The sequence below is a fragment of the Crassostrea angulata genome, chromosome 5 (assembly GCF_025612915.1).
Source record: "Crassostrea angulata isolate pt1a10 chromosome 5, ASM2561291v2, whole genome shotgun sequence".
Lineage (NCBI taxonomy): Eukaryota > Metazoa > Mollusca > Bivalvia > Ostreida > Ostreidae > Magallana > Magallana angulata.
The window spans coordinates 33947699-34091877 of record NC_069115.1 but is presented as its reverse complement, the minus strand read 5'-3'; the positions used below and the strand labels follow the sequence as shown (position 1 = coordinate 34091877).

Here is a 144179-nt window from a genome sequence, read left to right as displayed (position 1 = left end):
CAAATTCATTTAGTATGGACAAGAGGAGGGGGAGGGCATTATGAAACTGTATCTGAAAATCCAATTATATACAAAAGTAGTAAACAAGACTTCCAAAATTCAACTTTCACAAAAAGTAAATTCATTTGGAAAGAAAATAGTTGTACCAGACAATTTGACTTAAACAACATACTAAATTCAAAGACCAGACAAACTGACAGTTACATCAAGGAGCACCATTCCTATGGGAAACGAGAAGAGTCTGATATAAAGCCTGCAAATAAAAAACAATGTGTTCACTGTAAAAAAAAATTTTTTGACAGATCAACTTTGTTAAAACATCAGAAAAATGTTCATGGTAAAGAAAATGGAAATCGTGTATCTTGTATGGTTCCTTCATGCAACTTGAAATTTTTTTACATTGATTCATTAGTTAATCATCTGATTACTGTGCATAATGCTGATATTGACATTCAAAATTTATAATTTGAAAATATTGATGCTTTTCAAAAGTACAAAGAGGAGGAATCATTGAAACAAAATACACGATATGTTATGCATAGATCCATCAAAGCCAATAAAGATGGAAGTCAAAATTTCATTCTTGTTTGCCACAGGGATGGTAAGAAACGGTCAATTCAGACTAGACAGAGTAAGGAAAACAAACGACGTGAAAACAAAAAGGGTTCCTGCAAATTAGACGCTATTTGTTTATCTAGAATGTCTGTTGTTATTCGAAAAGATGGTACTGTAAAAGTTAAATTTATAAAATCTCATTCTTTAGGATTTGAACAAAGTAAATTTCTACCAATACCGGAAAGTATAAAATCTGAGATAAGTACTATGTTGGCTCTTAAAATTCCAATCAACAACATTCTGGATAAAATTCGAGAAAACTTTTGTGTAAGGGACAAAAGAGACGACATGACAAATATAAGACACTACCATCTAATTGACAGGAAAACTATAAACAATATCAAGAAGAAGATAGTTGATCCATCAGTAATTCAGCATAGTGATGATGCCACATCGACATTTTTACGTGTTGAATCATTAAGAAAAGAAAAATTTGACCCTATTTTGATTTATAAATAGCAAGACGTTGCTGACCAAACATCTGGTCTCGACAAAGGGGAATTTATGTTAGGTATTATGACACGGCAACAAATGGAAATGTATGAAAAATTTGCTCCAGTCATTCTGTGTATGGATTCCACCCACAAAACCAACATCTATTCCTTCAAGTTAATAACACTTTTGGTTCCAGATGAGTTTAGAAATGGTTATCCAGTTGCTTTTTGTATTTCAAATAAGGAAGATGAAAATGCAATATCAGTTTTTCTTAATGCTGTTAAGAAAAGATCTCCAAAAACAAATGTGAAAATTATAATGACTGATGATGATAATTCTGGGTGGAATGCAGCACAACATGTTTATGGCACTGACTTGAAACAGTATCTCTGCATTTGGCATGTTCACAGAAACTGGCGAAGACGAATCCAGCAACACATAAAGGACAGTCAACACCAGACAGAAATTTACTTTCTTTTATGTGCTGCTCTACAAGCCAAATCAGAGAATGAATTCAATCAGTATGTCATGGCATTAGTTTCAAAACTACGTGATGTTAGTCCACCTTTTTAAAAATATTTTGAAGATTTCTATCTGTGTAGGAAAGAGAAATGGGCAATGTGTTACAGGACTGGTGAATACTGCAATGTGAATACCAACATGTTTTTAGAAAGTTTTCACAACCAATTAAAAAATATATATTTAGATGGAAAACGAAATCGTAGAATTGATGTTCTCTTGGAAACACTTTTGCACATTGAGAACAATTTGTTTTTTAAGCACTTCACAAAAAAGACATACAATTAACCATCGAATGAAGATGTAAAGGTAACTGACCGACACGAAAATAGTTTAAGTATTGATGATTCGGCTGTTTCCCAGGTAAATGAAAACACATTTATTATAGCTTCAAACAATAATAACCATTCATCATCAGACCTGTCCTGAAACACATTGTTTTATCAAATGCAAAAAAATCCCCTCTGTCAACTTATGTCGTCACCTTTTAACATGCAGTTGTCCGGACTTTGTGCAAGGTAATCTCTGTAAACATACTCACAAGGTTTTTTGTGGTATAAACAAACATACGGAAAGTAAACAGGATCATGTGATTAGTATGGTACGGAATTTTGACAAAGATGTTAAATCAAATAATACAGGTACATGTGGTTCCAACAATGCGCAATCCAAACAGGCCAAAGTTAATGAAATTCAAGAAAAATTAAAAGTAATAGCAGAACAAGTTCAAAATAACAATGCAGTGCAAGACCATAGACTTGATAATATTCTTTTGGCTTTAAACCATATAATTTCAGGTAATGAAGGGTGCAGAAAAATTTCTCAATCATTCGAAAAAAGTTTCACAATCTGAAAAGATTTCTTCAAATGCAAATAATATCAAACAGCCTAGGTTTAGGTCTACTTCAAAAAAACCTGGTAGAAAATGTAAAACAGTTTTACGTAAACCGTCAGAAATTGAACAAAAAAAACTTTTGAATAATTTCCAACAGGACAAGGAAAATATCAGTCCTGTTCCAAACCCACAGCCATCCGTAGCAGATGACTTGAAAGGCAAACACATCCAACATTAACACTCCCAGTACGAACTTCAGAACCATTGATCAATGTTTTTCAGCCTAACAGTTTAACCTCCTCATACAGAGTACCACCGTCATTGTATGGGAGAAGAATAACTATTGTTCACAATGGGAAAAAACAGGAAATTGTGTTTGTGCCTGGTAATAAAAATTCAGACAATGAAGATCCTTGAGTTCAAGTTTATAGATTTCCTTGTGCTCAGACGGACTTATGGTCACCTCCAGACTTTGTTGTTATCTCCTTTGTGGGCGGCAAGGTGTGGAAGGTGGACCAAGACTTGATAGGCATTACCCTTTTGTTCAGACAAAATTGTGGTCACCTCCAGACTTTGTTGTTATCTCCTTTGTGGGCGGCAAGGTGTGGAAGGTGGACCAAGACTTGATAGGCATTACCCTTTTGTTCAGACGGTCATGTGGTCACCTCCAGACTTTGTTGTTATCTCCTTTGTGGGCGGCAAGGTATGGAAGGTGGACCAAGACTTGATAGGCATTACCCTTTTGTTCAGACGGTCATGTGGTCACCTCCAGACTTTGTTGTTATCTCCTTTGTGGGCGGCAAGGTATGGAAGGTGGACCAAGACTTGATAGGCATTACCCTTTTGTTCAGACAAACTTGTGGTCACCTCCAGACTTTGTTGTTATCTCCTTTGTGGGCGGCAAGGTATGGAAGGTGGACCAAGACTTGATAGGCATTACCCTTTTGTTCAGACGGACATGTGGTCAACTCCAGACTTTGCTGTTATCTCCTTTGTGGGCGGCAAGGTATGGAAGGTGGACCAAGACTTCATAGGCATTACCCTTTGTTCAGACGGACTATTTTATCTGATCCACTGAGTAGTGATTTCCATTGTTTGTTATGTTATTACAGTTATAATGTTGGTTTTGTAATTATATTCTCCAAAGTTAGTTTTTATTTGTTATAAGTTTTTACTAACTCTCTGTTTCTGTTTATATTGTTAATTATTTAACAAAGAGCTAGGTAGTTATTAAAATATTGATAACATTTATCACAACATTTTTTATAACAAATTTACAATTAAAGAATCTAGTAACATTGACTAGTGTTAAATTTGAAAAATCAAATAACCTATTAGATATTTCTTAAATTAAATGTTATGGTTACCAGAATCACTTATAGAATTCTGTTATCTAGTTTAATTTTTTTCTTGTTTTTTTTTTTTTTACTTTTACTGGCTGATTATATATTGTTATTTATATTTCAGGTTTTTTCCTTAGAATGATTTCATATATGGGCCGAAACCTTCTGGTGGTACTATGTATTACTGTTAAACTTAATTTATACATTTGGCAAAGGTAAACTTTATTTTTCAAAAATAAATAAATCTACCGGTATTAGGTATCATTCAAAATTATAATTATCAACATTAATATTCCTTTTTAAACACCAGGAAGGTATCAGGAGAATCAAATTGAGTAATTAAGTTGCATTTGCTGATCTCTTTCCTGACTGATGAGGCCCAGGGAGGTGAGCAAATGCAGGATGACAAATACAAGTAACATATGTGTAATCACGGGTATACTGTTTTACTAAATTACTATTAAGGACAGAGAAACATTTCACAAGATCTTCATTTTTTTTCTCTTTATGGTCAAACTTTTTATTATCTACAGGCATATTAATTTTTGAAATCAGATGATGACAAGAAGAAGCTCAATAAGAATATTCAAGATATAAAAATGGAGGTTTGACTATCCAATTACTGAAAAATACAGAGGACCATCAGTTACACAACAATACACCTGTATGTTTGTGTATCCAGTGCCGGGAACATGGACCCTGTCTTTGGAGGCACCATAATTTAGAATTTTGCACTGCATAATTTCTGCAGTTTATGAAAAAAACCCAAATAAAGCCGAAAAGAAGTAAACATAATGAAAAATAAATCTTTAGTTAATGATAAATAAAAATACCTTCGATGAAATTGATATCTGTGTAGCAAAAATGACAAGGTTTTTTTTCCAAAAAAGGGAATATGGGAAATTTAAGGGAGGAAGTGTTTCAAAATAAAGTAAAAACTTTGTATTATTTCACATACAAAAAGATTAAATTAATGTATAACATGTTTAAAATAATACATTTTTAAAAAGAGAACAATCTTTCTATTTCAGAATTCAAAAATTGATGAATGCACATATAATTTTTTGTTGAATGGAACATTAAATGCTTACAGAATGATGCAAAAATTTGTTGTTTCCGGGACACTTTTTATTTTATACTTAATAAACGTATGTGCAATTCACTTAAGAGCTTTTTTAAGAATCAAATATGCATACTAGATCTATTTGAAATGTTATACATGTGTATCTAAAAATAGTCTAAAAACATTCTTAATCAATCATCCCAAAAATATTTCTTGTATTATTAATCATCCTTCAATTCGAAAGTTTTACAAATTTTACTTTTTTTTGTAAATTTTAGAGTAAATCCCTTAAGATTGTTAAAATTTAATGCTATATAAACCAGTTGGGCATTAAATTTTAATAATTAATGGCATCCATTTCTTTTTATGATAAAAATATCCTCTCATGGGATTAGGAAGCTTGAGGTAATGCAGTAAGTATATATGACCTTGTCAGTATGTTTACATTTATTAGTTTGTTATGGTAAAACTAAATATAAATGTTTCAGAACAAAAGAAAAAAAAGGACTATGTGCGGTTTTATGCATTTTTTGCCCCCAAAATCAAAGTTTTAGAAAGAGCTTTAAAAATAAGGTGAAAGATAGTTAAAATCATATTGGAAATAAAGGTGTTAAAGGTTATCACCAAAGTGACGTCATAATGTAGAAATGACGTCATGAAGATTGCATTATTTTGATAAATTGATGTTTTGTAGCGAAATATGGGTGTTTTCCGATGGTTTTTCGACTGGGAAACGTCGAGCGCAGGCTTGCTCAAGTACCATATTTTAGTATGATGTGTATAACAATCTGAAGAAAAATATATGTTAAAATCGCACTTGAGCAGACCTGCGCTCTATACTTCCGAATGCATAATATAGAATAAAAATGAGAATATTTTCATTTGATTGCAAATTTGCGGGAATTTGGCCATTTAGGTGACGTTATAGATACACAGCGAATGAGCAATGATGACTAAAATCATTTTTAAAGTTATAGGTATCCTCTATACAATGATTTGTGAAGATTTTATTTTTATACGATACTTTTTAAAAATTGGTTAAAATCGGGGGCAGATATTCGACGATACTGCACATAGTCCTTTGCAATATGAACTAAAAAGGTAACTAAAGATATTGACAACTTGTACTGTGTCATTTAAGTATATGCCAAATAATGAAATTCCTTTATTTTATATATAACAGTACTGTGTCCATTAAAGAAAGTTTAGTTTTTATTTTACGTTTCAGTACATGTAAATATAAAGTACCGCAATATGTATTTTAATCCCACAAAACATGATTACCGATAACCAGAAATGACCACGAATAAGTGATGCAAGGTTTGAAAATAATAGGATGCATTTTAAACTTCTTGACAAATTGGTAATATGGTAACCTGAAATGATAAAGTTGCATACATGTATTAAGAATAAATTTGTATCAAAATCATATAAAGTTTACATCAGAGATAAACATATTTGTCCAACCATGCCGCCCACATAGGAGATAACAACATGATTCATCAAAAATGTTATTCTTGAGAAAAGTACATGTGATGACAATGAGAATAAGTATTCACTAGAGATGCCGGGAAGTTAACATCAGAAAATAACATATTTGTCCAGCCATGCCGCCCACAAAGGAGATAACAACATGATTGATCAAAAATGTTATCTTTTGGTTAAATCATGAGAAGAAAGGAAGGGTGTGTGGATGACAATAGTGATACACTAACTATACATTACATTTTATTGAAGTGTCTGTAATAGGAAATTAAGTAGTCAGGATGTCTTGATAAATGATTAAAACAAAAATCACAACAACATGTGTTTTAAGTAGATCAGCCTCAGTACTATTTCTTTCCAGCTAAGAATAATGTGCTCTTGACCTGTAACTTTAACAGCATTTTATGAAGTTATTCAGCAATCCGTTTCCCAAGTTTCATTATATTAATTCAAAAACAAGTCTTGTACAGATAAATCTGCTTACATTAACACAAATATGAACAGAATGCTAATATGATACTTTACAATACATGATGTAATTAAGTATGTGCATTATTTATATATTAGGGTAAAGCTCTGAATAAGATATGGTATTTGACAGAAACTAAAATCAATATATTTTATTTAACCCATTAACAATTCAAAACTTCATCTTGAAAACTATATGGTAAATCGCCCCTTGGCAATATTGAATTAAATGTATGTTCTATTTTACAAAATCTACTTTAATATCCTGTACATTGTATACTTTTAGAAATAAGCTGTATGGATTTTTTGTGCGTTATAAATGAAACTGTGAATATAATGAAAGATTGACCATAAAAGGCCTGCAGGTCTCTTATAACCAAAAATGTTGGCCCCTGGAGCTAAGGTATAAATAATCCAAGATTCATCTGACTCTTGAACCCCCAACCCTCCTTATGAGTGAATATTTTTCAAACATCAAACAATAAAAGCCGAGTATTCATTTCTTTTGAAAAAATTGAATATCTTTTGAAAAAATTGAATATGTGTAGTCAGAATAGGACATCAAATTTTACCCCCTTATAATAGCCACTTAATATTTTTGCTTAATTCCAGTCTGATAAAAATATACTGAACTTTCTTTATTATGCTGAAATTGAAGGTATACCTTTAAGGCCCATTTGTGGTGTTCATGCACTCAATGTTTGATAAATATTGAAACCATAGGCCCATAGACCTCTATAGCCATTAGCCACACAAGAGTAACTCAACATTTTAATAACCGCAATCTAACAATTATATGACATATTAACTTACTAAAAAATATTGATGTACCTTATATGATATGCTTTAACATGGTGGTAATCTTATATTCACAGGTTTGAGAGTTATAAAGACTCAGTCAGTTTCTACCTTAGATAGCTATAGAAATAAAAAAAATCACACTGATTTACTTTTGAATCATGGAACATCTTCCTAATAAGATTGATCAGCAGGGAAGGGTTAATGGAGTAAGGTCTTAATGTGGGTATTATTTAAAACAAATAATACATGTACAAGTATGGTATTTAAAACATAGTATACATATCAGAATGAGAACTTGAAAAATGAATCATCAAAAGACAGACAGCAAACGTAAATGTAATCAGAAAGACAGAGATATCAAAAATATCCTCACTGTAAATTGTAAATAAATTTACAATTTTCAGTGGTGACAGTCATGACATCTCCGATTTTAACTGACTTTAAGTCAGCTATCCTTTTGGCAACATTGAGTGCGTGGCCAGGATGGGAAAATTTTCCAGTAGAGGATGCCATGTGCTCCATACCTACACCCCTTACATCCAGATTTGCTGGCACAAAGTGAGGCGCATCTGTTTCCAAAAGGATTTTGCTTGACACAAGGGGTGCAGATTTGACAGCTGACACAGCATTCTTTACTCGACTCTTCTCCCACGTGACAAGGTTTGTAAAACCAACCTTTAAATTGGGGAAATGGTTCATCCACATCCACGTGTCATCTACACTGCAGATGAATCTTGTGATTGCTAGACAAGCATTTCCGAGCAATTTCAAAGGCATCACGCTCAGCATCCCGGCAGTGTATCACTAGAGGCTTACCTGCATCATGGGCTAGGGTGGCCTGCTTGTCAAATACCCCCTTCTGTAAGACCCTCAGCCTTTTGGTGTGCCCATGAAAGTAGTCCAATCCGCACTCCCCAATGGCCACTACTTTAGGTTTCAGTGATGCCAACTCAAGCTGATGAGAATCGAATAAGGGAGCATCTTTTGGATGAACCCCAATGGTAAACCATACCTTGGGATGTGCAAGTTCATCCATTAATCTCCATGCTTTTGGAAAGCAAAAATTGGAGATGGCTCCCTTAAAGTGTGGAACCTGTACAATATTACATCATTATAATTTTACATACAATCACATATCATAGCTTATATGATGATTATTTTTGTATATTTGTAACACATTTGAGGAAATATTAAATATTCTCATGAATGACCAATAGTAATGAATTTTTATAATAAGATTTCAAACATAAAGTGATGAATTTTTAAGATTTTAAACATTATGTTTGGGAAGCAATATTTTTATTTTGGCAAACGTTTTTGTAACATATCAATAGCCATTATATAGAAGTGAAAAAACTTATTTAAGCTACAAAATATATTAACTGTCTACAGACAAAAGGATGGTTATAAAGTTAAGGATACAAAATGTTAAAATAAAGTATGATAAAATAAAATCACTGTCTGCTTTGAAAAATATCACTTGTACCTTATTTTTAATCCCGATTCATTACCTGAGGAATGTCGGAAAAGGACAACTTGGGCTTCCAGGTCATCATCAGGTCCAGATGACAATGACTATCCATATATGGTACAGTCGGAGGTATGTGCGTGAACTTGCAGTCCATCCTAGCACATTCCGCAGTGTTAAGATAGTCATAACACACACCCTTGACCTTCAACTCTTTGTTTACTGGGGATGCCATGCTATGAAATCCAAAAATGAAAATTAAATAGAACTTATTGTAACTCATTTAACATACATGTAGTATGTAACATTAATGCAATCAATAATGTTCAAATGTCTTGCTCATTATATCAAAAAATATCAATCTGTTAACTGTGTGGGTGTGTGTGTGTGTGTGGGGTGGGGGTGGGGGGGGGGGTGTGTAAAATGGAGCAGGAGGGTCTAAGCGGCGACGATGCCCTTGCATGATATATTCTCATTTATCTAAGTAAACATGTATGAACTTTATAATATTGTATGCAGAATAACGCATTTAAAGCATAAGAGTTTGCGAATAATTTGTTTGAAAATTAATATGATTAATAAATTTACTTACGTTTGCTGAAATAAAAGAATTTTGCAGACACGTGTGGAGATTTAGGTTTAAGTAAAGTGAAAGTGTAAGTGCGCATGCGCATAATTTTACAGGAAGATTCCGAGTGATCCTCGGAAGGTTTCGTATTCCGCGCATGCGCGTACAGGGTAGGTCGATAGCTGCGAGTAGTCGCATTCATAAAATAAATTTTTTAACCAATCAGAAAGCGTGTTACAACCAGAATTAAATTATTACGATATGACGTCATAATTATCTTTGACGTCACGATCTGCATTCCTGTAGATAGTTATTATAGGGAATGTATCTTTTAAAACGTTAAAAGTGAATTATATCAAACCAGTATAAAACCGCATGTTTCCTTTACATAGATGCTGCCGTTAATGCTATACGTACAGGATTCATTCATATTAAAAACCAGTATCAAATAATCGGCAGTTTAAAAGCTTTGTTTTAAAGAGACAGTACAGCTGAAAACACATGCGTGAATAACTTAAGATTTACCTATTCGGTCTTCCCATAAAACAGAGTTATCGTTACTTTTAGAGCTATCTACTCCTAGTAGATAGCAGGTATAGATCACTTCCGGTAAATCGAAGTTATCAGTGCTGGAACATACAAAATTTTGACATGAATTTATCGTCTTTAACAACCTTTGAGGATATTTTGAATTTCAAAAAGGAAGAAATCAAAAGTTATCTTAAATCCGACAACTTATAAATCAGTGGCTCAAAACAAGAATTTGCAAGGAGAGCATTTGATCACAATCAATAACAACACAATTAAATTATAAACAATGCGAGTGAAACGCCCACGGAGGCATCGTTTGGGGATTGTTCTTCAATACCGTCTTTTGCAGAACTTACGGATTGATGGTCAAGTAACTTTTCAGAAAAAATAAACCCGCCTGTTACTCAGAAAGATATCGAAAATTATTTTATAAGAAATAGTAACCGAACGTGCGATCGCCAGAAAATGGCTTGCTATCGACAGTACATACAGGAACTTAAGTTTTGCAAGGAAAAATATATTCATAAAACTATTGCAAATAAAATAACAGACGAACACCGTTTTTGTTACATTCGGTCAAAATGCCATGCATCATTGAAAAAAGAAATTTACACACAGTGGGTAGTTGTTTGCAAAGAGTCACCAATGGTTATCCACTCAGCCAGTTGTACATGTCCAGCAGGGTGATTAAATACGGCATTCACGCGGGTAGGTTAAGGTAACTCCGAGTTTAATGACCGTCAAAATTATGATCAATTTAAAAACTGTTTATGTATAAGAATACAGTGCGGAATATTAATACCAAGTGAATATATTCACCAAAATATTATTTTTCTACTTCGGAATCGACTCGATCTTTGAAGCTGCCGTGCCCTGATATCACGTACGTGATAGTTAAAAATAGATCACTTTTGTACCTTAACAAAAAATCAAAAAGTGTAACACTACCCCAAAGTTCATTTGTATGTCTGCTACAATTATTCGATAGGCAATTAGTTCATGTTTATTAGTACTGCTGCTAGAATCCTTTTGTTGATCGCATAACATAAATATATTTATCGGAAACCCTCTCAACTTCTATAATTTCATTGAAAATACTACGTATATTTCATTTAAAACAACGAAGCACAGGATTCTAGCAGCACTTTTCATGTAGTTTAGGTCATATACTGTTGATATTTACCAAAGTCATCTTTTATGATATCCGGGTTAGTGTTACACTTTTGCCTTTTTTGTACACACTGACAGAGGAAAGACTGGAAAAGCCATATAAATGTCGATCTGCTTACCTTATAACACTCGCTGTTTAAACAAAGTATCCATGCCTGTATTATCCCGATTATATCCGAACTGAAACTCATTTAAATCTTAGATATATGCATTAAATACGTCTTATTTCGGCATTGTTTACACTGCATTCCGATGATTTGTCTTCCGACATGGGGCGAGTTCGATCACCAACTAATGGTTAGTATGGTAAGTGCTATTGCGCATGTCCGTGATCGAACTGAGTTTAGTTTCACTTTGGTTTGTAAACATGGCCGAAATTTCTTCGATCCTTAAAGTGAAAATACCTCTTTTGGAGTTTTTACAAGAAGAAGACGATTACTTTTATTTCTTTGCTCGTCATCAAACGGATAGATATTGGTCTTTAAGGAAGAGAGAATGGACCCCAAAAATTACTAGCTATATGGAAACAGTGTTTACCGAATTTGGACTTCCACAAAACATTGATGACTTTCGTGTACACTATCGTGTTAGTAGAAACCTGTTTGAAATTATTCTTCGGGAAATATATGGAAGTTTACTTTTAAATGGATATGGGCCATACAACGCCATAGAACCTCCACAACAACTCCTTGTTTGTCTGTGGTACCTGTCAAATATGTCGTCAATGAGAGAGTTAGCTCATATTTTCAACTTGTCAAAATCAACAGTTCATGCAGTTGTAATGAGAGTGTTGGATGCACTTCAAGAGTTAAAACCAAGGGTAAGTAGTTCACTTAAATTTAAAAAATATTCTTGCTTATCAGTGGCGTCGGAAGCAATTGAAAGTGGGGGGGGGGGGGGGGGGGGGGTGGGGGGGGGGTAGACTTATCAAAATATCAAAAAATAATGACAAGCAAAAAGATATTTAAAAAACGGTCTTTGGTTATGTTGTATAACTTATCCCCCCTAGCCCCCCCCCCCCCCCCCCCCCCCCCCGGGTTCTGACGCCTATGAGCATAAAGGTATGTGTGATAAGTAAATTCGAATTTTATATGATATACTAAAGGATAAACAGCAGCTGCTGTGTGCTACACATTAAATAGATCAGCACAAATGTTTGTTGCATATATTTTAACAAGGCATAATATACATCATAAGTGTTTTACTTATTCTATCAAATAATAATACGTTTATATCACACATGTATTCAATGAATGGGTATAGATTTTCAATTATTGATTTCAAATGTCAAGAACCTGCAATTTATATTGATTGTATACTTTATGTAATTAATGGTTCTATTTAAAGGTGATTTGCTGGCCAAATGCTGAGCGACAAAAAGAAATCTCTCGAGAAGTTGAGAACATATGTGGACTTCGAGGGGTAGTTGGATTCCTTGATGGAACGCACATAAGACTATCATCAGCTCTCAATGGTGAAAGGGATTTTTATAACAGAAAAGGATTTCCGTCCATTCAAGTACAGGTAAGTAGCAAATGTAAAAGTATCTTGCTTGTATAAATGTTTTGATGTCATAACTTTGCGTTAACTTAAACTTGGCAAAAAGTAATTACTTGGGTATTATCATGGTACCATTGTTTTATCCCATTACCACATTTTCATCTTTTGACATCATTTTGATAATCCTATACACATCATGTATTTATATATGGTTGTACAATGTATATCTATCTAACTTATCATTAAATATTTTCGTGATTTTTCAAACAAATTACCTAAAAACATTAATTTAAGGTGTATATGTTAAAATAAACTCCATGCTTATTAAAATGAAGATATTTTTTTTAAAGAGCAGTAAAAAAACATGCTTTCCACACCTTTGCATACATTTTCTTGATAACATGTATATACATGTAATATATTTTGCAGGCAGTAGTAGATCACCAGATGAAATTTACAAATATTTATGCTGGGTGGCCAGGGTGTGTCCATGATGCGCGCGTTTTGAGAAATTCCACCTTATACACAGAGGCTGAGGCAGGAAACCTTGTTCTCGTTGATCACTATATTCTCGCTGACAGTGCATATCCTCTCAGGAACTGGTTAATAACCCCGTTTAAAAACTTGGGAAATCTTACCCCACAGCAAGTCCGTTTCAACAAAAGACTGTCAAGTGCACGACAAGCTGTCGAACGTGCTTTTGGCCATTTAAAAGGACGGTTTCGTCGACTGCAGGACATTCCGTTACACAGCTCCACAGAAATTTGCCAAATGATTTTGGCTGCCTGCATATTACACAACATGTGCATCTTTAATGATGATGAAGTTGAAGATTACATCATGGAAGAACAATTACAAGATCCAAATGACTGCCAGTGTGATAACATTTACCAAAATGGACACAATGGCATTGTGAGGAGATTGCAGCTTGTCAATAGCTTAAACTGATAACTTAAATGGCTGAATAATTGTATTGAATTTTTTTTTCATTTGCAATTTGCAAGTGATCATTTTGTATGGTATGTTGTAGAACAATATAAAACAAATTGAAATTTTAATATAATTTGTGTCAAATGCAATAAAAGTTACGACCATCAACAAGAAAAAAATCTTGACTACTCATTTGTATTTACTTTAATATTAAAGAAAACATTATTTTTGTGCTATGTCTTCAGGATAAAAAAAAAATTAACAGATTAATAAATTTAACATTTTATTTATAAAATAAATAACAAAACTTCAACATATTGCTATTTGGCACAATATAAAGTAATCTGTAACACAAGAAAAACACATAACAGCTTAATTATCACAATATCAATGTCCGCACATCAACTTGTTACTTTACTTAAGTGTTCAAATGAAATTTTCTAAATGTTTAGTTTTAGTTAAATGTGCACTTAAGAAAAAAATATTGAAAAATCATTTATTTATTGCAGCTTTGTTTTGTTTCAAGCTGATAAACTTTATAGAAGCGTTGTTGCTGAACAGCTTATAAATAATAATTCATAAACTATATGCAGACATGCATCAACTAGTTCGTGTATTACATAAAATTACATATAATTATGTCTCTTAAATGCATATCTAAGACCAAAAGTACGAAATACGTGTAACTACACAACAGATAATCTACATTTAGAAGAAAATTGAAACCTTTGTGTAATGATGTTTTCTTCCATAAAAAAAGATTATTAATTAAACCGAAGTATACGACCAACAATATGTTTGTCCAAAAAAGAAAATAGAGTACAACATTGCATTCAAAAAAGACATTTGGGAAGTCTGGAAATGCTGAAAACCAATGTTAAATGGTTAACATTATTCAGGTTTTTTTCAAATAACATTCAAACTTGAAAACAGTTCTTTACTGCTTTCATCACTTAGGTCACTTGCCACTTTACTTAGTGTTCAAATAAAATTTTCTAAATGTTTAGTTTCAGTAAAATGTGCACTAGTCTAATGAAAACGATATCGAAAAACATTTACTTATTGCAGCTTTCTTTTGCTTCAATTTCTCTTTCATAAAGATTTAAAAGTCTGTCTAGTCTTGCCATTTTATCTGTGTGCATCTGCTCCATTTTGTCATTGAATTGTTTGTTATGTCTTTCTAGTACTTCCAGCACATCTGAACGTCTTTTCGCTGTACCTTTATTCCTTTTAGGTTGCTCTGAAGACTGTTTAGGCCCTTGTCTTTCAGGGTTTTTTTCCAAAGTGTCTAACGTGATGGTGGGTTTTGTACTTTCTCTTGTACCATATATTTCATCAAACTGCTCTTTCTGTCGAAAATATTTCCTTTCAGTTCCAGTTGGGGCATCAACAACTTCTTTCCAGCGTTTTTTCAGACTGTAATACTTGTTCATTGCCTGATTAGGGGTAACAATACAGTGGAGAGTATCTTTAAGTTGGGCAGTAATGTCTTTCCACAACATGGAATGGTTTTTGGATTTTAAAAACTTCTCATTTTTCTCATGCCTGAGATTTACCAAAACATCTTCTTCTTCTGCCTTCCAAACGTGTGTGTTGCTGGTATTTTCACAAGTAATAGGGGATTCCGATCTAGACGATGATGCTGAAGTGAATGATGAAGTGTCAGATGATGCTGAATGCTGGTCATCTGATCTACTAAAGCTGGATGGCAGATCCGACTTTTCTTCATTCAGAAGAGACTGTAGAACTAAGCTTTTGACTGATGGATCTGGGGGGAAAAAATTAATATTCAAGTTAAATGCAGGTGTTTTTAATGGCTGTGAAGAATACCTAACTGACTTTGATCTACTACAAAACAATAACGAGGCCAACATGATACTATTACTGCTTAAAATCTAACTTTTTAGATTTATTGTTATATATGTACCAACCAACTATTATTTCATGTACCTGTCTCCTTTGAGAGCAGCATGTTAAAAACTTCTGTCTGGCACCGCACCCGCTTTTCACTTCCATCACTATTCCTCAGAACAAGAGTTCTCTGATCTGTAGACATTCTAATCTGGAATACAAGAAAACTGTGTTCATTCTAAGTACAAAAAAATCTAAAACAGTTTGCATACAGTGACGACCAGTTATAAAATCATTTTCTATCGTAAATGTATACCTTGTTTTGTTGCACACTTCTCACAAATAGTATCTGTTAGTTCTTTGGTTAGAATCAGTTCTAGCTCATAGAAAGCACACTGTGCATGGAAGCAGTCTTTACAATATGGACACCGCAAATAAATCCTAATAAAAAAGAATGAGATGCGTGAATTTTCTCATTACTTAGCATTGAAAAAACACTTGTTACTTTTTGAATAATAACATTAAAGAGTATTACAGATTTACTCTTAAGCGTCTTCTAAAGAAAGAAGTCTAACAATAATTTTTTAAAATGAAAATTCACTTATGTCACTAATAATGATATGCATAGCCATACCTGTAATTACCATCAACAAATATTTCAGTCTTCTTAGACTTTTCCTGAGTCTCCAAAGAATCGAGGGAATGAATAGGTGCCTTTCGTTTGCAGATGTAACACGTCCAGTGGGATCTACGCTCTTCAACTGAATCTGCCATCTTAAAGTACATGTGAAAAAATTAATGTATACTTGTACAAGGTATACCACAAGCACCTGAATTGTTATCAGTAAGTCAGTCGATAATACCAATTTTACTGAGCGACTTATTGGTAAAAATTTATGACTGGCTTCGGACCACTTTTTCACAAGTACCCATCATAAGATAAATAATCTTTTATTTCTATGAAATACTGCAATAGGTAATTGTATTATACCACAAAAAAGGGAGCACGTGTAATATACACAAATGAAACCAAAATTTACATCTTCAAATTTAAGATTAAGCATTTTATATCGATTTTTTTTACTGCAAAATCTCAGGTCTCACCTTTCTCCGCCATCTTTGAACCAGCGTGACCAGTGTATTCCCGCTGGTTTAACCGCGGTTTCATTTTCCACCGACTAAAATGAGTTCGATCTTAGTTTAGTCGAAATGCAGTGACCGTGGTTTGTGATCGAACTCGCCCATGATCTTCTCTATTAGACATGCTTCTGACGTCATCAATGATAATTGTATACGTAATTTAGAGAAATCTAAGATATATTCAGTTAGAAGAGTTTCTGGTGATATTTTAGTTTTTATAATTTAAACCAGAGATAAAGTTAAAAATCGACATGTTTCTGAGTAAAATATGACATCATCCTGCTTATTGTGACGTCATGTCGATCAGAAATTTGATCGCTGAGAGTTGCCTTATTATACCCGCGCAGTTTCTCATAATAACATTTTGACAATTCAATAAATCAAAACCAATAATTTGATTCTACGTTGATCCAGAGTTTTTTAAAAGATTATGCAAACGAGAGTTTATTGTGAATCTATTTATCAGAGCTGAACACCACTCATAAATAATGCACCATCACACAGGTATAAACCCTTCAATTTCGTTACACCCGAATGCATACCTAAAAACTCGCGGCCGAATTGCATGTAGTATCCCATTCTTGGTCATATATTTTTACATTTATTTCTTGTTTGTATGTGCATTTTCTGTTCTTAAATAATGCATTATTCTGTATATTTCATTCAAGTATTCTCAAAACTTAGAAATAGTGCGTGAAAAAATACGATAACTTCATCGCGATCGAGAAAAACTGCGGTCTGAGGTGTACGTTCACCCAGGTGAGACCTCATCTATTTGGGGTTGTAGGGATATCGGCAATGAAAGAGGAATATCAGAAGCGGACTTTTACGAGTGTGTTTAGCTTTAATAAATACAAGTTTTTATAGAATTTGTGATTTCAGTAAAAAAACCAAAAGTTATTTTTGGCTTTAAAAAAACATATTTTCTTTTAAAGCCTCGGAGAAGGTTGCACACATATCGCCGGTCTTCTGTTCACTTTAGAAGAATTGTACGAGAACCAGAGTAATAAGCCCTGTACATCAAAGCCGTGCACCTGGAACAAACCTTCCAAGAGAACGAAAGAGTGCAAAACAATTGATCAGATGAACTTTAAAAAATATAAACAAGATGTAGATCAAACTCTTAACGTCATTGAAATGAAAAATGATTGCAAATCATTTCGCGACAGTTTATGTAGAAGGTTGCAAAACAAAAATGCTGTTTTTCACCATCTTTTGTATACCCCTGATAATGAAATTGAAGTCAGTTGGGATCTGAATGTAGGGCACGAAGAAGTAGTTTCTTCAGATACGATCACATATGCATCAAATGAATTTATTGAAATTCAAAACTGTCTTTTATTTATTCAGTCTTGTACTACATCTGATAATCAAATGCCCCTTTCCAATGACGTCTGTAATGAGGTTGAATTCATTCACATTCTCAGCAAGGGGGCTGTCTGACAACAAGCTGTGGTTTGAAGCACGAAAAGGCAGAATAACTGCATCATTGTTTCATGACGTACTAAAACGCAAAGAAAGCACAAACCCAGGTAAATTGGTTGAAAAAAAATCAAAGGTGAGAATAATGAGCAATTAACCACAGCAGCAATAAAATGGGGGCTAAAACATTAAAATATCGCTAAGAAGCGTTATCAAGCACACATGAGACTCTACGGCAAAGAGAAAATATCGGTAAGAAACTGTGGCTTGTTCTTACACCAGTCATTTATTGCTTTTGGAGCAAGTCCTGATGGTATAGTACAGAAAAACACAAATACATATCTAATTGAAATCAAATGCTCCTTCAAGTGGAGAAATAGTACTATACTTGAAGCTTGCAAATCCCCAGATTTTTATTGTTATCTAGATTCAAACAATAAAATCCAATTGATATTACATCCAAATTCAGGGTCAAATGTGTGTATGTCAGTACAAGGTGTGTCATCTTGTTTTGTATACATTGCAAGACCTGACTGTTATTTAAATCCCATTTAATGCTGTGTTTTGGTAGTCACTTTTGTAAAAATTATAAACATTCTACATAAATTTTGTCATTCCATGTTTCAATGCAACAGTTGAAAAATAAACACACTTAAAACAATTAACTAATGTTTGTTTTTTAATCATTAAACAGTTATAGATTTAATGCAGTGTGTAAAATTTGATATTAGTAAATATACAAGAGTTAGTATATTGTCCATAACAGCAGTTAATTATATTATGAAGCCATCAGAATATATTATACATAATTGAAAATGTTTTAAAAAACCCAATGCTTGTTTGTATGATATATGCATACTAAACTACAGTATAGTAAAAATTTGATGACCCTTATATGTTCTTTCCATAAAATATATAAATTTCAATACGCTTTCACCAAACTCTTCAATGATAATGATTTCACAAAAAAAAATATAATTAAGAAAACCTATTCTGTGAGTTAGCCACACAAATACTTTGAACGTGTGATTATCACTGACTGACAAGTGGTGGTAAAACATTGCTCAGCTATGTTAAGGAAGGTCTAAGAATTCTACCACGTGTGATTTAGAAAAATTTGCATAAGCCCCGCCCCTTATTCATTAGATTTTACGAGATATGGGTATTTCGGTAATTAACAAACATCTACCAAAATGAATATGATTAATTATTGGGTTTGAATGGTTCAAGAAAGGTGTACTGAAATAAAATCATAAACTATTCTTTATATCTCGCGAAATCATGAAATTCCTAAGTCGTCTGATGACGTATCGAGGTTGACTACGTCACACCGGCGCTTGCAGCTGTGATCAGAATAAACATGTGGACTTCAGTGATATATCTCGGAATTTAACTCGTTTACAACCAGCGTGGACAGAAATCGGCATAGGATTCAACTGAACAAGGTAGGATTTATCTGTACTTCCCCTAGATATTGTTTTATATTACCTAATATTGTTGGATGGAACGGAAAAGAAGTGAAATTCCTCGGCTTCGATTTTGTTTACTTGTTTACATTTGTTTTTCATGTAATATTGTGTTCAAACATCAGTTTGGTGACTCAGTCAGGCAAAGTAATCGTTCTGCGTTTCGCTAGTTTTGATCATAGAGAGCGTTGAGGCTCATTGTAGCTTTTTACTGGTCTCATATCGCGATAATATTAGATCGCATTTCCTCCATGTTCAAAGTACACAATAAAAAGTCCATGGCCAAACACTGTATGTGCTAGCACTACAAAGATTACTATGAGGATCTGGAATGATTATAGACAAGATTGTAATTTGTTTAAGTAAATCGAAATGTGTTATTTTATTCAGCCTTCTTTTTAGAAGATCTAATTAGTTTTATTTAAGACAAAATTAAAGTGTGTTCAAACTGAATTTCCACACATTTTAAAAAATAAACATTTGATTATGCCTGTTGTAATATCACTGAAATTGAAACCGCCATTAATATGCCCAATAATAGAGTAATGTTTCATTTTCATGTTATCTTTAACACAATAGCGCAATGCTAATTATGACACATTATTCATTTTCAGGGTTACTTAGGCAGTAGATGGTCCACTGAAAACACTTCTTGGGATGTTGATGAAAAGTAGGTACTACAAATGTATATGAATATTTCTTTTACTCACTAACTTCAACTTCATGCATAGTTTGTTGTTTTTTAATATCATATTGATAATGATACTAATGTAACCTATTATAATAATTTGCATTGATATCTATTGAAATGAAATTTGAAATTGATATATATTCATCATTTCAGGTATTGGTTTTCTTATCAACTGGACTACCTCCTAATATCAAAAAGACAGAAGAGAAGAACATTTAGTGTGCAAGAAGAATTTTCAATTTCCATAAATTACACATTATGACTGAAAAATACTAAAAATCAGAAAACACTAGTCTTGTTGAACAGTTTGTCACAGAAAAGCAATCTCTATAGTATTTGTAAAGTGATTATCAAAATAAATTCTTGATAATATTAATATATTGTTTCTTCTTGCTTTCTTTAATTAGTACTAAAATATCAATTATGATTACAAGTAAACCTGATTATACATTAAAAGAACTTATTCGTCAGCATAGTAACATAAATTATTATGAAACATAAATGTGTAAATTACAAACTCAACACTTACACTCCCCTCCCCCACACTCTCCTCCCCCCATCCCCCCCCCCCCCCCCCCCCAATAAAGGCAACTGATGAAGTTATGTTTTTCCAATTTCAACAATTTTATAATGATGATTGGTGTGAACAGAAACAACATTTTAGCATTATTTTAGTGAAATTCACAGCGTTAAATTATTTTAAGAATGAAAATTAAAATCATGATCTTAGTCAGTGTTGCGTTTGAATTTCACGCAAATGACGCTGAAAGTGAAGTGGGTCAGATAAAATGCAGAAGTGCAAGGGCATACACTTGATCAAATATATTGAAAATTTCCATGTCTTACCATTGTATCCCTATTATATCAAAAAGTGCTGGGAGCTGTATGAAGTCGCTACGCATTTCATATAAATAAGCGTTAATTGCGGGAAATCCCAGTAAATTGCTGTTCATACACTGTTTACATTGAATTTAATAATTGTTCTCTCCTTGAATAATTTAAGCTCCCAGCACTTTTCGAAATTTTGAAGGTTCATTTTACAAGTTAGAAACAGAAATAACTATATTTGTTTATGTTATGCCCTTGCACTTTGCATTTTTTCGTATTAGTCCTGGTTCATCTATTTTTAGCAGTATCACGTGACAGGGTATTCCCAAGAGACTCAAAAATTGCTCATCCGATAACAAATTATTTGATTTGTATAACTTTGTTTAACAAATGTTTGGAATAGAATATCAAGATTGTTCAAAGGCTAACATTTTACGTGATAAATATCGCTTTTTTTGTATGGACGCCCTTAACATAGCTGAGTGGTAAGTGCTGCACATACAAAAAAATATGTCATTTGCGATAAGAGCAAGTGCCAGTGGCATAATGCCTTGCAATATTCTAAAAGTTTTAATTTGTTCCATCTTTCTTTCAACATGGATCCTCGCTGAGGTGATGTGTCTAGTAATTTCAACTTCCTATTTTGTGAACCGACTCTTTGTTTTAAAGACTATTTTAAAGACAATACAACTTGCACTACTTCTTTCGAAATCAGCTTTTAAGTGAACAAATTCTTTAACAACCATCACTGCATCACCTGGTTGTAAAACTTCTAACAGACCACAATTTTTAGTAATATGTACATCAGATGTTGAACTACCCCACCGTTTGGAAGCTAAACAAACAGCTCCAGTCATAGAGATTCCAATCAATGACTTAAATGTATTATGAGATTTGTAGTTGGAGAAAGTCTGAGACTTATTTTCTAATGAAGAGGGTGTTTGTACGATCATTTCTATGCAATCTAATACAATGTGTGTGTCAGAAAAGTTAAGGAAACAACTTGAAATTCTCTGCTGCAATATCTTTAGTTCAGGTAAAAATACAATAGAGGACAAACACTGTCTCATGAAGATAATCCATCTAAAGAATATCCTAGATACCGATGAACTAGATAACTTGAACATATATGCAAGATCTTTAGCAGGTAGCCCCAATCGCAGCCTCATTAAAACCGACAAAAATAGATCTACAAGTCTTTTACGCTGATCTGATTCTATTTCATCCATATTCACACAAAGTTCCAAAAAGTGCTTTAAATGTATCAAAATCAGGTAGGCCAGTATAAAATTGTACACTTTCATCTGAGATTTGAATATCTTCTACTGCAATTTCAGGTCGGGCAACATGGGTGGCTTGGTCCTTCTTAGTTGTCTCAGTCTGTGTCCAAATAGTGCATGGCAATTCTTGATGGTTTGACTCAGTCTCTTGAACCTGGGATTGACTGGAATATCTTATGAAAAAAAACAAAAACAATGCGAAATTTATCATAAAAGTAAAGAATGAATAACTCCTTAAGAGAAATTTAGTAATTTCAGAAAGTTTATACATTCATGAGAAGTACAAGAATACCGAACCCGATCGGAATTGTTTTTTCAAGTCGGTTTTTATGAGATGCGCCGTACTGTCTCTTTAAGTAAAATACTATTTAAAAACGACTCTCCCTGCTACGTGTAAACAACAGAATGAAGAAAAATTAATGCATGTAAAAACTAGCTTGGCGCAGGTAAAAGATCAACACCATTTTAGAATATTTTACGTAAAATTGGTAGAGAATAAAAATACCAATGTGAATTGCGCTTTGGAAACCTACAGTTTTACCCTAATTTTTGTAAATCGCTTTTGAATAGTAAAAATGTGCATAATTTTGATGATTTTGTGGAATGTTTTAACACTATCTTTCATAAACGAAATATCTATTTCAAGCCCAAGCAAGAACTTCAAAATATATGTAATAACAAAGGATTTATAATTTAATGTCATTAATCACCTGCACCGATGCGATTCAAATAGATCAATTGCAATATTAGGATTCGACCGTCACGTGATTACAAGGTACATATGACGTCACAAAAATGTATAAACAGAAAGCCATGCTATGACATTGAATTGCTAGTATTACATATTGGTCACTATGATACTGATGTATACCTATCTACTGCGCAATGAATTGTGGTAATGATAACTAACAGAATGAACTCTGTGACTCTTGTAGCACTGCGTAGTATTCCTAAATGAGGTTATGAAATAAGGTGCATAATTATATACAAATTGAGAGTTTATAAATAAGTGTCACATCTGGCGATTATGTGTCTGCATCGATAGCTCAGGTAATCTATATTGAGTCATGTATTGCATATTCTATATATTACCTTTGTAACATTTCAAACCATTAACTCATGTATACTTTTATATATGGTATTTCAATATTGCACACAAGCGATGCTCCATAATGAGGCGGGACACTCAAAGCCTGCATCCAAATACTCTAAGTCCTAAATGAGGTTAATTAATTCTGGCACAGTAAAACCCAAACTGAAAATATATAAATAAGTTATCAGCAAATTGTCATATTTGGCATCCTGTGTGCGTAATAAAGGCCCTGATATTGCAAGTTAGTCCTGTAATGCTATTTAACTTTTGTAACCTTTAAGCCATGTATAAATGAATGTATTATGCGTAAGCGATGCATCATACCCATGTGGGGGACTCAGAGACTAGGACTCTGAGACTCAAAACCTGCACCACAATATTATTTCTGACAGTTTTGACAGTTTTGTTACTTTATTTAGAAATAAAATATAACTCTGGAATTTGAACACTAAATGTTCACTCGTGATCATCGTAGATGGGCCGAACTTGTCAGAACTGTCATTCATAAGTAAAATGTTATATATACCCCTGTAAAATGATGTTAGATAGATTTTAAGATTTTTGGAATTTGATTTTGAATTTCATTTAGATTTTTAGATTTTTGGAATTTGATTTTGAATTAAATTTAGATATTTATATTTTTGAGAATTCTTTTTTCGAAATGTATTTTAGGTTTTGATTTATCTTAAGGAGCTTCTTTGATTTGGGCTTTTTTTAGTTGATGTAATTTTAACTGTACGATCACGCTTATTAATAAACTATAGGTGAAAGAAGTACTGGACTTCGTGGTAACTGAGCTTGAGTAGCATCTCCAGGAGATAATAAAGGTTGAATGCTTACAAATGCACCAACTATAATGTTTAACATCGTTGTCAATAAAAGTAACGTTTATTTTAGGAAATACTCCAGGTCAAAGTATTTATGCGATGATTCAAATAATATCGTTTTCCAGCCGTATTTTAGCATCGGGACGCCTTAACATTGCTACGCAGTATAGAAAATCATATTATACAATTTAGTGATAACACCACGATTTGCCCCAAAACATCATTAAAAAAGTGGGCACCTCGGAGAAAAAATAGAAAAGAATGACGCCTCGCTTTCTAAGCTTATTCCTCATATCATTACATTTTTAGTGATGTTGCCCGTTATGACACTTTGTACCGATTTTGTATTATACAGTCGAATAAATTAAAATGACATATAGTTAGGCGCAGGGTTGGGTTTGCATAATTATTAATTGTTAAATTAGACGTATGCATCGATTCGTACCCCGTTATAAATGATTCTTCTTTAAGATCTCATCTCGGGTTAAATTCTTTTTCCATCTTTATTAGCAGACGTGTTTGATTTATCGCATAAAATCTTAAATCAACAACTCTGCTTTATTTTTACCCGTTATACTAACAAAGGAATTTTAAGTTTGATTTTACAATTTTTCACCCTACGAGTTATCGCACTTTTTAATGTGTATTATCAAGAAGTTGAGGGTGCTCTATTTGGTCACGTAATGTTGGTGTCATCATTTGACCAATGAAATTAAACGCGGGAATTCTAGCGACTCTCTTTGTTTAGAAAGACGCGCTAATTCTCCTTTTTTCAGGACCCCGCACGGGTAACACCTTAGAATATTGATTCTGTTCCTTCGAACCTTTTCTTTAAAAATTCAAACGGTAAGCGTTGTAAATACTAAAAGTCTAATGTTTGTATGTTCGTCACTGATCTATTACAAACATTTTTTTTAATATAATCTATTATTTTATACGCACAAATGAATTCAACCACAGTTTTGATTCTCGGTCACTCTATTGTCCGTCGTTTTCATCATTTTCTTTTTGACGATGAAGATTTAAGGTATGTTGATGATCTTGGTATTAACTAACATGCAATAAGGTACGCAGGAACAGGGGGTCGTACTATTGATGACATTTTACGTCACGATTTACCGTTCATTAAAACACTCCAGCCGGATCATATCATTCTTATGGTTGAGGGCAATGACGTAAGACGATAATATTCACCGGAGGAATTAACTTGCTTGCAAAAAGGTTTAGTGTTTCACAGATTCATGTATGTAAATTACTTCCAAGATTTAGGCAGTCATTTGATTATAATTATTTTGTTGATGCAGCCAACGCTCTTATCAAGAAAGACATGACAAATTTGGATTATGCGTCCTTCTGGAAGCATAATGGATTGTTTCCTTCACCAGCATAAGAAAAATATTGCTACCATAAATTCTTAGCAGACGGCGTCCATTTAAACAAGAAAGGCAATGTTCATTTGTATCACAGCTTGCGTGGTCTCATTCTTTCAAGGGCACGCTAAGTTATCTTGGTCGCATTATGTCATCACCGAAACTTCGGAAATTTTCTACAGATATAAAATACAAGTATACCTTCACATTTGCTGGTTTTCCAGAAACATTTGTGTTATTTCAGACAATTTATTTTGCTGGATAGATGTCCATTCTTTGAGAAAATAAACGTTCAGATACTTGTTTGTACAATTTAAAAAAACGTTGTACGTAAACTTATTTGTCCGATCAAAAAACTAATTAATCTGGACAAATTACTTAATATTCGTACGAACAAATAGCTATTTTGGCTGAACAAATCCCTATAGGTCCGAACAAATACCTAACTCGTCCAAACAGATAAGATTTATTAATTTTTTCATCTGGCCCTTTCACTCCGCTTTAAGAACAAATGTCAAAACCGTGTTAGTTATTTTTCTGCAATATTGAATTTGCACTTCTACGTTATCGTAGTTTATCATACGTTTTCCGAAAACGGAGACCAATGTACTTTCGCTTTTAATTCCAAGAATAAATTGCAATTATTTCTATAAATAAATACAAGATAAATTGTGGGAAGCACAGTTTTCTAAATTTAAATTGCCTACAAAATATATACATGTAACAGTATTATTATAACAGTTAAAACAAAGAGAGGAAACGCTAATCATACCGCAGCATTAATCTAACGGTATTGATAATTTTGGGGGGGAGTTTTTTTGGAGGTTAATGTTGTCTCCTGTGTTAATTTCAAAACTTCATTGTTTTAATTCATCTACTTTATTTTTTCTAGCCGAAAGAATACTCAAAATGGCCAGTTGTTCAAGAGTGTCCCGTTTCATTCTAATGCTCCTTTTAGAAATAGCGGATCTGATCTTGGATTGGGATTTTTACGTCGAAGTGAGCCAAACAGACCTTGTTGGAGACAAAGTAAGATACAGTATTCTTGGCTTTGCCATTTTTGGATCCATTTTGTTTTTATGTACCATCATTACCAAGTTTATTGGGATCTGCGACAGCGACGACGATGACCAGGAGGAAGAGAACGGCACATGCGCTGTGACACTTTCGTTTATGTCCACAATGTTGGAGGATTTGCCACAGATCATATTGGCTCTTATCGTCGCATTCAATACCAAGGATTTAATATCACCTGTACAGATTGTGAAAGCTTGCTATGGAATAGCTGAACCCATCATTCAGCTAATCCTTTATGCGTGTCAGTATCGTCGAATGAAGAAAAACAGTGATGGATGTGGCATGGTATGCAAGATATTTGAAATGTTATTTGGCTGCATTCTGATTATTTGTTCAATCATTTTGTTGATTAAGTTAGTCAGTGATCCATAAATAATATATTTGTATAAACAAGGCCAAAAGACTTAAATAAAGACACTGAAAACAAATTCAACACCTGGGTGAAATTTTTTTTATAATTTGATTCACATTTTATGATGACTTATTTTCTTGAAGCATCTTTTCCAATTGAATTTACATTTAAATGTCACTACTTGTGATCGATAAACAGTTTATGCAGTGTGGATCAGCTCATAAATACGTGATGTGTACTGTATAATTCCCAATCCATTATTAATTGATGCCAAAAATGCTCATAATAAACTGTGGTTTCATCAATATTCGTTGAATACCAATTTTCGTGGATTTCGTTGTTGAGTTGATCCATGAAATTTAATGTTCATTGAAATGCAATTTCTATTAACATTTTGTATTGAAAGGGTCACTGGCCACGAATTTACGTATCCTTGAAACTGTGATTTTCACTTTATCCACGAAAATTGATACCCTTGAATATTAATGAAACCACAGTAAGATATTTCATTTAAATTCTTGTATTTGTTTTCTTTTTTATCTTCTGCTTTAAAAAGAACTATTTTACTATCAAAGCGGCAGAGAACTGCTGTAACAATTTAAGTTAGGAACACAAGGCATATAAAATAAGCATTAATGGAAAAATGAAAACCCCACTTACAGAAATATTTATAAAACTGGAAAACCCAGGAATATAAATAAAACTTATACCATGGAGTAACATTGCGAGGGAGTGGTTAAATAAGGAAAACTAATACAAATACGTGAGGTTTGTAGACGCAACGAAACATAAGGAAAGATTTGACAATGAAGATTATAAAAATAGCAAACCCCGTGATCTTGTCAAACCTAGCTTAAATAAGGGAATATTGATCCTTTTTGTGCTCACGATGGACACATGTGAATTACAAAATTATTCTTGTGAAAAGCAGTAATGAACTATTTTGGTTTTACTTTCTTATCTGTAAAGACTTGTATTTCATAAAATGTTGAAAAAATCAAATAAGTTATTTTGAACCCATGCGTCAAAAAAGAATTAGATCAATTTATGTATCATGGTCTTATTGCGGTTGTCTTTTAGCTATTTTACAGCTGATATCATATCAGGCATTCAGGAAAAGTCACGTTTTGCACACATTTTTGCTTTGCACTAACCCAGCCCCGTCGGCTTAAGGTTTTTTTTTATAACAAGCACATTGATAAAGCGACATTATTTTGATACATATACCTTGAAATGTTATAGTTTATTTCCTATATTGTCGCTTATAACGGGACATCTGATTGACTAACAAGCCGAGTGTATTTCCGTACTACCTGTTGAAGCCGGGTGAATACAAAATGTGACGTCACAATGCAGTTCTTGTTTACAAGTGCAACTATAGATCATTGCGCAAAATAATGTAATGTTAAATTAAGTAAATGATTAAATAATTTGTCAAAATCCTCATTTTATACTAATAAATGACGTTAAGCACAATTTCTGTTAATATTAGATAGGTTTTGTTTCCGTTTTTTAACATCATTTACAAGTCGTAAAAATATTGAAAAACTGTTTTTAAAATGGGTGAAAGAATTTATGTTTAACAATTGAATTAAAACACATTGTTTAAACTGAGTCATTAATAAAAAAAAAAAATATGATTTATACCTCTTTATTCTGAATGATCGTGGACCCGATTTTCAAGTTGCAGAGCACTGGTAAAACAATATAATTTTAAAATTTGTATGACATAGGTAATTAAAGGCCTCATGGTGTATAAAATACATTCTGGAATAAATCCCCGTACACTCTTAATTGGACCTGAATAAATAATAAAATATACAGTCACATGCTGATTACACATATTGTGTTTTTATTCACGTACAAATTTTATATGGAAGTGCTTTTTATAAAACGGTTAAGACATTCATTTTAATAATGGAAAGCATCATAAAGGGCGTTATATATACCTATTTTGTATATAACTGTATAGTTATTTTGTGTATATGTTACATCTAACGTTTAAAAGTTATAAATTTAAACTCAGCTGTAATATACCGTTATAGACCATTAAGTTTTAATTGATAAATTCTAAACCTTTAATGTAACATACATTTGTATAGCAAGGTGAACTTTCAACATTTTTTTAAATTAGCTGCTCAAAAGGAAGATATTTAATTTTCTTTTTAAAGGAATTATTGTTGAATGAATAACTGTGTGCATTTTTGTGATGGGTGTCTTTACAATAGATAAAATATGTTTGAACATGGGGAAATTATGTTGATAAAATATCTTGTAAATATATGTGATTTTGTTATCAATCATGTACATATATTTACATTCTACTGTGTTTTTCCATTAAATTCCGTGATGTTTAAATGCCTCTAAATGCAACACCTATTCACTGCGTATGAATTTACATGTAATTTACATAAGTAGTTCTCAAACAGTGATTTCTATGTAATCGGTTAAAAAATGTATTTCATAAATGTTGTCAAAACACCATGTTTTATAATTATTCAACAAAACAGTTGACTTTATTGTTAAAAGCAACATTTCGATAGTTATTTTTCATGGATTATATTTTCATGCTCGTCGATCTCATCTCAACGGTCTCTGGGAAAACCAGTTTAAACCGGTATTACAAATCAGCTGTTCTTGCTGTTACTAATTTACTCCCTCCGTGGTCTTCACTTTATATCAATTTATTTCAGTAAACAATTGATTTCTTCAGTAAGGGATGTAAATATAAGCATTAAATGATTTATTTTTGACGTCGTCGTGTCAATAACTGCCGTCAGGTGAGCAGACAAATTATCATAACGCGCTAACGCGCGTTATTCAATTTATCTGCTCACCTGACGGCAGTTATTGACACGACGACGTCAAAAATAAATCATTCAATGCTATAGTAAATGCACAACTATGTACCTTAACCTCCTTCCATCTAGTTCATGATATTTATTTAGCTATAGTTAAGCATGTTTACCATTAGTTTTAAGCTCAATACGGTTTTCCTGTTTTGTGTTGTTGATGCTTTCGAATTCACAATTGTTGCAGAGAGCTTCAGCAATAAATAAATTTATTAGAAATAAAATACTGCATTCTGTTTTATTCTGATGAGGTATTTTAAATTCTTTTGAAAAACGATGGATATTCATGAAAATAAAAACAAGTAACAAGGGAAATTAATCTAGAAATCGGAACTTCATACCAAGATTCAGTGAATTGATAAGTGGTTACACAGATTGTGATAAACTTTCATGCTTTTGGATAAAAGGAGGGGGCTACATTTTGTAAAAATGTGTTTACATTCAGAGCCGAGAATGTTCTTAAAAACTTTAACTTTCAATTAGGCATATTTTATGAAATAACCCCACAAAAATGAAAAAAAAAATATGAATACATCGAAAATTTATTAATGCTGTGTCAAATTGCAGACATGTTTGTGGGTTTTTATTCGGTCTCATAATTTAACATATAATATATCAAAATAAAAGTCAAGTTGCTGAAATAAATGTTGATACAGTAAAACGCGTTTAGTACGAACACAGATATAGCGAATTTTCGGATATAGCGAAATTATTTTTGAATCCCTGGTAAATTATTGGCAATTCTTTGCAAACTTTACGGTTATAACGAATTCGGATACAACGAATTAACGGATATATCGAACTGATTTTGAGTACCGTAGAGGTGAATAATAACGAAATTTAACATAGTTACATAACTGAGTTTTACTGTAATACGTTTATAATATACGTTATTATTTTTTCATCGTCACTATTAATATCCACACTCAATAAATGAAATGTAACAATACATATAGCTATCGAATTTTAATGACCATATTTTAGAAAAAATCTCTTTTAAAAGTTACGATGCGACCTGTTTAGGTAGACCAAACAAGAAAAGTATTTGAAAATGATCTGGCGATGAAGGAATAGATGAGAATATGTAGGAATTCATTTGTTCTACATGTTTATTCATATTTATTATGATACTCGAATTAGAGATATACAATCTAAAAATGGTGAAACTCTTACGTTTTTAAAGAACAAACATACGATAAACACTTTTATAATTGGCTAATGTGTACAAAGTTTATTGCACCTCGATTCCACACGTTGTAAAGCAGAACTCGAATTTTTTTTTAATGTTAATATTAACCACAGGAAATATGTATGGCGGTTGACGTAATCGTGGAAAATGCGCAAAAGTATGGCATACCTGGCCTGTCCTCAAAATTATCCTAGTGTCGCCTTTGGTCTCAAATTTGGCCGGGTCCCAAATTTTAGTCTGACCTTAAATTTTGGCTGGCCCAAAATTCGGCCTTTTTAATATATTTGGACTCAGATCAAATTTTTTTCTCACATTTCCAAAGAGTTTTCATTGAATTTTTTAATTGATGTCTTAATGTTTAAGAGATAATAATATGGAAAATAAATATAAAACAGGTGCCCTCACTTATTGAGTTTTAATTGATTTTATTCATTTTACCGCACAAATACATTTGATATGCATATGCAATACTACTCTTACTATTTCCAAGGAATTGATTATGTCATACGTATGAAAGGTAATCGTGTTCAAAATCCAGACATGTAAACTTGTAAATCCGAATATGCAATCGTGATGGTTTGTGAGTCTAAGTATGAATGAGTGTAATTTTGATAGTATAACCTATAAAAACTCAGGAATAAACACTTTAGAGTTGACCCCGCAGGCCTCCAATCTATTTTTTCCTACAGATGCTTAATTGCATGTGTAAAATGCTGTTTGTTATTTACATGTAACCTGTCACTATAATACCCATTTTCCATCTGTAGTCTCTGAAGTTGTATTTCCGTTTCGAAATATCACGGCTGACATGTTACAAATCGACAAATGTAAAGTCTACAAGTTTTTCGAATTTTGACATGACCATATTTGGAAACAGTGGCGTCATCGATTGAAAAAGGCTAGCTGCAAGTAAAGACATGCCGTAATCGCCGGAATAGGGACGGAATAAATAAAAAAAATTGTTAGGTAGGCCTATAATCTTATAATCTCTGGATAACACGTTTCTTAGAAAGTATCATTTTTCGGAAAAATGAATTATGAGATTAGTGTACATTTTACATGTATCAAAAGAATGTATAAAAGATGCAAGTGAAGAATTCGATCGGCCTCAGATATCTTTTTAGAACTGTAGAAATTAAATATAATAAGTTTGTTTGATTATACGTGTGTATAGTTGATTAAGTACACTAAAAAGTATATATTAAGAAAATATCCCCAAAAGCCTCTCTATCGCTACCACAAAATTGGGACAAGACCCCCCCCCCCCCCACTCCCCTGGGAAAAATTACACGGGGTTGGCCAGCTGGTCGATGTAATAACTTTAAAGTTATCAATAAGAAAAAAAAAGCTATATTTAAAGACATCTGTTTTGAGATTTTGATTTTTATGAGACATAAGAAGCGACACCCCATTTACAAATAAACAAAAATTCCAAAGATAAGATTAACCGTCGTGAAATTAAAATGTGTATACATTATTTTTAAAGATATTTCATTTTGCATTGTTAGCAATATATAGGGAATATCTATCATGCAGGTGAAAATTGACATTTTTTTTTATTTCGAGCAATTATTACGGGATATGAGTATGACGTCTTGAATGTCTTTTCAATACAGACCCACTTTGTGAAGTTGGTTGATAAAAATTTTGTGGAAAGCTATTATGATAAAGCTTTACAGCCATTTGTGAAAATGTACAGTTTACAATAAAAAAGCTACTTAATTTTGTAACATTTCCGTCTGAATGTGCTGTTTGCGTATTTAGGAAAACAATATTCCCCTAAAGGGGATCTTTGGTATCAGAATTTGAACAAATCAAAACATTTTCTGACCTTTAATGTTGGTTAGAATAAACCAATTGGTATTTGCCATTTTTTTCTCATACAAGTATTTGATATAGATACTGTCCGATCCTGAGAGCAGTTTGAGTTGATTAAGTACACTAAAAAAACCTTGCCATGATGTAATACAATAGCAGTATTACATTCTTTAAGTATTTTGGAATTTAAAAATAGACTGTATCAAAATCTACTAAAACCAATCACTCATTCCTGTAGTCATATATATGTTTCAAAAGAACTATCACTTGAGGACTTAAAGCCATCTTGTCTAATGTTTCATGTGTATTTAATATAAATCGATAAATAAAATCAATACCATTCATCAAATGTGTAAAGAAAGTATAAAAATAAAATTGAGGCCGAAGATGTTTGTAGAGACCAAATTTGAGACCAGGCCAACTTCTGAAGACAGGCCAAAATTTGGAGTCCAGGCCAGGCCAGGCCAGGTTTTAGAGTATGCCAAAAATATGTGTTTTGTCTTCATTCGTGGCATACCCGCTATGTATGTATAGTTATTTACGTAGTTTTGTATATATTTATATTTAGAGAAGACGTTGACACGTAACTGTTACATAGATGTAAATGTCCTTCTTGGTTTGAGGAATATCCATGCAGATCAAGAACATTTGTTTTAACATTCTAATAGATTTAATGGGTAATATGCTGATTATCCAGCATTTTTATATCAACGAGTTACTACATTCACGAAATATTAAAGCTTTTTAAAACTTATTATCTGTCCAAAAAATGAGAAGAACAAGTGTATACAATGAATAAAATGTACAGAGGCAATTGTATTGTATTAATCGTAAGCTTTAAAAAATATAATGTACATGTCAAACGAATAAAACAGTAAATATTACTTTTGGACTTAAGTTAGAGTCTAGCGTTATATAAATTGTTTTTAAACAAAATGGTCGAATAAACAAAACACAGTAAGAGCTTTCCTCTAATGTTTATGATGTGCTATATTTACTTATAAAAAAACCCAATGTGTCTAGAAATAGATTATCTAAGAATAGCTTGCAGTGAAGAATTTTCTGAAAATTGCCTCTCTGAAAGAATCTACAGCAGGGGATACATTTTCGTCAATAATCTCGTTTCTTGTTTGTCTTGTGGAGGTAAGTTAGTACACTTTTTCAAATTATAATAGATTATTTATTATTTATATCGGTACAATAGCCAAGAAATATTAGTACAAGTACTTGCTTTGAGCAAATCAACGGATAATACGTACATGATAGTTGTGTTAACGTTTTAAATCTTTTTTTTATAATTCATCTAGGCAAATACACATTGAAGAGCATGCGCAGCGAGGATGCAAACCGCTTTGCCTGTTTTATGATTGCTTCTGAAACAATCGATCTTTTTTTGGATTGGGACTTTGTTTACGAAATCAACAACAGTCTTAAAAAAGTAGACGAAAGTTCAAAACAATTAATATTAGCGTTTGCCGTTTGGGGAACTATATTATATTTTCTAACCTTTCTAAGCCTTTGTTGTGATCTCTGTAACGATGAAGACGAAGAAAATCCCTGCTCACCGTGTCTTTCGTTGCTGTCAACCGTCACCGAGGATTTCCCTCAGATCATCCTTGCTATTGCCGTGGCTGGTCACACTACGAATTTGATATCGTGGGTTCAGATAGCAAAAGCGGTTTATGGATTCATTGAGCCTTTGGTACGAGTGGACAAACTTTTCAATGAAAGAGAAAAGAGCAAGAAAACGTTCAGCACCGCATCTCATGACTATGAATGCCAGAAATCCGCTGATATGTTTTTCTGTGGTGTATTGTGTTTGTTCTCTTTAGCTCTTTTTTTCATGCTATTATGGCCTAATTTATGAAACGACACAATAATGTCGGTTGTAAATATTTGATTTTAGTATGTGGAATCGTTAATATCTGCTTTTTATGTTTTGCTGTTTGGTTTAGATTAATATACAATACTCGTACTTCCTGCTTTCAATTGTGATATTTGTTAGATATGGTGTAGAATAAATACGTCGTACTGTACCAATAAACAACACGATTTTCTGATTTATAACCGACTGTTTTTTCTTCTTCTTAAATTGTATCTATGCATTTGTTTTGCAATTATTTCCTGAATGAAAATATAAAAGTTACCTGTTCCATAAATAAGTCATGTGAGAATTTTTCATATGTATGTAGGCCTATGTGTAAGTTTTGTGTTGTGTTGTGGGGGATATCAATTACCCAGGTTGATGTTTAAAAATAAAGATTATTAATACTAAGGTGCACAGAATCGGCTTGATGTTTAAGAGTCTTTTAACAGAATCAGCCGTCTTAAATTACGTTATCGCTCACATCTACATGTAATATTAATAAATAGACTGAGGTTGTTGTTTTGTATCTTAATAAATTGAATAAATTTGAAAAATAGCGCTCAAAGGAAGTTGGTTGAATATTTCGTACAATTTTAAGCCAAAAAAGTATAAAATGCCACTTGCAGGGAGAGACAATTTGAATACACTTAAACGGACCGACCCAGAATTCTTATGTTATGTTAGGATATATGTTCTTTCGTTGAGTTAATGAACGTTAAGAAATTCATTTGTTCGCTTTTTAAAATCGTTGAAACGAATTAAAAAAGTTTGTACAATTTTGAAATACGTTTGTTCAATTCTTTTTTACAAGTAAAATCCATATAAATAATGCATGTAGATTTAATGATACAAGATATTCCTAGTTTTGTATATGATGAACAATTAATACTTAGTTATAAAAAAGTATGTCAATTGAGGTTTTAATCATGCTGAAATAATATGATAAAATCATTTATGATGTAATCTTTTTCATAGAATGAACTCTCGAGTTTTCTGACTGTAGGAGCAAATATTTACAAAGTGGAACGTTAAAATTCCAAATGAATGAATAAATAAATACACATTTAAAAACGCTTTTCTCAAGTGTTGATTTAAATTTAGGGAAATCATTGACGTTTGGTATTAAACTTTTTGGGCCGAAAATTCGCAGCGCGAAACGTCCCATGCGGTCAGTCAATATACAGTGAAATGCAAATTATGGAGCATATCCCTTATAAATATTCCCAATATTCTGCACTTAGACATGCATTGAAATTTTGCTCTTAGTCTGAGCATTAGTTAACGTTGAGAGAAAACTTTATCAACACTATTTTAAAACACACCGAAGACCTAGTTAAATGCACATGTAAGTTTTAATGTAATACTAGACTAACTCCAATTTCTGGATAGCTATAGCTAGTCCAAACGATTTTCTAAATGGTGTAAACAAATATCTAAACTGTACAAACGTTAAATCCGATTTCCTTATCAAGCGAATTTGAAATGATACTTCTAGAATGTCATAGTAAACATGATGATTTCTGAAAACGACATAATTGCACTTTCGCTTTTTGTTCTTAGAATATATCGCTATTATTTCTATAAATAGATACCTGATCACTTGTGGGAAGCACAGTGTTCTAAATTTAAATCAACTCCAATAATGAATACGATAAAACAAGATAAAAATAAAGAGAGAAAACGTTGACCATACAGCAGCAGTAATAACACGGTACAGATAGACTTTAGAGAGTTATTGGAAGTTAGTTTGTCACCTGATTTAATTTCATTACTTCATTGATTTAATTTATTCCATTTATTTTTTTTCTAGCTGAAAGATTATTCACAATGGCCCGCTGTTGTAGAGTTTTCCTATTCATTGTTACACTCGTTTTAGAAATAGCGGATCTAATCTTGGATTGGGATTTTTACGTCGAAGTCACCAAAACAGACCTTATCGGAGACAAAATAAGATACAGTATTCTTGGATTTGCTATTTTTGGAACTATTTTGTTTTTGATTACCATCATTACCAAGTTTATTGGGATTTGCGATAGCGACGACGATGACCAGGACGAGGAGGACGGCGCATGCGCTGTAACACTTTCGCTGATATCCACCCTGTTTGAGGATTTGCCTCAGATCATATTGGCTCTTATCGTCGCGTTCAATACCAAGGATTTAATATCAGATGTACAAATTGTGAAAGCTGGTTATGGAATAGGCGAACCCATCATCCAGCTGATAATATGTGTCTGTCAGTATTGTCGAATGAATAGAAACACTTGGGATAAAAACACTTGTCGCATGAGTAGCAAGATATTTGAAATGTTTCTGAGTTGTGTTCTGATCATTTGTTCATCTATTTTGATGTATGATTTAATTTCTGATAAGTAATTAGGATTTATAAAAAGGTAAAATAATTTGAATCATAATATACGAAAATGGAAAAGAATTTAAGGTCTGTATGTCTTTTATATATTATATAATCATATCGTGACCTTTATCATAATGCATCGTTTGCAATTTGAAAATTATAAATTATTATTACAACACGTGATGACAGTTTTACCATTGAATTTGTCAAATGAATATGTTGAATTTCTTGTAATTTTTTTTCATTTAAATAAAATATGTACATTCATTAATACCGATTTTTTTTTTAAAATAATTTCATTTATGTCATGGGATTAAATACCATATTCCACTCTTGGGTTGTTTTTATTTTAACTAAATTGTAGCTACAAAAACATGCTGTGTTTAATTTAGGTCAGATAACCAGGGATATGTTTTATTGTTAATAAAAAGGAAATAAAATTTCCATCTTCGGAAAATATTTTGAAAAATGGAAATCCCAAGTTTTTTTTAAGTAAATGAATTTCCAGTATTGAAGCTATAGGGAGTTCTAAGCACACAAAAAGTGATAGAGGTAGAGATAGAGATAGATGCACATGTAACAAATTATTCGAAGTAATCGAGATGCTGTCCTAAAACTCAACGATAGTTTAACAGATAAAGTTCCGTTGAAATACCATAAAAAGAAACCCCTACAACTTTCTAAATTTTTACCGTGCCCATGTTGTGAAATTTTGAATGATCGTCAACATTATATCAGTTTTGAAACTTTTATTTCCTTTTTGCTTGACCTTTGTTTTGAACATGAATCTTTTTAGATAACCGTGCAAAACCGGTATTTTGTGAATCAAACTACATGTGTAAGTTAAAAAATTACAAATAAAATTATTGCAATCTCAAAATATATAGATACTCTCTTTCCGGGTCCGAAACCAACTTTTCATTATATAGACTCTGAATTTTTATCGAAAAGTTTTTCTATAAATGTTTAGTTTACATTTTTTGCACCCTTCTCATTAAAAGGATTCTCTTTGCTTACCCTTCTATGAAACATGCGTTTCATATTTCTTTTTCTGTAACCCAACAACATTTCTTTACAAACTTCAATCGCAAATACCTTCAACAATAAACGATACTGATTGGGGCACGTTTATAACTTACTTGATTTATTAGTTTGCTCTTAGCAGACTATCAGATCGCAAAACTTTAACATAGAAGATTTCGGTAACATCCAAACAATTGAAGATATGCAAAATCATTATTTAAGATATTAAGAAATATACTTTTAAATGCGCTGATTTTAAATGGTTGCATTAAAAATATACATTAAAGGGATAATTATTTTCTGTAACCTGGAAACGTTTATAAATGCTATTTGTGCTATATTTATCTAATGGAAATCCCACTATCCTTAAATTAGAACATCTAAATTTAGTCCGGCGAAGATTTCCAGAAAATTACTTCTCAAGAATTTCAAACCACAGTCGCTACCTAACTGTATTGTAGAGGAATTGTTTAAAACCGGTAAGTTTAACGATGTTGCTAGAAATAGTTAAAGTATTTCAATATTTTAAATGAATATAAAAACATCTGAACTCTTCGGGCATGCATTTCAGAATAATACTAAAACCCTGTGACTCTTTTTTCACATAGATTAACACGTCACACAAGATGCGCAGCGAAAAGGAAACTTGCTTCTTATTGTTCATGATGGTTTCTGAAACTGTTGATCTTATTTTGGACTGGGATTTTGCATACGAAATAGCCCAAAGCACTGATCCAAATGTGCAGAGTACTAAATATTGGATCTTAGGATTTGCCATTTGGGGGACCTTATTGTATTTAACAATAATCGTTTTTCTGTGTTGCGATCTTTGTAATGGCGACGACGAAGAGCATCCATGTATGGCGTCTCTTTCTCTACTGTCGACCGTCACAGAGGACATGCCACAAATCGTCCTCGCTATCACTGTTGCAAGACATACGACACATCTGATATCTGTGGTTCAAATCTTGAAGGCTGTGTACGGAATAATTGAGCCTCTTGTAAGAGCAATAAAATTATCATGCGACAGAAAACACAGTAAGAAAACGTTCCGAAGTCCTACTCATGATAACGAATGTCAGAAATGTTTTGATATGATCTGCAGTTCCATTCTGTGCGTCTGCTCTATTGCTCTCTTTTTTATGGTTTTGGCAATTCGATAAATTTGAAATTTTAATTTCAATCTGGCCAGAATCAGTTGAATTACCGCTGTTTTTGCATCTCTGGCATGGTTTGTCTTTTTGCCCTTGTCTTGATATTTGTTTATAATTGTTTTAACATTTAATAAAAATGTTAGTGTACTGATTTCGCACCACCTATCAAAACTTTTGCAAAATGAAAGCTATAAGAATATGCAAATAGGATTATGATGTGTACATGTATATAAATAGAGAACAACTTTGATGTACAAGTTCAAGAAGGATGCATCAGAACAATAATGCTGTCAATGAATTAACCAAATTAAGTTTAATGTAAAAAGAGTAAAAACTTAACATAAAAAAGGAATTCTATGAAAAATCTTTCAGAAGTGGATGATTAAATATTAAATCAATTTTAACTTTTCCATCTTAAGGTGCCTTACTACACCTTTAATATTTTCTCAAATAAGCAGAAATGTACTTAATTATGATAGATATCATAATGGATTAGAAGTATTTAAGTGAAATAGGCAAACAAGTGCAATTTTGGATGACAAATTACATTTTCGAAAATTTAATTTAATAAACATGAACAAAAGCTACTGGCGGATTCGAACTCATGATCTGAGGTTCAGATGGCCACTTCTTTAGCCACTGAGCTACGACGATATACCACTAAATACTTATATGCCATTTAATATAATATTCAGCACAGTTACAAAACATTAAAAACAAATCAAAAGTATTTGGAATCAGAAGAATATTAACTACAGTGTCAGCTATTGCCATTAAAACATTTGTAAGAACGTGTAATTATAAAGAAAGTAAATTTATCAAACAAAATGTATTAAAGATAATTAAAGAATACATGAAGCAGTAGACATCAATAGAATAAAAGGATCACACAAGACAGGTGAGAAAAGTTTCTCATCTGTTTCAACGTATTGCTTTCAATACTTGTTGATGGTTTTTAATAAAAAAAACTAATCATACTTGTTAAAGAAATACAGTTAAAATCGATAAAAGGGAAATTATCCAAGATATAACTATTGACACATTATAATTTTCACTCATAAAAGTTCACAGAAACGAAAAAAATTTCGGGGACTTATAACAGAAAATGTTTACATGTTTTCACCATTCGGAACTCACTCGGAATACCTCGCACAATTTCTCAACGTTATCATCCGGGCTATATCATGGCTGATGCGATGCAAAATCCCCGTAGACTTTCTATTTTTGGTTGTATTTTGAAACCTTAAGCGGTAAAGGGGGCGTTTCAAAACAGATAATCTGGACATTTTTCATAATTGTGGATGAACGTAGTTTAAGCACAAAAGTATTTATGATTATCGAAAATTAAGCAAAAAGTGGGGGGGGGGGGGGGGGGCAAAATTTCGGGACAGAGTATATATATAGCACTTTTAACACGACCCCCTACTTTAAATAACCCAATAAAATGCAACGCAACTTTATATATTTCTTAAGATAAAATATATGATTATATTAATGTAAATTAAATGTTGGTCTAATTAAGTTGTACAAAAAAAAGAAATCTCGAAAAAATTTACTTATCTTGGTAGTGCTGCAGTTTGGTAATAATCTGCTGGTAAATATTTCATAATGACTTAAACCACGGAGAGCATAGAATGCCAAGGTACCTAATAGATAAATAAATAACAAGAGGGCATTTAAATCAATAAGTTTATTGGAATTATATGCCGCTACTGGCCGAGGTGATTCCGGTTCGAAGCTACCACGGGCCTACTAGCAATCAACAACAAAGCAACAATAAGTGACGATGAATCAATGGATAAATTGTGCAATAAGTAAGCACAACTCAGCAATCGACACCAATCATTCAATATTCAATTAATTAATACATGTAGTTATATTCAATGCATTTTTTAAAGTAAGCATAATACACAGATACAGAAACACAACAACATGCTGTTTCAATCAATCAATAAATCAAGCTATCAAATTAAATTCAATTCTAGTATATTACTGCGTACAATGTATTGCACACGCGCATGCTTGTCATTATTATGTAGTAGTGTTTTGAAATGGATATAAATAGTGGAAAATTGCATGTAAAATAATGTCAGAATAGTTGAATTCTTCTATTTGAGTTAGGATAACGCATCAGCTGTGACCAAATAAACTCTAGGTTTACTGCGACGTTTGTTATGTCCTGGATCCAGGTTGATGAAAGGTTTTGACCTTTGCAAATCGCCATTGAAGAAAAGATGAAAACCAAAAGCAATATATCTCCTGAAAGAGGGAGGGAGGGTTGGTTATTATGATAAGTTTTAGAGGATATTTTTTAGAGACAGAAAAAAGTATCACCTTACCGCTTTGAGAACAATTGATAAAGGGATGCGTGGTATGCAAGCTAGTTTTGGAGTGAATGTGTTAGACTGGAGCAATTCCGAAATCTGAACACCCCTTTTAGGCCTATAATGTTTCTTTCGTGTGCTGAGACCTTGTACAGATTCTGCATTTCCCTGCATTTCTAAAGGACTTTTACTTTTGTCTAAAAAGGAAAACAAATGTGTTTTTATTCATTCATCTAAAATACAAATAAAAAATTAATTGTGGTACTATCACTAATTGTAATTACATTTTATTAAGTTACTGTGGGTATTCAGGTTAAGGGTACAATCTCATTCACTTACCAAATGCATCCTGTAGATAAAGGCACTGACCCCTCCATGAACTAACTTTCTTAGCCTGCTGTTCGTAAGCTCTCTGTAAATCACACAACTGCTCCTCTAACAGCATGCAGGAAGTGCATGTGTTCTGTAGCACTCTAAAAGGAGATGATACAGAAATTGCCACTGGCCCTATATCACAATCAGATAAAAAGTCTGGCTCCTGGGGTCGTATGCATAAAAATTCTTAAGTGCTTAAGCATATTCTTAAGTACAGAATTTGTACTTAGCAGATTGAAATTTGACTTAGCATATTGCTTAGTATGTTGGATAAAACTTCTCAACTCTTAAGTATATGCTTAGTATATTCTTAAAGTTAAGCATGGTATTTACTTGTCATAAGTTTTTAAGCATATACTTAAGTAAATCCAAAATGGCTGAAAGAAGGAAGGGAACATTTAAGCCAAGAGTTGATCCATTAAGATCCATGTCGGCCGCAGAATTACAGGCAAGATTTAGGTTTAATCAAGAAGGTATTGACTTTATAACAAATTTAATTTGTGATTTTATTGAGCCTCCGACACACAGGAATTATAGTATTTCAGCACATGTGCAAGTTATGGTAACGTTGAGGTACTTTGCAACTGGACGTATGCAGCTGTGCAGTGGGGACAATTTTGGTATTCATCAATCCACTGTATCGAGAATAATTCACAGGGTGACCACTGCTCTCGTACAGCCTCGTATTGTTAGAAGGTTTATATCCTTTCCAGTACAACCAGACATGATCAGGAAGCACCAGGCTGATTTTTTGGGGATCGCACAATTTCCGGGGGTTATTGGGGCCATTGACGGCACCCATGTACGCATTCTGGCTCCATCTGAACATGAACCAAAGTATGTGAATCGTAAAAACTTTCACAGTAGTCCAGTAAAGAAGAAGTATCGACCTTAAACAAATTGCAACAAAAATTTTTTTTATAGCTTTTCAAAGGTGTTTTGTTCGTAATCTAAATAAGAAAAAACCACTTCAAAATATTGTAATTTAAAATATTTTTTATCAAAAAAAAAATCAATATATTTTGTATACGTTCAATGTCTTTTATGCGCTACCGTACATCAAGTTTATGACGTATTATTGGTGAATCTTACGTCAACAACATCATGAGAGATGAAAATTAATGAGAATTTTTGTACCTTGCAGTATTTCTAGGAGGTAAGTAATAATTGAATGTATTCAGTAAAATATTGTTAAACATTTTTACATGTTTTGATCTTCTTCCATTTAAAAAATAATAAATCCACACCAGACGTGAATCGGTCAGTAGTAAGATCTTGAAGTTAATGACATGTTATACATGCCAAGATTTATTTAGACAAAATTAAAGTTTTCATTTAATTTAAGAATTATTTTGTCCTGCATTAGATAATACAGCCATCTTTTGTAATTTGTTCGAAATTAAACGTATTCGTTGGGGGTCATGCAGACTGAAAAAAAATATGGAACGCAATTTGGGTCAAAAATTAACAAAATACAGCATAATGCTTCATTTTTTTCCCCATTTCGCAATGGCATAATGAATTTCTTTTTGAATAAATAAGATGATTATATTTATCAAATACAGTGTATGTAATTGTATTTCAATTTTAAATGTATGCCGGATTTAAATCTCATTCAATTTAAAATTAATTTTGTCTTAAAAGTCAAATTGTTGATATAAATATATCTTCTATAATTATATACTCAGTGTATTGCTTAAGATTTAAAGTTTAAATCAGAATTTAATCTCCGATTTAAGTTACTTAATTATTTTGATTAATCAAGAGTGACAAATGTAACATGTCTACAAATGTATTTTCTTTTCAATACTTTCAGCAATTATGGAAGTCTGCAAAATATGTCATGGTCCCCTTGCTACCAGCAGCACTGTATGTTTGACTTCGAAAGGAAGCAAAACTATTAATGCAGCAAGTGAAGAAATAGGACAGGACATACTTTGTATCCCTGGTGATGTCGTTCACACAGACTGCAGAAAATTCCTTACTGAAAAGAGAAGAATTCTTGTAGCAAAGCGGAGAATAGCAAATTGCTACAGCGATACCTCAGAACCTCCAAAACTCAGATCTCATTCATCTTTTGACTTCCGGGACCACTGTTTGTTCTGTGGATTTCCAGCTAAAATAAATGAGAGGAAACGTGGAAACGATGCCTTTTGTGTTAGAACATTTGAATTTCAGAAGACCATTGGAAAAAATTGCGAAGAAAGGAATGACAGTTGGAGCCGTGAAGTTAAAGGAAGGCTGGGAGTTATAAATGACTTACACGCAGCTGATGCTCTATATCACCAAACCTGTAGTGTCAATTTCCGTACCAGAAAAAACATTCCTAGCACATTTTCTCCAACACCAGCGAAACATAAAAAGGAATGTACCTCAGGTAGACCAGTAGAGCTCATACAACAAAAAGCATTCATGAAAATAACTGATTATTTAGAAGCAAATGATGATGAGCAAATTACCACAGTAGATCTTGTTAAAAAAATGGAAGAATTTTGTGAAATTCCTTACAGTGTTGTGTACATGAAGCAAAAGCTTCGACAAAAATATGACAAAGACATCGTCTTCACCGATGTCAATGGCAAATTGGACGTTGTCACATTTTGTTACACAGCTAAATCAATTCTTCATGACTTCTACATGCAACAGAAAAAAGATCCAGAGTCAGACAAGTTTGCTCTAATAACCGCTGCATCCACGATCATACGCAGTGACATTAAGTGCATGTCCATTTCAAAGCAGTCTTATCCATCCCCAACAGAAGTAGGATCGATGAATTTTCATACAAATTTCTTACCGCTGTCACTGAAAAATTTTTTAGATAGCATTTTCATAGAAAAAATTCCTAATCTGAAGATAGCAGCAATTGGTCAAGCGATGATTCAGGCGGCAAGACCAAGGGTCATTATTTCACCATTACAAATCAGTCTGGGTGTTGTTCTGCATCAACACTTTGCCTCTCGTTTCCTTATCGACACCTTGCATAATCTTGGCTTCTGCACATCCTACTCTGAAATTAAAAAGTTCCAATCATCCGCTGCTGTGGTACAGGGCAATTCACTTCAGGTTGATGTTGGAGAGGAGTCTTGTTTGCAGTTTGTTGCAGACAATGTTGATCACAATGCCTGTACGATTGATGGTCTGAATACTTTCCATGGAATGGGAATCATGGCAGCAATAACACCAGTTGTGAAAAAAGATTTTCAAGTTCCAAGAAGAGATGTTTCAAAAGAGGAAGTACTGAACATTGAAACAATTGATGTATCTCTGTACCAGCAGAATACAAAGACTGAAAAGATACCATTTGCCAAACTCAGAATCTTGGAAGCAAACAATAAATTTTGGGAATTAGACTTCATGTCATCCATAATTTGGCCGTTGAGATTTCCAAAACCTGCATGGTCTGGATTTTTACAGATGTTTAGTAGTGGAACCTTCCCTGGACAGTCTTCGTCAGTTTTTTTCCCAATGATAGACCTTGATCCAAGTAACATGTCTTGCATCTACACAACACTCAAATTTGTTTGTAGGGAAGCTTCGAGGTACAACAAAACGCCCGTAATAACCTTTGATCAACCCTTGTATTGGAAAGCGCTTCTTATTACTAGAAATGAAAGAGAAAGTGACTTAAATAGAATAGTAATACGCCTTGGAGGTTTTCATTTACAGATGAGCTTCCTCGGTGCCATTGGTCACATCATGGGTGGGTCAGGTTTACAAGAGCTTTTTGAATGTGTCTATGCTCCAAATGCCGTTGTACATATGCTCAGTGGGAAGGCTGTTTCAAGAGCCGTCAGAGGTCATTTTTTGGTCGAATCTACTCTTTATGCCCTAATTCTGTCTGAGATTTATGGAATACAAATTCCAAATGAAGAAAATGGAGGGGGAAAAAATCCAAACGATGAATCAAGGGAACTTCAACCTGATGACACAGATTTAGATATGGAAAATCATTCTGCAGAAAACTCGTCAGATTGCAACCTTGCACAGAAGGACAGCGGTGATGCAGATGAGGACTTGAGTGGCAGAGATGATAGCTTCCATATGTGGCATCCTGACTTACAAATTATTTGTGCAATGTATGACGATATGTGCAATGGAAATTTATCAGCAGATGAAGCTTGTAAAAATGACGTTTTTAAGGGCATAAAAGACAAAATGTCAGGATTTATGAGAGATCTCTCCTCGAATCGCACAGCTACTCTTTGGTTTGAATACCTTAACATGGTTTCCCTCCTGCACACATTTATAAAAGCTGAAAGGACAGGGGATTGGTTTCTACACCTACAAACAGTTCAAAAAATGCTGCCATATTTAGCTGCTGCTGGACATAACCTATATGTTAAATCTGCATACATTTACTTGACTGAAATGTGCGAACTTGAAGAGACACATCCTGATGTCCATAGTCTTTTTGCAGCAGGCTATCACGTTGTTCGCAGATCCAATAAGTACTGGGCAGGATTATCTACCGATTTATCAATAGAACAGATCTTAATGCGTAGTCTGAAAACAACAGGTGGACTAACCAGAGACAGAGGAATGTCCGAGTATCAAAGAGCGTTGTGGTTATTGTCCAGCCCAATATGTGCAGAGATTACTCAGAGTCTACAGATATTGACAGAAGTGAACTACAGCACAAGTGAGCAGCATAAAGAAACTTCAAAAAGCAGACAAGAAAGAGACCATAAAGACATGTTAGTGCTTGTGAATCGGATAGCGGAGCGAAACCCTTTTGATAGAAATGTTGATCAACTTCGAAGTATCGAAACAGGGATGACAGCAGAAAAAGATGGGAATGTTGATAGATGCAATGAGATTGGATCTAAGGTAATTTCTTCATTGTCTGGAAATAAGGCAACCACCTTCTCTTTCAAGAAAAAGAACAAAGCCATAACCATGCACACTAAACAAGCCTTAACAATCGATAATGAAACTGCCCAAGTAGATCCCCAACTTTTATTTCAGAGGATAACAACTGTAGCCCGAGACGCATTTCCCGAAATGAGTGAACTTTTTAAATTTGAACTGTCAAGTCATCCTTCTTCTGTTTGATAATTCGGGAATGCCACGAGAAGCGAACAAAAGCACCCTTGCAGATGCAATTTGGACGACGGGTGAATGCGGGATTGATGCCTTACCAGTCGATGCTAAATATGTTCTAGATGGTGGGTCTTTATTGCACAAATTACCGTGGACTTCGAAATTAACATTTGGTGATATATCCAAAATGTATTCAAGATACGTTGCTTCCAAATTTTCAAACTGCATGGTTGTCTTTGATGGTTACTCACACGGCCCCACAACCAAAGATGTTGCTCACATCAGACGTTCCAAGGGGCTGACAGGACGTGATGTTTTCTTCAATGAAAATACACCATTTCGTTCAAAAAAAAGAAGTGTTTCTGTCTAATCCATCAAACAAACAGAAATTTATCGAACTCTTACAGAATGACCTACAAAAGTCAGGATGTTGCACAATAAATGCAGACTGTGATGCAGACCTTCTGATTGTTCAAACGACGTTATCGCAAGGAAAAGAAAATAATGTCGCTCTTATTGGAGAAGATACAGACCTTTTAGTGCTTTTATTGCATCACATTGATCTTGTGGAAAGCAAAGAAGTTTTTTTTCTCTCTGATAGAGTTAACAAAACTGGAAAAATATGGGACATTAAAAAGACAAAGACACATTTAACAGACGAAGTTTGCGAGTGTATTTTGTTTTTACATGCATTGACAGGTTGTGACACTACCTCTAGAATATATGGTTTGAGTAAGGGACAAATGTTAAAGAAAGTAAAAGCTAATTCAGCTTATTACAAGGAGGTTTCCTCTGACTTTCTTACAAATTCGCCGATACCATCTAAAGAAATGCTTGCATCTCAAGGGGAGGATGTTATAGCTGGTTTGTTTGGCGCTCAACCTTGCGAAGGACTAGACATACTGAGATTTCGGAAATTTGTCACCAAAACATCCCGTGTTCAAAAACAGGTACAAGTATCATGCAGTCTCCCACCGACTTATGCAGCTGCAATATATCACATTTACCGAGTATACCATCAAGTACAACAATGGATAGGTAATAACCTGGAGCCAAAAGACTGGGGATGGAAGTTGGAAAACGGGATTCTGGTTCCAACGAAAAAACATCTCCCCCCTGCACCCGAGGAATTATTGAAAATAATTCGCTGTAACTGCAAATCAAATTGTGAATCCAAACGTTGCAATTGTAAACGACATGGTATTGTTTGTTCCATGAGTTGTGGGGAATGCCGTGGTACGAGTTGCTCTAATTCTATTGATGGAGACATTAATTTTGATTATGAATGAGGATCACTTTATGAACTTTTATCGACTTTAAATCTACTCAAACTATCAACAAATTAAAAAAACTTATATTTTAAACATTTATTAATTTTTTAAAATACATTTATGTCTGTATGTATTTTAATAGCAAACTCTAAGATAAAAGTTTGTCACAATGTATCATTTGAATTATTTTTGGACAAATTTGTGACCCAAAATATCATTAATTTCAAGCAAAAAAAAAATATTTTCCCTCTAGAGGATTTAGGTGGATTTTTTATTTAAGTATAATATGAAAGTATAAATGCGTATGCCACAAAAAAATTTTCTGTTGCAATTTGTTTAAGGTCATCCCCCAAATTTTGCTAAATTGACTGGACTACAGCATCAATGTCCAGCTTGTTTGTGATGCAAGCCATAGAATTCTTGACTTAGTTTCAACCTGGCCTGGAGCGACACATGATGCAAGAATCCTTCGGGAAAGTGGACTTTTTCAACTATTTGAAAGACGTCTCTTGCCTGTCAAGTGTCATCTCCTTGGGGACAGTGGATACCCTGCAAAAGACTGGCTGTTGACTCCATTTTTAAATCCAGCTAATGGACCACAGTCTCGTTTTAACAGGTCTGAAAATATGTAGAAGTAGATAAATTCTAATATGTTTGCACTACACGTTATAGATAAAGTGTTACTGTTTATAACATTACAGTAGCTAGTGACATTGTGAGTTTAACTGAACAGATTACATCAAACGATGTAATAGTATGTACATTTATTTCATAGTGAATTTAAACGTAACGTTCGCAACGTCAACAAAAATGACGTCATCTTATTGTTATGTTATTCCGTCAGTGCGAGAACAAAAATAACGTAATAGTTACGAAGTTTTAGACACCGAGGTATTGAAATATAATTATCTTGTTTTACACATTACTGATAAAATTGCATACTCCTACAGCTTTAAGCAGACATGTAAGTTTTTTTGCCAGCTTACCTTAATATATGAATGGACTTTACATCCCGAGTGATTCATTCTTGTCCCAATTTTCTCAAAACTCTCCAATCCCCATTACAAATAAAAAGATGAATAAATTTATTTGAAATAACGAACCCGACAGTTTAAATTGCAAGTGTATGCTACTATTAACGGATCCGCCACCCGGGTTCGATTTTCTTTAGAGTACCGGCGTATCCCCCCCCCCCCTCCTCCCAACACAGATTCAGTAAAGAGCTTCCACCAATATCAGAAGAGTAAAGATACCGAAATAGGCATCGGACCCCCCCCCCCCCCCCCCCCCCACATACACACACCTCGGGAAAATTCTTATGTTTTCATTATTTAATGCATCAGATATAACGTAAATGCCATTTGACCTCTCTTTCATGATATTGAATTAATTAATTAAGGTCGCACAAATGCACTAGAACAATTGTGGAAAGAACCATCGGGCAACTGAAGAGACGATTTCACATCCTCCATGGTGAAATTCGACAGAGCCCTGACCGAGTCAGCCAAATCATCACAGCATGTGGAATTCTTCACAATATTGCGAAGATGTTTAACATCCCCCTACCACAGGAGCACGGAGACGAAGACGACAGTGACGATGGACCTGACGACAATGACAATGCAGACCACTTAGTTGGGGACTTCCAAACTGCTGATGGTCGCGCATACATTAATTTTAAATAATTAATTTAACATCAAATACACAATTTCACACATTACTTTTATTCAAAAGAAGTACAAAAATGGTAGTTGAATGGATGCAGAGGCGGCAATTTAAAGTTTAAAGCAGAAAAGTGATGTAATTAAATTATCCCCACCTTTAGATCTGTAGTACATAATTACCTGCAATAACACCCCTAATTTTTCATAAAAATACAGGTAAATCTCAAGAGAAAGTCATGCTATAATTGTTATCACAACACAATTAATACCTTTTGTTCTGAACCTATATAATAACGGAATGGCTTCAAAGGCCTCATAAAAAACCCCACCGCGAAAACAGGACAAAAAACCGTTATACTAGTGGCGCATATTATATTAAATGCAAACACCGTTTTAATGTTTTTTTAAACTTATTTCAATTCTTATATAGATTATAATTAACTTTAGAGCAATAATAAAACGAGAAAAATATCTTAATACAGTGAGATGTTTCGCTCCGAGGCAGATGTGAAACATCGAGGTGCGAATCATCTCAGCGCGAAACAGAATAGGTGCGAACCATCCCGGATTCGGGGGGGCTTACCCCCTCACTTTTTTGCAACTTTTAAAGTTAGACCTAACCATTAGGCACATACACTACGGCCAACGCGGATCCCGTATTTTCCCGCGACGCAGTGATGGTGTTTTAATCCTTTCCGCGATACACCGTCGCGGTATTATCATCGCGGTGATCGCGGGGCCACGATTTTACCGCGATGGTGTAAGACACCGTTACAGGTGTGTTATCTGTATCATTGATTAAACCGAGAAGACGAAAAAAAGCGCTGTTTTAATTATTGTTAGAATTTCGATATAAATATTATTAGAAGAAAAATTCATTATTTTCTTTGAATTGTTTTTAACACAAACTTCTAGAAATCTATATATATATATATATATATATATATATATATATATATATATATATATATATATATATATATATATATATATATATATCGCTGCATGTTTTTTGTTAAGATTGTATAAGAGTCCCAAACATAGCAATGTATAACGCAAATCATGCATATAAGTGTACTTAAAAATTAGTTATATTTCAAAGTATTATTTTTTGAATGTGATGAGTTGAAAATATACCACAGATTTATAGAAGACAAATATTCCGCGATGTACAATTATAAGGTCGCTGCCGTAGGCATCAACTCAACTTGTATGTTTTCCCCTCAATATTACCCTTATTTAACTCATTAAATACTTTCCGCCGCCCCTCTCTCTCTCTCGTTTTTAATAAATAAGATTTTATGTACATTGGTGTAAATTATCTTAAGACGGTCGGTGTTAATTATAGTTTAGACAACGGTATGGTCAATCATGGAACAATTATCACCTTGCATGACAAGTGTCACCTGAAGAAAATCCCATAACACGGGTCCCGCGTCAAACACCTTGGGCCATTTAAATGACAAAGTAGGTGTTAAAATTAGGTAAAGCTTGCATATACCGGCCACTTCGGGGTATCGATAGTCAAAAAAAAAAAAAACGATAGATAATGAATAACGGGACTGCAGTTTGACTTCGAGGGATCAAGGGTTTTGAGAGATCAAGAGAGGAGATTTGCTTAGTAATATTGAGGAAAAATTTGGACCGGAAACTTACTTCGAGCAATCGAAGTTCGAGCCATCAAGAGTTACCTGTAACGTATTTAAGCGTGTAGCCGTTTTAAGAAAAAGTAAAATGTTAAAGGATTTTGATATATGGCATGCAATAACGCGGTTTTATATATATGAAGGCGACAATAAATATCGTACGCGCTTTAGGTAGACCGCCTATATTCGAACACAAAATAATGCATAATTCAAACAGTCACATTGAAAATCAGTCATCACAGTGACTGTGTGTACGGGTGTGTATAACTATTACATAACACTTTCTGTCTGTGCCAGCCACCGTGCTCTGACCATGTGCCGTGAGAAATCTTATAGAATGTTGGGACCCTCTCTCTCGCACTCTCTCTCCCTCATTTCATAACTAATAACTTATATTTTGTGTGAACTGCTTATTAAAGTAGTACATGTAGCCATAACGGCTTTCTAATTGAAATGCACATCAGAGCAAATGTTTTCGTAATGGGCGTATTCAAAAATATATATCATAGCAGGGACGTATAAATTAAAGTCCATGATCATACGCGCTTTCTATCTTTACTGCATGAAGATAAAATAATGCATGATTCAGACAGGTACTGGTATATAGAAAATCACAAGTACAGCACAAATTATAGAAAAGCTATCCCTGTGGGTGTTTACGGGTGTGTATAACTATTACATAACACTTCCTGTCTGTGGCAGCACCCATGCTCTGACCACGTGCCGTGAGAAATCTTATCGAATGTTAAGACCCCCCCCCCCCTCTCTCTCTCTCTCTCCAAAATCAAAATATATAAAATTCTAAGAAATTTGAAAAATAAAACTTTTTTAATTGTAACATGGCTAAAGGAATCAATAATATACCACATGTCACGTAAAGAAGTTTTTTTACTTATTCACACAAACACACATCGTACGTTCATATGATTCCTATATTGATTCAAAATTTACATTCGCCAAACAATAACATTTTTACCATTTTAGAAAGTACAAATACTAGATGTGTATATAAAATTTACTTTAGCTGTGTTTCCAATTACTATCTCCATTCCTGATTAACCCTATAGTTATAGTCAGTTTGTTAATTGTATTTCAATCGAGTGTAAAGTATATCATGAAAAGGTAATTTTAAGGATGTATTTCGTAAACATTGTGTTGATATGAATACACAGAATAATTTCTTTGAATTTAAATTGAAAAACAAATTTTCATTTGTTTGAAATTAAATCATTCTATCAAGAAAGTTTCGCTGTTTGTAAGAACAGACTATATACTTCTATTTAGCAGACCCCAAGTCACACTATTTGCTGCAGGTCACCCACCCTGACGGCAGCCACCTAAATTCTGTATACACATACTGTATACGTAATGTTACGCAATTCACAGGTCTCTCTGTTGTTGAACTGACACTGCGAAATTTTAAAGTGTGATGGATGCTCCAGGATAAATGAATATTCATATTTTGGTTTTCAACGACCAATATAAATATTGGGCAACCCACTAAACATCATACTTTTGCTAGACCGGATAGGAAAGTCAGTTTTTAAATACACAGGATTTTAACATAAGCACTTTCTTAAACTGATTGAACCTTTTTTATTTTAAAACGATTGATAAACAAGGTATACAACTTATATTAATATCTTTCGTTGGCATGGATGTCAGCGCGAGGGGGTCATCGATGCATGTAAGAGAAAGCCGTAGTGCCCGGAGAAAACCCACGTGTCCAAGCAAAAAACCAGCATAATTATTCAACCAATGTCAATCACAGGGATCGAACTCGGACTACATGTATTTTGTTATTCGTTAAACAAATTTTTTAAACGTATTTAAGAGAAATGACCAGGTGTAAGGTGTGTTTTATAGGTAAGAATTAATAATGTAAAATTGTTTTGATCAAATGTTTATTATATGATAAATCAAATTAATTGATAACCAAGAATTGTCAGCAATGAATGTGCCAAAATTAATTTATATGTAACGCTATCGAGTATACAAAATAGTATACAAAATTCTGTATTAGCATAATTACACGTTCCTTTTATTTCTCCAACTTTTTAAAAATAATAATCATAAATTGTAACAATCAACGCCATTTATAAAATAAAGGAATATGAATTAATTTTCATTGATTTCCTCAATTACATTTCCCATATGAGAAGAAATTGGGGGACGTAACTCGCGTTAAAAACAAGAACAGTTTTCACCTGGGACTGGTTTCACAGTACCGCGAAGGTGTGGACAAGCTGAGAAGCTGTACCGCGAGGATGCGCGGTTTTACCTGAGTTACCTGTGCTAGACCGCGATCAATTTCACACCACGAGGACTCGCGGTAAATACGCAAACCGTGTTGGCTGTAGTGTAGCATCATAGAGGGTTCAGCCCCCCTTTTCTCGCAAGAAAGAAAATTGTTCCGAAATATACTTTGAGAAGACGGAAATATTGAAATGTTGGAGTCATCCTAGACCCCCCACGTATTTTGAAGGCACATGTCTATTGTCTCCAAAGGTGTATGATAATACAATATACTTAATTCATCATTATTTCTGAAATGCTCCCCGCCAGTAAAAAAAAAAGCAAAACCATGCATCAAAAACACAAACTTCGGAAGTTTCAAGAACTCCATATCTTAAATGCAGACAGAGTGTACCAGATTAAGGTCATATATATATATATGTATATCACAAGTAGGATGTTTTCAAAATTCGATAAAAATAGTGACAGTTATAGGAAATATTTAATATTTGTACCCTATTGAAATTATAAAGGGGGGGGGGGGTGGACAAACTAAGGGGCACAACTCCTAAATATATTGATTACGTCACTCTGCAAATGGGCTATGACGATGCAGAATACTCAATACGAATAACAAGTGGAATTTTGGGCAATGGAAAAAGAAAGTGTGAGTGAATTCATATTGGAAATTCTATCACAATTGTCACGGTAAGCGACGCACTGTACGAAATCCATCAGTTTTATTTTATCATGGACATTCGTTATAAGTGTCTATGATGTTATGCAAAGGTTTCTTACATAATTCACATATGAAATAACATTTTACTAGTCATGAGTAAAGCTTTAATCAGTCTACTTTAAAATAAACTCATAGGTCATAATCTTGTTAATTTTGCTATATGAATTTTGCCGGGGGGGGGGGGGGGGGGGGGTCGCCCCATCGAGATCCGCGCATGATACAATACAGTATAGTTTCGTTACCTGTTTTTTTGGCACTGCGTCTTGCGTCGGCAATCTCCGCCATTCCTCTCATCTGAATATTGTGCCACTTTTTCTCAACTTCTTCTACCGAACGTTTGGTAGAGAAGGTGGCATTGATGGCATCTGTAATTTCCCCCCAGGTTTCCCTTTTTTTAACTGTCGTTACCCCTGCCCCAAATTTAGACCTAAGTACGCTTTTGTTTTCATCAACCAACTTGCTTAGATATAAACATTCGTCTGTCGTCCAGTTAGGTTTCCTCTTCTTCGGTACGCTACATGTAGGACCCTCATCTTTGTTTTCTTCCATTTTCAGCGCCGGTCAAAAGCAGACGATAATATCGCGTAATGATTATCCGTATTACAAAAACCATAAACATAATAAAACATAGAAAAAGATATATATTATTATATTTAATTTATTTTCAAATGACACAGTGACAAATTGTAGGGATTTGGCTAAAACCACATGCATTATTTGTTTACAGTAAAGTGAAAGCGGAAGTGACGTTTGACATAGCAACGATATACTTAAGCAGATTGTGATATGCTTAGCTAAGAACAACTAAGCATATTGCTTAGAAGTTTTATGCAACGTAAATTAAGCATATTGCTTAGTTGAGAATATTCTTTAGAAAGTTAAGCATTTTTGCATACGACCCCTGATGCTCAACTTGATTCTGGAAAGACTTGGGGGCTATGTGTTGAGGCATCTCCGAGAGGGACTGTTGGGCTGAAGGCCGTTGCAGGTACAGGAGAGACTACCATGTTCTGTGTTGTCGCAGCTCCTGGTGGCACCCCTGCCGTATTGGCATCCCCAAACAATTCCAAATCCAAACCTGAAAAAATAAAATAAGTTCAATAACATAGATTGAATAATCAGACACTTCAATTGTAGGTTATTTTAATTGTTTAGTTCATACCTCTCCTTCCCCTCGACTTTTGGGCATTCTTTACTCCAGAGATCGTTGGCTTAGCCTCTTGATGCTCAACTGGGCTCGATGACGGTGCATCTCCGAGAAAGACTTGTCGGCTCTGTGTCGATGCAGCTCCGAGAAAGACTTGTCGGTTCGGTGTTGATGCAGCTCCGAGAGGAACTGTGGGGCTGAGGGTCGCTCTAGCTACAGGAGAGACTACCACGTTCTGTATTGTCGCAGCTCCTGGTGGCACCCCTGCCGTATTGGCATCCCCAAACAAGTCCGAATCCAACTCTAAAAAAAAAACAATAAGGTCAATAACATAGATTGAATAATCAGACACATCAATTGTAGGTTATTTCAATTGTTTAGTTTATACCTCTCTTTCCCCTTGACGTTTTGGCATTCTTTAATCCAGAGATCGTTAGCTCAGTCTCTTGATGCTCAACCTGGCTTGGTGACGGTGCATCTCCGAAAAAGACTTGTCGGCTCTGTGTCGATGCAGCTCCGAGAAAGCCTTATCGGCTCGGTGTTGATGCAGCTCCGAGAGGGACCGTGGGGCTGAGGGTCGCTCTAGCTACATGTACAGAAGAGGCTACCACGTTCTGTGTTGTCGCAGCTCCTGGTGGCACCCCTTCAGTATTGGCATTCCCAAACAAGTCCAAATCCAACCCTGAATTTTTTTTTCAATAACATAGATTGAATAATCAGACATTTCAATTATTAGTTATTGTCCCCTACCGGTTTCACCGGAGGGGACTATAGCTTTCCTCTGCGTCCGTCAGTCCGTCTGTCCGTCCGTCTGTCTGTCAGTCCGTCTGTCTGTCCCACTTCAGTTTTCCACACTTTTTTTCTTTATGCATTTGAGGAATAACATGAAACTTGCTGAACAGCTTCAAAATGTCAAACTACAGGTCAAGTTTACACTTTTGTAGCGTCTGATTGACATATTTTCGAGAAAATTAATTTTTTATATTCCAATTTTTTGTTCGGGTTCGTTATCGGGTTCGATGTGTAACTGAATAAACGAGGTCAGTATGTAGTCAGTATACTGTGCGTTACTTGTACCATTCCTTTTCGGAATCCTGTACCATTCCTTTTATCAAATTTAATCGGCAGGGTTTTTTTGTATTATTATTACAATCGGGTACGTTGTCGGGTTGGGCTGTTTAACTGTTTGGTTTGATTCGGGGTACAGAAGCGGTAAGAAATGATATTGTGCATAACAGTGCATTGTTTTCACAAATATTTACCAGCGAATACAGAATAGACTTGGCGAAATTACAGGAGATGAAATAAAGAGTATTATTTTACCTATTTCCTATTTAATTTCTATATCAACTATATAGTTTTAATTTCCTCTGTTCTTTTATCTCTGATTAAAGCATGACATCTCGTTTACAATAGCTCTGAAATAGTTGTGTGCTTGGAAGCTTTCATAGAATAATACAAACCGGTAGGGGACGTGTATTGCTTATGCAATACTCTCAAAATGCTTGTTTCAATTGTTTAGTTTATACCTCTCCTTCCCCTTGACTTTTGGGCATTCTTTACTCCAGATATTTTTTGCTCTTGCTTCTCAACCTGGCTTGGTGACTGTGCATCTCCGAGAAAGACTTGTCGGCTCTGTGTCGATGCAGCTCCGAGAAAGACTTGTAGATCCGAGAGGGACTGTCGGGCTGAGGGCCGTTGCAGGTACAGGAGAGACTACAATGTTCTGTGTTGTCGCAGCTCCTGGTGGCACCCCTGCCGTATTGGCATCCCCAAACAAGTCCAAATCCAACTCTGAAAAAATTAATTAAGTTCAATAACATAGATTGAATAATCAGACACATCAATTGTTAGTTATTTCAATTGTTTAGTTTATACCTCTCCTTCCCCTTGACTTTTTGGCCTTTTTATTACTCCAGAGATTCTTTGCTCTGTCTTCTCAAAATGGCTTGGTGACAGTGCATCTCCGATAAAGACTTGTCGGCTCTGTGTCGATGCCTTGTCGACTCGGTGTTGATGCAGCTCCGAGAGGGACTGTGGGGCTTAGGGCACCTTCAGCTACAAGAGAAACTACCATGTTCTGTGTTGTTGTAGCTCCTGGTGGCACCCCTGCCATATTGGCATCCCCAAACGAGTCCAAATCCAACTCTAAACAAATATAAGTTTTATAACATAGATTGAATAATCAGATACGACATTTGTTTAGTTTATACCTCTTTTTCTCTTTGACTTTTGGGTATTCTTTACTACAGAGATCATTGGCTCTTGATGCCCAAGTAGGCTCAGGTATGGTGCAGCTCCACTTGAGACTGGGGAGCTCAGATTCCAACTTCCAGGATGAAGTCTAAGAAGTGGTTCATTCAGCTGTTTCAAAAATGATAACTGCGCACTCGAAAGCGTTCTTTCTCTACAATTTTCTTTATATCTTTTTTCTCTTTAGAAATATCTGGAAAAAACCCACAATATTTTGTTGAATGAACTTTTAAAACCTAAAGGAACAAAGTTGATATTCTATTTCTAAATGGAAATTAAATCTTTTTATAACATGTAATGCAAGATTATATGGAATGACTTTTTAAACAAATCTTACCTCTTTTATATTGAACTGACAAATCTTCCTCATTATTGCTCTTCTTTTTCCTCTTTGTTGTTGCTTTCTCTCCTATAATTTAAAATAAAAAAAATATTAATACATTTGTACAGGTGCATAACACATGTACAATATCAAATCGTGAAATTCTCAAGCTTTCTTAAGGTGAAATTATAAATAACGTGCAATTCCCATTGTATCATACTACCTGAAATTATTTAAGCGATAACAAGAATATTGAACAATATGGATTCAATAAAATACAGTTCTTGACACTTTCCCTCTCATTCATATTTTCTTTTATCTTCAGAAGGTTTACCTACAGTAAAATGGATATATGCATATAAGATATTAATTACTTTGTACATAATTTTTTTATTCACTTTTCACTAAAGCTGTCATGTATTTAAACCGACCCGCAGTTGCTATTTTTACCTGCTTTTTGCTTTACTTGCATTTTGTTGCCACATGCAGAATCAGTGAAATATGATTAATATACATTTCCAACTGGTGGTGAATACCGCAAAAATTTTGAATTACTTTGTGACATAGCAATTTTGCATAAAAAACTACTCAAATTTCATTTATTGGTAGATAAGAATCAAAACTATATTTAAAATAGATTACAAATCTGTATCAATTTTAAAGACATACATATGTGTGTATATATGTCATGCATTTATAGATAAAAAGTTTTTTTGGGTGATTTTAAACGCATTTCGTTCTTCATTCTTATCTCATAAAGTAATTAAATTGACACTTAAAATTTTGCTGTGCATCACAGAATGAAGCTCTGACATTCAGTCAACTGATGGTCTGGAAAGGTGACTGAATGGCATAGCTATGCCATTCAGCCACCTTTTAGTTAACTTTCAGTCACATTTTAGTTGACTGAATGGCAGGGATTCATCCTGTGCATGTGCTGAAGATGATAAACAACACGTTTGACAAATACTGAAAATGCCTTAATGTTATTATTTATATATAATTTTCTTTTCAAAGATAGGTAAAAGTAGCTACTTCAGGTAGGTTTAAATACCAAGATAGCTATACTACAAGCTATGTAGGTAGAAATAGTCTTTCGACTGGACCTGATCAAAGATTGGACAATAATCCCATTGTTGGTCTTTTTAGCAGCTGATACATATGTTAATAAATACTACGTCAACATTTTATGGGCATAATCAATGATCTCTCTTACTGCTCTTCTTTTTGGTTTCCGCTTCTTTCTTCTTCTTCATTACTTCTTCTTTGTTTTATAGCTTATATGAACTTTAAGATTCTTTGAATTAGACTTCTACTTCTTACAATATAAAGAACGAAGTTGCTTGAGAAACACATTTTGTTGGTAATTTTCATCTTATTGTTAAAAAAAATTAAATAAGGCTTTTTAAATCTACATTTTATATGCAAATAACGGTTGCTGGGTAATATACTTTGTTATACTCGACCATGCATCTGGCTCTTTCTGTTACATGTAAATCCATGTTTTCTCCAGTTTCCTCTTCATCATTTTCTAGATGTTGAAGTTTGTCAATAGAGAAAACCTGGTCGTTAAATTGAACCAGAACCCACACTACAAAAGTGCAAATTATTGAACTACACACACGTCATTGCTCAGTGTTTTTCAAACAGATTAAGATGTATACAGTCATTTTGCCAGCAGCTTATATCTGGGTCACCATTTTAATTTGTAAACAATACGGTAAATGTCAAAAAATATATAATATTTATTTCTGTATTATAATTACCTAATTAGGATTTTCAAAACATTTATTTCGTTTTCTCCAATAATTTTTCCAAAAATCATTCGATACTGGCAAATATTTATTACCGGTAAAACAATATCATACAATAAAATTTGTTTAAATATTCAAATGTTCTTTGGCGAACTTAAAAAAAAAAGAATTAATAGTCGTACAATCGATCATGAAGAAAAAAGCACATAGCGCGCTGAGTGTGCGCAGCATGTAGCAATCAAATTTAGTTTGAGATCTATTTACACATAATTTATTACAATTACCGTATAAAAGACATAAATAATCCTGGATTATTACCTGGTTTACTACAGGTATGAATTATCTGAACTTACCATAACCACCTTTACTCCTTGCCTTTACTGTCCTCTTCGACATCTTTCGTTTACCCGGGACCGTACCCGCCAATAATTCAACTATTCATAGTCATAGAAAAGCTTGATAATGAAGTTTATCTTTTTACTATTTATTAAAGAGTTTAAGATATTATGGAATCTTTTTGAATTCTTTCAAATGCTGATTTTGATTTGACAGTTTCGTTTAAAATCATGATTCATCTAAAAAGTTCCACAACACATCCAGTTAGTGTAGGAACTTATTTATTTTAATTTAATCTTAATTTATTTGTTGTCAAACTGATTCTTAATATAGCAAGAGGTATATGTCCATCCATCTAAAAATGAAGGTTGATCGGTTAATCAGTTAAGATTAAAATCAATAAATACAGATCATGTGGTCGTCCAATGCAATGAATGTCAGGTATGCATATTTACCTAACTATTCAACGATATTTTCGGGCATTAGATTTAATGCATCACGTCTATAAGATGTCCTTTTTAGGCACGACGAACCTTAAAATTACTTTATAAAGCAAAATAACATGTTGCCCATAATAAGAAAACGTCGATCACTGAAATTAAATATTAGACTGCATGTTGTGATATTTTGTTGTTTGCCAATCTTATCTTAACATAATGTATATATTTAGATTGCATAATTAGATTGGAATTATAGCAAGGCATAACATATGACATAAATTATTTTTTTTATTTACTTGCTTCAATCTTTAGTGAGTACATGTATATACATGTATTTAACAGAACTCCATTAACATTCAATAACAAGTACTCATACATATTTGATTGCAAAAAAAATAGATAAATAAAAAGAAACATTAAAAAGTAACTGGTACCTGATGTAACGACTGTAAGTCTTATATCTAATGCCAACACAAAAACCATTTAAAAACATTTCGGTGTCATAACGATATTCCAAATCATACATGTATCAGTTTTAAAGTTGACATCAATCTGTCTGAAATACAGCTTATATTTCATGACCAAAACAGCTTCAATTACATTCTAATGTCCCCTTCCAGAATAGTGAACGCAACTAAAGCATTTACAATGAATGATAAAGTCTTGCTAAGATGTTGTAGGGTTTTTTTTGGCACATGATGACAATTTGGACAGAATTGCTTTTCACTTGATAGGTAAAGAAACAAGATTAAAAAAAAAGGAGGGCAAAAAAGAGCCGGATGAAAAATACGAAGTCGTAGACATGTATACACGGACAATGTGCCTCAAGTAGATGCATTTAGAGTTAGGTGGAAACCCGTTGCATTCGCCTTAAGTAGCAATCAAAACATAGAACAATAAGACCGTTGGTGTGACTTTGTAATATGTTTAATAAGAAAGTTAACAGGAAAAATGAACAAAACATTTATGTAACAATATCGTACGTATATTTGAAGCGTTTAAAATTGCTTCGAATGTTTCCATGCCTAGTTAATTTAAGGAAGAATAATATCTTTTGAACGTAACGTAATGTAAGTTCGTTCAAACAAAACCAAACATGTACACAATTTTGTAATGATGAATACATTCTATTTACGGTGAATGGGTTACAAAATGATATATTGCATTTTATATTATCAAACTGTAGCAATGATAAAATCAAAACTACAAAAGACAAAAACTGACTTCATTTATTAGACGAAATGTTATTGATATAATCTTATTTTAAATAAAATAAATCATTGTATAAAGGAAGTTTTAAAAAATTCCAACACTCAGTTGATTCTTTGTACCACTTCCTTGTATTAGTGAATATCAATTAAAAACTGATGCAAGTAGAAATATTTAATATGAGTTTCGTTTTTCAAAAAATGTTGTTGTATTTAAGCCAATTTGGATGCTGTAAAAGATTTTATTGCATGTTTGTACTCTAATGACCACACATTATACGAATATATATACGAATATATAATACGAATTTTGAATTGGAATATTCATTGGTCTAATCCCTGTGTATTTAACCTCGGGTCAACTTTCAGAGTAGTCTTCATAGGATATACACAGTTCTACTTGTCCCATGTAGCAATACTTCACCTGGTGTTCCTTCTTGTATTCTTTGGGGTGTTATAAAAAAGCATCATTCATGATCTATTTCAGCAATGTCTAGGAAGCAAACCCCTTGCTATAAAATTGGCCAGAGTAAATACGTATCAAAACAGTGTATTTGTATGTCTAAATATAGTCCCCACGATTAAACCCTAACTATTCTAATCAATAAGTTAAGAGACAAAATCCATGCGACAAAGTCGCTTAACAATCCTTTCTAGCTTACAAGTAGAAAAAAGACACATAGAAAATGAAAATTAATTGAATGAATGAAAACCGTACTACATCTCATTCTTTAAAAGTAAAATATTGTAATAAATATTTTGGCTTCGCTTTTCTCATAATCATCACCTTTATCTATGATAGAGAATTTTCCATTAAATTTCATGAATTTACTTCCTATAATCTTGATTCTGTGCAAGGTACATAAATGTACATGTAATCACTAGTGGGAAGCAACGTGTTCAAATTTATATCAACTACAAGGATAAATACATGTATCAGTATGACAAGAGGAAACACTAATTATACCGCAGCAGCAATATCACGGTATTAATAGATTTCAGTTTATTACGGAAGGCTAATTGTATGTTAAAATTTGCTTTTGAGACTATAGTGTGGTCATTTAGCTAACTGATTACAGTGTACTCATAATGGCAAACCGTAAAAGAGTCTTACTATTCATTTTCAAACTTGCTTTAGAAGTAGCTGATCTTATTTTGGATTGGGATTTTTACGTCGAAGGCAAAACAGACCTGATTGGAGACAAAGTGAGATTAAGTATTCTAGGATTTGCCATTTTTGGAACTATTTTGTTTTTGTGTACCGTTTTTACAAAGTGTTATGGGATCTGCAACAGCGACGACGATTACCAAGACGAAGAGAACGGCACATGCGCTGTAACACTTTCGGTGATATCCACACTGTTGGAGGATTTGCCACAGATCATATTGGCTCTTATCGTCGCGTTCAGTACCGAGGATCTAATATCACCTGTACAGATTGTAAAAGCTTGCTATGGAATAGCTGAACCTATCATTCAGCTTACCATAAATGCCTGTCAGTATCGTCAAATGAAGAAAAACACTTCAAACAGTAATGGATGTAGCATAAGTTGCAAGATATTTGAAATAGTTCTTAGTTGTATTATTATCATTTGTTCAATCATTCTGTTAATCGATTTAGTCGCTGATATGTAAATGATAACTTTATATAAACAAAGCCAAATAATATTTATTTAATAGGAGAACTGAAAATTTATTAAAACATGTTATTAATTTTTTTTATTTATACTTTATCATATTTTAACATTTGAAGTATTGCATCGTTTACTATCTGAATATACCCGGTATATTATCACAACATCTGATAACAGATTTACCAATTACTTTTTCAATATAAAATAGGTAAACTCATCAATACACATTCTTTAATAACTTCCCATATGTAATGGTATTGATCATCATGGTTTAATCATTTTGGCTGGTTTTATCTTTTTAAAATTGAAGTTACATGTAAGAAAAACTGTTGCTTTTGTATTTGATGGGTTAAGCACGCATTTTTGTTTATTGAATAAAAACGATGGCAATTTGTGCTTCAAAATTACTTTGAAAATAAAAATAATATCAGTAACTAAATATATACTAGATAATACCAAACACATGAAAAAAGGATAGACAATTGATGATGTAACAAACATTTCAATGTGATTGACGCATAATAGCTCATATTGACAATGACAATCGTTTGAACTGTATATATTTAATAGTTAACAAGATACTACTTATGAACGTTAACTTTATAAGAATAGTCCACCGTAGACTTTAAACCTAGACAACTTTCTTGAGAAAACAACAGCTAGAATTTCCAGTAGAGAGCGTAATTTCATATTATATGTAACATTTGATCTTTAGCTAACGATTGAAAATAAGATAAAATAGGAACAGTAGAAAAGTACGTATTTCTTTAAACAAAATGTGTAAAAGATAGTAATAATCACCTGTATATCATTTCACTAAGCAGAAGTTATCAAAAGTTTTTTTTTTTTAAATCACACCAGAAAGATAAGTAAACATTTAAAAAAATGAAAAAGTTCAACCCCCCCCCCCCCTCCCCGGACACTACGATAAAAAAAAGGAAAATGGAAAAATTATAAAATATGTTTTAATCTTATGTTGATTTGTAATATTACTAAACACTGAACAAATATCAAGAAAAAGTCATAAATGGTCAATCACTTAACTTTATACAACATTAATACTTTCATATAAATGATCCCTGTTAATAATAAGACCAACATGTTGGACTTGATATTTGTTTTCCTCATTTTTGGTTCTAATATGCACGCAGATGTAGATGAATAATACGAATAAGTCGATGGCCCCAATAGTGATGATGGCAATTCGCAAAGTATATGAATTGTTCCTTTTGTTGTCTGAAAATAAGATATTCTAAATAAACAAAATATATAAACATGACTGTAAAAAAGATAATTATTTTGATGTTTTAAAGTAAAGTTTGGTACAGTACAGTTTAGTAAAATGTTATGAATAAATAATATCATTTCATAATTTTGCATTTTTACAAACTGTTCCTTAAGCTAAGGAAACTTCATAGCAGTTCATATACGCACCAGAAAAAAAGGTATCTTACCTTTGTAATCTGACACATTACAGTTTGATATGTGGTCATCAATACCGTCAGTGCAATTACAAATCTTAGGACAGCCATCTTCAAACTGATTGCAGGGACAAAATTCGTCAAATTCAGAGCTGTTATAACCTTTTGAAAAACTTAAAACATTAGCAGGACCAAAAAATGCATTATCATGATTACCATTAGATGGCATCATTGTTTAATGATAAATAGTAAACGTGTTCAATAGTAAGTATGGGAAGTTTGAATGGCAGTAAAAGTCTACTTAATGACTTTTTTCCCGAAATAAAATGTGCATGTTTGCAATGAGGAGTTCAGATTTATGACAATTCATTAGTAACAATACTAGCAATAAACGTAAAAATACTAACATATAATTGTCTTTACTACATTACAATGCTTATAATTATTATGTCATATCTGGAAATTACATAGTTTTTGCATGCAAAGTCATTAGACTTTAACGTTGGATACCACAAGTGCTTTCGTGTAATGTGCATTGAATGCTTTTGATATCAACTGCGATCCATCGTTTTATATTAACCTTTTCTATACATTATTTTTTTTTATTTTTAAGAATACTCTGCCATTAAGCTTTCGCCCTCAAATCATATTAATGCTTATGGATTAAAAAAAGGTATCGTTGAAAAATACTAAAACATACGCTTTTCCTGGTTTGCAAAAGCACAGAAATGAAAAAAACCCACATTTTCCGACATTTAAATTTCCCTCTTAATAACGATTTAATGTATTAGTAAACAAATATTAAATGTGGATTACATTTAATCGTTCGATTTCTTAAGGAAACTTATTTGAAAACTTAGCTTTGTTTGCCCATACAAAAAAAAATCCCAGTGCGCATGTGTTTTTAAGGAAAAGTTCTTAAAATAAAATGGTCTCTAATAGTGGATTAGAATATGTAACGTGAATCTTACGTTCAATAGTAATATTCTTACATCCATTCACGTGGTCACAAAGTTCTTCTGTACAGTTACACTTCATCTGACATCCACTACCGTAGCTTGGATGTCTGCAAGTTTTCTTACATTCTGGGCCCAAGTACCCAACTGGGCAAACTAGTGAACGAATTTAAACTGTTAATATGTAGGCTTAAAAACACCCTCCAAATCGCCCATATATATCATGATTCTGTATAATTATAATACCAATATTTTTTTTTTAATATTGTTACATTTAGCTTTGCATATATTATCAAAGACTCATTTGATTTACGTTTTGGGGTTGTGATTTTTTTATCAAGGAAATGAGATGACTCCACGACTGGTGACGATTTTGAAACAGGGTATAACGTTGGAGAGCCCTCTAAAAGAGAATAATTCTTGGAAGAAAACATGAGCATGGATCTTATATTGAATGAAACAGCAAGAACAAATAATTTTTAAATAGTAACGTTTCAACAGGAAATAAAGAGTTTGTTGAAAAATAGCCAAAAAGAGACAAAAATAAAGCATTTGAATAATTATATCATACAAAACTCAAAGTGTATTTAAATTTACCAATACAACCAGTTACAGCGTTGCAACTGGAGTTGTTACAGTTGCATTTGCTCTGACAGAAATGGCCAAAACTGGGATAGCGACACGGAATGCTACAGTTGTTTCCAGTAAGTCCTGCTGAACACGCTTGAAATAAACACAAAACGAGGTACATAAAATGTTAAAAAAGTATTTCAGTTCTATTTCATTTATCATCATTTGAAACAGATACTTACTAAAGTTTTTTGTCGACATAGCTGCTGCTTTTAATTTCATTCTAAATTAATAAAGTTTAATTGTATGTACAAAGATATAATAAATAAATATAATAATTAGTTGATGCATATCAACTTTCGACTTTACTTACGTTGATCTCTCTTCCCCGTCAATTACCAGTTCAAACAGAATAATTTTCACTAAAATTGAATGCATTGCACTATGAAACAGTCACTTGTCTGTTTGTAAATATCTAATTATATTATCGATAGATTGTTTATATTAATTTTTCAAAACAAGGAACAAAACGAAAATAAAGCTTATGCGTATTTCCTTGCAGTAACATGCATATCGCGATTATAATTAGTGTGAATTATTCGTTCCTTGTATTAATCTTCACCCTGCTTGTTACCTTTTGAAACTGCTTTTTGCATAGTTTAGCTCATTACATTTCAAAGTATAACTAAAAAGCTAGAACATTTTAATATCGTTCCTTGGTTCATGATTTTGATTCTGCTTTGATTCTACATTAAGTATTTGTTTTCGAATATCTTTGTTGAGTCATCTGTAAATGAACAACAAGGAAGTGGCTGTTAAAATCAATTTCAAAAAATAAGACGAGTTATCTTCCTGTACGTAAAAATATCAGGCGAGTCATGAATTATAAACATATATATTAAGTAACATATTTTGTTTTAACGTTTGTATCATTTAACCAATTATCATAAAAGCCCCCTCCTCTTGAACAGACAAAAGCAATGTAAAATTGCATTGAATTAAAATGAAAGTTATAAATTACTGGTCATTGTGTTTTATTGACAGTTACTTTCACCCTTCTGTTATCTCAATATATCCCAATGAGCATGAAATAAAACATATCACATATTCTGAGACATCTGTTTTATATTTGGATATTTTACTAGAAAACAAAATTAAAGGTAACCTAGCAACAAAACCTTATGATAAACGCCATGATTTTAATTGTTCAATCATCAACTTTCCTTACTTTCGAAGCAATATACCATCTTCACATGCTTATGGGGTTTATGTCTCTCAGCTTATTCGTTCTGCAAGAGTATGCTCCACATAGGATCAATTTCTTCAACGAGAAATGCTAATTACAAGCAAGTTGTTGATACAAGAATACATGAATGAAGAACCTAGATTAAAATCATCTTTCCGTAAGTTCGGTGGTCACTACAATGACCTTGTCAACAGGCACATTGTCTCATTAAGTCACATGCTGATTGACGTTTTTCGTACTTGTTAGACTACTATTTATACACCGGAACGACTACGGTTTCTTCCGTATTTCGTGATCTTGACAATGAACACTGACATGGTTAGGATTTATTCATATGAAATAAATCTTATATGAGGTAATTATTCTATTAATAATAATGTCTATTTCAGAAAATATTAAATATAGTTTTATTGCTCATTTGCAATTACAATTTCAATATGATTTAAGTTTTAAGCATAAAACAGAGTTTGTCATAGAGTATTTCCCCCTAGATTTGTTAACAGATAAGCACGGAAACAAACTTTGGAGTATGACAACTGACTAGGTTTATTCTACAATTGTACAATTCCAAGTATATAATCCAAACAAAGTGCATTTGTTCCAACGAGTTTAATCATTATACAAGAATGACAATCAAAAACGATATCACAATGCTGTATGTATACTTCAGAAACATTCCAAAGCCATATATTACTTATTTCTAGCGAAAAGAATAATTTCATGCACTTTATATGTAATGTATTTTGACACTTAAATGACAGAAGTGAACATAAAAACATCTTATATTTGCATTAATACGTGGTACACATTTGTGTGTTCTTTATGCCTGTTTGATTATTTTAAATGAAACCGAAAGCACGATTCATTTGGCAAGCAAAGAAGAAAACCGTTTTAATATAATATGAAATCTGCCCTTGAGATGAAAATCTCATTTATATATTTTTACCATCAGATACACTGTGAAAAGGGAAAATGCGAATCATGCATACGAACAATGATTTCAAACTGTGTTAACTCAACATGTTGTGGATTTTATTTTTATCATTTTACAGAAAAAAAATCTGCTTTAAAACAGTTTTATATTACATAGCAAGATCCGAAGCTGTAGGAACAGGTCGAGACCACTATATTTTTATGACATCGGCATTAAATTTATTTATGATGTACCTATGTTTCTCCATAGTGAGAATATGTTATAACAATATAAAAAAAGTAAACGTTATCACTACTATATTGTATATCTGTACGGTTTTACTGACTCAGAACTATTCAAGATGATTATGCAATGCAATAAAAATTTAAGAATAAAAATTTTCAAATATCATTCGGTTGATGTCATACAAAACGAGGAACAAAACTAAATAACGATGCAAAGTCACGCATCATTTATGTACTTTTACACAAGAAATTTAACTTTTTGGAATTAAATCTGTTTTGTTTGACCTGATCAATGTAACTGTTAAAAATGTAAATATAAAGTATCATTTTAGGGTAGAATGAATTAAACCCTAATATCTTCTCTCCTTTTTCTGATAACGAAATAACATTCAAATTAATTAGGTAATTATTAATAAATAATTTATATTTTCCCTGGTATAACAAAAAATTCCATTAGATAGATGTTGAAAAAAAAAATGTTGATACATTTGTATATCTGGACCACTTATTTTAGGGTCAGCCAAAATGCATTATTAATAAAAGCTCATTCAATTTAAAAACGTGTTTTGCTTTACATTTGAAAACCTACAATCAGGAAAATAAAAATAATTACATTTTTCTAACCCGGTAGATGTAGAACTGTGATCATTTGACAATTGTATTAAACTTTGCACAGGTCAAAACTCGCTGGTACTGTTACTATTACATATATCAAAGGTGAAATCTGGAAGTTCTCAATGTAGAAAGGGGAGCATTTAATTTTTTTTACACATTAAGGTATTTTGAACCAATTTTCTGATTTTGTACAATTTTCGTGCAAATAGCACACCGTTTAATTGCGTCATTTTATACAATATCTCAATGAATCACTTGAAATTTCACATTTTTTCTTTTTACCCAAAATATTACCGTAACATTGATTTACCCGTTTTTACTTATTTTTATCAATTTTGGATCGAAAGCTATTACATCTTAAATTTAGTAATCTATGGAGATTTAAAAATATTAGATATAAAAACATTAATTCATATAAGTATATTTTTTAAAAAGAGATTGAAAACGACATGTTTATCATTAAACCAGTAAAAGGATTACTTCTTTTCTCACAAATTTAATGCAAGTGGTACATGCATCTTAATCATAAGCGTCGGAACGGGGGGGGGGGGGGGGGCTTTTTTTTTGCTAAGTTAGGCCTAACCATTAGGCACATAGCAGATTAGAGGGTTCAGCCCCCCACTTTTTTTCGCAGAAATCACAATTGTTCCGTAATGAACGTTTGAAAGATTGAGAAGTTGGAGTCAAAGGCATACTAGCCCCCCCCCCCCCCTCCCTCCCTATGAAAATAAGAATATTTGGTAGGTAATTTTTTTTTTATTGGAAACATAGTTACACCCCCCCCCCAAGGATTAGGATTTTCATGGTTTTGGGAATTGGGTTTTTTTCTCTCAATATTTTTGAGGATCAGTCAAGCCCCCCCCCCTCCCCCACTTTCAATTTGCTTCCGACGCCAGTGTTAATTATGGTACAAGAAAATGTGTTCTTACATATATAAAGACATCAAAAATAAATATATCTTAATGTCAAGATCTAGTAAATGATTCTTTTTGGTGATAGAACCATTATGACCTAATAATTGATTTGGAGAATCTTTTTCTCGTACTTTACGGCTTTAAATGTTTTTTTTTAGAAAATTTCTTGACATTTTATGTTAAATCATGGGAAAAGTAATCCTGATACCTTTATATTTGACATCATTTCAAAGAGGAGGTCAAAAGATTGTTTACTGCCGATTTCGGGGAGACTGTAGGCATTTTAGATGTGTTGAATTCGTCAAAAATTGATAAATCTCCGAAATTTGTTGTTCAATTCCTTCATATTTCATTGAAAATGACAGTTTAAAACATGATTTTTCATTGTGTTTACCAAACATTTTAGCCCCGGTACACATTATCAAACAAAGCTATTGTTTTGAAGCATGATTGAAAGAATTTATATCTTAAATTCTATGAACTTGTAGGCACCTTTCATTTACTAGAACTTGACCTTAAGATGCATTTTACAGTAATTAACCGTTTATCCTTAGGGGTTAGTTGCATACAGTTCAATGCTCGATCTAACTTTTAACAATACCAACTGAAATATCTGGAACATGCTGAGGAGACTCAATTCTCAATCTCGATAAGGTACCAAACATAGATTTGTCAGTTGTTTACACTTGCTCTGAATTGCTGTGGATTTCGAATACATCTTATTCCTTATTCCTTGCGCCCGAGATGTCATCGCAAATTTGGAAACATAAACACATAAAAGTATAAAAGCTAATATTGAAAGAACAACGATTACTGTATGAAGAGAGAAACGTTTGTTTGCATCAATTGATTTCGTCATTATATCTTCACGAGAAGGAGACGTATTCTCAATATTCCTGACATTGGTCCATGTGTGTACTAAAACAATAGATTATATAAAAATAATGAAATATTTATGTTTCTCTTGTTCAATTCGAAAAAAATTCATTAAAGATAAAAGTGAATTCAATATTTTACCTGATATATTCCCTGTATATTTTTTAGTATAAATAGTGTTCGTTACCATTTTGTCAGTCGTCAAATCTACAAGAAAAAATATTTTTTAAAAATCATCGAGCAGGTTTGTACGAGGTAAACAATTAATTTTAAAGTTTGTATAGAAAAAATGTATTCTGGTAAATTTGATATAATTGAAGCAAATATAGAATATTGATATAAAATTTGGTTAAGGAACAAATTATTTCAGCCACAAAAGGGAAGGCAAGTGGTGGATACAGTTATATCCCAATGAGGCTGTCATAATCAATGATTTCATCATCTCTTGATAAGTATTGGACAGAAAGATCGAGTCAGTTGTTAAGATAAAAAATAAAGTAAAAACGATAAGGATTATTACAATTTATAAATACATGTAGCATTAAAGTCAATCTAATCAAAATGACATCAGATTATAGAGAGGTTGTGTGACAACGTACATGCATAAGACCTATGTATCGTTCAAATAAGTACATTGAGATCTGTTTAGGGAAATATGCTTGAAGAAAATACTTCAAGAAATATAAAATGTAGATTTTTAATGATAATGACATGAATATTATTTAGATAATTGAATTAAAAGATGCCTGATTAAGATTCAAATCTAGTTCAGAATTAATTATGATCCGTACTGCATATTTCATATATGAATATAGCAGTGAATTTTTTTTAATTTAAAACAAAATATGTAATGAATTTGACCTATATATGCGTTGTTTATCATGTCATACAAATTGACACTTTACTCACCTTCTCTGCATCCTTCCTTGAAGTTACAAATATTTTCTGTGCAATTGCATTCTTCTTGACAATTCAATCCAAAACTTGGAAATCGACATGGTATACTGCAATTTGTGGCAATGAAACCTATTTCGCAGCCTGTAAGAAAAATTAAGACATAAATGGAATGAACTATAAGCGATGTTATGCATTTCTCGCCCAAAATTAAAGTTCTGTAGATATCTTTTTAAAAAAAAATTGAAGATAGTTAAAATCATGTAGAAATTAGGAATGTCAATGGTAGTCCCCAAAGTGACGTCATAATGTTAAGTTACTTGTACATGGGTTTGCGTAGATTATCGTTTTCTGTGAATACATATGTCACTTGATAGTCTTTCGGAAAACAAAAAAACATGTTAGGTTTGTTACTGACTGACTTCAGACATATACCCGATTGATCAATCTCATTATTGTCAAGTTTAAGAAATAATAAGATTTGGTAACTTAAATCTGTGAAAAATCCAAAGAAAAAAAAATCCAATATTACCTTTCTTCGTTGTACCAACAGCTGCATCATATCCACGACTATAGAAGATGTACATAAATTCATTACACAATAAAAGCTTTACATTATGAGTGTAGTATTGTTTACATAAGATGTCGGATACACAATAAAAAATAGGAACACTTACTGCTCACTCCTGAATTTAACAATAAAAATACAATTTAAGACTAATTTGTTTTGGCACATTCGTAAACATCATTAAACTGTTCACAAATAAAAGATGTTTGAAAAACTTCCTTGGTGTTTAGGTTTGTTGATAAAAAGTCTCTTATCCAGGACCATATTTAACTCAGGGAAACAATAATGTCATCTGAATAATTGTTTTAGTATTGGTCGTTACACAAGTACGTGCGTTAGTGAATTGTGTCCTAACGTTTCATAACTCATCACGCAATCGCAGTATGAATGCATGGATACCAAACAGGACATTTGAGTTTAATTCTAAGGTTATTTTTGGAATCTACACACACAGCTTAAAAGTTTTTTTTTATCACGTATTTAAAATTATCCTAAAAATATTTCATGGTACATGTATATTTAAGATATTGTTAAAATAATTGCTTTTGAAGCCGACTTAGCGCTTATTAAAAGCAGTTTGAAGCTATCGTGCATGACGTTATAGGTGTCAACTTTTCATACTTCTTGTATTTAATGAAAGTGTTTTCGTTTGTGTGTTATACCTAAATGAAACTTTTGACATTTTTAGGCGTTTATGCCTTTTAATACATTTAAAGGTAAAATTTGAAAATTTTACCTAAATTTTCTAATTGTTCCACAATAAATGAAATAAATAAACTACGTGTTGAGCTGATATTACAAGTTTAATGAGGTATTTGGTCATTTTGAATTCTGTATCCTTTGAAAACCATTTTTTTAAGCAATATCCCTTATTAATCTTATTAATCTGTATTTTTTATGATATCAATATCGGTAATTAAAATTGATATCGGTAATAAATGAAATTCATACTTGATGTGTTTGTTGCATTTGTAAAGCATTTTGTGATTGGTAAACATTTAATTACATTCTGATATGCTTCAAATGAATGTAAAAAACAAAATTGTCATCAAAAACATCATCAATTTTTTTTATTGTTGTGTTGTACATATATATATAGTCATAAATGTAAATTGCTGGATATCACCGATGAAGGCACCTGAGATAATAACACAGATGCCATTTGGTCACTTTAAGAGAAATGTATATAAAAGCGTCTGCTTAACAGGCAATATCACTTTTCACGAATCAAAAAAAAAATATTTTTAAAGATAGAGGTAGGATCAAGTGGCATGGAGGGTGAGCATTTTCTGCTGACCAGTCACACCCGCCGTATGCTCTTCGTCGTAATCTGGGAAAAATACTCAGCATGCTTTAAATAATTTGAAAGTAACAGACTTTTACTCCAATTATAAGAGACCTGGCGGAATTGTTTTTGTATAAAAACAGGAGTCCTGGACAACTCTGTAAAATACATGTATTATGGCATAAAATTCGTAATTTTATGCGAAAACTGTAGCAAATTTTTCTTTAAATTTTACAAAATATTAGTTAAATATGTGAATAAACTTTCACTCCTGAAAAATAAAGTTTTTTCCTTTTAAAATTGAAAGATGGTGATATTGAACTTGTATTTTCTTGCAATTTTGATGTATCGACCATACAACTTACGAAAAGATGACTTCAAACCTGAATGTTGATAGTCCTGTTTTATCAACTCAGTAGCTTGCCTCAACATAGAAACTGTACACATGTAGAACATGCCACTGTGTATCGAATTGACTGAGAGACAAAAATACAATATGCAGGTGATAAAGGTAATTTGCTACATAAGTAAGGAAAGTTTATGTAAAAATCGAAGTCATCACGTTTATTAGTTTTGTTTTATCCTTACCATTAATATCCCTTTCCAGTAAAATATCCAAAAATGAAATAAGGAACGCAGACTCTGTAGAACATTTTATTTCAAGTCCACTGGGATATATATATATATATATATATATAGAGAGAGAGAGAGAGAGAGAGAGAGAGAGAGAGAGAGAGAGAGAGAGAGAGTCGACATAAGTATTGGTAATATCAGGCAAGGATTGTTCTCCTAAGTTTTGTTCCAGAATTAATATTTCTTTTTCTAATTGTGATTCTCGCTTACTTACATTTTTCTTCTTAAAAGTAGAGTATGAAATTGTTTTCCCTCTTATTTCCATTAACAAGATGTTTAGAAATATTTGGTCATATATTGTAAAAGATATTGTCTATCTCTGGAATTAATTCTCTATTATAAACTAAACAGGCATATTGTAGCTAAACCTCGCAAATCTTTTCCTTAATTAGTTTAACATAATCGTTGTCTGTTAGTAGTGAATTATTAAATTTCCAAAAACCTTTACCCCTCTTAAATTCATTTGTTTTAAAAATTAATACTACTGGTGAATGGTCTGATCGATAACTATTTTCAAACTTTATTTGTGGAGCCAGAGATAAAAAAGATTGTGAGATCCAAAAAAAAAATCAAGTCTTCCCTGTTTAATTGGGTTTCTCTTTCTCCATGTGTATCTTCTTAATGTGGGATTATTTTCTCTAAAAATATCAATTAAGTCAAAATTCTCCATGAGTTTATGAACTTCTACTTGTGCCTTAGGATTATTTATTATTTTATAGTTCATTGTATCTAGGTCTTGATTCAATACTAAGTTAAAATCCCCACCTATTATAACATATTGGCCTGAGTAAATTTCTTCTATCTTTCCTAACAGTTTGGAATAAAACTCTGGGGTATCAGAATTTGGGCCATATTAGTTGACTAGTAAAAATTGTAGGTTGTCAATTGTAGCCTCTAAAATAAGATAATTTCCATTTTCATCTCTGTAATTTTTATGTACTTTAACTTCACAATTATCATTAAAGAGAATTGCAATTCCCCTTGAATTTGACCTATATAAATTAAAAAAGACATCATGACCCCACATTGTTTCTATATAATTTTCTTCTTCAGTTGTAAAATGTGTATCTTGAATAAAATAAACATTATATTTTTTCAATTTTAAATTCATTAAAACATCTTGACACTTTCTTTAATCCCCTAGTCCTTGACAATTTACAGAGATAATTTTCAGTTGGTTGGTCATATAATCATCTGTTAATTTAACCATTGTCAAACACAAAATACATAACAAATACCATGCCCCGATAGAGAGAAGAGAGGGATATTATGTTCCCTATTGAAAATAAAAGGCTGTGCATATAAGAAAAGGTACATATTGCGCAGACTGGCAAATGCATGGTAGTTTATTTTAACTAGTTTTTACATGTAACATGACCCTGTACTTGGTTATACACATATATGAAAAAAGATTGTTATACTATCTTTAAAATAAGGACGTTTGAAAAGTTATGTTCAGAAGTTAATTGAGAGAATGTAATTCAATCGGAGAATTACTTATTATTTGTAAAATTGAACGCATAATTACATCCTCCCCGACTCATGTACATAAGCATGTAATAAAGAACAAAATCACGTCTAAAAGAAACACTTACTCTTTAAAGGATAACGCACCAATATCTCTCAGGTGTTGTCAAAGTGTTGTGACTTTATATAAAAACAAAAAAGGGGAAAAAACGGAAAAGAACAGAGAAAAGATCCATTCTCTGATTCTCAGCTGTTAAACCGGATACGACTCTGCTGATACTAAATATAAAACCGGAATTGTACACTGAGAAATTCCGGCGTAACATACACAATGAAATGAAATGGGCGGACGATAGCGCATTATTAATAACACTTTAAACAGAATAAGATATGGAAAAATGCTGAAAAAATGGAAAAATCATAGAAAATTTACAAATCAGGTAGATTGAAGGTAATAATGAAAAAGGTCATACAATTGTGAGAATAATAAAGTAGAAAAAAGTCTTTATATATATATATATATATATATATATATATATATATATATATATATATATATATATATATAAGGGGGGAAATGGTCATTAAGTTACACAGGGAAATACCGTATTTTGTTCTTCGCCACCAATATTGTTTACCCGGAGTCAGTATTAATGTTTCTCAGTGCGCTCAATCCGACATCCTTTATGTGAACGAATCTGCGCGCACCTATTTTGCTTCCATATCATTTTGATACCACGACAGTTACATTTAGATGTTCATTGTCGATAAGGGATCTTAGCAAGGCTCTCCCTGCCCCATGTTCTCCGTCGTCGTCCGCCCCCTCGTGAATGATTCCGTCGTTACTCTTAAATCGATAGGCAAACACATTGTGGCTCGCACTTGACACTGTAGGGGCACGCATGATATCGATGAGAGCTCCTCTAACCTGCTTGTGAGATTCGGTCGGTGTAGCGTGGGCGGTGAACCGATTACCGTTGTCCTCTATCTGTTTACCCGCAGAGATTGGACTTTTGATTTCTTCACCTGAGATGACCTCGTCAGCGGATGGACGTTGGCCCAGTTTGTCTCTGTATATGTTGCCGCTCTTTGTTAAAACCAACTTGTCTCCCTTGATTTTCGTGTGCACATTTTTGGCAGCGTACTTCTGTTGTATATCAAACAGTTTCTTGCGTTTTTCCCTCAGCTCCTCTGGGCGGTGGCTGGCTATTCTGATGGGCGACTTTTTACTGCTGAGTACCGGGATCTTCCTCATCACCATATCTTTGTAAATTTTGTCAGCAAACTGGATACACACCGGTCTTAATATGCATATTACCAACAGACTCCTTATCAATTTCCAGTTCCTTTTCAAAAACGTTTTGTATTATTTTTGCCAGGTTTTCGTCGTTCCCTCTTTCCGGATCCTGTTCTTTAATTCCGTTAATGATAATGCTATTTTCAAGAGAACGGGTTTTTAGTTCTAGGATCTGTTTTTCTTGGGAATTTACACGGAACTTCAGTTTGATCACATAGTCTCTTAGTCTACTGAGCTCCCACAGCATTTTCTCTTAATTGCTTCCGAGTTCCGTAACTGTATATAAGGTATCATTCGCTTGTTCCTGCACCAATTCCACCTGTTCTTGCATTCCATGCTTACCTCGAATATCGTTCGTTAATTCATCTAGATGTCGACCTTGTGCATCCATTCTTAACATGAAGCCCAAGGGTATTCTGGATATTGGTAATTCCTTGGAAAATATCCCTAATTTGAAATTCTTCAATTTTGTCCTTTGGAGGAGGAGTCTCCGTTTCCGTTTCCGATTCCATATTCGCTGAATCAGATATTCGGTGTCTTTTCCTATTATCTAAACTCTGGGTAGCGTTATTACTCATGTATGTAGATCAGTGAATACAGCTCAAACAGGTAAACAGGTAAACAAATAGATCCCCTTTGTTGATTTAAGACCAAATAAAACACTTACTGATTTACTGTCCACAATCACAACACGGACAAACACCGGATATTGGATTTGTTATAATTTTTCACAAGTCTTTTCCACTATTTCATCTAAATTTCACTAAAAATTTCACTCTTAGGGTGCACGTTAAAAAAACCCTCCTTACATGCCGGGCATGCGCAGGTATATTGCGTTGTTAGTGTTATGGTTCTTGCTGAATTGAAACTTTTGTTAGCTCCCTGAGTCTTGACCTGGTTCTTTATGGTCTTAACTTGAAGTTCCACGCAGTTATCGTTCGGAAAATTTTTGTCAACTCCACCAACTAGATTAGTGCTAATGTTCCATTTGTATTCAAAGCTTTCACGAGGAGACAGTAAAGCAATAGTGTAGGAAATCATTCTCCATAACCAGATTTGATATTTGTAATGCCTTGTTGCTGATGCATATGACCACTCCAATTTTGCATTTCGTATACATCTTTCTCCATCTGCCATCTTGTACGCATCATTGGTGTCATATAATAAGCATGCCATCCTCAGAAAACAAGTAACTGCATCACCCAAGCTCACCGTTTGAGGAGGTACATGAAACTGCCATTTATGAACTTTGCACAAATGCCGCCTAAAATGTCCCTCAGTCGTGTAATGTTTCCCACAGAAACAAGTAAATCCACCAGGACTTTTCATCTGATGAATGTTCTGCATATCTTGATCTAAAAGATTAAAGTTGTCTCTAAGCTTCACAACAGCCTTTGTTTCATATATTCCTAAGTTGGTCATCACAGCATCAGCTTGTGTTAAAATCCACTGCAGCTGCTCTTCACTACTCATAATGGAAAAAACGGGAAATCCTACGCAATTTGTGTCCTTCAGACCACTTAATATCAAAAATGCTGCAACGATGTATCTTTCTAAAACATCCTGGACAAAATGGTAGTGAGATTTGCAACAGATAAAAATATATTGAGAAACACTGACAGTTATAATTTGTTAACCGTATACATTGTACATGTCTATTTTAAATTGAAGACCTGCACATTTTCTTCACCCTATAAAGTGTATAGGTACCTTCCTTCAGGCCATACTTTTTTCTCTTATGAAGTTAAAGAGCAGATTTTTTTTTATAAAGGTGGGGAGAAATATTTATTTTCTGGTTATATTAAACAATATGATTATGAGATATATTAAAATTGGGGAGGGGGTTTAGCAGACCTCAATTCCCCTCTGAATCTTTGCTAGAAATTTGCAGTATGAATGAATTTCTCACCTATAAGCTGTGGTTACAGCATCTGGTCCTGTGACATCCCTTCGGTTTATCAAGTTTCTTAGCTGGTACAAGGAACCAGGATCATTGCTGCTCTTTTCTTTATAGAACAGTTGATAAATGCCCTAAAAGGATAACATTTACATTCAATACATGTAGATTCTCTTTGGCTTGATTATGTAGGTAATATTGCAGTCTGACCAAAGCCAGACCCTACTCACTTCACTTCAAAGTGAATTGGTTGGCTTTAGTTAGACTGGGTAATGTTGTTTGTTAAGTTAAGCTTGTCATATTTGTTATTTTTAAATCATATAGCAAGTCACAGTCAATAATAAATATCACATTAAGATAAATATACAAGCTCACATTTTTGAATTTAACTGAAGTTAGTATTGATATTTGAAAAAAAATAATTTTCGAACTAATTAGTAATAACCATGAACAAAACAGTATGAACATTTGGGAATATCAATCAATGAGGCTGTAAGAAGGGAGAGAGTGCTTAAATTACAATCGCACACCTACAGACCTATATTCCAGTTTCATTGTCTTCCCTGTCATTCAAATTAAAGATCAGAGATCAATTTAGCAGGCTTGGTTTGAAGTTTATGACAAGTCTATGTCTTTAGACATTAAAGTTAAATTTTGAGACACCACTATATCTAAAAATTTGTTAGTGTTATTTATCCTTAAGGATTCACATGGACATAATTCATATGTTCTAAAAGGGTTGTTAAAATACAGAAATATGATTTAAATAATCGTTTGAAAATAAACTCAAGTTTAACTAATTAGAAAAAAATCCATTTATAACCATAAATCATGCGCGGATCTAGAGTGGGGAGGGGGCAGAACCCCCCCCCCCCCCCCCGGCAAAATTTAAATTTCTTTAAATTACATTATAAAATAGAATTACCAAAAAATATTCCTTGGAACACCTAGCTACCCCCTTAAAAAACAGGGGTAAAATTCTGGATCCGTGCATGATAAATGATAAGGAAAATAATCAAATTGCACATTACTCATATATTAATGATATTTTAAAAGACTCCATGAGAATCCCTATTAATAAAAATTATAAACTTACAATTGAAAATTGAAACCAAAACAATGCTGAATCAACATGAACTGTAATTGAACTCCAAGAGAAATAATGTCACCAGGAGGAAATTCATCTGTCTGTGGAGGCCCTCTGGTCTATGTATTACACCCAATAAATTCTCAAATTCAGATTTGTTGTTGAACATTGCCAACTGTGCACCAAAAGCGCGCTCGTTAGTGAGTACATCACCTCCGAAGACTACAGGTTAACAAATCTCTTTTGAATCTACAACACAATGGGGTAAAACAAGGTTGTGTATTTTTTGCAATATGTGTATCATGCCTTCAGTTGAATTTTCACTGGCGTCAATTAAGTCAGCATTAAAGAAAACAGTCTTTTGTTTGGCAATTTCTATAAATTCATGAGGGATGTACTTTGGTAACACTTTCTCGAAATGCTTCAAAGCAGTAAAATTTTTCACCAATATTTTGGCAATATGTATTTGCAAATCTTTATGATATCTAAGGATTTCTTCATCAGACAGTAACCAATTTGAAGCTTACAGATGAAGAACATCTGCAACTCTTCCAGTAGATGGTACATGCATGTAAGTCTGGGCCTGTAATTCTTTTCTGTGTTAATAAAAACAAGAACCAGTGCCAGCTTTTCCTCTGTCGATCGGACGTCATGTTTCCTGGACTCACAAGTAAATCTAAGTTATCTCCCAGCACTTCTATTGCCTTAAGCCTTTACAGGATTTAGTTTGGCTCTCTTGATTTCATTCTTAAGTCTTTCCATTGATTTTTCATGTGATGCTGTAGTGTACATTTCTGAAGAAAAAGTTCCATAGGGTACAATGCAAGAATTGGACACCGACTTCTTACCATCTTTCAATGAAATGTCAAACCTAGATTGGCTGGAAGAGTACTCCGTACTCTCAGTTAATAATGTTAAAGAGGTGTTTGCAGTACTGTATGGCTCCAATCATGAATTATACAATGCTGTAGTTTCAAATCCTGAATAGGTGGCTCCACATCCATTTGAAAGAATGTCCAACTTTGATTTAGCTGATAATATGTCTAAGTCAGCACAACTTTGATGATCACACGGTAAAATTCCATCACTTCTTTGAGAGTCACTATCAATAACAGCTTCCCCTAGGAGAATAAGTTTTCGTTGTTCTGTGTATGCTTCAGCTGTCGCTTTTATTCTATCTTCTTGCTGTTTCAGCAAAATCTTTTTCTTCTTGTGAATGGTAGAATGAGTAACGCTAATTCCCATGTCATGCAGAATGGAGATATCCTAAAATATTTTCATATAGATAATTATAACATCATTTTTTTTTCAAGTCTGGTTAATGTTAAATATTTGCATTTGCTTATATTTTTTCTTGAATAAACCTGGCTACTAATTTTCAAAAGCGTTAAAATATGTATAAACTTTTTTATCGGTCAAGGGGTTATATTTATGACATCACAATGAACAAAGCTTGTTATTCAGGTGTTATATTATTATTAAAATGAAAACACAGTTATACTTAGAAAATCAATTGTTATAACTCTCTCAAATGTAAATATAAGTAATAAATAAGTTTACAGGGATATGGACTTGGTTGGTACGTGATCAAATCTACTGAGAAGCCCTTTGCACCTCACTTTTTTTCTTAAATATTCGAATTCTGCATAATTTTGTAGTAATACTGTGAACATTTATATTTATCAGATTTACAGAGAAAACACAACAAAACTACAAAGTAAAATGTAAGTTTGCTTTGTACCTCTTTGGTGGCTCCACACTGATCAAGAACAAAGCCAATGACATGTTGAATCTGCGAAAGTTGGTGGTTTCTACCATATAACAATACAGAAGTACACAGGTTGTTGGTGTACTGTGTACTACTAGAGGACTTAATGTCTTTACTGACAATGCTTTGAAAAATTCTGACTATAGATGGTGCTCTAAAAATAAGTTCATCTAATATTTGTTTCCACTTGATATTGTTATCATACTTCAATAAAGTTTCGTCTTTACTACACAGGTTGCACACCTCTTTTCGAATTTCCTTACATAAACAATCAAGCAAAGCTGACTTGAATTGGTCATCTTTTGTAAGAGACTTTATACACGTATCAGGGTTCCTGTTGTTCAATATTGCCTTACAGACAGATTTTTGAACCTCGCTGTTAATAATACGGAATCTGTAGTTGCTTCCATACTTGACAGTAATCTGAAAAAAATATTAATACAATACAAATAAAAGTGACAAGCACTTAAAGACCACAAAAAACCCACATTACTATAAAAGTCCCTTGCAGGAAATTGTGGTTCATGACTTAAATATCTCACAAGATGGGCAAGCTAATGCTTGAACATAATAAAAGGCATGTCTAACAGTCTATAAATGTGCGGATCTAGAGTCTGGGTCAGGGGGGTCCCCACCCTTGCAAAATCAGATTTCTTTAAATTTACATTATAAAATTACGAAAAGAAATACTTTTCTGCATCCGGGCATACTATAGCTTAACGTAAAACGTGTGTTTCTCAATCACATAATAATTAAAAGATCTTACCTTCACAGAAAAAATCTTCTCTTCACTGATTTTAGTTTGAGTTGAACTGTCAACCGTTATAGGATTTATTGGTGGAGGATCATCGTCGATGGTTGATGGTAAAGCACCCCCTTCTCTGCTTGTTTTGACACAACATGGTGAAGCACTGACAAGAGGCAATATTCTCCTTGCCTTAAATTTTCTAGGTGTAGGAGTCTTTGAAACGGCTCTATACTCTCGCTTTGAAAAATGTTTAACTGTTGTTTGTAAAGATGATTTAGCACTTGAAATATTTTGTCTAACACTTGTTACCCTTTTCAGATCTTCAAATATTTCACAGCGCTTCTGTTTTAAAACGTCTATCTTAGTTCGAATTTCCTCATCCAATCGAACCAATCTCTTAAGTTTATTTACACAAAATTTACAAGCGTATCCCTTTCGTGCAACACTTAATTCAGTTAATAATGCACTGTATAACTTACTGGCCTCTGTTGCTAAAGATCGATAATACTTTAAATCAGTTATTGGTTTCAAACATAATTCACATGTTTTCCCACTGGTCTGACTGGACGTCACCATTAAAAAATTCCTACATCGCTAAAAATCGTTTTGATTGGATATCGGTGCGTACGTCACGTAATAAATATTTATGATTTTATTCATGTAAAACGTGGGCATTTCCCAGGACGCAGCCACGGGTTTGTGGAAATAGAATGGACACAAAACCCGTGGCTTGAGACGATGGAGAAGCTATTACATTTTATTTGATAAGTTAAGCACGCATACATATTGGTTATTGAATAAAAAGATGGAAATTTGCGCTTCATAAATACTTTTAAAATAGAAATAATATCAGTATCTAAATATATACTAGATAATACCAAACACACGAACAAAGGATAGACAATTGATGATGTAACACATATTTCAATGTGATTGACGCACAATAGCTCATATTGACAATGACAATCGTTTGAACTGTTTACATTTCATAGTTAACAAGATACTACCTAAGAACGTTAACTTTATAAGAATAGTCCACCGTAGACTTTAAACCTAGAGAACTTTCTTGAGAAAAAACCTAGAGAACTTTCTTGAGAAAACAACAGCTATAATTTCCAGTAGAGGGCGTAATTTCATATTATATGTAACATTTGATCTTTAGCCTACAAGAAAATAAGATGAAATAGGAACAGTAAAAAAGTACGTATTTATTTAAACAAAATGTGTAAAAGATAATAATCACCTGTATATAATTTCACCACGCAGAAGTTATCAAAAAGTTGTGTTTTTTTAAATTCACACAAGAAAGATAAGTAGACATTTAAAAAAATGAAAAAGTTAAATTCCCCCTCCCCAGACACTACGATGAAAAAAAGAATAGTAGATGGAAAAAAATTAAACTATGTTTTAATCTTCTGTTTTAAATTGTAATATTACTAAACACTTAACAAATATCAAGAAAAAGTCATAAATAGTCAACCACTTAACTTTACACAACATTTATACTTTCATGCAGGAACAAAATTTGTCAAATTCAGAGCTGTTATAACCTTTTGAAAAACTTAAAACATTAGCAGGACCAAAAAATGCATTATCATGATTACCATTAGATGGCATCATTGTTTAATGATAAATAGTAAACGTGTTCAATAGTAAGTATGAGACGTTTGAATAGCAGTAAACGTCTACTTAATGACTTTTTTATCGAATTGAAATGTACATGTTTGCGATGAGGAGTTCAGCTTTATGAAAATTCATTATTAACAATACTAGCAATACACGTAAAAATACTAACATATAATTGTCTTTAATTCATTACAAATGCTTATAATTATTATGTCATATCTGGAAATTACATAGTTTTTGCATGCAAAGTCATTAGACTTTAACGTTGGATACCACAAGTGCTTTCGTGTCATGTGCATTGAATTCTTTTGATATCAACTACGATCCATCGTTTTATATTAACCTTTTCTATACATTATTTTTTTTATTTTTAAGAATACTCTGCCATTTAGCTTTCGACCTCATCTCATATTCATGCTTATGGATTCAAAAAAGGTATCGTTGAAACATACTAACACAAACGCTTTTCCTGGTTTGCAAAATCACAGAAATGAAAAAAACCCCACATTTTCCGGCATTTAAATTTCCCTCTCAAAAACGATTAAATGTATAAATAAAAAAATATTAAATGGGGATTACATTTAATCGTTCGATTTCTTAAGGAAACTTATTTGAAAACTTAGCTTTGTTTGCCCATACAAAAAAAAATCCCAGTGCGCATGTGTTTTTAAGGAAAAGTTCTTAAAATAAAATGGTCTCTAATAGTGGATTAGAATATGTAACGTGGATCTTACGTTCAATAGTAATATTCTTACATCCATTCACGTGGTCACAAAGTTCTTCTGTACAGTTACACTTCATCTGGCATCCACTACCGTAGGTCGGATGTCTGCAAGTTTTCTCACATTCTGCGCCCAAGTACCCAACTGGGCAAACTAGTGAACGAATTTAAACTGTTAATATGTAGGCTTAAAAACACCCTCAAAATTGCCCATATATATCATGATTCTGTATAATTATAATACCAATATTTCTTTTCTTTTAATATTGTTACATTTAGCTTTACATATATTATCAAAGACTCATTTGATTTACGTTTTGGGGTTGTGATTTTGTTATCAAGGAAATGAGATGACTCCACGACTGGTGACGATTTTGAAACAGGGTGTAACGTTGGAGAGCCCACTAAAAGAGAATAATTCGTGGAAGAAAACATGAGCATTTATATTGAATAAAACAGCAAGAACAAATAATTTTTAAATAGTAACGTTTCAACAGGAAATAAAGAGTTTGTTGAAAAATAGCCAAAAAGAGACAAAAATAAAGCATTTGAATAATTATATCATACAAAACTCAAAGTGTATTTAAATTTACCAATACAACCAGTTACAGCGTTGCAACTGGAGTTGTTACAGTTGCATTTGCTCTGACAGAAATGGCCAAAACTGGGATAGCGACACGGAATGCTACAGTTGTTTCCACTAAGTCCAGGTGAACACGCTTGAAATAAACACGTAACGAGGTACATGGAATAATAAAAAGTGCTTCAATTATATTGCATTTATCATCATTTGAAACAAATACTTACGATGTTTTCTCCACTTAGCTGCAGCAGTTATTTCCATTCTAAATCAATAATGTTTAATTGTATGTTCATTGATAATCATAATAAATAATAATAATTATTGGTCGATGCATATCAACTTTCGACTTTACTTACGTTGATCTTTCTTCCCCGTCAAGTTTATATTTTTCAATTACCAGTTCAAACAGAATAATTTTCACTAAAATTGAATGCATTGCACTATGAAACAATCACTTGTCTGTTTGAAAATATATAATTATATTATCGATAGATTGTTTATATTAATTTTTAAAAACAAGGAACAAAACAAAAATAAAGCTCATGCGTACTTCCTTGCAGTAACATGCATATCGCGATTATAATTAGTGTGAATTATTCGTCCCTTGTATTAATCTACACCCTGCTTGTTACCCTTTGAAACTGCTTTTTTGCATAGTTTAGCTAATTTCATTTCAAAGTATAACAAAATAGCTAGAACATTTTAATATTGTTTATTGGTTCCTGATTTTGATGCTGACAATTCATCAATTACTTTATGAACTACTTTAGCTAATACAACTTTAAATTCATTAAGAACACATACTCCAAGTTAAAAAAGAAGGCATATATTCTGCTTCGATTCTAGATTTAGTATTTGTTTTCAATAATCTTTGTTGAGTCATCTGTAAATGAACAACAAGGAAGTGGCTGTTAAAATTGATTTCTAAAAATAAGACGAGTTATCTTCCTGTATGTAAAAATATCAGGCGAGTCATGAATTATTAAACATATATATTAATTAAGATATTTTTGTTTTAACGTTTGTATCATTGAACAAATTATCATAAAAGCGTATCATTTAACAAATTATCATAAAAGCCCCCTCCTCTTCACCAGACAATAGCAATGTACAATTGCATTGAATTTATTTGAAGGTTATAAATTACTGATCATTGTTTTTTATTAACAGTTACTTTCACTCCTATGTTAATTCAATGTATCCCAGTGAGCATGAAATAAAACATACCACAGATTCTGAGACATCTGTTTCATATTTGGATATTTTACTAGAAAAAAAAATGTTAAAGGTAACCTAGCAACAAAGCTTTATGATAAATGCTATGATTTTAATTTTTCCATCACCAACTTCCCTTACTTTCGTAGCAATATACCATCATCACATGCTTATGGGGTTTATGTCTCTCAGTTTATTCGTTCTGCAAGAGTATGCTCTACATACGAACACTTTCTTAAACGAGACAAGCTAATAACAAACAAGTTATTGGAACACATGTTGAGTGACGTTTTTCATACTTGTTACATTTTAGACTACTATTTATACACCAGACTGACTATGGTTTCTTCTGTATTTCTTGATCTTGACAATGAACACATGGTTAAGATTTATTCATATGAAATAAATATTATACGAGTTAATTATTCTATAATGTCTCTTTCAGAAATTTTCTATGTAGTTTTGATGCTCATTTGCAATCACAATTCAATATAATTTAACTGTTGAGCATAAAACAGAGTTTGTCATAGAGTATTTCCCCCTAAATTTCGGAACAGATAAGCAAGGAAACAGACTTCAAAGCATGACAACTTAAAATAGTTTATTTTACAGCTGTACAATTTTAAGTATATAATCCATACAAAGTGCAAAGTGTTCTAACGAGTTTGATCTTTATACAAGAACGACAATCCAAGAACGATATCACAATGCTGTATGTATACTTCGGAAACATTCTAAAGCTATATATCACTTATTTCTAGCGAAAAAAGATAATTTTATGCACTCGGTTTTCAATGTATTGGACATTTAAATGACAGATGTGAACATAAAAACATATTATTTTTGCATTAATACGTGGTACACATTAATATGTTCTTCATGCCTTTTTGATTTTTTTTAAATGAAACCAAAAGCGCTATTTATATAGCAAGCAAATAAGAAATTTGTTTCACATTAAGACGAAATATCCCCTTGAGTTGATACTCCCATTTATATATTTTTCTATGAAGAGTCATCGTTAATCTGAATATTCACGCGTCGTTTGTCATTTCCCATTTCAACATGCTATAAATTCCATACACAATTGTCTGTAACCTTTTAGCAGTAAGCAATATTTGTTATTACTGTAAAAACTGCATTAAAAAAGTCAATCCTAAGGGCAACCTCCGACTGAATTTTATTGCACTGTTAGAAATGAATAATATATCATGTATATGGTGTATATGTGTACGTATATGATGGTCAAAAACACTTTGAATATACTTCACACGATAGGAAGTACACTGTAGCTATTTGTGATTCATTCTATATTTTTTCGTTATTCGTATTCTTTTGTCGTTATAATCATTAAATTCAAATTATGCACTTAAATTAAAAATGGCATCTGTTTCTCACATGGTTTAGTGGTATCAACTTTGTATTAAATAAACCCGACCGACAAATATTCCAAAATAAATGCCTTTTTATTGCTTATATGTTTGATTTGGTCAAAGGATAAAAATACAGCATTCGTGTGTTGAAGAAGAAATGAGCATCCGTTAGAAAAAGATATTACCAAGGTTGTGTATAATTGACCGGAAATCAAAAGAGACGGGTTTTATATCATTTACAAAGTTTTATTTTACATTTGTTTTTGTGGATGTTTAAAGATAAGAATTGGTATTTCTATTTACTGCTGTTCCCTTTTTATAGTTTTTATCCGTTCACGTTTTTTTCTTGCACCCAAGATGCGAGAAAAATACATACATGTATCATATACAGAAACGACTGACTACATGTATTTAAAACATCACCTATGAGTCATTGTACTTTATGTATACTTAAGCATTTGGTATCATCTGAAATCCATAATGATTGTCTTTAGGTTAACTGATGTACTAACCTTCTGTTTCTCCATAGTTACAATATGTTTTAACAATATAAAAAAGTAAATGTTATATCTACTATATTGTATATCTGTACGGTTTTACTGAAATTATTCAAGATGAATATGCAATGCAAGAAAAATTTAAAAATAACAATTTTCAAATATCATACGGTTAATGCCATACAAAACGAGGAACAAAACTGATTGACGATGCAAAATTACGCATCGTGTATGTACTTTTACATAAGAAATTCAACTTGTTGGAACTGAATCTGTTTTGTTTGACCTGATAAATGTAACTGCTACTAATGTACATATTACATGTAAGTATTATTTGAGGTAGAATGAACTAAACCCAAATATTTTTTCTCTTTTTCCTTTTAAACGAAATAAAATTAAAAAAATAAAGACATCATCTAGAAATAATTTTTATTTTCCCTGGTAAAACAATATAAAACCCATTAAAAAGATGTTGGATAAAGATTGGTGACACATCCGGACTACTTATTTTAGATTCTACAAAAATGCATTGCTTATAAAACCACTTTCAATTTAAAAGTTTTTGCTTTAGATTTACAATCAGGAAAATATAAACTTACAAGTGTCAATCCCGGTAGATGTAGAACTGTGATCTTTTGACAATCGTATAAAGCTTTGCACAGATCAAAACTTGCGGGTACTGTTACTATTACATATATCATCGGTGAAATCTAGAAGTTCTCAAATGAATGTAGAAAGAGGCGCATTTTTTTAAATTTTTTTTTACACATTAAGGTATATCGAACCAATTTTCTGATTTTGTACAATTCTTATGCAAATAGCATATCGTTAAATTGCGTCTTTTTATACAATATCTCAATGATTCACTTGAAATTTCATTCTTTCTTTTCTTTTTACCCTTTAAAAACAAAATATAACCTTAATTGTATTGTATTAGCCTTTAGAGATGTATTTTATTTATGTTTTTTTTTATTTTGAGTCGAAAGCTATTACATTAAATATCATGTTTAATAATCATTGGAGATTAAAAAATATTAAAATAATCTTGTTTGCTATTCATATGAGTATATTTTTAACAGAGATTTAAATCGATATGTTGATCATAAACCAGTAAAAATGTTATTTCTTTTCTCACAAATATGCAAGTGGTACATGTAAGTTGAATTAAACATCTTCATTATAGTACTAGAAAATGTGTTATAACATATATAAAGTCATCAACAATAAATATACCTTTGTACTTTAAGATGAATTTTATAGCAATAAACCATCAATCTTTAGCGGTTAATTGCATACTGTTCAAAACTCGATCTAACTTTTCACAATACCAACTGGAATATCTAGAACATGCTGAGGAGACTCAATCCAGATGAAAATATTGATAAGGTACAAAACATAGATTGGTCAGTTGTTTACAATTGTTCTGAATTCCTGTGAATTTCAAGTACATCGTTATTCCTTATTCCTTGCGACCGAGGTGTCATCGCAAACGTGGAAACATAAACACATACAAGTATGAAAGCTAATATTGAAAGTACGACGATTACTGTATGAAGAGAGAAACGTTTGTTTGCATCAATTGATTTTGTCATTATATCTTCATGCGAAGGAAACGTATTCTCAAAATTCTTGACATTGGTCCATCCGTGTACTAAACCAATAGATTATATAATGAAATATTGATGTTTCTCTTGTTCAGTTCGAAAAAAAAATCATTTAAGATACTAGTGAATTCCAATATTTTACCTAATATATCCCGTGTATGTTTTATAGTATAAATAGTGTTCGAAACTATTTTGTACGTCGTCAAATCTACAAGAAAAAATATTTTAAAAAAATCATCGAGCAGATTTGTACGTGTAAACAATAAATTTTAAGTTTGTAGAGAAGAAAAAAGTATATTTTTGCGAAATTTGATAAAGTCATAGCAAATGTAGAATATTGACACAAAACTTGGTTAAAATTTTTTTTATTTCAGCCACAAAAGGGAAAGCAAGTGGTGGATACAGTTACATCCCAATGAGGCTATCATAATCAATAACTTCACCATCTCTTGATAAGTGTCAGACAGAAAATGGAGTCAGTTGTTAAGACAAAAAAAAAAATAAGTTCAAAACGATATGAATTATTTCACATTATAAATAAATGTAGCATTAAAGTCATACTAACTAACATGACTTATTATAAGATTATAGAGAGGTTGTGTGACAACGTACATGTATAAGAACTATACATTCATTTACTTTGACATTCAAATACTAGGTACATTGATATCTGTTTATGGAAATATACTTCAATAAAATACTTCAAGAAATATAAAATGATTTTTAATATTAAAACACATGAATATTATTTGGATAATTGAATTAAAAGATGTCTGATTAAGATTCAAATATAGTTCAGACTTAATTATGATCAGTACTGAATATCTCTGATAAGAATATAATATTGAGTTTTTTTTTAATTTAAAAAAAAAATCTGTAATGAACTTAGCTCTACAGATGTATATATGCGTTGTTTTATTATGTCATCCAAATTGACACTTTACTCACTTTCTCTGCATCCTTCCTTACAAATATTTTCTGTGCTATTGCGTTTTTCTTGACAATTCAACCCAAAGCTTGGAAATCGACAGGGAAAACTGCAATTTGCGGTATTGTAACCCTTTGGGCAGCCTGTAAGAAAAACTAAGACATAAATAGAATGAACTATAAGCGATGTTTAGCATTTCTCGTCCAAAATTAAAGTTCTATAGATATCTTTAAAAACAGTTGACAATAGTTAAAATCATTTTGAAATAAAGAATGTCAATGGGAGTCACCAAAGTGACGTTAAAATGTAAAAGTGACGTGAAGGACTTTATTTTTTTGGATAAATTGATGTTTCCAACAATTTTTCGACTGGGAAACAGCGAGTGAATGTGAACACCTAGACCCGATTTCGTTGAAGGTTATATGACCTTGATTTCGATATTTGACCCTTTATATCCTTATTGGGGCAACAACAAAAAAATTTGATGGTTAACGTTAAATATAGTTAGGAACATCATTCTCAGCATTTTTATTTTATATTGATTTTCAAAATGATGCTTTTAAAATATTTGTTCTTTTTGAGATATGTTATCAAAGTTTTGGACTTCTGGCCCCTTAAAACCCCTTAAAACCCCTTAATAAAAACCTTATTACGGAACACATGATAAAATAATTATAATTTATTGTTATTTCCTAAACATATAACAAAATATTTTTCAGTAGAGTGCTATGGAAGAAAGACTTTAGAGCCCTGTTGGCCCCTAAATTGAAGGACCAGCCGTTTTTTCTTGACATCATATGAAAGGTCTTTTGATATTAAACATATATTATCCAACAAGTGTTTAGAAATTCTTTGCCGTTTTTAGGCTATCTGGGAAAGGACGTTTTAGGGGCCGACCCCTTATGTCTTTTTGGGGCCAGATAACGAAACTTTTATGATTGAATATTGTTTAAAGCATCAGTCTACGCATCTTTTATTCTATATTGTTTTCAAAAGATTTGTCCTTTTTGAGATATTATTGATCGAAGTTTTCGACTTCTGGCCCCTTGAAACCCCTAATTACGTTACACATGATAACGATTTTATAATGTATATTTTTATAAGTGAAAAATGAAAATTTTTGCTTTTTTAACATATTACAAAATATTTCTCAGTAAAGTGCTATGGAAGAAAGACTTTAGAGCCCTGTTGGCCCCTAAATTGAGGGACCAGTCCCTTTTTCTTGATACCATATGAAAGATCTTTTGATATTAAACATATTCTGTTTAACATGTGTTTAGAAATTCTTTCCCGTTTTTGAGCTATCTAGGATAGGACGTTTTAGGGGCCGACCCCTTATGTCCTTATTGGGGCCAGATAACGAAACTTTTATGATTGAATATTGTTTAAAACATCAGTCTACGCATCTTTTATTCTATATTGCTTTTCAAAAGATTTGTCCTTTTCGAGATATAATTGATCAATGTTTTGGACTTCTAGCCCCTTAAACCCCCTAATTACGTTACGCATGATAAGATTTTTATAATGTGTAGTTTTATAATTGTAAGATAAACATTTTTTGCTTCTTAAACATATTACAAAATATTTCTCAGTAAAGTGCTATGGAAGAAAGACTTTAGAGCCCTGTTGGCCCCTAAATTGAAGGGCCAGCCCCTTTTTCTTGATATCAAACGAAAGCTCTTGTTAACATACATTTTATTTGCTCTATATTTTATGTTAAAATATTTTTAGGAAAGGAAATACAGAACGAATACCATTCAAAATCACGTCATTTTTTCAAACTCGATTTTCCGGTCCAGGCGAGCTTAGACGCCTTTGAAGCCAGACAACCATAAATGCCTTTAAACACATCTACAATCTTTCGTCTACAATCCCTGAAAAAAAATCAATATCTCTTTTCGTTTAGGAGGAGATAGCAGGACAAACCGACCCTCTAAAAATAGCTAAAACGTCAATATCTTCCGAACAGAAATGACGTCATAAAAATAAAAAATTATATATAAGGTTTAAATCAATAATACAAGATCTGAAATTTTCACGAAAATCGATCGGGTCGTTTTCAAGAAATTGCTTGTACAAAAAAGCGTAAGAAAAAAAAATAAAAGGGAAAAAGAAACAAAGCTTTAACAATAAGGTCTTCCGTTGGAAACGGAAGACCTTAAATAAATTTGTTAAAATCGAACTTGAGCAGACCTGCCTTTTATTTTTCTTAAATATGAATGGAAAATGACAATTTTCTTATATGCTTTGCAAAATCGCGGAAATAAATTCATTAAATGGACGTCGTAGATAAACAGCTATTGAACAATGATGACTAATGTCAAGAATAATATATTAGACAGCCTTTAACTAATGTTTTAGAAAGTTTTTTTCGTACGATACTATTTAAAGTTGATTTAAATCGAGGAGGGGGGGGGTGGGACAGATATTTGACCACGTCAAATATTATCCTAGAATATCTTTAATTAAAGAGAAGGATTCAATCAAATTGCTCATTTATTTAAAGGTTTGAAATCATCTGAAATTAGAAACATCAGTACGAATCATGACAATAAAAAATCATTTAAAATGGAGTCATAATACACATTTCTATACAACTGTTACTTGCCGCGTAATTGAAAACAAACTAATGTCCTTATGTACACTCAGGAAACTAGGATTTTATCTTCAAGAAATATGTGAACATGAAAAAATATATTTAGTATGCAAACAGTTTACGTTACGCAGAACATTCCGTTATTACACATGAAAGATCGTAAAAGAAGGAACAACTGATTTTGTTATACTTTCATGTTAAATACTGAAATCTGATTGGTTAAGACGCAGTTAATAATATTTACTATTACCCTCAGCGTTAGCAACGCACTTGGCAACGGGTAACATTAAAAAATGTTACATGCGCGAAAATTATGCGCGTACGGTTCGCTGTAGAATTTACGTTATTCCTATATAAAAGCAGTAAAATTTTCTTAAAAATTTTAAAAAAGACATTCAGTATAACAAAATAAATAGTGCCTGTTTGGGAGGATAACAGTTGAAATTGACACCCCTCGAAAACCATTGTCAACCTCCGCTTCGCGTCGGTTGACAATGGTTTTCGAGGGGTGTCAATTTCAACTGTTACCCTCCCAAACAGGCACTATTTATATAATGATAAATACCATGGTTTTTAGCTTAACCTATTTGTAAAAAAAAAAATACATTGCTTAATTTGGGCAAATCTTCCATAAGAAGACTTGATTTTATGGCAATGAAATTATATTTCTAAATATTGTGGTAACAAACAAGACCACATTACAGGTGATGAGATTATTATGTTTGCCATGGTTGGTACAAGTTCACATAATAAGGTAATTGTTATGAGGTGAACCCTTGAACAGGACGTACACTTTTTGGTAGCAAATAATTGAACTTGGCTTTTCGTAAATTAAGCTTGTATTATATGTCCATTTAAGTGTTGTAAAATAAGTAAACCAAATGGAAAACGCAAATAAACTTACAATTTCATAACAATAACTGTATACATAAAGTTGATGTTGATGGAACAAAGGAATTCAGCTTCAATGAATACATTTTAGTCTTCATAATCAAACTCTATTATATATATCTGTGTCATAAACTCTTGTCTCCGGTAATTTTATCTATATCTAAATAGTAGACCATTCAAACGACACAAAATACGTGTATTTGTAATAAGAGTAGTTGTCCTTTAAATAGTGACGTCCCATTGTCGTGTCTTAAGCAAAACAAAATGACAGTTTCGAGATTAGCTAAAACATCTACAGAAGAAAAAGAGAAAACGTTTGAAAATTAAATAGCAAAAAACATTGTGAGTAAAAATGAATGAACTAAAGATGTGAGTATCTGAAAGGTGCGATTTATAATTTGGAAGAGTTAATGAGTTAAATTGGACGACAGGTAAGGCAACTCGTACATGGGTTTGCGTAGATTATCGTTTTCTGTAAATACATATGTCACTTGATAGACCTCCGGAAAACAAAACACTTAAAAGGTTTGTTACTGACTGACTAAAGAAAGATATCGCATTGATCAATCCAATTATTGACAAGATTAAGAAATAATAAGATTTTGTAACTGAAATATATTAAAAATGCAAACTTTAAGAATTAAAAAACAAAACAAATATATTACCTTCAGTCGTTGTACCAACAACTGCACCGTATCCATGACTATTAAAGATGCATAAAAATTCTGTTCATAACTCAATGAGGGCTTTACATTATAATTGTAGTATTTTTTACACAAGATGTCTGATATACGAAAGTATATAGGAGCACTTACCACTCAGTCCTGGGTTTACCAATAAAAATACAATTTAAGACTAAACAAAATCTGATTATTTGTTTTTGCACATTCGAAAGCATCATTCAATAATGTTCACAAAAAGTTGTTTGAAAAAAAATCCTTGGTGTTCGAGTTTGTTGATACAATATGTACGTTCCTGGAATTATTTTGATTATGCATTCTCACGTTATTTAACGGGGTGGCGGTACTTTGTCTCTTATTAAGGGCCATATTAAAATCAAGGAAACATTCAGTCATCCGAATAATTGTTTTAGTATTGGACGTTTCACAAGTACGTGCGTTAGTAAATCGTGGCCTAACATTTCATAACTTATTGCGTGTCGGAAAATGAATACACGGGGCTTAAGTCGATATGTAAAATTCATACAATTCATTATTAAAATGTTTGTTTTCTGTATTTATAAAAACTGCTTATAATTAAATAAAAATACACGTTTCATTAAATCGAGTTATCTTGATTTATGTGATTTAGATAACATTATTATTTACATATAATGCATATGTCAATAATATGGCAAGTATAGAAACACACCATAGGTCTTTGACCATGAAACTTCATTTGGTTCGAACATACTTTACTTTACTGCATAAACATATACAAATGGTTCGAACACAAGTTCTAACAACTAACGAGGTTCTTATTAATCATATAAGCAGTCATAAAGTTAATTATGGGTGCACAATTCCTGATTTTTCTTACATATACCTGCTACGGGAAACAAAAATAATTGTAGGTGGATGAGGTATTTAATTTTGGATAAACCTTAAACGAACCTGCTTACTTAGACTTGACATTTGACTTTGATTTTAAGGTTATTTTTAGAATCTACACACACAGCTTTAAAGTTTTTTTAAATCAGGTATTTAAAATTATCCAAGAAATATTTCAGAGTATATGTATATTTAAGATATCATTAAAATAATTGCTTTTGACGCCGATTTAGCACTTATTAAAAGCAATTGGAAGCAATCTTGTATGACGTCATAGGTGTCAACTTCTCATTTTTCTTGTATTAAATGAAAGTGTTTTATTACGTGTTTATTACCAAAATGAATAGTTGTTATTGTTGTAGGTGTTTATGCCTTTTAACACATTTAAAAGTACAAGTTGATAATTTTACTTAAAATTTCTACCACAATAAATGAATTAAATAAACTAGTTGTTAAGCTCATATCACAAGTTTAATTAGCTATTTGGTCATTTTGAATTCTGTATCCTTCGAAATCGGTCGTGTTTTTTTCCCTATCGATATCCCTTATATAATATTATTATGATTAAAATTGATATCGGTAATCAGTCAAATTCATACTTGGTGTGTTCATTGCATTTGTTGCGCATTTTGTGATTGTTAAATATTTAATTACTTTCTGACACCCATCAAATGATTGTGAGAAACAAAATTGTCATTAAAACATCATCAATGTTTTGTTTTGATTGCAAAATTGTGCATCAAACAAGCTTTTCTGACAAAATTCCTTTTTTAACCGGAATGAACCATGGCGTCAAATAAAATGTATTCTATTCCAAAAAAAAAAATGACAACAGTTGTTGAGAAAAACTTTCAAAACTTCATCACTTTATTTATATGTTTTGTTTTTCACCAAAGGAACACTGTTTTCAGAACTAAATACTCAGCATGCTTTATAATTATTGGAAAAATATAATCAGGAGCTTTAATTTTTGACAATGATGTAAAAGTTTGCTGAAATATGCTGATATTATGCCAAAACTGTAGTAATTTTTCTTTTAATTCTTTTGATTTAACTAAATATTAGTTTAATATTTGAAAAAACTTTCGCTCTTGGTATATACATTTTTTCTTTTAAAATCGACATCAGTGTTCAAATTCAATAGAAGAAAGAAAAAATAAAAACAAGAGGTAGAGCAAACACGGATCTTTAAAAAATAAAGGTAAGACAAGGTGTCGTGGAAGAGTGAGCATCCTCTGCTGACTGGTCACACCACACAATTAATTGGGAAAACGGAAAAACCGGTAGACAATTAGGTGATTAAGTTATGGTATAACAATAAGTATGAAAACGTCAGTCAACATGTGACCCAGTGAAAAATTGTATTTTATGGCGAAGTCGTTGCATCGACCATAGAACTTCAGAAATAAGGACCTCAATCGTGATTGTTGATAGTCCTGTTTTATCAACTTGATTGTTAGTAGCTTGCCTTACCATAAAAACTGCTCATATGTAGAGGATGCCATTGTATTTCGAATTTCCCTAGAGACAAAAACTCCATATGGAGGGTGTGTTGATATATTGCTACATAAGTAAGGAAAGTTAACAATAAAAAAAATTGAAGTCATCACTTTTATCAGTTTTGTTGTTAAGTTGTCATCAATGTTCCTTTCCAGTAAAATATCCAAATATGAAATAGATAACGCATACTCTTTAGTACATTTTTTTTAAGTTCACTGGGATATATGGAGTCGACGTAACAATTTTCAATTGATAATACGTTGTCGATATACCTGAATGTTGAGTTGAAGGCCACAGCAAGTGATTTATTTTTTTCAAATACACGCGCACGATTTTTGATAAATTATGATTTATATTGTTACGACGTATGAACATTGTTTATTAATTTATCTATTTATTTATTTATTTATTCATTTATTTATTCCAATATTGATATTGTACATAGTTGTTTATTTATTGTTGATATTGTTATAGTATGTTCCTACGCGATTTTTGAAGAATGTTGAGAAAAATAAGCTTGTTTACGAAGCGTGTTCTGATATTTAAATATTATTTTTATTGTCCCGTGTTGACATGCTGCTTACAGAGAATTATCTGAAACCTATAAAAAGTTCTACACAATGACCTGATAAATGATAAATATAATATTGGTTCAGTATCAGCATTTTTTCCAGATAACTGAAGCAACAAGTTATATTGTTCAACTAATCAGCGTAAATTTAAACACATTTCAAACTGGCAACATACAACTATTATTAAAAAGCAATGAAAATGATGACGATATGTTATTTCATATTCAAAAGAAAACATTTAAAACATCGTTCTTTCAAAACTACATATTTGTTTCGTTTTAATAAAAGTTTTCTAAATAAGGAATATTCTTATACCAACCCATTCAATTTAAACAACTGTTATTTCAGAACTACTCTTTATCATACACACATCTTTTTGTTTTCACATTAAGTTTTCTGATAAAAAAATATCACTTTACAACCATATTCAATTTGAACATATGACTTAAGACTGGAGATGTAATGAAGACAGATAACTAAGTTATATGTGCAAGTCGTTTATCAAGCAAAGGCTTATAGGAAAAAAAAACTTAAAGCATAAAATTATTATTGCAGAAATAATAGAAAACCCATATAAAACAAGACAAGAAACTCGCTGAAAGAAAGACAATTTTTAAAAATTTAAAATTTTGATTAACAATGATCTCAAAACTAAACTGTTTTATTGGAATTGTTTTCTTTAAAGAGAACACACAATACAAATCAAATAAGAGTGTTACAACACTTACCCACCAATCATGATAAATGCTGTTTTTAAGTTAAAAACTATTATCTTTTTTTATCAGATCACATACTTATATGGATTATAGTACCAGTGATTATACAATAATGTTTGCATATATTGGATTTCTATTGATTACAAGATGCACCCGGTGAGATTAACTATTATGTTGTCCATCGCAGGTCCTCAAATACGTGCAGGCAAATTAATGTTAACGAGAAAACAACAGCGATGACATCGAGAATAATAACAGTAATAATTCTCAAATTATAAGAGCTGATCATTGATAAAAGCCACTTATCTTTAAATAAATAAATGAATAAATAGATAAATATATTTATACATATAAATATATATATATATAAAGAGAGATAGAGAGAGAGAGAGAGATTTGTGCAACAAAGATAAAATCATGTAACAAGTTCAAAGATCAAGAAAATCGTGTCTGTTTCTAGATCATGAACAGACATTGAGTTCAAGATTTTGGTTTATGCAGATAGTTTAGTGAGCAGATAAGATCTGGTTGTATTTAAATGCCCATGTTACATTACTGGGAACATTACTTTATACCGATCTCTTGGAGTAGACAAAAATATGAAATTATCTATTTTTATATCTTTTTTAAAGTCTTTTTTATTAATTGTAACAGCATTGGAAGAAAGGTTGCTTATCAATGATGGTACACTCTATAGTGAAATTCAGGAAATCCAAGCAAATATTGTGGAATTGAAGAATAAAGTTGCCTCTTTGGAATCAAAGTCATGTATGTATAATAAAAATTATTATACTCGGGTATCTTAGTTCTTGACGGAAAAGTATAGGCCTAAAAAATCTTCAACTCTAAAAAAGAGAGTCAGCGATTCATATACATTTGTATCTACCTTTAAGTTCTATTGAGCTCAATTTTTCGTACTATGACCCGTCTATATACCCTTTTACAACTAGTTTCACATGTTTTGAAACTAGCTGATATTTGTTTATTTTTACGTTAAATAGAAATTCCTATTCTCATCTGTTGTGCATCATTGTATGTACACCTTTAGAAAAATTTCAAACAATGCCATATGCCAGTTTTTGATTTTGAATTTTAAGTACGTGTGAAAAATCTGTTTTATCTTTTTTTTAAATCTATTTTCATTTCTTTTTTAGCATCAACTTCCATTGTTTTTATGAGCCAATTAAGCACAAATCTAGACAATCCTGCTGATGGTCGTATCGTTGTCTTCGATGATGTAATTACAAATGTCGGTGGGGCATACAGCAATACAACTGGTGTTTTTCGAGCGCCTGTTCATGGCAATTTCATGTTTTCAGTAGTAGGATCAGCTGCGCCAAAATCAGGTGACCACCAGCTCCACCTTCTGTTAAAGAAAAATGGGATTACTGTCGGGTATCTATTTTTTGATCAGAACCATGACTACTATTTGAAAAGAACCGAGGTCGTGGTTATAACATTGAAACCAGGTGACGAAATATTTGTCCAAACTGATGCAGGGTCCGGATTACATTCTTTGAGAGGATGCTGTTTCCACTCGCATTTTTCGGGTTTTTTAATCCATTAAATGTTTGAAACATTATGAAAAGTTCTAAAAATATATATGTATTTACTTCAATTTCCATAAAAATCTAGTTATATAAAGGCTTTTTGTCTCTTTTTTTCTGCTGTTATAGTGTTGATAAAGTGTGTTTCTACTTTGTAGACAAACGTATATCCAGGTATGCAATATAAATATTAAAAACCGAACTACTTTTCGTTTCCGGTCCCTATATAAGATATTAGTTTTTACGTAGAATCGATATTAAAACATTTAAATGTACTTAACAATCCTTTGTAAATGAAGGTTTGGTTTTTCTTAAGTCTGTTGATAAGTTCTATATAAACGCAGTTTGAAAACAAATAATTACAGTGTTCGTTCGAAACTTTTGAGACTCTAAATTATGATAGGTAATTATTTTGACCTAGTTTGAACTAATGAGATATTCAGAAAAGAACCATGACCGTTTTGGTTTACCTGAAATTAAAGCAATTTGTCGATAAAAGAGTTTTACTCTTCATATGCTAATGTAGCTCATTAATTTACACATAAAAAACAACAGTTGAAGAGTTTATTGATATTGCATTTTAAAGTCCGTTAACTTGGTTGCAAAAAAAAACATATTTTGATGTTTGTCAAAGTGCGTTGATTTCATCCCAAGTTCAACGCAACGCAGCTGACGCAGAGCTATTGAGCTGCATTAAATGGATTAAGGTGGAATAACACACCTGGAAAAAGTCACTCAAATTAACAGGACATTATTTGATAATGAAACATATAATGATAAATAAATTGTACATATGTCAAAGAAGTGTAAAATTTGCAGTTTGGGGATAAAAAATTAATATCTAAAATAATTATTTCACTAAGTAACAACAAAAGCCCCTGCGGGAATCGAACTCGGGATGTAAGGATCACAAGCCCGACACTCTATCCACTCGGCTATGGAGTAAGTCATGTGTTGCAGTCAATAAAATCCTTTTGATAAAACGAAATGTCGTTTCGATCAGCGGTCAGCCATTTTGTGATGAAGTGTTATTCCACCTTAAATCCGAAAAGAGTTGAAATTTGACTCGGCTGAATTAAATACGAAAAGGAAATACACGCAATCGCTAGTGATATTATTCACTGTGCAGCAAAATTCGTTAATACTGGTTTTAATGTGAGTTAGATCGCTAGACTATGCAACTGGGCATAACCATGATGCAAGGACACACGATCGTGGACGAAAGTAGTTGATATATCGACAAAGAATAGTATATTGTCCACTTTTTGTAAATGCTGTGGTAACGTGATAGCCAGTGAGGTACTAAAATGGTATATCTGCCGCATGGAATAAGCTGAAGGAGTTGAGCGCTACTCATAGCTTTGCTTTACGATGGTTATTCTGATGACCGATCATGTACGTGTGATAATTTAAAATTTATTGTTAGCAAATTTAAACAGCAGTGTTGCCGTAAAAGTGTATAGGCCTATATGTTTATTATAATTATTCCTAAAAATTGGAACTTCTTGAAATTGAATTCCTCGCCGTAAATGGTGATCCTTGACCATCAACAGACAAAATCGTCAGAAGACGCCTAATTTTCTATTTAGTGAATTAAATAATGTATATTTTGTATTTTTGAAGGCTAAACTATATATTTTTGGGAGTTGATTTTAATCAACTCTCCTATGCAGTTACTCGGACAAACCGAAAGTGAAACAGTGTTTGGACCTCAGCACAAATCATCGCTGCTGAGATTCAGAAGACTTAGTTCTTGAAAATAATTGATAAATTCGATGTAATGTATGCTAAAGCATTGTTTTTCAAGGAAACTTATTTATAAATACCTTGAAAAAAGTCATATTTTAAATGGTACGAACAATTTAGATATTTTTTGTAATCGTATGTATTCCTACGCCAGAGTTCAATATAGTCTCGTTCAACTCGACGCTCGGATGTCTCCGTAAATCTCCGACAAGCAGAGAGTCTCTCTTACTTGACGGAGATTTACGGTGTCAGCCGAGCGTTTGGTTGAACGAGACTAGAGTTCAATATCGCTTGGATCCAAACAATTTTCGAGAAATATTTCTATTACTGATACATAGTTTGATTGAATTAATTTTATCTTTAAATATTATATAACATGATTCATATGGGGGTTTCTCGACATTCTTGTCGAAAAAGTCCAAAAATTCATATAATAAAAATGTGCGTAATTCAAATACAAATAAGAAACTACGTGTACTTGTCATGCAAAATAACATATCATTGATTTTAAAATAAATAAACATCGACGAAATCAACTCCCGTCAGTTCTTCAGTACTTTGATTTTATATTTATAAAGTTGCATTTTGTTTGCTCACAATTAGACAGACAAAACTTTACATTTTGTTGACAGTGTTTATTTTGGTCATTCCCGTTCTAGTAATACTGTTAAATTAATGCAGGTATCAACAACATTTTTCTATCAATCAGAAGCGCCAATACCTCGTCAAACTAATAAATATTAAATGAGTTCTTATACTATGAATTGAAAACTTCTTTATATCTCTACCTGCTTTACTCATTAAAGCTTTAAGCCATCCTGAAATCGTGTCCCTGCAAACTGTTATGCGGTTTCACATAACTGATAAGCAGATATGTACAATCTTTTCTAATAATACTTGTTCTCATCAGATATTCTTTTAACACATAATCACACATTATCATCAATTTGGTGGATAAGCTCTCATTTCTAAAAACTTTGTATGATACCCAGGTCTATCCTGCTTCAAAAGACCTTTACACGGTAACTTGTATACATTGCTACACTCTCAATTCCATCTAAATTCAATAAATCATCTAGCAGCAGTAGTAAATGCAATTAACATACATAGTTTTAAAGACAGATCTTTTAACAATTTTGTTCAAGGTGAATTTTTTTAGTCAATACATTCAAAGTAACTTCCCATTTCTTGGAATAAATTAGTTCAATGGGCCGAAAATGAAACGTACACTTTAAAAATCTAATAACTAATGTATGCTTTCCTATTTATTGCAAAACATCACTAGAAATTGCTATCGCTCTCAAAGAAGATATTGAAGTGTTAAGTGCACTGTATCCTAACCCCAAGTCATACAGTTCAGTCATAAACTTAAGGACTTGATCTACAGGAACTTGAATTGCACTAATTTTCCTTTCATTTGTGAACGAAACCCATTTTCGAATATAGCTTTGTTGCATTACTGTCAGCCTTATTATTTCCTTCTTCATTTGATAAATTCAATTCCGTATCGCTACAATCCATATCGTTTCCCATTCCCTTACATTTCACTAGCGAGCGAGCTAATCGAATACTTTTAACCATGATTTTGCATCCAAATATGTTGGAATTTCTGTCAGATATTCTAAAACTAAGTTTTCTACTAAAATGTGTAATCAAATCCTAATTGATTTATATTGAAATAAAAATTCTAGTCAAATTTATAATTTTTAAACAAGTTTTGCTTAAGGGGGGGTCTAAAAAAAATTTCATCGAAATCGGTCTCTATGAGAAAAATATTTTTTAACGGGCAATATGTGCTTAAAAACTTAATAATCACATACATGTTAACGTTTTATATTAAAGTAAAATTTCTTTTTAATTCATATCTGTTAATTATTTTTCAAAAATTTACAAAGCAAAATTCGTTTTTTGGAATGTATTTCGGTCTGTAGACATATGTCCCCACTCACTGTGAAACAACAAACCTTTTGGTATGAATATGCTTAATAACAATATATAAATCCCCTCGAAAGGAATTGTTTTGTTTCACGGAGGGGTGTTATAAAAACATTTCCGTTTTCCGTTATTTTCTATTATGAAATGAGCTGTTTTAATCCAAAATTCAAAGATATCTCTCTTTGTTTGACCAAATCATTTATATTTAATGAAAAAACATATAAATGTTTACACTATTATAAAAAATAACTTGAATAAGACAATTTTCAAAAATGTTAAGTTAGGCGGCTAGACAATGCTATCGTTCGTAGTCCTTTGAAGGTTTTGCTCTTCCGTGACATTTGAAATAGTCATCTAAAATTGAGAAAAATATATTTTAGAAAAAGGTTAAAACATTGAATCAATCAGGGTTCGTAAGCTGTGTAATCAAAATATTTAGCCAAATATAACAGATATATACATGGCAAGCTTTTGATGTTTTTTTTTTTTTAATTTTTTAGATATTCCTCATTTTGTAGTTTTCATTATGTAAGCAACCTTCAAAGGCAATATTTCAACCCATGAATGTGAATAGGCTTAGTAAAAATTTTCCAAAAGGAATCATTAGAGCTAATAATACATGCCAATACGAAAACCCCTATAAGGGCTTGCAGACAATTTCAAACTTTCATGATAATTCATACGTTGTGCAATCAAACTACTACAAGTCATTTACTTGGCCTTGTAACATGTAAGCCTTCTGTCTTAAGGATCCAATTGAGGGTCAGCTCAAACTTAGTGATGACAAGTCCAGTATTTCTTTCTCAAGCGGTTTTATTAAGCGTGATCGTATAGTTACAATTACATCAGCTAATAGCAGCCCAAATCAGGAGTCTCTCTATAAGCGGAATGTGTCTAAATCTGTTCAACATCATTTTACATGGGTATATATAACATTTTACTTATGATGGACAGTTCTGACTAGTTCGGCCCATTTACGACGATCATGAGTGAACATTTAGTGTTCAAAATTAAGATTAATATTTTATTTCTAAATATAGTAACAAAACCGTCAAAACTGCCAATCAAAGAGTCTGGATATAGGATTTGAGTCTCCGAGTCCTGGTGTTCCGGAGTCCCCCACCTAGTATGAGGCATCACTTACAAAATGTACTCTTAATTCATTCATACATGGCATAAAAGGTTACAAAGGTTAATATATAGAATACACAATACATGACTCAATAAAGAGTACCAGAGCTATCGTTGCAGACACAGAATCACCAAATATGTCACTTATTTATAAACTCTCAATTTGGATATTATTATGCCCGTATTATTCACCTGTTTTTATAACATCATTTAGGACTACTACGCATTGCTACAAAAGTCACAGAGTTCATTCTGTTAATTATTATTAACACCATTCAGTGCGCAGTACCTAGGTACACATAAAGATCCTAGTGACCATTATGTAAAACTAGCAATTCAAGGTCATAGCATCGCTATCTGTTTACATACGTCCCCCAAACAAAAGAAATATCCCGAAGGGAGATTTCTAATGCCTGGCGCCCGGAATAGGAAAGCGTCCTTGATCTACCCTTGATCAGACGAACCTCCTAGTGACATAACAGTCAGAACATCTATGTTTAGAGATAGTAACAAGTGACATGTTTCCACCTCCGGCTTGGAACATCATTCATCTACAAAAACAAATCTATAACCAGGATGTATATAGTTTGATTATATCGCATTACGATCATGAAAACAATAATGAATAAAGTATAACAATAATGACCAATATGAAATAACCATAGTTGAATATAATCGTAATTCATCATCAAAGTAATACTAAGTATGGTTAAGCTTAATGTCACCTATATATACAAAGTCAAGGCATGCTTGTAAGTTCACAAAATATCTCCTCCTTCTTAGGGGTGGGTTATCGTCATAGGTTCGGAGTCCATCGGTTTCTTCCTGAAGTTCTCCAGAGTGAATCACCAAATGCGACACTTATATTAGCACAAGATAACGCACATTTCTACTTTTACACAATTCACATTTTTAATTTTCACTAAACTTCACAATGCTTTTATAAGGAATACACAATTTCTTCACGGCTGCAGCTTATTTATTCATCCATCATTGGCACCCGTGGATAGAGGGGCGGCGCGGATGGCGAGACGACTTCTCGCGGAGCGTCTCCTGCGTTCCTCTGTTGCGTAGACATCGCGGCCTTCTCTTCCAGGTATTTACGTGCCAGCTCTGGGTCCGGTTAATAGTATTTGGTCCATGGAGATTCTTCATTTTTCTCTTCTCCAGGTAATTATTGTGCTAGTTTGGTCGAAATTGTCCCAGTGTTGCTGGTCAATTTGCGAGTTTCGAGTCTTCCGTTCCGTCGGGGTCTCTCTTGGATCCTAGTCTCTTTCGGGATTGGTTCAAGTTCAATAATGTCACTAGAGGTCCATTTCTCTGGATTCACACAACAAAATACAGTGTCTTTGGAAGAACCTTTCTTATCTCCGTCACTACCCCTTTTTCGACAACCTGTCCAGCAACCACCACAGCATATACCACCCCACTTTTTAATAGTTTTACGTTTCTTAATACAAAGTCCTATCGTTATTGTTACTGCCAAAGTTAAACACACATGAAACCAGGGGGCTTCCCACCCAAGATGAGAATTTCATGGGTTGCAAATTAGTTACTGGCAATTCCGCCATAAGTGAATTTATAGGGAAAACTTGAATATGTTTAGTCTTAAGACATTAAACCATGAAAACCTGATCAACCTTGTCCCATACTAAAGATGTTGATCGCAAAATTTGATTGTTTTTACCAATAATCTTAAATCACGTACAAAAATTAGTCTTACTGTTTCTTTACTTAGTCGCTGTCTCATGTATTTCGAGTATATGTTAAATCTCTTTAACTCCGCATATACATACAAATCACCGAGGTGCTGAGTCCGCGTTTGCTAGTCGGCGTATCTCAATATATGTCTTAATGTCACAGGGGTCATCCTGTCATGTCTTTTTAAAAACGTGCAATATATACAAAGCTAAGCTTATTCAAGATTATTTACATCTACATTATACGATAAATATAACTTATTTATACTACTAAATTGAGTAATTGCTTCATAATAGCCAAACAATCCTCAATATGCCTTTGTTTGCTATTTTCTTAGGGATTAGTTTACGCGGTTTAGGAATTGGTTTGAAGCCTCGACCTACTTTAGGGACTATTTCATCTATTTCCATATTTTCATCTTAGAGTACATTTTGGTTATCTAAGGGTATTTCATAGTCTTGACCACTATTTTCATCACATTGTTTTGACTCATGGGTCTCATCCGATTCTGAATCTACGGTCTGATCATTTTCGTGTTTATACTGCTGATCATCCATGATCTTCTTAGCTCTTATACGTCTCTGAAGTTCTGCGAGGGGTATATCCTCTTCGTCTGAAGATTCTTCCCTTTCCCATTGTTTGTACTGTATAGCTCTTTCTAATGGTTCTGGTTGCATGTCGTCGTCTTCCGACAATGATTCATCTTCTGGTGGCACCACATAGTTAGTCTTCTTTAGAGTTCTTCCACCATCTTCAGTAGTTTGTGAAAGGGGCCAGTGCGAAATGTCTGCCAGTCTTTAGTGTCGTGCATGGCATTTGGTGGTTAATCCAGTCAATTGATCTCTCACCACGAAACTAACTGGTCCTTTCTGCTCTGTGATTCGATAATATGGTAGCCACTTTATATCTAACTTATTTTGTCTCCTGTTGTTCTTAAGGTAGACAGGGTCACATACCTGAAAATTTTCGTCTTTGCTTTTCTTATCGGCCTGAGCTTTCTTGTTCTTCTTGGCTTCCTTCATATTACGATGTACTAGCAGGAAAGCTTTATGTTGTTCTTGTAGGGCGATCTTGTGTTGGTCTTCTCCCGCATATCTCCTTCTAGGTTTCATTAACATATCAAGAGGTAATACGACATCTCTGTTGTACATAAGGTAATATGGGGAAAACTTTGACGAATCGTTAGGATGGAAACGAATGGCTGCCAACGTCTGATTAAGATGAATATCCCATGTTTCAGCGTTGTCTGTTATTTTCTTAGCCATCACGTCATGTAGAGTCTATGAAATCGTTCTACTTTACCATTACCTTGAGGGCTGTAATAAGATGTTTTGATATGGTTGATTTTCAATTCTTTTAAAGTTTCTTCCACTTTCTTATTCACATTTTCTGTTCCGTTGTCTGTAAGGATTTGAAGAGGACAGCCATATCTTGGATATATTTCTTCTAAGATAAGATGTACTATATTGTCAGCTGACTTATCAGGAACGGGAAAAGCTTCTGGCCAACCAGAGTAAATGTCAATGAAAGAAATTATGTACTTGTTTCCCGACAAGGATGTTGGATATGGTCCTGATAGATCAAGTCCTACTTTAGCCATTAAAAAATGTGGCATATCTGTCTCTTGAAGTGGAGGTTGATTTTTCTTATTGTTCCTCGTTTGGCATACTACACATCCTTCTATATAAGAGAGTAACCTTTTGTACAAATTTGGTATGTAGTACTTTTGTCTGATTACGTCATATGTTTTGTCCACTCCCATATGTCCAAGTCCGTCGTGATACTGCTGCACTACTAAAAGTTCTAACTCACGTGGTACATACAGGCGAAGTCTTGGGCCTTCTGAGTCTCCATCTGAAAGATAGTACATTAAACCATCAATTTCCAGAAACCTCTTTTCTCCGGTTGCCGTTGCTGTTCCTTTATTTAACCGATTCTTCAGTTTCTTTATCTGCTTATCGTGTTGTTGACTTTCTTTGATGTTAATTCCTTCTGGTAGATCAATAAAGGGTTTGACCAATTCGTCGTGTTGCTTAACTTCACATCTGGCCAATCTCTTAGGCGAAAAGGCATTGGAGTTAAGTACGTTAACTTCAAAGAAATTGTCCTTAACATCTGGTTCATCATGCTCTGATTGTTCTTTCTCTTCACACTCCAGGTTGACTGTCGGTAATCTGGATAAGAGATCTGCACAGCAGTTAAATCTTCCTTCTATGTACTCTACTTTACAGTTATATCCTGCAATACTTAATGCCCATAGCTGAATTTTCTTATTTTTTATTGGAGATTCTAAGATATACTTGAGCGGCTTATGGTCTGTTCTAATAGTAAACTGAGCACCGTGTAAATAATGGTCTAACTTCTGAAGGGCGTAATGGATTGCAAATGCCTCCTTTTCTATGTTTGACCACTTTTCTTGAGTTTTACTCAGCTTGTGGGATAAGTAATATATTGGCTTATCTTCTCCCTCATCTGTCTTTTGAGTAAGGCACGCTCCAATAGAATTGTCGTTGGCATCGGTGTACAGGATGTACGGCTTATTAGTATCTGGATATGCTAGTAAAGGCACTACCGTTAAACTTTCTTTAATAAAGTCAAACGCTTTTTGGCAACATGGCGTCCATTTAAACCTTGCATATTTTCTGGTTAAGTCAATCAATGGTTCTTCAATCTTAGAGAAGTTCGGTATGAATCTCCTGTAATAACTACACACACCTATAAAGCCACGAACTTCTCGGACTGTAGTGGGCGCTGGTAACTTTCTTATAGCTTCGACTTTCTTTGGATCAGGTGTAACGCCATGTTCGTCAATGATGAAACCAAGATATTCAGTCTGTTCTTTGAAAAACCTACATTTCTTTAGCTTCATTTTTAGTCCACGCTTTCTTAGGCGATTGAAAACGTCTTGAATATGACGAAGATGATCTTCCGGTGTCTCTGAAAATATAAGAATGTCATCCAGGTATGCGATAGCAAACTCTTCTTGTCCTTGAAGAACTATGTTCATCAGCTCCTGAAAAACTGCTGGTGCATTACTCAACCCAAATGGCATACGGTTGAATTGAAATAGTCCTTTGTGACATGCAAAGGCCGTTTTTTCTTTACTTGAATCTTCTAATTTCACTTGCCAATATCCATTCTTTAAGTCTAGTGCAGTGAAATATTTTGCCTTACCTAGTAAACATAGGATGTCATCAATCAACGGTAGCGGGAATGATACGGGTTTCACTATCTTATTCAAGCTTCTAAAGTCAACGCACATCCGATCTGATCCGTCCTTTTTCTTCACCACTACTAAGGGAAATGACCAAGTCGATTGTGATCTCTCAATAATCTTTGCGTCCATCATTTCTAGTATGGCCTTGTCAATTATCTGTCTTTTATTTAAGGGTACACGGTAGGGTCTGTTCTTTATTTGGTGGTGATCTCCAGTTTCTATCTTCATTTTAACAGTATCAGTCACTCCAAGATCACTGTCTTTCTTTGCAAATAAATCATTGTTTTTGCTCACAAGTCTTTTGATTGAGTGTTCAAATCTTTTAGGTACATCAATTTCTTGAGTAGTCTGTATTTCTGAGATTTCCTTCTGTTTTAATGCGGTAATTCGTCCTACTATGTAGCCTCTTGGAATTTTATAATTTTTGTTAGTTTGGTTAACGAAGATCATTGGAACTTTCTTATTTTTTCGAACTATACAAACGGCGTCTTTTAAATATAGTCCTGGGTCTTCCATAATGCAGTTATTGTCTATGCTGTTCACTTCAACCAAGTCATTTTTTTCCAGAGATTGTTATTTATTTTTCCATAGAATACAGTTACCGTGTTTGGTCTCATAATAAGTTTCTTAGGAGTTCTTACAATAGTTGAGATGTGTAAATCTTCTTTAAGTTCCGCGTATACTTTGCCATCAATACGCATGAGTCCAAGATCAAAGTATAAACGAACATTGTTTTTCTTGAGCCAATCACGACCGTGAATCATGTTTCGGTTCAGTCCCTTTGTCACATAAAGTTTGTGGTCTAAAGTTAACCCTGAAATCTTAAAGGAAATATTTACATACCCTATCGAAATTAAAGAATTGCCATTTGCTGCTTGTAAAGAGGGGATGTCATTATTAAACAACTTGGGGCGGGGAAATAGATTATCATACATTTTCTTACTAATTAGAGATACGGCTGCACCTGTATCTACCAAAGCTCTAAATTTTTTGTTTCTACTTTTAATAAACAGCTACTGGGTTGTTAGTAAAATTAATTTCATATGTAGGTCTTTGTTTAAAGTTCTTTCTTCGGGCTTCAACGAAGGAAGAACGTCTTAGTTTTCCTGTTTTTGTTTGTCAAAATTAGAGCGCGATTTGAAATGTTGAGACGATCCCCTATTAACTTGGTCGCTAGATTTATATGTTCGGCCTTGACGATTTGATGGTCTGCCCCGATTTTGCTGCGCTCTTTGATACATATGCGAGCCCCAACAATCTGCACGCACATGACCTACTTTACCACAATTCCAACATTCAACAGGCGAACGGGGTTTCTGCTCTATATTATGGACGGGTTTGTTTTGACTGGGTCGTTTATTTATTTGAGGACGGGACCTGACTTGGGGTTTATTTTGAGTACAAAATCGAGCCCTATGACCCGTCTGTTTGCATTTAAAACACCTACTATTACGCGCATGGTCAATTTCCATTGGTTCTACATGCCTTGTTTCTACTGAGGTAAGATTATCTGCTCTATCCTTTAATAAGGGAAGAGTAGTATCAACATTTGAAAGAGTTCGTCTGTTGTCATTACTTTGTACAATTTCTGTCATAGTTGACCCTCTTATCGCTAGCTTCTGTCTCAGATTTTGTTCTCGCATTGCTATTTGAATTGCAGATTCTAAATCTTTAGGGTTTTCTCGCAAAATTTTCATTCTGAGGTAGTCGAATGTCAACCCGTCACAAAAGATATCTACTAGCTGTTGCTGTATCAAAGGATCTTTTAGTCTGTCATTACTGTAGGCGTCTTCCGCGATTTGCAATAGTCTCTCGGCGAACAACTGAACACTTTCATTTGAATTTTGTCGAGTCTTACGCATTACTGCTAACGCATATTGGGGATCTGTTATTTCTGCAAATCTATTTTTAAGGGATTCCTTAAGATCGTTCCAAGATGGGATTTCTTCAGACGCATTTGTTTCATCTAAATACCTTATAATATAATCCCCAACTGAACCCTTACTCGTTATGTATGCAAGCATGGGGATCTCATGACCTTGTTTCTCAGACATAACACTGTACTTTTCAACTTCCTTTATCCACTGTTTAAATTTTTGAGCATCTCCCTCAAAAGGAGTTATCACAGAAGATAGGGGCACTGAGAGTGCAGCTGTTATAGCTTTAACTTGGCTAATGAAAAAATCTTTATCCTCATCCTGTTCTGGGACTCGGTGTCGAGGTTCACGAGTTTCATACGGCCTAGCATCATGATATGTTTCAAAAGTATTTTGTTTAATCTGCTCTTTTTCTGGGGACTTTTGACCTGTTTCTTGCCCTTTATTTTCATTGTTCTGACCCCACCCCGCGAATTGTTTTTCTAATTGCTCCATTTGATTTTTAAATTCTTTTTTGTCAAACCCATCACCTGTCGCCATATTGGTTGCTTAGACAAAGTTGTTTACTTCGAGATAGCTATAAGAGACATATAGAAATGGTTCTTACCGTACTCTGTATTGAACTTCGCTCAGTCCTGGTCACTGGCACCAAGAAAGTTCATGTAAGCCTTCCGTCTTACAGATCCGATTGAGGGTTAGCTCAAACTTAGTGATGACAAGTCCAGTATTTCTTTCTCAAGCGGTTTTATTAAGCGTGATCGTATAGTTACAATTACATCAGCTAATAGCAGCCCAAATCAGGAGTCTGCTCAATCTCATTTCACATGGGTATATATAAGGTTTTACTTATGATGGACAGTTCTGACTAGTTCGGCCCATTTAAGACGATCATGAGTGAACATTTAGTGTTCAAAATTAAGATTAATATTTCATTTCTAAATATAGTAACAAAACCGTCAAAACTGCCAATCAAAGAGTCTGGATATAGGATTTGAGTCTCCGAGTTCTGGGTCTCGGAGTCCCCCACCTAGTATGAGGCATCACTTACTCTTAATTCATTCATACATGGCATAAAAGGTAACAAAGGTTAATATATAGAATACACAATACATGACTCAATAAAGAGTACCAGAGCTATCGTTGCAGACACAGAATCACCAAATATGTCACTTATTTATAAACTCTCAATTTGGATATTATTATGCCCGTATTATTCACCTGTTTTTATAACATCATTTAGGACTACTACGCATTGCTACAAAAGTCAAAGAGTTCATTCTAGTAATTATTATTAACACCATTCAGTGCGAAGTACCTAGGTACACATAAATATCATAGTGACCATTATGTAAAACTAGCAATTCAAGGTCATAGCATCGCTATCTGTTTACAAACAACAGCAGAAAAACTAGGCTTATCAAAACCATTCATCTATCTGGATAAGTCATTTACTATAAGGTACTACTTAATTGATAAAAAAATATCAGTTGGTACAAAGATGCACAAGGTACATGTTTACATTTTGTAACTGATTTTTCGTTATCCGTGCATTGGTGATAACATTAAAATAAGTCAATAAAATCATGATCTACATTATCAAACAAACTTGCACTCTGTATGATTATTAATTTCAATCCTATCATGTTAAGTTAAAGTTCATCAAACTCTTTATTTGTTCTGAGATAGTTAAAATTCATAAAATATAACTTTGCTTGATCCAGATGTAAAAAATACTATAAAATGATCACATTGTTCTAATATCAGCTTTATCGTGATAAGAAATGTACATGTACCAGTCAGATTGTTCGGCTGAACATAACACTTACTATATATACTTCTGTGGCCGGCGCGGATGATTTTTTGATTCGTGTACAGTTAAGAGTTTTCCAAGATTGTTACACAATTTGTAGATTTTTAATTAAAGTTCAAGTTTATTTTGAAATATTTGAGGGCCGGATTCTTTCTGAAATAAAATAACTTATATCTTACACACATTCGGGTATGATTTCGCGTGCTCGTATATTTTCTTGTTGCAGTAAAAAATATAGCAACAAATATAAAGATTAAGCCGTTAGCAAAACAATTCTAGAGCCGTTAATGTATAATTTATAAAGAAGTATATTTTAATGCATGTACATACTAACTATTTTTTAAGTTGAAACGGGGGTAGTTTTGAACTATCCACCAGCTTTCTGGGGTATACACCGGTGTTTGTAGGCGTGGATAAGATCCAAATATTAGAGTTTTTATTTAATTCATAAATGATGTGTTCAAAATTTTATAGTATAATTTTATAATATTGAGAAGTGTTTAAACCATTATTTGATAAATGTGTATTTTTAATCATGTTTGTATAAAGTTTATTGACCCCGTCGTCATCTTCATTTGTTTACAAAAAAGGTGTTGTCTGGTAATCCTCAGTTTATAACTGTACATGTAAATATATAACAATCCAATGTAACTTTTAATTTGTAAATACATTTCTGTACAAATGAGAAGTACATGTAGTGTTTTCTTTTTTGGTAACGTTTACCGTGTTGATTCTATTGCAACTCTGATCTGCATCTTGTTCGATGTATCATAAAATCAGTAGTTTTATATCACGCTGATATTTTTGTGATTAATGATATATTTTTATTTATAAATGATTAAACTCATTAAATAATAAGAAACTATATAATATTATATTGTATATTAATTTAATTTTTATCATTTATCATATAAAAACTATGTCATAACCTGTAATGTTCCTTGAGCCAGTAATTTTGGAGCAAAACCTTATATTGGTAATTGACCATTGACAATTTATCTTATAACGTTTGTCTATACATGCATCTAGTACCTAGCTTGTTATCTAAATAAATCTATTTAGTCGCACTCTAATAAATTCATAATCGACATAACGTTTTTCTTAAATTTTGAAAAATTTAAATCCAAACATAGTTTGTACATGTAAAGATAATATTTACCAGAGACTTTTGGCATTATAAATAATTGCTCTGCCGGTATATACTGTATACAGGGAAATATTCTTCCCCGTTTTATTTTCGCGCTTTTCGCCCTCATTGTGAGAGGCGAATTTAAGGATGGGCGATTTTCGTTGTCTTATATTATTTCTCTTCGTTTGGGTGAATTTAAGACGGGGTGAAACCGTTTAAAGTGCAGATGGTCCAAAATAACACGAGACGAATTTGACCCTGTATATAGTATAAAATTGAAATATGCTAACTAACCAAGTACATGTCATTTAAAGGTGTTAACTCAAATAACGTTGCTGACTGCTTCTTCATTGACGTCTCTTGCTTGTACTCTTTAAATGTTATTAATACTTAATATTTCAAACTTTCGACACAATGACAATTATTAATATCTTTACTTTTTATCATTCTCAATCATTATTATACTGTTGAAAACAAGTGAGAAGCTGTCAATGTGACAGCAAACATGGTTTTCCTTTATGTGAACTGTATACAAACCATGTCAACCCTGAATTGATTAACACTATCTATCATATCCAGTGAAAGTAGTACCCTATATAAAATATTTGCCAAAAAATGACTTAGTTCAAAAGCTGGTACATTTTTTCATAAATCATCAGAATACAAAATCCCAGCAAAAAGCACACATCTAATATATGTACAATTGATCTGCAAAAGAACAACCTTCTATCTTGAACACTCTAGCAGGAGTTATCCTTACAATGAGGGTACCCAATATACAATATTTTGCCAAGCGCGTTATTCAATTTGTATGCACACACCGTTGAAGTTATGAGACCTCATCTTTCAAAAAATAATGATTCAATGCTTAAATGTACTAAGATTTTTTTCATCTTTTACATGCACCAAACCTGTTGCATGCATTACAACATCTCAATTTATAAATATTAGTTCACACTAGAAAAAAGGAGTCTTCAACCTATTCGATTTTCAAATAGTCTTTTACCTTATATGAGGCTTTAAAACTGTTGATTATTTGATACTCCATTTTGATAACATTGAATTTGGTTTCACCAAGTACTAAAACAGCGTCTATGTAAAGGAATATACATTCCCTGAAAAAAGATGTAACAGTATATAAATAGTGCCTGTTTGGGAGGGTAACAGTTGAAACTGACACCCCGAGGAAACCATTGTAAACCGACGCGAAGCAGAGGTTGACAATGGATTTTGAGGGGTGTCAATTTCAACTGCTCTTCTCCCAAACAGGCACTATTTATTTTATTATACTGATGTCTTAATTTTAGAGAATTTTTATATTGCTTTTATATAGAAATGACGTAAATTGTGCGGCGAACCGTACGCGCATAATTTACGCGCATGTAACAATTAGTTGTGTTACCCGTTGCTAAGTGTATTGCTAACGCTGAGGGTAATAGTACGGATTATCAACTGCGTCTAAACCAATCAGATTTCAGTATTTAACATGAAAGTGTATTAATATAACATACACGCGGTCTGATATACGTTGCCGGTCCAATAGATCACAGTCTAATGACCGGCGGTCCAATAGATCGCCGTCTATTGACCGGCGGTCCTTTAGATCGCAGTCTATTGACCGGTAGTTCAAAATAGAGGCAAATATTTAATTTGTAATAAAACAACAAAATCCCTTTGATTAGGTAATTAAGGCCAAGTATAATGTAATGTTATGTAATGTCATGTCATTATAATGATAATGAAAGATTCGCCTTTGGGCAAATCTTAAAGACATAATGTTTAATGGAGGTCTAATATTTGAATTAGTCCTCATGAACAATTTAATTTGTTATACTTTCATGTTAAATACTGAAATCTGATTGGTTTCGCTTCGCGTCGGATGACAATGGTTTTTCTCGGGGTGTCAATTTCAACTGTTACCCTCCCAAACAGGCACTATTTATATAGTAATGGAATTGACAATTAATGTAATGTTATGTTTTATGATGATAATGAATGTTCAATGATTTACATTCATTTAACTATTTTAATGAAATCTATATAATGTAATGTTATTTATAACTATATTGTAATGAGGCCATCCGTCTGTGTAAGGTAGTTACAAACGCCAAGGTCTCCCCAAGTACAAATGCCCTCTGAATTCTTTTGACAGAACGCAGATCTCCGGCAATAAAATCTTGGGGCAATACATGCGTCTGCGGTAGGTTCAAGAAGCGGGCGACTTGTTGTATCTCGTTGAGGGAAATATGACCATTCGTCAAAATTTATCTGAAAGTTTAAATTCAACAATTCAATAAAACATCAACATTTGAATTATAATTACTGAGTGTGTGGTAAAATATGAAACACTTGATGACAGCGGAAATAATTACAAACATCGGAATCTTTCTGAAATGGTCAAACTTAAAACGATATGAAACTTGTATACATAAATAAGTTTTAAAAAATGGTGTGAAGTTCTAGAACTTGTTCAAGTACCTTGCACCCACAGTCATATTTTTTCTGTCATACGCGTAATATCCTCCGTAGTAATGTCAGAAACTTTTCTGAAAAGTACGAGACTGAGGTTTGGGTAATCTGGGTGTGGCACAGTCATCGCTTTGAAAATAAAGAACATAAATTTTAAAAAATCATTTCTTCGTGTTTAACCTATGATCGACAATAAAAGATTTTCTTTTAAATTTGAAAATCTACGAAAGAAAAGATCTTCAAACTTCAGGCAACTTTAACCAAAATTAACACTACTACATGGTTGGTGTTTTTAATGATATTTAATTATATTCATCATATTCAAATTTCGATGAATTCAGTAACTTTGATTGTTACATTACAATCAGTAACAATGAGTGATGCGTTACTGTTAGTCACACTGATTGTTACGTTACTATCAGTGACTATGAGTGATACGTTATTGTTAGTAACTTTGATTGTTAGCATTGCATGCCGTTACTCACTTATATGATGTTAAAAGATACTGTTTTATTACCGTAGATTAAATAATTCGTATACAGTTTCATTCCTTCTTTCCCACAGGTGCGACTAAAACCGTCTAAAGTTGACGAAATGTTCTCCAGAACACCCTGTTGCATATATAAAAACGTTTGTCTTTAATGAACAATTGCAACGCGGTGCACGTGGCATGTGGTATAATTAAATAAAATAGATTCCCGTGATAGTTGATAGATAAATGCAATAAATAAATCAAATTAAATAATGGGGTCTGGATTTTTGTGGCAATTTTAAGACTACATTTACTTTAATAATAAGCAGGAGAGCTCTGTAAAAACATAATAGTAAAATGTCAAAATTTTATAGCTAAACTATTTGGCTTTTTTTTTGTTTACTAAATGTTATGTTATGGTCAACAACATATTAAGTAGTCAAATTTTAAGGCGGATCTGATGTTTAATTTGTTTGCCGACGACCCTTTTTAAACGGTATATGCATTCCTAATATTCCTTTGAACTGAAATATAAATTTAATATTTTAACCTTTTTTCAACACTTGTTATACCCCATTAATCAAACAAAACTTTAGAATGTTTTCGATCAGCTTCACGCTTTAATTAATTTCTATAAAAAGCAATGAAATAAAAACAGAATATTGTTTTACCTTATAAACTATCTTAACTTCAATCCCGTACTTATCTTCGTGATCTCCAGCGACAATTGATGTGATGTTGGCCTCAAATGCTTAAGATGCATAAAAATGATATAAAAAGAAACATTTCTGAATAAATACAAGGCCTATATATGATACTTTAAAGATACTCTTTGTATGTCCAGTAATAATGTTGTATATAAGAAAGATTTCGCCCCCGATTTTTTTATTTCTCTCCGTTCGACCTCGTTGTCACCGGGCGGATTTAAAATTAGACGAACTCATACAGTACCGATCAGACCCGACCTAACACCAGAGTAAACCCCAACTAAACCCTGGATTTACTTGGAGTTTACTTTTTGAAAATTTGGGTCCACTCACGGTTTACTTTGGGTTTACTCTGGGTTTAGTTTGGGTTTACTTTGAAATTGCTTTTTAGGTCAACTGTATGCACTGAAGTGTGAAGCAGACTAGTATTTTATCTTACCATCCTACTGCCTGTAATTCCTTCCCTATGTATATTCCGAATACACAGTTAGCGTCTGCTTTCAGGGGTATACGTCTAACTGGGTTTACTCTCTGTGTCCACTCTGGGTTTACTTTGAGTTTACTCTGGGTCCATTCTAGTTAACCCGAAGTAAACCCAGAGTTTAGTTGGGGTTTACGTTCTGTTAGGTTGGGTCTGATCGGTACTGTATGTTTAAAATTATCTATTTTTAAACACCAGTTGGTCTGGGCGTATTCAAGACGGAGCGAAACTGTTTGCAAAAAAAGAGGGGCGAAAATAACACGTGGCGAAAATAACCCTGTATACAATAAATACCCATTGCAGTATATTTCATTGAAACACTAGAAACCGTCTCATAAAGGATCATAACATTTAAAATCAATTAAGATGCATTTTTTCAGCATTTTAGAAAAACTTGAGAAAAACTTAAGAATGGAAAAATCGATCAAAAAATGTACATTGACATACCAAATTCGGATCTACAAAAGTCTTGTTGCTCGATGTAAGGACCAGGATAACATCCAAAACACACTGAGAAAAACAGAAACAACGCAGTGTGCTTAACAAAAGCCATGGTCAATCTGACGGATTCAAACATAACATCAAGTTGAAAAGTTTATTTATATATAAATATGTATAGCTTGGTTTTTCCAAAAATAAATCGAGCTTTTGTGCATTTTTACTGTTTTGATCAACTGTCTAGAAATTAGAAAGTCAAATTAATCCATCTGTATCACTCATTTATGATATAGTGTTATTGCCACAAAAACAAAAGAATATTCCAAATTAAAAAATAAACACCACAAACACCATAAAAAATAAAAAAAATAAAAGTAGAATTTCAATTAAAGATAAAATTTATACACCTTTATTAAAGAAACCTATGATTTAAAAGAATTGGGGAAACCATTTACTTAACAAAAAGATAAAAAAAAAATGGTATATATTAAAAATGTCGGAACCAGCACTGGGTCATACATGTACATGTATTTATTTAACTGAACTTGAAAGTTGTAGTGGGCGTGTTCTGCTTCCGATCAAATACTAGTAGTAATTAAGTATTTCGTATGGACATACAATATCTACAATTTATAAGAAACTATAATTTAACTCTTTACGCAAAGAGCATATCAAATTGCATCTGGTAATAATGTGCTGATTTAAAACAGAGCAATGAAGAAAAAAATACAAGTTACGTTACACATGAAAAAAAAACCCCGCATAATGCCATTGCAGTTGAATGAATTACTATGAAGTTTTTATAGTCATAATGAAGAAATTCAATTAAACAGGTGATCAATTGTAGGAATGACCCTTAAACACTGGTAGTAAAATATAAGATAGAAGGATGCAAATAAAATATGCTCTGTTCGACCATCTATTTTTTTTAATTAATTTGCATTGAAAAGTACGGAAGCCCATATAGGACCTATCAAAAAATATTTTTGAATTTGTTATAACGAATTCTTGAATTTGTTAAAACGAATTTAAATCGTTATAACGAATTGTTGAATCCGTTATAACGAATTTAATTTGTTATAACAAATTTTAGGAATTCGTTATAACGAATTCAATCTGTTATAACAAATTCGCTGAATTCGTTATTTCAAATTTTGAAATCTGTTTTAACAAATTGAATTTGAAATAACGAATTCTTGAATTCGTTATTTCAAAGATTGAATTCGTATTTTCGGTTTTTTAAAATCTGTTATAACGTATTTTCATCCAATTCGTGATAACAAATTAAAGAGTGTCAAAATTTCAATGTTATAAATCCGTTATCACGGACTGTGATCTGTGATAACAAATAAATAAATTTGTTATAACAAATTATAAAATTGTTATTTCAATCTCCAATGCAATCTGATAGTCTAGGCGATAGCCATATTATAAGCGAGGCTGTCATCAAGGAAGCCATTACACAAAAAGGTAAGGCACGAGTGTAGTTTAACATTAATTTTGGTTATTTATTGATCAATGTTCATACATGTTTCATTCAGGAATTGACCAGAAGCTTCCTGTCATTAAATATCTCAATGGGTGAACAATATATAATGTGCTTTTGAATACAGGGTGTTCAAAAATATAAAAAATATGTTATTTCTTCAGACGTATGACTGCAGTTTCAAACTTGTAAACAATTTAATTGCTGAATAACTAAAAAAAGTTATCTGTCAAGCATTTCTACTTTTTTCGTGCTTTAATTTTGTAAATAAGAAAAATAATAAAAAAAAGATAAGAAATGATCAATAGATGGGATCAGAAAACTGCACTGAAAAAGTGGACTTTTTTTCTTTTGATAAACTCATCTACTTAAAAGAATAAATAAAACTCATTGGTCAATTCACACACATTTAGAAATATGATTAACATTTGTAAATATTTTTTCTGAAGTTAACCTTCCGATGAACAAACACGCTCAATTTGATATATTTGCATATTTAATTTTTCTTGTAAAGAGACTACATGTAGTATGGATAGAGGAACATGCTTTTTTATATAACATAACTTGTTAACACCACAATTTGACGTAATATGTTTCACAGTGCGATTGTTGAGGGAAGCGCAGTATACATTCATTACAGTACTCCCTTGATATGAAACCATTAACAGAGAATAATTATGTTTATTTAAAGATATCAATATAGGTTATTAACTTTACGTTTACACACGAATTTTTATATAATCTGTGTTTCAAGATGACCTCAAATGCATGTGTTTTTCTTTAAACATTGTTAAATAATCTGAGTTGAGAGATATTTATAAATGGTGCCCGGGGGCTTGCGATGATTGAATTAAAATTCATAAAAAATAATTTCTAATTATAAATAATATAAAAATATAATTATATAAACTATAATTTATATTAGATTCAAGTAGATGAACAACAGAAAAATTTATTAGAAAAATCGGATATTACCATTACCTCTTACTCCTACTAAATGTACTTGTTTTTAAATAGATAATCTGATAAGAATAAGCCGATATCCAAAATAAGCATTTAATGTTTATATCTATATATTTTAAAAAAAATGTCACCTAATTTGCAAATGTGACATATACCTAATTATTGTATTATCCTAAGGGTAAGTTCAATTTATGGAAGAGCCAATGTAACAGCCACACGCATGTTTTATTATGACGTCACAAACGCTGAACGCTGTAAAATGCAACGTCACAAGCGAAAATCAAAGTTCACGCTTGTTGCTGTTACTCTGGCTCTTCCATTAATATGAACTTACCCTTAGGATAAGATAGGAATTTTAAGGTATATATCACATTTGCAGACAACACGAAATTAAAGAAAATGTAAATATTTAAGAAATAAACAACGTTATTTAGTTAACATGGCGTTATGAATAGCAATTGCTCTGTTGGCCATTTCCAATATGCCAGAAAATATGCCAGAAGAGCAATTGCTATTCATAACGCAATGTTCACTAAAGAATCGTTGTGTATTACTTATATTTGTATCTTACCACTTGCAAATACCCTGTATTAGCCTAGACCTTGACATTTAGCTATTGCATGAAAAATAAACATTCAGACTGTTGTGTATCTTTTTAATTCACATAACAGAATCAATGATATATAACAGAAATGCCTTAAAAATGTTATTATAAAACATGTTTTAACATTAAATACATCAATTTTAGGGAGTTGGAGAAAAAACACATGATGTATCGTATAGTGTTTTTACATTTTCATTGTGACGTAACACCAACTACCTTTTATTTCAGTTATGACGTCATAATTGATTTCAGTTTTTTTTTTATTTCGCGTTCTTTTTTAGTTTCAATGAAAAAATAAGAGGACACAAGCATTTTATCAATTTCTACGAAAACGAAATCCGCATCATATGGTTTTGAATAGTGTTCTAGAAACATCAGATTACACATATTCTAAGATACGTTTTTCCTGAAATCGGTGGACTTGGAACGGTTTCAAATAAGATGTTTTCGTTTACATAATAGTAGTCCAAAATTAAGACTTTTGTTGCATTTTATTCTATTTTTAGATAGTTCATCAGAAATTAATAAAAGTGAATCATGATATTAATAGTGATATTATTTTCGAACATTTTAAGCATAAATAACCCCCATAATAGTCACAAATAAAATGTACATATTTTCACGAAATTGTTTACATTTCATCAAAATGAAAATTGGAAATCATGAACTTTGACCTTTTGTAGTTATAAAACGGGACGGGCAAAATTCATTTGAATTTCATGAGAAAAAAGACTTTAGTATAGTGAACAAAATGGTATGTAACTTTGGTACAACCTCTAAAAAATGCAAGCCGCAAACCTTACCTTAAAAATTTATAACGTCATGGAAAAGTATATGACGTCACACCTTTATGACGTCATAGTATACAGACAGAGCAATTGCGATTATAGAAAAATAATTGCAGTTCCTCCGTATGGACTTACAGTGGGAAAGAACAATGGATATCCAAAAAATATAGCATTGACTCATGATTTTTTGAAGTATACAGTCTCATAACTGCAGCGGTGTGTGCATGCAAATTGAGTAACGCGCGTTACTATATATTTGCTAGCGCGCATCATGGAATAAGCCAACTGAGCAATTGCTATTCATAACGCCATGTTAACTAAATAACGTTGTTTATTTCTTAAATGCCAACAAAGCAATTGCTATTCATAACGCCATGTTAACTAAATAATGTTTTTTATTTCTTAATTGAACGTCGCAGATTTCCAATGCAAACATAAGAAAAATATTAACTCAATGTAAAGTAAATTAGTATCAATTTGTTTCAAAAGTTGCATGAATAATGAAATAAAAAGTGAAAGACAAATATTTTTATTAGTTTATTTACTTTTGCTTTTTGAAAAACTACATTTAACATTAGTTGACAAAACTGTTTTAGGTTTTAAAAGGTTATAAAAGATTTCAATTTATGAACTTTATCATACAAATTGTTTTCTTTGTGTTGCAGTTAAATAAAGAATGGCTCATTTTAAGACTGAAATTCAACTGTACTTTGATTTGGGTCTCTCCCACAAGGAAATGCTTTTGATATTAGCACACTGTGAGGGAGTTATTATCAGTGAACGACATCTTAGAAGAATTTTACGAGGAATGAAACTATATCGACGAAAACATTACACAGATCTTTTGAACATCGCTTTGTTTATTGAAAATGAATTATCAAAGTCTGGCCAATTACATGGATATAGATGGATGCACATGAAATGTCAACAAAACGGGTTGGTTGTCAACAGAGAAACGGTTAGAATTTTGCAACAGATTCTCGATCCAAATGGTGTGGAACGTCGCTCAAAACGACGATTAAAAAGGAGACAATATATAAGTATGGGCCCCGATTACACATGGCACATGGATTCGTATGATAAATTGAAACCGTACGGATTATGCATTAATGGATGTATCGACGGCTTTTCAAGGAACATAATTTGGTTAGAGTGCTATCGAACTAGTAGTGATCCAACAATCATTGCTGGATATTTCATTAATGCTATTGATGCCAGGAAAGGATGCCCAAAGCGTATCCGAGGTGACAGAGGAACAGAAAATGGACATGTAGCTGCTATGCAAACTCTAATGGCAGGGGAAAATAGTTTTTTATATGGCCATAGTTGCTGCAATACGCGGATTGAAAGTTGGTGGTGTATCTTAAGAAGGGAGGCAAGTGGGCACTGGATAGAATCGCTTGCAAAGCTGAAAATGGATGGTGATTTTGATGGATCATTTTTGGATGTAAATATTCTGCAATTTTGCTGTATGGATCTTCTGCAGGTATAATGAACCCTTTATTTTTGTAATGATCATTTATAAATTATTCATTATTTTACATTATATTTATATTTTGAATCAGTTTTAACACAGCTTAATTTAAAGTATGGATATTTATACATTCGTACATTAAGAAAACCTTCCTAAGTTGTTAAAAAATAAATTCCTGCTAAATATCATACACGCAAAATATTTTAAAAACTTTTACAGTAAGTGAGCATTAAACAATTCATGCTATAATTATTATTGAAGAGTGAACTTGACGAAGTCGTTTGTGTTTGGAATTCGCATAGGATTCGAGGATCTTCAAATCCGACATCCCCAGCTGGTCGTCCAATGATCACTTACTATCTTCCAGAGCTTTACAGTGCAAGAGGATACATGATAAACGTTTCTGAAGATAGAATTGCTGTATGTAAAAGCGAATGCAAATTTCGGGATGATGAACCATGCGATGTTGACATTTATCGTTTATGTATTATTTACATGGCAGAGAAGTCTTGGGTTGAACCTAGCAACCTTGACGAAGCTCTAATATTGTATCGAAACCTGAGACAACTTTTATATGAAGATTTGTTTGACTGACATTAAGGTTTTTGGATCATTGTTCGTCTGTGTAACTTTTCTGATTTTGTTATGCTTAAATTACATAAAACGTAATAAAGATATTGGATTGGAAACTCATTTCACTATTAATAGCATGGCGGCCTTAGGCCCGTTTCACAAAGCATACTTAGGACTAAGTTATGTCTTAGAAAAGAACTTTTTCCTATGTTCATTGCTTATCCGTTTCACTATTCTTGTCTTTAAGTTATCTTATGAAATCCTAAGTTATGTCTTAAGTTTAAGACAGGTAAATCGATGTCTTAGGAACAAACTCAATATGGCGACCGTTTATTTTGTATTGAAATGAATTACATTAAAGTGAAAATGAATACATTAAAGTTAAACAAAAATATGAGAATACACAAATCATTAGGACTTGTTCACTTTACCTCTTAACTGAAAACTTTAGAACTATCGAAATATACATATATTTCTTCAGTTAATATCTTTCGTGTAGACTTTTAATTTTAACATTTTTTTAGATTATCTAATCTCACGCGCAGATGGGTAGCGGGTATTGTATAGCTAGTGCACTCATGATAATGAAATTAGTCATTCTCGAGAATCACTGATATCTTAAGCAGTTTGATAAAAACAGGAATAAATACTAAGTAAAACTCAATACAAAATACAGAATGACTGGATGATTTGTAATATCCATCCACCTAATAAGCTTCTTTTTACGAAAGAAATTTGAGGTGTTTTCTTTGCGGTGGGGTGAGGGGTTCTTTATTTCAGTTTTTGTTGGGAGAGATAGGAGTGACCTACAAGTGGTTAAGTTATGTCGATGTTAAATCATCCATGGGATTGCTGTTTCATTAAGAAATTTTTGCTTTTTATCCTCACTTCCTCTATCAGCCAAGATGCATTTATTTGCGATGCTTCCTTTTGTAAAAAAAATTCTTATATCAACCATTACAAGAAAAAACTCATTACATTAAGCTTAGTTTAAAAGTTCCACATCTTTCGATTCTAAATCTTACTTGTCACCGCATGTGAGTATTGTATTCCATTTTGGAATATACCGTATACTGCGATTAACAAAATACCGTTTTCAAAGAATACACGGGTATATAACGTTATTTTTATCTACTCGTATATGCATGTGAAGGTAAAATGTTATACATAATTTCAGTACATGCATGCACATAGGCACTGCACTATTTACACTATTTTACGTTTACTTAAAAAAGTTCTGTATGAAAAGAAAATTAAGAGTTTCGAGGCCCGTTAGGGCCGAGAACTATTTGATATTTTGGATGTGGCATTGTTATCAAACTTAAACACTGATATTGAATTTCATTGTTGATTTACATGAGACAGTCTATTTTGAAGGATATTAGTATCGTAACCATATGTATCGGTCCGATATTAAGAAGGCAAGCTCACTAATATCGGATTGTTCAACTCAGATAAATTTGGATCAGCAAATGATTTGCCGCGAAATGGTCTTCCACACAATTACAACAATTACAAATGCACATCAGCATATGCATATTGCATCTACATGGTTGCAGCTATGGTGGCATATTTCTACCATCCATCTTATTTTTGTTACACATAGCATATCACTTAAAGTCGACATAACTATCTTGTCTAGTCAAGATACTTTTCTGGTTTCAGAAATATGCCACCATACCAATCATCTGACAGCTACAGTAACATATATTGTTGTATCACACACAGTCTTTGGAGATATCACAACGAACAATGCATGATTGCCTGCGAGAATTATCAGAACCATTGATATTTCAATTGTTGTCTTTCTGATAAATATTACATTAAATAGAACGACTATAACTGTGAAAAAAACTAAAACCGTTCCCGCAATGTATTAGTAATGTTGGTCCATAAAACCGTATAGGTTTTGTTGTATGTTAGCTCCACGGCGTATTGTGCAATGTATTAGCGCAACGGCGTGTTGTGTGCCCGATTATCTGACAGGTTGGATCAGGTGCCATGGAGGAGTAAGCATACCGCGCGGATTTTTCACGCCCACCGTGTGCTCGTTGACAAGATCGTTAAAAAAAAACTGAAGAAAACTTGTCCATCCAGTTTGTAAATAATAGCCTATACTCTGTCCCGAGTTTTTGCTTCCACTACTTTTTGCTTGATATTTCAATAATAGTAAATACCTTTGTGCTCAAACTACATTCATCCACTAATATGAAGAATGTCCAGATTATCTGTTTTGAAACGCCCCCTCTACCGCTTCAGGTTTCAATACACATCCCAAAATTGAAAGTCTACAGAGATTTTGCATTGCACCAGCCATTAATAAGCCCGGATGATAACGTTAGAAAATTGCGCGAGATATCCCGAGTATTTCCGAATGGAGAAAAGATGTAAACATTTCCCATTATAAATCTCCGTAAGAAAATTGTTTTCGTTCCTGTGAAATTTCATGAGTGAAAAGGGATCATTTTTCAATGAAGATATGTTCCCTTTCATCGTTTTCAATTGTATTTCTTTCACAGGTATGTGTATTTTTATTAAAAATATAAAAAAAATTGATGGAAGCAATAACTTGGGACAGACTATAGCAAGTATGAAAAAAGTCGGTAAGCATTTGACTTAATGAAATACTGTAAACTTATTATATTTGGCCTGTACGATATTTCGCGGAAATTAGTTTTTGAACAAGTTGGCGTAGATTTGGATTAGCTTATTCCTGAATGTGACTATTTTTATACATATATGCATGGCATTTAGTGATGTACTTGATTATTGCCTCGTTATAAACATAGCTCATATGTAGAACACACTCTTGCATATCTAATAAAATATATCTAATATAACCCTCTTAGGGGTGATGATGACATGTTGATACGTGTACATTATTAAGGAAAGTTGACTTAAATTGAGTCAAATTGAGTCATAATGTTTATCAAAAAGTTTTGTTGTCAGGTTACCAATGATGTCCTCTTTAATAAAAACATCAAAATATGACACTAGATGCGACAGAATCTGTGGTGTGTGGCAACGCACTTTGAAAAAATTACGCACTTTGAATTTTTTTTTTCAAAGTGCGTTAAATTTTGGACAAAATCAACGCACTGTGAACATTTTTTTCAAAGTGCATTATGAATGTACATCAACATTTTTTAGTATCGGCACTCTTAACGCACTTTGAAAAAATATTTTTACATCTCAAATTCTGGAACTGAATTACAAATTCTTGAACTGAATTTCTAATTTGTTGTTAGTATGATGATTTGTTAATACTCGTGAATCTAATATAACGTATTTAGAACGGGGATGGAGGTGGGGTGGGGGTTAACCAAAGATACAGGTCAAATACCAGTGCATCATTTAATTGATTACAAAAAGAAGGTCCCCTACGCCTCATTTTCCTTCCAAAACATATGATATTCAGTAACTTTGGATAAACATTTAAGATCGGAAAAAGAAATATGCTCTGTATAAGTACATGAAGTGTTATTTAAAAAAACGAGCTGGCCGAACAATAATTTCTCCATTGGTATGATAAAAAATCTATGTGTTTCAACAGTAACCCTCTTTTCGTATTCTAATCGAATAAATCATTTCAATAAAAGAATATTAACGTTAACGAACATTAAATTATTGTAAATTTAAAAACAAGCATTAGGATGTGAGTTAGTAAACAAAAAGTGTTTTATTCTTATCTTGGAAAGATTTTGAATCAATTTTGCTTCAAATAAATATAAAAATAATCTTTCAACAGCGGGGTGCAAATGGTACCCATCAGAATTCGAAAAATTTGTTGGAAGACCTCTCCAAAAACTACATAGATATTTTTGAACAGAAATTTTAACATTTTTTTGATATCAACTTCAGAGTACCCGTGTGTCCAATTAGAATGGTTTTTACAAAATAATTTTGTAGAGATCCAATAACATCTCATAAGCTATGTGATAGGGCTGTGAGCATCAGTACATGTATATTATGTAAACATTCGACTTAGCTATTTGATGATTATGCATCTCGACAAAAGGGAAGATAATTTACTATTTTAGCCGGGCTCTGCTGAAAGCACAAAAAAAAACTGAAGTCAAATCTCTAAAACTTAAATCTGAGATTTTTCTCAAATATTTGAGTTTTTTCTCAAATTTGAGAAAACTCAAATCTTTGCATTTCACAAAAAAGAATATAGTCGTGTTTTTACTCAATTTGAGAAAAAACTTAACGAGGCCGAGTACAGAACGAGTACGCACGCTTTCGCGCAGCGTTTCATTTGTATTGTGACGTCATCATTTTGCTTGGTTGACGCCATGGCGTGATAGATTCAACTGCAGATATTCAACAAAAATTGTTGAAAATATCTCGTTTGATGCGTAAAAATAATGTTATATTGTGGAATAAACATAAATGTCTCGAAGTATAAGCTATATTTGGGCTCGGGTCGAAAACGTGAAGAGGGTTCAGCAAGCCTAGCCCTCTGTCACGTTTTCTTAACCCGCCTAAATATAGCTTAATTCATATATTTCAAGAAATTAACCATGTATTTTATATTAATGACCCTTAATATGTGATGTTATATATTTTTTTATTACTTAAATATGTCTGAATGTTTTAATAATACTATAAAGATCATCTTTTTCGCCTTTGTCAAATAAAAAATAGCCATTATCTGACTAATCTTGGAAATTGGGCATACAAAAATCAACTTTGATAAGACCCCTGGAACAAACCAGGAGGTAAAAGGTTTTTTTTTATTTGATCATTTGATGCCTTTTAGCAATACATGTAACTTTAATATGCAGAACAGAAAAAAAAATCCCTACAGTAGGGTAAAAGTTTTTAAAAAAAATTTTAAAAAAAATTGACTCATTTCAAGCAAAATCCCATAGGGTCCTATGTTAAAAATTAACGAACTTTGAGATGACCCCTTAAACAAACAAAACCTTAAGCAGAACAAATTAGACCCGATCTCGTTAAGAAACAAACAGGATTTTGGAGACACTTTATTTTGTGCGGAAGTTTTTTTTTTTTTTAGATGAAAATGACAAAAACAGGCAATTTCAGGTATTTTCAAAATACTTTTCTTTTTATTATACTTTATTCATTATTCACATTTTTAACATTTGCTAGGTTTTTGACGTGTTCTATATGTCCTGTGTGACTAACACAAAATTAAATTTTGAGAGTAATAAACGTTTGGCATGAAATCATGCAAACATATTGAAAAAGTCTTAATTGTTTAAAACCCAAATTTTGCAAAATTATACATGTACCCCTGAATCCATATATCTTAAATTTGATATCAATGACCCCGTGTTTTATTTTGTCAACAAATACTGAATACATACGTAGACAAACTGGATTAATCTTATAAAATTCCTGATATTCAAAATGTTTTTATTTCAAGTCAAATTGTAACTATTATAGAAATTGCCTATTTTAAGTGTAAAAATGTCACAAAAATATTTATGCAGCTTTGTACATTTGTTCGTAATCCCTTTATTCAGTGTGACTATTGCGCGCTATTATGTCTAATGATTTCATTAAAACAATACTATATCTGCGCGCTATTAAAAAAGCAATGTCTGGAGAATATTGTTTGCTTATCAAAAATAATGACAACAAATCCTAATGAGACTGAAATTGCATTTTAGGTGCAAAAAGATCAAATTAAATTGGCCATAACTCATAGGGATGAACACTGACCTCCCATTATCTTTGTATTTTTTTATTTATTCACAGAGAAGAACAATCAAAGTTCCCATTAATAAGATTAAAATTATATCCAATAATAGAATATATAAAATATTTCATATAAGAAGTCATTGGACATTGCTTTGCCCTGCGTATGATATCTTCGAATTGGTATTTTTTCACATTTGCTGATTATATACTTATTGATGAAAAAAAAATCGCTTTTTTGATACTAATTAAAATGTTTTTCGATCGCTTTACATCAGTATGCAAGTTAGAAATGCTGAGGTGGATTGAAAATACATTTCCTATAAGTTCAGTTTCAATCCAATGTTTTCTCAGACGTCCGTGTCAATTTGTTCCCGCCCATTTCAAATGAGTGAAACTGACGTAAGCTGTATATCTCAAAGCTTGCCAGTTAATGTTCCGCGGTCTTATATTTCTATATATATGTAAAACTTGACCCCCCCCCCCCCCCATCGAGGCCTTACCCTACCCCTTGGGACCATGATTTAAACAGACTTGAGTCTTCACTTCCTGGGATAGTTTTCACACAAATTTCAGCTTTTCTGGCAGACTACTTTCTGAGAAGAATTTTTTTTTCAAAACTACCAATAAAGTTTCAGAAATTCTAAATTATCTCCCTTTTCAAGAAGGCGTAGCCCTTAATTTGAATAAACTTGAATTCCCCTCATCCAGTGATGCGTTTTGCGAAGTTTGGTTGAAACTGGCTCCGTGGCACTGGAGAAGATGAAACTATGAAAAGTTTACCACGACAACGATAACCAACGGACAAATCTTGATAAGAGAAGCACACTTTAGAAATAATTTTGACCAAAGTCATGACAATGCTCATTTAATCACCGATATACGTATATAAGCCAAAGATTGCTTTATTACATTTTGAAGTTCAAATTCTAATATTGATGCCTAATGATTTCATTAAAACAATACTATATCTGGCTTCCATATAAAGTCAATAGCTGATACAAATCTAATCTGTGGTTGTCAATTATTACTGATGGTATTCATTGAGTCATATTTTTATATAACATAACCATTACCACAAATCATGTATTCATGAGTTAAAACGTTCTTGTAGAAAGAATAAGGCAGACATACTAAATGAAAATATTTATTTGGATCGTTTCCAAAATAACATAACAATCACACGTTTGTGTAGTCAAAATACTTAACAAATAAACTGTGAACACAAATTTAGTGGTTTAAGTGAATAAAAACAAACATTTTCTTAAAAAAAATATACATTAAAAAGTATATTTTTAATTTTTTACTTTTTGGAATTTTTAACTACTGTCTGTAGTTTACGAAAGTTAACAAATTCGATATTAACACATGCATCCTTTTGTTTTCTTCTTTTACCTTCTTTTACCTTCTTTTACCTTCGAATATTACTCCATGTCCATAACCCAAACATCCGATTTTAAAACGGACATAAATTCTGCCCGAAATTCCACATAATTATCATACGAGATAGGTATCTCTAATACGCAACCGCATGTGTGTGCTATTACCCTTCTAGCAAAACCATCAAGGCTTGAAAACCGGACCCTTATTTCTTTCAACATCAAATCTGATCCTGTGGAGAATCTCAAGAATTTTCCCAAAAGCTCTTTGTCCAGCTCTCGTATGAATCTTTGAAGATATCTCTTAATTTCTGCTCCTTTTTCTAGCAGGATTTCTGGGAAAGACAGTTTTTCTATGACTCGTCGATTGTTCGGTACTAGGTTTTTATAACATTCACAAAGCGCTGCTTCTGACATAAGACCATGCAAATGAAGCTTGAATGAATCTATTACGAACATAGATTTTTGCACTATTTCCTTGTGGGAAATTTCCTTCACGATTGTTTCAATGTTGTCAGACGTAAGCAATCTCCTACAGTCATATGACTGCATTATTTCATTGAGCTCATCAAGATCCACTTTGTCAAACTCTGCCAAAGCTTGTTTCAGAACGGAAGCTTCAGATGGACTGACATAAGATAGAAACGTATCCTTCAAGTCTGTTTTTGCTTCTCCTACGATGCAGTATTCCATAAATGGACGAGCTATGTAGACGGGGAAATGTCCAAATTCTTCAAATCCATATTTTATAATCTTCCCAACAGCTTCCCATTGCTGATGACCAAAGTCATGCCGTAAATAGGGAACCTTGCAGTCCTTACCAACTGTGCACGTCGCATAAAATTCTTCCCAGAATTCAGTCAAGCAGTCCCTTGTTACACCACCTTCATCCTGCGCTTGTTCAACCGAGCCATTTGGAAGGATCATCTGGATTTTAATTCTGCTGTTTGGTAACAATAATGTGTTGGAAAATGCCTCTAGCAGCTCTTTTAAGGCATGTCCCCTATGGACTCTTATAAGGACCTCATCCGACACAATCTCTTGATTATTGAGGTTTAACTGAACAATACCACTGTCATTGGGGTCAATACTGTAGATAACCTCTTCTTGCGTTCCGTCAGGCATTGTAACTTGCATTGACCTGACAGTTCCAAAATAATCATGCAGATCAGGAAGTGTGTCACTATCTGATTCATGAAAGGTCACATACTCTGAAGTGTGGAATCCAGATGTACCAGGTATATCTTCCTGTGATAGTAGATGAGAGTTTGCAGATGTGCAAAGACCTGAAGGTCCTGGAGTTTCAGACTTGTTGGATGTCATGTTAGATGCCTTGATGGTTTGTTCACCTGAAGGGCCAGGTATATCAGGATCTGATACAAAATGCACATTCAAACTGCTGCTTGGACGCGAAGAGCAAGCTTTCTCAGATTTAACGGCCATTGCTGCTTCTCTCTGAATACTGCTGTCATCTTCTGAATCCGAGTCTTGTGGGAGAGGAATTGGTTTCAAGTGTTTCTGACTTTTCCTTTTTTCATTTCTCTTTAGTTTTTTGGACTGATTCTCATTTTTTGGTTTTGTAAACAAATAATACCTGAGATTTTTCCTGTTAGTTTTTTTAAACAATTCTCCGATAGTTACATTGTCATCTAAAGGTTGAGATCTGAAGTCCGCCATGTCAAATTCTAGCTCTTCTTCTCGATCCTTTGATGATAATCCTTCCTGGAAAAACATAGACTTTGCTCTCTCTAATAGATCTGCTTTTGTGAAACTTTTTGGCACAAAAATGTCATCCGTCCCTCCCCCTTTGTCGGATCTGACTTGAATATAGTCAGAGTTTTCAAAATGTTTCCACCCCATTTTTATCGTTCTTCCGTCTTTAACGGCATTGCTGTTCCCTTTTAATGTTTTACGTCTTTTATCCTTAACATTTTCGTCCTCACTCTCTGTGCTTTGTGATTCATCTTTTGAAGATCGCGCGTGCAGTTTTTTCTTTAACTTCTGTAGCAGAGATGTTTTTTTTAAATTTCCCGCCTTGGGAGTTGTTGATGTGGCTTTTGTACAAAACCGGCGAACTGCACATCTGTCTCCAAATTTGACGATGTATTTCGATAGATCTTCGTTGCTCATTTCTGCTATTACATCTTTATCAATCTATAATCAGAAATATATTATTTAAGAATGATCTACAGAATGATTAAAATCATAGAAAGAGTACATTTGAGTGTTAAAATTCGTCTATAGTATGATATTTGTAACGACAATTCAGACGTGTTGTTATTTTCACACTTTGAAAATCATTGAAAACTCATTATTTTGAATTCATTGATTTATTCATTATAAATTAAATTTATTTTTGTTATTATTCATTAGGTCCATTAATTTACTAAAATGATTTAACAGAGATGTATATCTACAACAAATAAATTTTTCTACTAGTTTTCTCAAAAAATCCAGTTGTGTTCACATAACTTCTGAAAAAATACTAAGTTAAGCAAAAGAATACAATCATTTTTTTTAATTACTGAATACTGCCCTCAAGTGTGATAATAACATGTAGAAATGTTTATTTATTAAGAAACAGCGTTTAAATTATCATAATCCATACAATTAAAATGTGTTCATTGTTAAATGGTATCTTATTTTATACTTCTATTATAGTTAAATGATTTAGTACTTTAATAAAGAAATCAGATTAGACAGAGAGCCTAGTTTTCACAATTCACAAGGTCACAATAAACATTTGATCAATATTATATAAATAGTGCCTGTTTGGGAGGGTAACAGTTGAAATTGACAACCCGAGAAAACCATTGTCAACCGACGCGAAGCGGAGGTTGACAATGGTTTTCGAGGGGTGTCAATTTCAACTGTTATCCTCCCAAACAGGCACTATTTATTTTGTTATACTGAATGTCTTTTTTAAAATTTTTAAGAAAATTTTACTGCTTTTATATAGGAATAACGTGAATTCTACAGCGAACCGTACGCGCATAATTTTCGCGCATGTAACATTTTTTAATGTTACCCGTTGCCAAGTGCGTTGCTAACGCTGAGGGTAATAGTAAATATTATTAACTGCGTCTTAACCAATCAGATTTCAGTATTTAACATGAAAGTATAACAAAATGTTTTGTTATATTCAGTAGTATACTCCCACTATATAACTCTATGTAGACGATTAGTCAATAATTGTAATATTAGCTCGTCCGAAAAATATTGACCGGTCAATATTTTTTTTCTATGCAACACCAAAACAAGGTGACGTCATAAGAGACAGTCAGTCAGGGCAAGTAAACAACGGACGCACAATGCGACGGTTTGGTATCATAACGGATATAAGGATTCGTGAATTATTACTGTGAAGTAAAATCAGGTAGAACATCGGTATGTTAATTCTTACGGGCGGCGGAATATCACCATTGACCGTTTGATGCCGAGGATATTTTGGAAATAAACTTTGAACAAATTGAATTCGTGAATTCATTGTTGAACTGAGAAAATTATAGTGATCTGTTTTCAATTACTTTTTTGAATTTTGGAGTGTTTCCTCATATTTTACAAAACAAATGTTGACTGTGTTTTGGGCAACATCGATTATATTAGCCCCCTTGGGACGAAAATATTTCCCTCCGCTTCGCGTCGGGCAATATTTCGTCCCTCGGGGGCTAATATAATCAATGTTACCCTCAACCCCAGTCAATATTCGTATAATATACAGTCAATATATCATCATATAATGTACAATAGCAAGATATTCTTGTGAAGAATATAAAATGTTTAAACAGAAAACCTTAAAACGTGTCTTGCCATTCTCATCTCTTATCAAGTTTAATTTTCAAAATACTCAGTGCTAGGCTTATCGATATTACATTTGGATTTTCAAAGGGATAATATTAAGATGAAGATTAAATAATGAATAGAATCATTTGTGTGCATAATAAATGTGGGGTGCGACAATTTTTAATTTAATAGTATGAGGATTACAGTTGTCAAAAACATCCTGGAAGTCAACAAAACCATCAGAACCAACTGAATTTTAATTATAAGATATTTCAATCTGACAAATATTGTTTTGTGAAGATTAATTTGATATCATGTTTTTCATATTTAAAATTTCAGGACTTTCTTTTATATTTATATATGGAGCTCTTCTAAATGCAACGTATATGCACCCCCCCCCCCCAACCCTCTTAGTCTTTTATGCACAAATTGGAATCAGAGTAATTAACAAAGCAATATAAAAAAGTAGGATAAGAAACATCCAACCTTTTGATCCTTCATAGCTTCAATTTTTTCAGCCGGGATACCTCGTTCTTCTAGGAAGTTTTCTAGTGATTCGTCCATCTGTGGAAAAAATTGTCAGCAATTTAAACAAGAGGATTCCATTATTTTGCATTATTTTACTAAATTGAGTTTTCTGAGACAATTTTCTTTAAGTACCGTCACTCTACCTTATCTACACATTTAAGCATACGCTAATGAAATGCTAAACTTAACAGCAAAACTTTATATCGATTGATAGTGTTTAAACTTTACTATACTAATTAAAAGTATTTTTCCCTATATTTTCAAAACAAAATTAGGATAAGATAAGATATATTCATTAAATACAATTTATGGTAAAGCAAAATTACAAAAACATTTTCATTTATCTCCTACAATATACTTTTTTTAATCCATTTCTAAGAAAGACAACTTTACCAAGTCTAAGTATTTTCTTGACGCTTGTATCAAAAAAAGAGCTGGCTAAAAAGGCACCGCTATATTATGTTTTTAAAAATTGTTATAAACTTAAATTTGTAGGGCGATGATATACAATAAAAACTAGTAGTTTGAAAATGTAAATGTAAGAATGAAGTTTTTTCCACCTATGAAATATTTTTACTTTTAATTTCTTTAAAACCAGCCATGTTGCTATGATGTCGCGATTATCGATAGATCATATTGTTTCAAATATTTGACGTCTGCTTATTTATTGTTAACAGCTGCAATTTGTAATACAAACAGAAATCATTCACTTAGTTATGTATACATCTTATTATATTTTTCTGATGTAATCTAAGTTAATTAATACAGTATCTATTTTCAGTTTCATCATTCAAATATCATGTTTGTACTCAAGTAATGGGAACTTCTGTCGTTTTCTTTCATGCACATGATACCCTAAATTTTTATTTTCGATATAAACCCATCGCCCTACAAAAGTTTTAGACAAAGAGAACATGTACCTGCTTTTGTTAATAAATGATGATATATATATATACAATGTATATATGGGTAATATTATTTGATCCGTCGATTAGCTGATTGTGTAACATTTTGAGTGAGATACGATCCCCCAAACATGCCTTAACTTGACATTTGGTTTATACTTAAAAAACCATCAAGTCTACAATTAGTGAAATCTAATCATATTGTAATAGTATTTTGCTTAACTTTTAGAATAGACAAATTTTGTCTTACTCCAGTAATTCAAGATAAGTATTCAATTTATAACAATTTGAGTTGACTATGAGTAGATTAAAATAACAATTTGAATTGTTTTTGGAAAACAAGTGACCTCACATGGTGCGGCTAAAAAATGCCTTGTGTATTTTATTAAGTGGAAACCATCCATTAACTAAGTTCACACAGAACGCAAGGAAAACATAATTTTAACTGTATTTATCCCTGAATCCTTGAAAGTTTAAATGATAATAGATTTTAAGACCATAAATGAAATATATATACATTCCTTTTTTTTTTGGAAGTTAAAGCTACTGATTTTTTTTTCAGTGCAGTTATCTAGCAATGATCCCATTTTTTTCTTATTTCTTAACTTCTTAAAATTATAAGCACGGAAAAGTACAACTGCTTGACAGATAACTTTAGTTACTTTGCAGTTATTTGGCAATTAAAATGTTTGTTTTAATTGCAGTCATGCATCCTTCAGAAAAAAGACAGGTTTCCGATATTTTGGGACACCCTGTATTAAAAAACAAAAACATTTTTTTCATCCATTGAGAGTTTTAATGACGTTTCTTGTCAATTCCAGAATAAACCACGTATGAATATTGATCAATATATAACTAAAATTAATGTTAAACTACACTCGTGACTTACCTTTTTGTGTAATGGCTTCCTCGATGACAGCCTCGCTTATAATATGGCTATCGCATAAATAAATAAATTCGTTATATCGGTTTGCAAATTGAAATAACAATTTTATAATTCGTTATATCAAATTTATTTATTTGTTATCACAGATTACACTTCGTGAGAACGGATTAATAACATAGACATTTTGACACTGTTTAATTTGTTCCCACAATTTATGGAATTTGTTATCACGAATTGGATGAAAATACGTTATAACAGATTTTAAAAAACCGAAAATACGAATTCAATCTTTGAAATAACGAATTCAAGAATTCGTTATTTCAAATTTAATTTGTTAAAACAGATTTCAAAATTTGAAATAACGAATTCAGCGAATTTGTTATAACAGATTAAATTCGTTATAACGAATTCCTAAAATTTGTTATAACAAATTAAATTCGTTATAACGGATTCAACAATTCGTTATAACGATTTAAATTCGTTTTAACAAATTCAAGAATTCGTTATAACAAATTCAAAAATATTTTTTGATAGGTCCTATATGGGCTTCCGTAGAAAAGACTTTTCAATTCTTATAAAATTATATTACTATTTTCATGCATAAATAGTAAATACAATTTTTATTTCTTGACAATTTACAAAAAAAAAATGATTCAGAGGAAGATACATACATATGGGTAATTAAAAGTATTGACGACAATAACTTTCAGATTTTATCTAAATAACAAATAGTAAAATTAATGATAGTATTTCAAAGCCTATATCATACTCATTTTGAAATATGTTTTGAAAAAGTCTCAAGGTAAGCGTTTTCTCGTTTTTCTTTTTGAATAAAATTAACACGTTTTTATCATGCTCATACAGAGCTAATTTTTCAAACCGCCTTATTTGATCAATCCTAAGCAATTAAGAGTCATTTAAGGATGCCACACATGGAATCCCGGGACATCAATCATTGGACTCTGCTTTCTACACGGTCCAAAAGGCAATCTACACACTAACGTAAATAAGTACAAATAAACAAGGAAATGCCATAGCGAAACTAACGTAAATACAATAAAAACAAACTAGGGAAAACCGTCGAAAAGATTCGAGAAGAAAACCGAATACAGAATGACGAAGACAGAATATGAAAAGGCAAATGTCCATATATGAGAAAAATCACGGAAATCACCTAATGTCGACTTAATTTCGATAAAGTTAATGACAGAAAGACGTTTGATTTTCATATCAATACGGAATAAATGCTTGGAAGTGCAATAGAATATCAACCTTGTTAAAACATAATTAGGGTCTTCCGATTCCAACGGAAGACCCTCTTGTTATTCTACGGTTTCTTTTTCTTTATTAAGGTCTTCCGTCTTCAGTGGAAGACCTTACTGTTTTTCTACGCGTTCTCATTCTTCTATATTATTATTTTTTTTCTTGGTAGTCACCCTTAATTTCTCAGCCATTTCTCAATCGATTTTAATGATTTTTACAGGGATGATGTCTTAGGTGAATATCTCTTCGCATCTTATTGCCTGTCTGAAAATTCACTTCCGTTTCTGAATTATCTCCCTTTTTCATGTATTTTGGAACATGATATTGTCCACGCATCTCCTCAAAAACTGTTATAGTTTGGGACTTGAAATTTATATGCAAGATAGAGTGGTTATGGTAGATTTGCTTGCTTGTTTTAGATTTGACCAGAAGTCATCATCCTTGAAGCTCGCCCGGAACTGAAAATGTTGATGTGAATTTTTTTTGACAATTTTTACGAAATTTGAGATTTGATCACGAATATCTTTCTTCTAATCAATATTTTGCTAACACATGTAGAGCATCAAAAATTTATCTATAAAAGATCTTTCAACTGACACCAAGCAAAAGGGGCTGACCCCTCATATTAGGGGCCAAGAGGGGTCTAAAGTCTTTTATCTATATCTCTTGAATGAAAAATATTTTGTAATGTATTATAGAAGCAAAAATGTTTATCTTCCAGTTATCTACCTATATTTGTTAAAAGTTTTCTGATATGTTACATAATTTGGATTTTAAAGGGGCTAAAAGTCCAATATTTTGATCATTTATTTCTTAAAAAGAAGAAATATTTTGAAATGCATCATAGAAGAGAAGATACTCAGAATAATATTCGTAATAATATTTAACCACCAACGTTTCGTTTAATGGTCCTTATAAGGAGATAAAGGGTCGGCCCCTAAAACACTCTTTCCCTAATATCTCAAAAACAGTAACAAATTTCTAAACACTTGTTGAACAAAATGTGTTTAATATTAAGGGACCTTTCATTGATTTCAAGAAAAAGGGGCTAGCCCCTCAAATTACACGATAAGAGGGATCTAAATGTTTCAATCAAAGCTCTTATACATATATCAGAAACAAAACAAGGGCGAGAAGTCCAATACATTTATGATTTATTTGTAAAAGAAAAAGAGGATATAGAAATTGAAGAAAAGAGTCTGTTTAAGATTAAAGGATTTTTCATTCTATTTCCAAATCATGTTTAGCTGGTAAACAGCAAAATAAAGGTCAAGCATGTATCTCAAACTCTAGTGATATTGGGAATTTAGTATTTTCCATTTAATATAGAAGTCACCGACCACTCCCCCCCCCCCCACCCTTCATAAAATCATTTAGTTTTTCTGGCCCGATTTTACTTGATCTTTGATCTCGGACCTTTAATTTCAACTTAGTACCATTCTAGATTACCGTACTAATTACCAGACCAATTCGTTCATTATTAACAGAGTAATGAACTTTTTGGCATTTGAGTTTTAATTTTCGTGTTTGACATGTACTGTAGAAAAAAATTCTAACTCCCGAGCCCTTCACTCAATCCTCATGAAATTTTGTGTAAATGTACCTCGGACCTCATTCTGTTTTTCTGCCAAATTTGCAGCGGGTTGAACAATTAAGAAGAAATTTCCGATATCAAGCCGCGAGTATAGCCTGTATGGGGACTTAAAATTGGGATGTAAGCAGCCGCGTAATATTTCTGTTGCATGTATATTTCTTGTTTTCCGTTTAGTCTGTATCTACGATAGCGTGTGAACTACTTATGAATGTTAGAACTGTGGAAATTACAGTCATCAATTTTTTTATGAATAAATTTACGTGTTACTGATTTCGTTATTTCTACATTTATAAGAATTTTATCAATCCTGTTGATACATGTATAAAACAGTCAAACATAATAGTAAACGACACAAAAAAATCTCTACTCTGAAATACATGTGTAAAATGCATCAGTCATTGTTTTAGGACTTCCCCTAATTGTCGTTAACCGAATCCGAAATCCACACCTCAAAATTCTACTTTCGATTTATTTACGACGAAAATCAAGCTCGGTCCTTTTCATCCCCCTCCAGACACAAACACGCATTAATGTTTCAAATGACCTCGCACTGTTACCAAACCTGAGTAGTGAGACATCTTACACGTTGTTTTTCATCTCATACAAAAATTCAGCTCCTGTCCCGGGCGGAAACGCCCCAAATTCAAAGAGAAAATCGGGAATTATTTCGCGTCAGCCATGTTTTGACATGAACCTTCGATGATGAAATATAGACTGGCAATGCCTGTCTGATATGCGCGATATATATTTCGTATGATAGAGACAGAGGACCAGTCTACGATGAAATACTGTTATGACACCTGCAAAGGCTGTGTGTTCGAATCTCGCCGGAGCCAAGATTTGTTCTTTCTGTCTATTTCCTTCTCTCCATTTTTTTTTGACTGTCTAACTAAGATATTCAAAATAAAGGGGTTGTTGGACTGAAGTACAAGTTGAAAACACTCGTACATTAAGATTTAGACAAAAACATTCTGTAATTATTAGGGTCTTCCGTCTTCAGCGGAAGACCCTTCTATTATTCTATTGTTTCTTTTTCACTTTTCTTATTATTAAGGTCTTCCGTTTCCAACGGAAAACATTATTGTTATTGCTTTGTTCCTTTTTCCCTATTCTTCTATATTATTATTTTTTTTCTTACCAATTTTGTGCACGCAAGATCTCGAAAACTACTCAATTGATTTTTATGAAACTTGTCGATCTTATAGATGACGATGTGAAGCGTATTGCAAATTTTTTTTAATGATGACGTCACTTCAGGTTTTGAGATATAGTCGTTTTGTCGATTTTCAGAGAGGTATTTTGTCGGCAGTACTCCTTTTAAACTATAGCAGATATACACTTGAAATTTTCAGTGATGGTAGACGGAAGATTGAAATTGTGCATGAAGGTTTAAAAACATTTCGATCGCAAAAAGTGCCGAAGCTCGCCTGGACCTAAATATTGAGATTAAACAAATATCATAATTTTTTCTTGTTTTCTTTGTTTATCTTTTTTCTGAATAATATTTTGTTAAAACATATAATGTTAATTTTTTTTTAAAATTTATAAGACCTTTTATTTGATATCAAGACAAAGGGGCTGGCCCCTCAAATTAGGGGACCAAAGGGCTCTAAAGTCTTTCATCTGTATCCCTTTACTGAGAAATATTTTGTGAAAGAATATAGAAGCAAATATGTTTATCTTACAGTTATGTATCCAAGCAGTGTCATGATTTTATAATGTGATACGTAATTAAGGTTTTTAAGAGTTCAAAATTCAAAACTTTGATCACCGATATCTCAGAAAGGAAAAATATTTTGAAATGCAGTATAGAAGAGAAGATACTCAAAATGATCTACTAAACATTATGGATTCTTCAAAATTTCGTTAAACGACCCCTATAAGGAGATAAGGGATCGGCCCCTTAAACGCTCTTTCTGAGATATCTCAAGAATGGTAACAAATTTCTATTCACTTGTTGAACAAAATATCTTTAAAAGTAAATGACTTTTCATTTGATACGAGGAAAAAGAGGCTGCCCCCCGAATTAGAGATCTAAATGTTTTCAACCAAAGCTCATACATCTAAAACAAAATAGTATCT

The 144179-nt window shown here is 32.7% G+C and overlaps 12 protein-coding genes, 4 long non-coding RNA genes and 1 pseudogene across 19 annotated transcripts in view; 7 read left to right on the top strand and 10 right to left on the bottom strand.

The window, feature by feature from the left end:
* The window catches only part of LOC128183477 (uncharacterized), a 12558-nt gene extending 7250 nt beyond the window's left edge, over positions 1-5308 (top strand). The window contains exon 4 of one of the 3 annotated variants that reach the window (XR_008243609.1): positions 4303-5308. Coding sequence is in view for 1 of the 3 variants with exons in the window: in XM_052852462.1 (XP_052708422.1) it covers positions 1-465 (465 nt within the window). In the remaining 2 variants the exon portion in view is untranslated. Of the gene's footprint in view, positions 531-4280 lie in introns of those variants that run through there. The other 2 variants (XR_008243608.1, XM_052852462.1) reach the window with 2 other exon arrangements.
* A 588-nt stretch (positions 5309-5896) lies between these two features.
* LOC128183478 (putative deoxyribonuclease TATDN2) lies at positions 5897-9393 on the bottom strand. The gene is given in 3 exon segments (XM_052852463.1): positions 5897-8282; positions 8284-8657; positions 9076-9393. Coding segments are annotated over 3 exon segments (963 nt in total). The 5' UTR covers positions 9316-9393; the 3' UTR covers positions 5897-7933.
* Positions 9394-11576: 2183 nt separating this feature from the next.
* Positions 11577-13910, top strand: LOC128183476 (putative nuclease HARBI1). Its single transcript, XM_052852461.1, has 3 exons — positions 11577-12121; positions 12649-12825; positions 13231-13910. Exons 1-3 carry the CDS (start codon positions 11624-11626, stop codon positions 13747-13749), a joined length of 1194 nt encoding a protein of 397 aa, XP_052708421.1. The 5' UTR covers positions 11577-11623; the 3' UTR covers positions 13750-13910.
* A 91-nt stretch (positions 13911-14001) lies between these two features.
* On the bottom strand, positions 14002-16820 carry LOC128183479 (uncharacterized). 2 transcript variants are annotated; one of them, XM_052852464.1, is made up of 5 exons: positions 16687-16820; positions 16217-16356; positions 15899-16023; positions 15682-15793; positions 14002-15499 (listed from the first exon to the last, which is right to left on the bottom strand). In XM_052852464.1, exons 4-5 carry the CDS (start codon positions 15785-15787, stop codon positions 14787-14789), a joined length of 819 nt encoding a protein of 272 aa, XP_052708424.1. In that variant the 5' UTR covers positions 15788-15793; positions 15899-16023; positions 16217-16356; positions 16687-16820; the 3' UTR covers positions 14002-14786. The 2 variants fall into 2 exon arrangements, with proteins under 2 accessions (XP_052708424.1, XP_052708425.1); XM_052852465.1 differs by lacking the exon at positions 16687-16820 and having other exon boundaries at positions 16217-16666.
* A 2475-nt stretch (positions 16821-19295) lies between these two features.
* On the top strand, positions 19296-20601 carry LOC128183481 (uncharacterized). Its single transcript, XR_008243610.1, has 3 exons — positions 19296-19589; positions 20225-20280; positions 20455-20601. It is a non-coding gene; the product is annotated as an uncharacterized LOC128183481 (long non-coding RNA).
* Positions 20602-34010: 13409 nt separating this feature from the next.
* LOC128184670 (uncharacterized) lies at positions 34011-35263 on the top strand. Its single transcript, XR_008243764.1, has 2 exons — positions 34011-34130; positions 34295-35263. It is a non-coding gene; the product is annotated as an uncharacterized LOC128184670 (long non-coding RNA).
* A 3308-nt stretch (positions 35264-38571) lies between these two features.
* On the top strand, positions 38572-39538 carry LOC128184874 (uncharacterized). The gene is made up of 2 exons (XR_008243784.1): positions 38572-38712; positions 38842-39538. It is a non-coding gene; the product is annotated as an uncharacterized LOC128184874 (long non-coding RNA).
* A 25202-nt stretch (positions 39539-64740) lies between these two features.
* LOC128185571 (protein draper-like) lies at positions 64741-67160 on the bottom strand. Its single transcript, XM_052855153.1, has 7 exons — positions 67096-67160; positions 66965-67005; positions 66750-66875; positions 66466-66555; positions 66168-66308; positions 65230-65358; positions 64741-65011 (listed from the first exon to the last, which is right to left on the bottom strand). The coding sequence occupies exons 1-7, from the start codon at positions 67158-67160 to the stop codon at positions 64821-64823; spliced, it is 783 nt and encodes a 260-aa protein (XP_052711113.1). The 3' UTR covers positions 64741-64820.
* Positions 67161-70929: 3769 nt separating this feature from the next.
* Positions 70930-72539, bottom strand: LOC128185572 (uncharacterized). Its single transcript, XR_008243827.1, has 3 exons — positions 72441-72539; positions 71673-71738; positions 70930-71573 (listed from the first exon to the last, which is right to left on the bottom strand). It is a non-coding gene; the product is annotated as an uncharacterized LOC128185572 (long non-coding RNA).
* A 4484-nt stretch (positions 72540-77023) lies between these two features.
* LOC128182960 (protein IMPACT homolog) lies at positions 77024-78036 on the bottom strand. The gene has a single exon (XM_052851741.1). It carries the CDS (start codon positions 77637-77639, stop codon positions 77103-77105), a length of 537 nt encoding a protein of 178 aa, XP_052707701.1. The 5' UTR covers positions 77640-78036; the 3' UTR covers positions 77024-77102.
* Positions 78037-81416: 3380 nt separating this feature from the next.
* On the bottom strand, positions 81417-83751 carry LOC128185355 (uncharacterized). The gene is made up of 3 exons (XM_052854971.1): positions 83194-83751; positions 82401-82850; positions 81417-81925 (listed from the first exon to the last, which is right to left on the bottom strand). The coding sequence occupies exons 1-3, from the start codon at positions 83749-83751 to the stop codon at positions 81608-81610; spliced, it is 1326 nt and encodes a 441-aa protein (XP_052710931.1). The 3' UTR covers positions 81417-81607.
* A 717-nt stretch (positions 83752-84468) lies between these two features.
* LOC128185754 (multiple epidermal growth factor-like domains protein 10) lies at positions 84469-97384 on the bottom strand. The gene is made up of 7 exons (XM_052855415.1): positions 97356-97384; positions 95872-95909; positions 90934-90999; positions 86113-86241; positions 85837-85965; positions 85536-85676; positions 84469-84725 (listed from the first exon to the last, which is right to left on the bottom strand). Exons 1-7 carry the CDS (start codon positions 97382-97384, stop codon positions 84676-84678), a joined length of 582 nt encoding a protein of 193 aa, XP_052711375.1. The 3' UTR covers positions 84469-84675.
* Positions 97385-99691: 2307 nt separating this feature from the next.
* LOC128185353 (complement C1q-like protein 3) lies at positions 99692-101111 on the top strand. Its single transcript, XM_052854970.1, has 3 exons — positions 99692-99700; positions 100177-100312; positions 100699-101111. Exons 1-3 carry the CDS (start codon positions 99692-99694, stop codon positions 101109-101111), a joined length of 558 nt encoding a protein of 185 aa, XP_052710930.1.
* A 6912-nt stretch (positions 101112-108023) lies between these two features.
* On the bottom strand, positions 108024-110656 carry LOC128185352 (uncharacterized). Its single transcript, XM_052854969.1, has 4 exons — positions 110458-110656; positions 109329-109791; positions 108561-108705; positions 108024-108332 (listed from the first exon to the last, which is right to left on the bottom strand). Exons 1-4 carry the CDS (start codon positions 110654-110656, stop codon positions 108024-108026), a joined length of 1116 nt encoding a protein of 371 aa, XP_052710929.1.
* Positions 110657-117543: 6887 nt separating this feature from the next.
* LOC128185753 (uncharacterized) lies at positions 117544-120343 on the bottom strand (annotated as a pseudogene).
* A 1107-nt stretch (positions 120344-121450) lies between these two features.
* Positions 121451-126208, top strand: LOC128185752 (uncharacterized). The gene is made up of 2 exons (XM_052855414.1): positions 121451-125531; positions 125781-126208. The coding sequence occupies exons 1-2, from the start codon at positions 124722-124724 to the stop codon at positions 126111-126113; spliced, it is 1143 nt and encodes a 380-aa protein (XP_052711374.1). The 5' UTR covers positions 121451-124721; the 3' UTR covers positions 126114-126208.
* A 6694-nt stretch (positions 126209-132902) lies between these two features.
* LOC128185751 (uncharacterized) lies at positions 132903-139331 on the bottom strand. The gene is made up of 3 exons (XM_052855413.1): positions 139244-139331; positions 137408-137485; positions 132903-135292 (listed from the first exon to the last, which is right to left on the bottom strand). Exons 2-3 carry the CDS (start codon positions 137483-137485, stop codon positions 133184-133186), a joined length of 2187 nt encoding a protein of 728 aa, XP_052711373.1. The 5' UTR covers positions 139244-139331; the 3' UTR covers positions 132903-133183.
* Between the last annotated feature and the right edge of the window lie 4848 nt (positions 139332-144179).

Coding starts and splice junctions, on each gene's coding strand:
- LOC128185751 (XM_052855413.1), bottom strand. CDS start 137,485: ATGGACGAATCACTAGAAAACTTCCTAGAAGAACGAGGTATCCCGGCT. Junction 135,293..137,407: donor AAGCTATGAAGGATCAAAAG/GTTGGATGTTTC, acceptor TTCTGATTATAG/ATTGATAAAGATGTAATAGC.
- LOC128185352 (XM_052854969.1), bottom strand. CDS start 110,656: ATGCCATTTGGGTTGAGTAATGCACCAGCAGTTTTTCAGGAGCTGATG. Junction 108,706..109,328: donor TATGACGTAATCAGACAAAA/GTACTACATACC, acceptor AATGAAACCTAG/AAGGAGATATGCGGGAGAAG. Junction 108,333..108,560: donor GCAAAGACGAAAATTTTCAG/GTATGTGACCCT, acceptor ACTCTAAAGAAG/ACTAACTATGTGGTGCCACC.
- LOC128185571 (XM_052855153.1), bottom strand. CDS start 67,160: ATGCATTCAATTTTAGTGAAAATTATTCTGTTTGAACTGGTAATTGAC. Junction 66,556..66,749: donor CGCTGTAACTGGTTGTATTG/GTAAATTTAAAT, acceptor ATTCTCTTTTAG/AGGGCTCTCCAACGTTATAC. Junction 65,359..66,167: donor TAAGAATATTACTATTGAAC/GTAAGATTCACG, acceptor GTTTTTCAAAAG/GTTATAACAGCTCTGAATTT.
- LOC128185754 (XM_052855415.1), bottom strand. CDS start 97,384: ATGCGCAACAAATGCAATGAACACACCAA. Junction 95,910..97,355: donor AAATGCAATGAACACACCAA/GTATGAATTTGA, acceptor CATCTTTAATAG/TCATGGATACGGTGCAGTTG. Junction 84,726..85,535: donor TAAGAATATTACTATTGAAC/GTAAGATCCACG, acceptor GTTTTTCAAAAG/GTTATAACAGCTCTGAATTT.
- LOC128185353 (XM_052854970.1), top strand. Junction 100,313..100,698: donor CTCTTTGGAATCAAAGTCAT/GTATGTATAATA, acceptor TTTCTTTTTTAG/CATCAACTTCCATTGTTTTT.
- LOC128185752 (XM_052855414.1), top strand. CDS start 124,722: ATGGCTCATTTTAAGACTGAAATTCAACTGTACTTTGATTTGGGTCTC. Junction 125,532..125,780: donor GCTGTATGGATCTTCTGCAG/GTATAATGAACC, acceptor TTATTATTGAAG/AGTGAACTTGACGAAGTCGT.
- LOC128183476 (XM_052852461.1), top strand. CDS start 11,624: ATGTCCGTGATCGAACTGAGTTTAGTTTCACTTTGGTTTGTAAACATG. Junction 12,122..12,648: donor TTCAAGAGTTAAAACCAAGG/GTAAGTAGTTCA, acceptor TTCTATTTAAAG/GTGATTTGCTGGCCAAATGC. Junction 12,826..13,230: donor TTCCGTCCATTCAAGTACAG/GTAAGTAGCAAA, acceptor TATATTTTGCAG/GCAGTAGTAGATCACCAGAT.
- LOC128182960 (XM_052851741.1), bottom strand. CDS start 77,639: ATGGTGATGAGGAAGATCCCGGTACTCAGCAGTAAAAAGTCGCCCATC.
- LOC128185355 (XM_052854971.1), bottom strand. CDS start 83,751: ATGGTGACGTCCAGTCAGACCAGTGGGAAAACATGTGAATTATGTTTG. Junction 82,851..83,193: donor AGAAGATTTTTTCTGTGAAG/GTAAGATCTTTT, acceptor TATTTTTTTCAG/ATTACTGTCAAGTATGGAAG. Junction 81,926..82,400: donor AGTGTGGAGCCACCAAAGAG/GTACAAAGCAAA, acceptor AAAATATTTTAG/GATATCTCCATTCTGCATGA.
- LOC128183479 (XM_052852464.1), bottom strand. CDS start 15,787: ATGTCTACAGATCAGAGAACTCTTGTTCTGAGGAATAGTGATGGAAGT. Junction 15,500..15,681: donor GCTGCTCTCAAAGGAGACAG/GTACATGAAATA, acceptor TTTTCCCCCCAG/ATCCATCAGTCAAAAGCTTA.